This window comes from Amphiura filiformis, unplaced genomic scaffold (genome assembly GCF_039555335.1).
Source record: "Amphiura filiformis unplaced genomic scaffold, Afil_fr2py scaffold_29, whole genome shotgun sequence".
Lineage (NCBI taxonomy): Eukaryota > Metazoa > Echinodermata > Ophiuroidea > Amphilepidida > Amphiuridae > Amphiura > Amphiura filiformis.
This window is the reverse complement of record NW_027305493.1, coordinates 711515-850000: the sequence shown is the minus strand read 5'-3', so window position 1 is coordinate 850000 and position 138486 is coordinate 711515. Positions and strand designations below refer to the sequence as shown.

General features: G+C 36.8%; 7 protein-coding genes across 9 annotated transcripts in view; 3 read left to right on the top strand and 4 right to left on the bottom strand.

The window, feature by feature from the left end:
• Window positions 1–6475, bottom strand: part of LOC140143833 (chordin-like protein 1) — a 14496-nt gene extending 8021 nt beyond the window's left edge. The window contains exon 1 of the mRNA XM_072165643.1: window positions 5602–6475. Coding sequence (XP_072021744.1) covers window positions 5602–5713 — 112 coding nt within the window. The 5' untranslated portion in view covers window positions 5714–6475. The remainder of the gene's footprint in view (window positions 1–5601) is intronic.
• A 39573-nt stretch (window positions 6476–46048) lies between these two features.
• Window positions 46049–61899, top strand: LOC140143847 (interleukin-1 receptor accessory protein-like). Of its 2 annotated transcripts, none has more exons than XM_072165657.1 (8): window positions 46049–46276; window positions 47782–47995; window positions 49475–49798; window positions 53571–53841; window positions 55244–55404; window positions 55868–56035; window positions 57047–57187; window positions 60909–61899. In XM_072165657.1, the coding sequence occupies exons 2-8, from the start codon at window positions 47914–47916 to the stop codon at window positions 61538–61540; spliced, it is 1779 nt and encodes a 592-aa protein (XP_072021758.1). In that variant the 5' UTR covers window positions 46049–46276; window positions 47782–47913; the 3' UTR covers window positions 61541–61899. The 2 variants fall into 2 exon arrangements, with proteins under 2 accessions (XP_072021758.1, XP_072021759.1); XM_072165658.1 differs by lacking the exon at window positions 49475–49798 and adding an exon at window positions 49119–49436 and having other exon boundaries at window positions 46051–46276.
• A 7147-nt stretch (window positions 61900–69046) lies between these two features.
• Window positions 69047–73589, top strand: LOC140143823 (E3 ubiquitin-protein ligase TRIM45-like). The gene is made up of 3 exons (XM_072165634.1): window positions 69047–69142; window positions 71087–71415; window positions 72271–73589. Exons 2-3 carry the CDS (start codon window positions 71094–71096, stop codon window positions 73587–73589), a joined length of 1641 nt encoding a protein of 546 aa, XP_072021735.1. The 5' UTR covers window positions 69047–69142; window positions 71087–71093.
• A 794-nt stretch (window positions 73590–74383) lies between these two features.
• Window positions 74384–79420, top strand: LOC140143822 (uncharacterized). The gene is made up of 2 exons (XM_072165633.1): window positions 74384–74502; window positions 78736–79420. The coding sequence occupies exons 1-2, from the start codon at window positions 74384–74386 to the stop codon at window positions 79418–79420; spliced, it is 804 nt and encodes a 267-aa protein (XP_072021734.1).
• A 561-nt stretch (window positions 79421–79981) lies between these two features.
• On the bottom strand, window positions 79982–106347 carry LOC140143848 (trehalase-like). Of its 2 annotated transcripts, XM_072165659.1 has the most exons (17): window positions 105943–106347; window positions 103729–103897; window positions 101341–101448; window positions 100081–100449; window positions 99648–99711; window positions 94905–95005; window positions 94164–94314; window positions 93608–93695; window positions 92665–92765; window positions 91917–92009; window positions 90831–91076; window positions 90577–90623; window positions 89539–89727; window positions 85514–85755; window positions 83353–83577; window positions 83147–83203; window positions 79982–82695 (listed from the first exon to the last, which is right to left on the bottom strand). In XM_072165659.1, the coding sequence occupies exons 1-17, from the start codon at window positions 106087–106089 to the stop codon at window positions 82618–82620; spliced, it is 2475 nt and encodes an 824-aa protein (XP_072021760.1). In that variant the 5' UTR covers window positions 106090–106347; the 3' UTR covers window positions 79982–82617. The 2 variants fall into 2 exon arrangements, with proteins under 2 accessions (XP_072021760.1, XP_072021761.1); XM_072165660.1 differs by lacking the exon at window positions 103729–103897 and having other exon boundaries at window positions 105943–106054.
• An 11100-nt stretch (window positions 106348–117447) lies between these two features.
• LOC140143805 (trehalase-like) lies at window positions 117448–137088 on the bottom strand. Its single transcript, XM_072165617.1, has 13 exons — window positions 136832–137088; window positions 133957–134057; window positions 133561–133717; window positions 132828–132915; window positions 130197–130297; window positions 129735–129827; window positions 127310–127549; window positions 126624–126673; window positions 126063–126244; window positions 124479–124720; window positions 120315–120539; window positions 119802–119852; window positions 117448–118853 (listed from the first exon to the last, which is right to left on the bottom strand). The coding sequence occupies exons 1-9, from the start codon at window positions 136867–136869 to the stop codon at window positions 126099–126101; spliced, it is 1014 nt and encodes a 337-aa protein (XP_072021718.1). The 5' UTR covers window positions 136870–137088; the 3' UTR covers window positions 117448–118853; window positions 119802–119852; window positions 120315–120539; window positions 124479–124720; window positions 126063–126098.
• LOC140143821 (trehalase-like) lies at window positions 118704–124920 on the bottom strand. Its single transcript, XM_072165632.1, has 5 exons — window positions 124912–124920; window positions 124479–124751; window positions 120315–120539; window positions 119802–119852; window positions 118704–118853 (listed from the first exon to the last, which is right to left on the bottom strand). Exons 1-5 carry the CDS (start codon window positions 124918–124920, stop codon window positions 118704–118706), a joined length of 708 nt encoding a protein of 235 aa, XP_072021733.1.
• Window positions 137089–138486: the final 1398 nt, after the last annotated feature.

Sequence of the window (138486 nt, the reverse complement as noted above, 5' to 3'; positions counted from 1 at the left end):
AAGATATCTATCAAGAAGAGCTGTATATTCATGTAAGACATTCAATAGACATACAAGATGACGTTTTGTACAAAAATTATGTTTTTCATTTCATTCCATTCATCACTGGAGAAATACTATCACATTGCCAACAAACAATACCAAGTTAAATAATATTTATTGATATCGTGCTAACAATTTTCCGCCACCGATAAAAACTGATGATTATGCATATTAATTTGGTACCCAATACCCATCCACAGAGGATGATTTAAGCACTTCCCAGAAGTCTTGCGGTTAGCACAGCTGTGTGAGTGAACATGACACCACTGCCCGCCCACTGCATACACACGTGCATGGTTAAATTTGAATTTGGACAGATATATTTACAATAAAAACACCTTCTAAAGGTTGGTCGATTTCACATTTTATGTTATCTACAGAAGGTGTGAATTATCCTTCATGCATACATCACTTTAGATCTAAAATCGACCAAGTAATGACGACACACGGGCAATTCTAAAACAACATCTTTTGCACAGAGTTCAATGGGATTTGAAAAGTAAAGTGGCAGTTGAAACTCTGGTGATAACACTTTTACGGTGCATGATGGGGCTTCCTTAAATCATCCTCTGACCCATCCATATATCATTGTTGTTCCCTCTATCCCTCTATCATTCTAAAGTAACGCCCTCTTTTCATCACTGGAGTAATACTATGGGAGTACCAACACACAGTGCCAAGTTTAGCGGCTACGCCGGAGATTAGACTTAATCAAGTCTCATCTCTTTGAATGGGATACACACTAGTTTCTAGACAGGCTAAAATGATCTGAATACTAGTGGATGGTATATGTTTGATTATACATGTAGTTGTAGACTACGGAAGGGTTTAAGCTGGTTTAGAAAGCATGCTATATAGTTATTTTTGTTTTAATATGATAATAAAATAGATGATGATAATAAAATAAGAAAAGAAGGTCACTGGACTCACTTCAAACATCAAACAATTAAAGCAACAATATCCTAAAATCGGGCAGGAATGTGGCCTAAATGATCTAGTGTTACCTGTCGTGTGGTTGGCGTCTAGGCTACGTGAGTCAAGTGCCAAGTATAGTTTCCCGGTATTTGAATTAATCTAATTGTATTTTCGTGACTTTGTTAAGATCTTAATGTCAACAATGTTAATAAAATCAACAAAACTAGACTTCTCAGTAACATAGTTATGATAGTGATTGAGCATGTTGAATTCTCGATCTGATTAGGTCTACCATTGAATTTGAAGTATGGTAATAATAAAATAATGTTCCCGATATGGCGACAATGATATATGCCTGAAGTATGTTTGCCAAGAAAATGCTATTATCTAGTGAATTCAGAAGCGTGTTTTGTTTCACATCGGTTTGATTTTGATCTGCGAATCAGGTGGTGTATGACGTGCAATCCCTAAATTCAGTAAATTTTCATCGTCAACCGTGTAATTGAATGGGATTATTTTGAAATTTTAAAACGCTTGAAATATCACAAACAAATAGGCCTATGTTGATAAATAATATAAATACAAGCTAAAACCGTTGGGGTTCGATAATGAACCCCACAAAACTAACCGAGTATATGGAAAATGCCATACGGCCGGGCGGTTTCACGAGTTGCCGGCGCGATCATGTCATCCGCCGCCTGCTGAGAATAGTCCTATAGCTCAGGGTTTGATTTTATACCTAATACGTGTTTGAACTCTGATCTGTGCATGGCGATATTAAAATTGATTTGATAAACATGATCAATAAGTGATCGATAAATAGGCCGATGTAGGCAATGGGTGCATGTGGTTGGGGGATTCAAAAGAAATTAAGTTTTTGTTAAAATTAATTAAAAAAAATGTAGGCCTACTGGCCCTCGGAAAAATATATTCTCATAAAATCAGAACGGATGAAAATGTTTAAATTCCTGTTTAATATATCAGCCCCTTTTGGTTTAGAACTCTTTCCCTTCTATAATCGGGAGAAGTTACATGGCCTTTGCCTCTTCGAAACGCCTAAGCTGAATACGCGTAAATACACGCGTCTGCTTAGTTCAGATATAGTGGTGCTCGTTGGTTCAGATCCAGTGCAACATTTATGGACTCTAGTGTAATTACCAAGGAAAAAGAGACAGAAAAAATCTACGGCAACTTTGGGGTACCTATATATATTTGGGTCATAGGTGCGAGTTTTCCTGTCGCGAAAAACGAGACAATAATCTCGCTAGCTACGGCGTCGCTTAATCATACCCGTTGCGTCTCGGAAACCTGGCCTTATCCCACGCGTGTTATTGACCCCTAACTTGCCATGGGTGAGATGTCCGTAATTAACTAATTTTGATGATGTGAAACCAAAAGTACAGGCCTATATGCACATAGATAAAGGTGGCAAGATCATCCCTATCAGTTTGGTACAGACAGTAATTATCAAACTCACAAAAATACCTGAGCAAAAATAGTTTACTTAATTAAATTTGTTGCATGCATAATTGACCATTTTGTCGGCTGTTTTCAAATTTGGCTATATGCTTCCAGTTTTTGGCGACAAATAGTGTTTTTTTTGCAATATGGTATGCATAATTAAAGCAACTAGATAAACAAATCAATAATATAAGATATTATAAATAAATATTTATTTACAAAATGAATATCTTGTTGGTTAGACTAGACTATAAATGGTCAACTCAAATCCGAAAACATTAGCATGGTAATATGTTTTTTAATTTATTTATGTTAATTAAGCCTAACATAATTTAGGTCTCCAGCAAATCTCTGCATAGTAAAAGTTACTCATAGTTTTGACATTATAGTGATAAGAATAGGCTATACCACTGTGAGGCTATACCAACCCGCTCCTCATATGCCAAATATATCCCGAAATGTCATAACTATTTTATTTTATTTTATTTTTTTGTTTAAGGGGTCGGTCACACACCTTTGCATAGTATTTTTGTGGGACCTGAGAGCACATCAAACACACCAAATTGCATTCTGAATACGAATAATGGCCTTCTGATATCAAATAATTTCAGATTTTTGAAATTCGCGATATAATACAAATAACAGTCCGTGAAGTAAACGTTTTAAATCTAATGATATGTAACTTAAAGTGTATTTATCTGGGAGGAAGAGCCGACCTTCATATGAAATTTGGACTTTTTATATATACTTTTCCCCCAAAAGACCCAGCATTTTAAGGTCAAAAAATATGTCAAAAAAGCCTTAATTTTTAAAAATTTGCCATAAAATTAGTGTTATTACAAATTATATATTATTTGTATTAAAAAATCTAGATTAATTAAATTATTTGATATCAGAAGGACATTCCTCGTATTCATATTAATGCAATTTGGTGTGTCTTATGTGCTCTCTCTCAGATCCCACCAAAAATACTGTGCAAAGGTAGGTGACCGAGCCCTTAATCTTTTGCTTCAATGCCGTAATGATTACAAAACTTTTTTTATTGACTTTTATGAAGTAACCGGTAATGTTCACACAAACGACAAAGAATAACCTAAATGATTTCCTTTGTAAAATTTGATCGATATCATTTTTGAAGTTTTTGGTTTGTAGTACATTCCATATCCTTTTCACAGGCTAACAAGTGGCATTGTTTTGTAAATCGGTAACACCAGACTGTATTTAGTCACAAACAAAAGAATCAAAGAATTGTATTGTTTTCCTTTTGTGTAAAATTCGAGCTAAAAAATACGTTATTGAACGAACTGTCTCCTTCAAAAGCCAGTTTGGCTATACTCTTTAAAGGGGCATGTAGTGATCATCAGTCCCAAAGTATTGCCCACACATCATGTCATTTTTTTGTACTTACTACAATATTTACTAACTAACCCCTTAAATGAATAAGCTTATAGCCACTCTACATGTTCATGTCAAGAGAGACCGATCTTTATAAGTATTTATGCCTGGATATTTTTAAATATATCGGAGTGGTTATCGAAACGTAGGCCTACACAGTAAGTGCAATTTATTGGATCAGAAATAAGAAACTTTTGATTGACTTTATTCTACCGATCCTGATGAATTTGTTCAACCATTTATGCCTGGGCAATAACTTGAATATTAAAGGAATTTTAGACGCGAACTCAAAGACAGACGTATAACTTTTCAGTTTTCTTCATATTTTGTCAATATATTTGAAAATAATCTGGTTTATGTGCATTTCCCCAATTTATCACCAATTTTTAAGCGACTTCAGAGAATAATCCAGATTTTTTTTGTCCTCGCGGGGTCTCGAACAGACACTTTAAACGTTTTGCATGCATGCTCGTTTAATATCACGCGGATTCTACCAGGGTTTAAAACATGGTGAGCGTATCTGATAAGAGTCAGTAAACCTTAATATAGGCCTACTAGACTAGGCATATTGTTCCCACTTCATATTCCAAATAATGGTAGTGAGTAAAATTCTGAAACATAAAACATGTAAAAAGGCCTCTAGTTTGGTTTATACCGTCTAGATAGTGTTCAATTTTGGAGACGTGTTTAGTGAAGGATAACTAACGAACTCATCGATTCGATGCCCAATTAATTCCTAGTAATACTCATTATTTCGTTTTCAAATTCAAACGGAAGAGAAATTGTGTTATTTCTGTCATTAATTTGTTTCCTAGTTGTAAGAATTAGATTCAGAAGATGTGCTAATTTTCGCTGCAACTTTTAAACTTTAGAAAATTTAATAATTTAGAGCTGCCTATGCTGAAAGTTTATTGTGATTCTATACGAATATTTTTTTGGAAAATGTCTGGAGAATTGAAGGCTATCAATCCGGGGGGGGGGGGGGCACTCACATGTTAAGGTGGTACGGGTATGTGCGGCGGTCAAGGGTCCCTTTTTCAGGCTCTCCGGCAGTTCCTTAAGCCCCACATTTGAATCTCCTCCAGTTCTTTGAGCCTCAAACTCTGACAATTGTAGCTCTTTAAGCTCAAATTTGGAAAAAATTTAGAAATTTTTAGCTCAACAGCCTATAATTTGGCCCAAATTTCAGTTCTTCAAGCCCCTATTTTGCCCGAAAATCAGTTCTCAGTTCCCAAAGTTTGGCGCTCTGCGCCGCACACTACCAAAATTTAAGTTGAGTGCCCCCCGGGCTATCAATATCCTATCCAGCAAACGCAAAACGGTATCCTGTCATGGACTCATGGTTAGCTATTATTTTATTTGAATTTTTTGTTTACACGGTCGCTCTGTGTGGAGACACACTTGGGTCCTGATGGGACCAGGCTCAAACACAATGCCCCAGCCAGGCTACAGAAACCCTTATATCCCTTGTATTATTATCATTCAGTGAAAACGAGGATCATGAAGGCCATCGTTTATATGAATCTACATTTCTCACTTGAAAAATGTAAATTGTATACAATTTTGTTTGAGCCTGGTCCCATCAGGGCTCAAGCGTGTGTCCGCATGGGGCTTTAATATACACGTACAAACAAAAATAAACAAGTTTGAGTCTTATGACTTGTGTTATGGTTGGGGGGAATTCACAATATTAAGATTGTGCAGATTGTTAGCGACATCTTCGTTAGTGAAAGTTAACTGTATAATGAATAAAAAATAATATTACTTTAGAACATCAAATGCACTTACCAATTTGAAGTCGCTTGCCACTCAAACCCAATATATCATCCATGGAAGATGATACAACCATTTCCATGGTTACAAGAATGTTTATCATCTGTAAAATCCACGTAGATGACATTTTTTTAAATCTATACAAATGTTCCGATCAAAGAGTTGATATACAGGCTCTTGAAACTTATATCCAAATTGTTGATTTTATAATCACGATGCAATTTGCACTTGCATATAATTCCAAAGTTACGTAGAAGTGAACTTTATCCCGAGTACATGAGCTCACGGTGTCGGTTGTCAAACAGATATATCAGTAGTCGACTTCTCAGAAGAAATATTCCTTACAGCACCACCGTAAATACCAGTTCAACGAAATCACATAAATACGGTTTTATAATTATATCCTTGGTAAATTATAAGTCAGGTGTGTTAGATCCTTAAGTCGTATAAGTAAGTAAGGACATCCTTAAGTTGTTCACGAGAAAAAAACATTACCGCGTTGTAAGGTTACCGCATCAATTCCGGATATTTTTGGATAAAATTCCGGATATTTATCGTCGTTTTAATTAATTTTATAGTTCTGTATTGGTCAGATGTAGACAATCAAAAATGTAACGCTATTCCTGTTGTTGTTGCGCTTGTGAAGTTATATCCAAGAATGAGTATGCCAAAGGAGAATGCATGCATACACGGTGATTCAGACCGAGAAGTCACTTCAGTTTGAAGAGTCGATTCACTCTGAATTAATGAAACAGTGGGGGCATGTAGTCTTCAATAGCGGACTGTCGCCGTTCTGTCAGAGTGCTTCAAGTCGATTTGGTCCTGTATACTCCAGCCAGAGGCATTGGCATCATGTCATATTCTGGAATTAACAAAGACAAGAAAATATAGATCGGAATAAAAATATGTTGGTTAGACCTCTTTCTGATGAGGAGTGAAAGAATGATTTGAGGTTGGTGTGGGTGGATGATGAGGAGGCATTTTGGCATGATTTGGTAGTTACCTTGGTTACGGTATAAGTTTGCCCTAAACGCTAAAATCTGTCAATTATCATGATTATAGGCCAATAATACTTGTTACATGATATTACATATCAGCCCCCAAACCCCAGAAATGCCAAAAGTTGACAATTTGTTGAGATCATTATATGTTCAAGCTACCGTCCGTATACTATTAACATGATTGATTGAGAGCCCAATGTTTTTGTTTTTGTTTTTTTAGGTTTTTTAAAGGTTTTTTTTTTCTCCTCGATGTCTGGTACAGTGCCCCTTAAAACACATGTGGCACTATCATACTATTATCTTGATTATGGAGGATGGATAGGTGGAACATTTATTCTTTCATTTTCCCTGAAAAGTTATTTTCAAGCGTCCCTTCAGACTTGTCAAGTGTCTAAAAAAACAATTTCCAGTCAAAATAAAATCCCTATATGTGTTTAGACGTTCATTTGCTGTTTTAGCAAACACTTTGAAAAGGAAAAAACATACCACCACAGCAACATGTCTAACTTGCTAACTGTTGTCAGAATGTTATTGTAATATTTTTTTTACAAAACAAACTAATTTGTCAACACTTCAATAACATTAGTATGTTTGGTACTAAGTTTTTTCAAAAAGTTTTTACCACAGTTGAATAACATTTTCTAACCTTTTGTGACTTGAACCTTTTCGAAAGCGTTTTTTGTTTGCTTGGAAGTTGGATGTTGGCGCGATGGGCTGTTGCGTTTTGTCTCACTCTTGTGATTAGTTTTAAGTGGCTCCCCTGCTTGAAATGTTGTCACTCCCCGCACATGCACTTAATGCTCTTTTATAAGTAACTGAGTCGATTTTAGGCGCGTCTTAAATCACAAGGGCTATTCAACATATTTAAGAACCACTTGGAGAATGAATTGGGACATATGCCAAATCAGGCATGAGATTTTCCAGTGGAAACACTGAAACCAGACTTTTGTGATGTCCAAATTTCCGCAATTTTATTCACTTTCAGCCCCTTTTCAGGTGTTTTTGAACAATTTTACGCACTGCTTTTCCAGCTTTTTTTGTTGTTGACAATTTCCAGACTTTTTCATGAATGTGTAGTCTCATGCCCGGAATAACCAAATCAAGGAGAATTGAATAGGAAGAATTAACTAGATATTTTACTGTGCACTACTTATATAGTAAAGTTGATATCAACGCAATATTTTAAGGATATAGCAAATGAAATACCTATTACAGACCTGAAACTTGTCCTCTTTTTAGCGGATTTCAGCTTTTTATATGTTGATCAAATTTACGATTTTTCTTTTATTTTCAGCCCAATTTGAGCCATTTTACCCAAATTTTACGCTCTTTTCCATTTTTTTTAGCATTTTCAGCGTTTTTCACTAAAGGTTAGTTTCAGGTCTGCTATAGCTGTTGACTTAAGAAATTGAATAAAAAAAGGCTGATATATATAGTATCCATTAAGACAAAGTGACATGATTAATTACATTAATGCATATTTATTATACGTATATTATTATTATGCACATTTATACGTTTGCCCAAATTGACTTTCGACGTAATTGTTCCAAGTGGCGGATGAATGTGGCTAACTTTTAATTAACAGTGTGGTAATTAAAATTTACCGACTTGTAAACGTGGTGGTATTTTGCTTTAAGAACTAATCATCAAAAGCATTCCTCATGTTATTCTGCAAGCATGACGAATGTTCGCTTTTCCTACTTTTAGTATTATAGCTCACAGTAATTGGCTTGGCAACTTGACAATAATTAACTGTTAAGGTATAGTTCTTTTTTTGATACCAGGGTAGAGTTCTTTAAGTATCTTTAGTATTGGTATGGCATTCACTAAATGCTTGAAAAATCTCGTCGTCTTCATCATCATTGGCGCGACCGGCGAGTGACCAACGCGTTGTAGTTACCACGGCTTCGTGGCGTCAGCCAGAAGTCGTTGGCCTTTGAAGGCCTTGGTACTTTCATTTATTAAGATGAATTTGTTAGATAGAAAAAGGTGGAGTTGGTATCTTCTTTTTATAAAAATGATCCTCATCCATTTCTCCGAATGCTATATTTACTACTATTTTAATTTTCACTCTTAGTCTTATCATCTCCAAACATTTTCAGCGACATCATTACATCTTTACTTTCATGACTCTGCTCCTCTCATCATCTGCCGCTTCCAGTTGCTCCTCCTTTTCTCCTATCCCCATCTTCCTTCCCCTATCCCTATGTTCTCATCTGAATCTTCTTCTCATTTTTCTCTCTCCCCATCTTCATCATGCTTGTTCATCGCCATATTCAACCCCATCATCATCAGGCATCGTCATCGTCATCATCATATCATTACCATCAATGTCACTATCATTATTATCATTATCATCATCATCATCATCATGATAACATCAGTGTTATTATCATCATTCATCATCATCATCATCATCATATCATTACCATCAATGTCACTATCATCATCATCATCATCATCTTCATCATTATCATCATCATCATCAGGCATCACCATCTTCATCATCATCATCAATCATCATCTTCATCATCATCATCATCATCATCATCACCATCACCATCACCATCATCATCATCATCGTCATCATCATCATCATCATCATCATCATCATCATCATCATCGTCATCACCATCATCATCATCATCATCAGGCATCGTCATCGCCATCTTCATCATTATCTTCATCTTCATCTTTTTTCCTTCTTCATCATCTTCACCATCATATTCATCTTCATCACTTTTTAAATCTAAATTCCAATCTTTTAGATTTAAATGTAAATTGAATTGTCTATCTTCAATACCACTGCAGCTTGCTAACAAGTTACATCCAAAATAATAAAAAGTTAACACATATTGCATGTGTCCTAGATAAATACGATGGAGTAGTCTTACATCCATGCACTGATGGATCGTGATGAACTCTTCACCGTGCTAACAGTATGGTGTATAATATGACACTTTTCAATCTACGCCCGATCACTTTACCAACGCTATTAATCGTTACATTAAACCAGTGAACAACATTGTGCCCATATAGTTCATCTGATTTGAAATTTTAAAACTCAAACCACATTAATTGTCTTCAACGTTTGTATAATAATCTCACATCCGTTTTTCTTTATAGGCCCATTACATGTCAACTCAGGGATGTGCACCGCAGCACCTCTTCAATTTTTTCTTTTTTCTGTGTGGTGGTAGATATTGATGAGAAAGTAAAATCCTGAAAATTTGAGCTTCATACTCCATTTCTTTTTTCCCGTGGCATCAATTTGAAATTTAGGGGTCAGCGTAAAAATGTGTCAAACGCTAACTGATGTGTTGGAGGTCCATAAGATGTATAAAGGAACCCTTTAAAACTTTGAAAATATGTATCCAAGAACATTTTGGTGTAAATTCAAATCTGCTATCAAATTGTAACTCATTACTTTAAAAGATATAGGGGCCTCATAAAAAAACTTTTTCCAACCAGGACCAACTTTGGGGGGGGTCAGCTCAAAAGTAAAAATAATTTTATGCTCCATTTTTTGGATCAGAACCCTTTGGTAGGACATTCTCTTACCAAATTGGCATATTAGAATACATTTAGCTGAATATTACCCGCTAAAAAACCACTTTTTTTACTTTGACCCCCTGAAGTTGGTCCTGGTTGGACACCAATGTCAGACAATTTGCCCCACCATCAACTTCAGGTATGTTGAAGAGAGATGTTCTTGAGGGACAACATCATTTCTAAAGGAGTTTACATTAAAGTTTTCTGATAGCAGATTTGAATTCAACACCAAAAGTTACCCCAGGATACATACTTTTCAAAGTTTTAAAGGGTTCCTTTATACATTTATGGACCTCCAAACGTCGTCTTTTCGCGTTGCGACGCATTTTTTACGGTAAGCCCCCTAAATTGCAATTTGATGCCACGGGAAAACGAAATGGAGTATGAAGCTCAAATTTTCAGGATTTTACTTTCTCATCAATATCTACCACCACACAGAAAAGAAAAAATTGAAGAGGGTGCTGCGGTGCACATCCCTGGAGTTGACATGGAATGGGCATATATATATAATTTTGGTTTGGTTAACTTTTGATTTTTCTTAATAAGTTTTGCGCAACTTTAGTGATTAAAATTAATCACAGACGATGTTTAAATACAGTGGTTTTACCACGATTAAAGCTAAGTAGAATGGTTATTTTTCATCAACGTCTTAATTAGATGAATTGCCGACTTTTCATGATCGATTTCAAGAACTATTATTTCAATCATTTTGATGTTTTCTTGCGAAAGGTTCTTCCAAACTTTCTTTCCAACATTCCAACAAAAACTGTCAGTTAGAGTTAAAAGCGACAAAATGCGGTTTTATTAGGTGCCAGAAATCGAGAGTTAATTCTGGTAAGTACTTACATCGTCTATTCAGAGGTGTCACTGTTAACTTTAAGTGACATTAAGTACACTCCGAATTAAGTGCGTATTGACTGGTTGGACAATAGCTATTGGCATAGTCTCGGCATGTCCAGTCGCCAGGTAGACACTGTACCACATAGATTACTAATAATGGTTCGATATGTTTCTTCGAAAGTTTGTCAAGATTCAAGAATGCTATAGATTACACCTATTATAGAAGTGACCAAAAGGTGACTGACTGTTTTATTAGCTTGTAAATAATGATGACCGTTAGTTTTAGGCCATTTTACTAAGTGAAGGGGTTTAAATTAGCCGGCACCATGACCATTTTGTCGTCCGAGCCAATGTACCGATTGGTCGCATCAGTAGAACAGACTGGCGGCGTCTGGGAAAAATGGCAAAATCGTCCCGCTGATCCGCCAGCAAAATGGCTTAATACCGCGACGGCCGGATGCGCACGAAACTCACAAAATAAAAATTCCTTTAAAAGGAATAGGGCGAGCAAATGAAAAAATTGTCAAGAGAAATGAAAGAATGAGTAACCCTTCACAATTAAAAACAGGGAAAATATTACACAACATCGATTTCCAATGGGGGAATAACACAAAACGTATAAACAAAGTTAAAAGAGTTTCGTTTATGTTATTCCCCCATTGGATCATGTTGTGTCATATTTTCCCTGATTTTAATCTTATCCATTGCTAGTGTGAGTGTGACACTGTTATATCCGTTTGGATCCATCCTTTGGTTCCCTGCTGGTCAGTTGGAACAGATTTTCCCTGATTTTATATTAACCCTTCACATCATAACGTTTTATATTAACATTTTATATAAAACATTGTTATAATTTTTGTAGATGATAGTTATTTAAAACATTTTCGTTATCATACCTAGAGTTTTTTTTATCATCAGATGAGAAGACTTCTGATCATCTTCTCTGGTGAGACAACAGGTCTGGGCTATCTTTCCTAGGTATCTTTCCATGTCAAAGTTTCAAAATCTGTCATATCTATTTCCTCAATATATTGTTTTGATACAACTTATGAGGGGAAAAGTTTGATCATGAATCATGATTAACATAACTGTATTTCAAAGCGTCAAACTATATCATTATTCTGTCCCAACAAATATAATCAAGGGAATAAAATATTCAATTATTCATTCAAAGGTTTATTTATTTTATTCAACCTGGGCCATTTCTACTGGTGCTACATACATGCAGGACAGGGCTGCACATGCATTCTAATAATTTGTCTATAATACATTATACAAGCATCAGCAAACATAATTTGTCATAAGATTTGAAAAGTAAATAGCCTATGTACACACTGAACACAATGCACATACAAGCTATAAGTAACGAAGCTGTCAGTATAAAATTATGACCTTTACGATGCTATTAATTTAGCCCAAAGATTAGGAAAACTAGCAAAACTGTAGAACTGGTACTGTTCAAATAAAGACATCTGCAAATCTTGCTGCATTTTGCGAACAGTATTTCTATTCCTTAAATAATTATTTTTGTTATTTCTTTTAATACAAACACATTACTGCCTATGATGACTTAATCATATTACTTAAATATCAAAATCAAGTAATAATTACAAAACTCGCCGTAAACTATCACCACTGTGGGTTTTTAGGTATATAACCACCACAAATATTTTCTGCAACACTGCATGTGAAAAGGTAGGTCAATAGTCAGACAAATATAGGGCGGGTGCGGCTACGCCGCACCTCGCCCAAAAAGAAGCTTTGCTTTGCTACGTATGCGCACGAAGCTCGCAAAAGAAAAGGGGAAAAGAAGCAGAAGGAAAAAAAAATCGCAATTTTGAAATTAAAAATGTGTTTAGAAACGTTATGCTTAGAATATGGATGTCAGACCCATCACTGACCAATATTCAGAAATTTGACACATGATGTTTATAGCTTCTAAACGTGTTTAACCGGGGTTTACAAAGTGAAGGCAAAATTGTGTTTAGAAAAGTGTTTTAATTCCTAAACACTGTTTTTGCAGTGATATGTTCAGGAATTTGATGCCTTGTGTTTAGATAATAAACACTTGATGTTTTGAAGTACTGTATGACATTGGTGTTTAGATTCACGTGTTTACAAACCGAGGACAAAAAGTGTCCAATCCTTAGACACAGTTTTTACAGTGATGTGTTCATTCCATTTGAAATTCATACTCCCCTTGTAGGAGAAATTTCCAAAATCTACCACAAGGGTAGTGAGGATTTTAAATGGAATAGCCCATTTATCCGCTCAAAATGAAAATACAAAATCTGTAGGCCTAATGAAATTTTGTAGAAACAAAAAACCGAAATATTTAAAATTTCAAATTTGTTAAAAATCTTTTATAAGTAGGTTGTATACTTTTGAGGCATGATGCATCGATCAACCTTGCATCATCATACATGCACCAGAGTTGTGGACGGATCGACATGGTTGTTCATGTGAATCTCGTTGGCCCTTATAGAATGTTGTTATTACAAATCGCCTGCGGTCACTGTCAATGTTAACGTCATGTCTCATTGATTCATCAGATATGACCAGATTTTGACAGCTTACTATTTCATTGATGTCAAACTAGAGTTTGGTACAAGACAGTCCTAACTGCAATAGCTGCCCTACACTCTTAGAAAAAAAGGTGCAACTTAGAACCTGCCAGGTGTCATATTTTTAGATGCGTACACCATAGAAATAGAAATAGGGTGCAACTTGCTAGACTTGAGTCCGGTCCTCGTTTACGGAGTTTAGGGTTAGGGTTTAGGGTTGGAGTAGGGCAGTCTTGTAATAAGACTAGTAGAGTTGCACCCTATTCGGCAATCGCTCCCCATAGGATGCAGCGATTATCAAATGTAGCTATATACTCTTAGAAAAAAAGTCCAACTTAGAACCTTTTTTGTCCCGTTTACAGAACCCTAAGCCCTGTTTAAAGTTCCATAAAGAACCTTAAAAAGTTCTATAAAGAACCTAAAAGACTTAGATAGGCCCAGAGACGTTCTAATTAATTAATTAATTCAGGGACTCATCACAAAGTTAAGAAAGTGAAAAGTATTATCCCTTTTTTGATACTAACAATTTTCTTGGATAAAGAACCTTTTTTTCTGTCCTACTTTCTTTCTTAATGGTTCCTTAAAGATTCTTCAAACTTAAGCGACAAAGAACCATTTTTTCTTGGCTACAGAAATGATTTTGGTTATAGAACCACAAAAACCAATGGGATTCTGTGTAGAACCAAAACAGTTCTGTAGCCAAGAAAAAGGTTCTTTGTAGAGCCTTAAGCGTGAAGAACCTGTAAAGAAGTAGAACAGAAAAAAAAGGTTCTTTATCCAAGAAAATAATTTTTAGTACCAAAATGGTTAACACTACTTTTCACTTTAGTCCCCTGAATTAATTAATCGCTGCATTCTATATAGTGTACGCATCTTAAGTATCATACATGGCAGCTATTTGCAGATAGGGGATTCTTGCACTTACCCGCGGATGAGAACTTGACAGTTTCTTTACACGCTTCTTAACACGCGACACTAATGCGTGGTGGGGGTAGGAAAGTCACGCGGTAAATTCTTGAGTTAACTTGTCAGCTCGAACCATCATGTTTGAATGTTCAAAATAGCGAGCGATTTACCGCAGGAACCACTGAGACGATATAAGGCGTGTAATGCATGTATGTGGATATTGGAGTGAGCAGTGAGATGAAGGGAGAAAACCAATTATGTTCACCAAGGAGATGTCGATTTTTTCCCTCACGTTTCCGCTCTGGTCAAACCTAAGCGTGTTTCCGCACTTTCAGAGATCCGCTGAGGACCAAAAAAGTCTTCTTTTTTTCGGAAATCATGCATGCACTTAATGTTCTGCGTGCTAGCCATAGGTTTCAACATAAAAAGTCCCAAGTTTTGAGACATTTTCTCAAAATATCAAGAGCTAGCTGTCTTAAGAACAACTGAACTTCTAGGATTGTTTGTAGGCCCTACCCATTAAAATGCATTTTTATGCTGATCCCAAATATGGTCATTTATATGTACAATTCTGAAAATTGTAGTCTGCAGATATCACACCACCAAATAAATTCATAGAGATATGTACTAAATTCGCCTCAAGAAAACGTCATTTTTTCTTTGCAAGAGCGACTCAGTTCTTAGCGACAGCTATGATGGTTGAAATTAGCCCTAGCCTGATCCCTCTGACTGGGAAAAAATACAGGTTGACCGTCATTATTTTTTACGACTGGCCCTCGAAGTCTACCTGCAAAATCATGCCAGTGTTTCTGTACAGAAAAGACTGCTTAAAAATCATTAAAAAATACTACAGTACTCGATCTCTCCCATCTGTGCTACACGTGCAGGATTTGATATTACTAATCACGACCAATCCAAATTTAGCCAAAGTTATGCAAATTTCTGCTCATTTTAATGCTTACTTTAGGGCATCTATGGGTTTTTCTGAGAAATGCATTCAGGGCGCACGATCGTATAGCACTAATTACTATTTGGTGTTGTGATCTGCATTTACAGATCGCGTCTCCCTTGAAGCAGTACTTCTGGACGGAACGCGCATGCACCCAGTATGGAAAAGGTAAAACTGACCGACCGTCTGTCCATCTAATTTCATTATATATGTTTGTCAGTTGATGTCGTGTATTCTGATGTTTGTTTACAAATATCTGTCTCCCAGATCTGTCTGTCAGAGCTTTTCTGACCCAATCTTCATCTCTGTATATCGTCGACACTGAAACTAGCAAGTTTCTCTTTTTAGCACCGTCGTCACCAAGGGCAAAGTTCTTCAATAATCTGTCACGCTATGATCTCAATTCTACCCAGCGTGTGACGATATGATTGTTGGCAGTAATCGGCGCCTGAATTTAACTCGCTAAAATTGACTTGTTTCGGAAGTGTTTAGACCAGTTCTAATGATTATAATCACACTCAAAGTCAACGTATTGGCCATAGGGCGAATCACGTCAAATTACAGGTTTATGATTTGACAACCGAGCCTGTCACGTAAAATACACATTTTAAAGTTCATGTGACGTCTGACACGTGGAGACAGTGCATAATGATTCCACGAAAGTTGGTTACCATGTTAAAATAGTGTCATTGCTTGACAATATTCTTGGCAATGTTGTCTTGTAAAATGCCGGCGTAAGCATGCACGATTTATGATAAGTTAAGGTGGTACTACACCCCCTGATAAATTAACTACACACTGGTAACAAATGGGCACCGACCATGATTGGGGGGGCACCGGGTCTGATGGGGGGGGGGGGGGCACAAGCCGTTTTTTGGCAATGTTCCTAAGAGATTTTCTAAATTTTTCAATCGATTGGGGGAGGGGCACGTGCCCCGTGTCCCTATGACGCTACGCCACTGTAAACGTCGCAAAATTCTTAAGATGTTGGGATTTCTTACGCCTTAGTGCGCACACCTAGAACTGATCGAAAACACTGACATGACGTGATGTTGAACGGGCATAAATCTCCAAGGCGTAAGAAATCGCAGGTCATAATTATTCAAAAATATAAAAGGACGAAGAAGGACGTAAGAGGTTGACCACCTCTGTATTTTAATTCAAGAAGCCCGGTGTCTGTTGACCAGTGAACTGGTCTGACATAATTTTGCTGGTACTAAAACACTGATGGTATCATTTGAGTCTATCAAAAACAAGCAAATAGCCCGAAGGTTGCATTGGATACGGGTCTATGATACTACTTAATGAATTGTATGCCTAAGGTTTTGTCAGGCATATGCATGACAGACATGGAAAACGAACTTTAGTGCCTCTGTGAACTTTTCACTTTAATAGATACTATAGATGCAAACATTTAAAGCTTGATGAGCTGCGGTTGATGAGCTATCCAGCGGTCCATATTAATGCGGGCGATGTCCAAGACCAAATGAGCTGACGTTGACCTGGCCTGCAGGATCGGTCATGGTATAGGTCTATATATGTTGGTTTGACGGTAGATTTCACGATCTCAATATTCTGACCATCTTAGGGCATAACCCTGAGAACACCGCGTTCCACGGTTATAGAGGATAAGGCCCGGGATAAGGGGTATGAGCCGCAAAAATTTAATTCCGTCTGCAACTTGTGGTCCAGGACCACAATGTTATTTAGTATCTTAAGTCCTCTTTTATATCATGGAACTCCATTAATTGCCAGTCTTTAGGCTACTATGGAAGTCAGCGGCCTGAGCCCTGCGGGGCTTGCGGCCTTTATGTTTTAGCATTGTGGTCCGGTACCTTGGTCTTGAACCACTGAGTATCAGAAGGAAAGCAAGAGGGCTCTGCTTATTCCACAAAGCAAGGCAATATGACCGGGAAGATGACTGTCCCAGCCCACTGGAAACCTTCTGCAGCCTGCCCAGCGCCAGTCTCGGCATCTTCATCCTGATATATATAACACAATATAGGGAGTAACTACAGAATACCCCTCTCGGGGGTATAGTTGTATAAAGTTGTAACATGTTTGTATGTATTGGAATAGGGTGTTTTGTGCTTGAGTGGGGTATTCTGTTTTAATGATTTGTGTATGGTAATGTTGTGAGTGTGTTATTCTGGAGACTAAGTATAGGTCTTGGTTTTTTTGTTGGCGCAGTTGGCGCAGACGTAGTCGAAAAACCGACAGAGTTGGCGTTTGACGTGGACGCAGTTTAAATTGGCGGGTTGATCAATGCAGCGTAGATGCATTATTTAAGTTGCAGATGAAACAAAGGAAGTATGTTTGCTGGTACTACTCGGGAGTAGGCCTATAGGCCCTAGGTGTCGGTTTTTAACAAGGCGCAGTCGGCGCAGACGTAGTTGAAAATTGACAGGTTTTTATAAATGGGGCGTGGACGTAGTATTGCGGGGGGATTTGTCCCCCGCGTTATACCGTTGAAGGAGTTCAAGATGTGGTATTTTTTTGTGTGATTGTATTTGAATTAGTTGTTGGTACATGTACTATAGGCCTACTAGGACAAATTCTATGTCTAGTTTTTATGTCGGCGTAGTCGGCGCAGACGTAGCTGAAAATTAACAGGTTTGGGCTTTGGGCTTGGACGTGGATAAAATTGGTGATTTTATGAATGGGACATAGTGTTTGGGGGGTTTGTGCCCATGATGTTGAATTAGTATAATATGTTAAATTGTGTGTGAATGTGGTGGCAGTACATGAACAGTATGTTGGACATAGGTCTTGGTTTTTAAGTTGGCGCAGTCGGCGCAGCCGTAGTTAAAAATGGCAGATTTTGCGTTTGGGCGTGGACGTAGTTAAAAGTGGTGATTTTAAAAATGGAGCGTGGACGCAGTATTGCGGGGGATTTGTCCCCAATGGCGTTGAAGGAGTAGGCCTACAAGATGTTGTTTTGTGTTTGATAGTGTTTGAATTTGTTGTTGGTACATGTAAATTGGACAAAGTATAGGTCCTGGTTTAATGTCGGCGCAGACGTAGTCGAAATTTAGCATGTTTGGGCTTTGGGTGTGGTCGTAATTAAAATGGGTGATTTTATAAATGGGGCATGGACGCAGTGTTGGAGGGGATTTGTCCCCGTTGAAGTTGAATTGGGATGGTATGTTGTTTTGTGTTTGATACCAGAAGTGTTTGAGTGTTTTGCTGCTACATGCAGTGTTTGGACCGTAGGTCTTGGTTTTTATGTCGGCGCAGTCGGCGCAGACGTAGTTCAAAAATAGCAGGTTTTGCGTTTAGGCGTGGACGTAGTTAAATTATGTTAACTGTATCAAATAAATACCCTTATCTGGAATGAACTTTTGTTTTGGTTTTTAATACTGGAACATTTACGAAAATATTGCAGGCTATTCTTTATTTTTTGCTTCAGGACTAATGTTGCTAAAGTTTTTACAGCCCCCCCCCCCCCCTCTAAGTGCACAAAAACTTTTTAACCTCCCTCTTCATACACCCAAAACTTTTGAATCCCCCCTATATTCAGAACTCCAAAATTTTATAACCCCCCCTACATATTTTTCAGCCCCCCTAATAATTGAAGATTCAGTATGTTTTGAAAGTGATATTAGTTCTTTAAGGATGACTTTGGCTATAGGGGTGGGCTTTGGCACGATTTTATGGCACATGATTATTTTGTTCATTGCAATTTTTTCGCGCGCATTTGTCCTGGTTATTAATGTTTTTTAGTTGAACGATGCGATGTGGAAATTTTGGCCCCTGGCTCCGGTATCCCCCTTCGCATTTTAGCATTGATAGCAAATTTTCACGGGAAAAGAGATTTTTGGGACAGCTTGGAAAAGTTAGGTTACAGATCTGAAGGGCCAAAGCTGAATCATGTTGCCTTGCACAGGCGCCCCCCCGAGAAAATGGTCTCTGGCAGGAGTGATGATGAGTTCACTGACCTTTTAACAAGTTCAACCATGGTTCAACAAAAGTCAATACGATTACGTAATTGTTCATGTGATGACACACACAGATGGTAAAGTCAATATTTACATTTCTTGGTCATAAACCTCACCTCCATGCAGTAGCCTTTATTATACGCATTATAGCTGATCCAGTGTATAGCTGATCTGGGTAATCAAAAACAAATCTACCCATCGTGGCTTAGGGTTTTAATAACATGCTTAATTTCCGGGATTGATTGAATTTAAATAATGGATACACATTTTAAGTTTAGCATCAGTTTTTGTTATTTAGTTATGTTGGGTTTTTGAGAATTAAAAAAATATTTTGCTTAAATCATTAGAAAATATGTACCATATTGGCTGAAATTTTTAGGTTGAAAAGTCGGGTATGAGAAGTTAGGGTCACAAATTGTACCAACCCGAAATTTTTATCACTTTGTAATATTTTCATTTGGTATGTTTCTTATTAATATTTTTTGAGGAAAAAGTGAGGATTTTTATCACTTTGTAATTTTTTCATTTGTTATGTTTCTTATTTATAGTTTGTGAGGAAAAGTGATAGTTTTTCATCACTTTGCACATTTTGAATTTTTTATGTCTTTTAATATTTTGTGAGGAAAAAAGTGAGAATTTTGTCATAACTTTGCAAATTTTTTATTTATTATGTTTCTTATATCTTTTACTGGTGAAAAAAAGTGAGGATTTTTTACTACTTTTATATTTTTGATTTTTAATGTTTTCTATCATTTTGTGATGACAAAAGTGAGGATTTTTTCATCACTTTGTAATTTTTTCATTTGTTATGTTTCTTATTTATAGTTTGTGAGGAAAAGTGATAGTTTTTCATCACTTTGCACATTTTGAATTTTTTATGTCTTTTAATATTTTGTGAGGAAAAAAGTGAGAATTTTGTCATAACTTTGCAAATTTTTTATTTATTATGTTTCTTATTTTTTCTGGTGAAAAAAAGTGAGGATTTTTTACTACTTTTATATTTTTGATTTTTAATGTTTTCTATCATTTTGTGATGACAAAAGTGAGGATTTTTTCATCACTTCGCAAATTTTTCATTTGTTACGTTTCACATTATTTTGTATGGAAAAAAGATTTTGAAATTACTTCGGATTTTTTTAACATTTTCTGTATAATGTACAATGTTGCTTTAAGCCCATGGATTGAGAAATTTAATATTATTATTCCATGCCTTGATATTGTTTGATTGCATTTTGTAATATTGTTTTCAAAGTGATGAAAAAAGTGATGAATTATTATGATGTCCAAAAAATAGGTGCCAAAATTTCTCCCCAAATCGTGCCATATCTAATTATATTTCGAATGTGATAGAAATCCTCACGTATCTCATCACAAAATAATTTAAAAAAATGAATGAAAAATTGGCGTCGTAATGATCATCATCATCATCATCACTTTCTACATTTTTTCTAAACAACATACTGTTTTAATAAGATTTTTTTCTTAAAATGCATGTAACTATAATTATTGTTTAGAGCGTGATGAAATAAAACATCACGATTTTCATCACAAAGCAAATATAATGCATAAGAAATCGTTTGTTTTAGAGCGTGATGATGAAATAAAACATCACGGTTTTCATCACGAAACAAAGTAGGCCTAATACATAAGAAATCAATTTTTCGTGAGTGATGAAATAAAACATCACGATTTTCATCACGAAACAAAGTAATACATAAGAAATCGTTTGTTTTAGAGCGTGATGAAATGAAAATTGAAAGTGTTATACAACTCCCGGATACATCTTAAAAAAAAATTTCCATCTCATGATTGAATAGGAAGTTTGGTCAAACAGAGTATAAGGCATGATATTGATAATAAATACATAGTCTTAGGAAGCAAAAACATTTAAAATTTCAACCATTTACTAGAAACATTTTACCTTCATTTGTAAATATTTATAAAAACGAAATATTTGGAGCAAACATGAATTGAAATTTACAGCCCTGAAACATACTTACAGAGACCTACCTAGAAACAAAAATTCAGCTTTGGTACTCAACTCCATCATAGTTAGATGGCTCTTGAAAATAGGAGAAAAACCTGTTATTTCTTGTTTAAGGGTGTTGAATTCGGCAACCATGGCAACAAAATATGCAAAATTTTACTTAGTATATATGTGCATATTTTTGGGTCGTACATTACAGACCACTCTAGATGTGTTTATTAGCCTCTAAAACACACCCAGAACAAATTTCATATGACACTTGTGAAAAACTTGGTCAAATTTTGCTGATTTTGTTGTCATGGTTGCTGAATTCAACACCCTTAGACAAGAAATAGTAGGTTTTCCACCCTATTTTCAAGCTGCCATCTAACTATGATGGAGTTGAGTACCAAAGCTGAATTTTTGTTTCTAGGTAGGTCTCATAAGTATGTTTCAGGGCTGTAAATTTCAATTCATGTTTCAACTGTCAACATGGTCAACCATTGGTCTGAAAGAGGGGGGTCTCCAGCAAATTTTCACCCGAACCCAACTTCGTATACCGCCCATTCCTCCATTAATGGATTGATTTGGTCAAACTTGCTTGTGGGCTTAGATATGTACCTATAGACAATGTATCTATGACATTTGAGTCATATGACTACATATTTTTGACACCAGGGGACCCCCAAAATGACAAAATCACACTTGCGGTTGAATAAATGACCAATTTTGGGTGCTCATAACTTAAAAAGGAAAGCAGATATCTGATATTTAGAGCCAGATTCTGAAAATATGACATAAGGTTAGCAAGAATCCAAGATTGCAGCTTTATATCTGTTCAGAACAAGAAGTTATGAGCCACCAAAGTTGGTAAAATCACCAATGACACTCGCGAGTGCCAAAAGGGGGGGGGGGTCCGGGCCAAAATTCAAAGGGCCATTTCTCAAAAACGACATGGCCTATGAAGCCAAATTTTGTATGGGTTCATTGTGGCTACAAAAGAATATTCTGATGGAATTTCATCAAAATATGAGAGGGTCACCTGGGAACTTTTCAGAAAATTGGTTGATTTGATATGGACTGACCCTGTTTAAAATTTCAACCATTTACTAGAAACATTTTACCTTCATTTGTAAATATTTATAAAAACGAAATATTTGGAGCAAACATCGTTTTCAAAATATTTTTTCAACTCCAAAATAACATTCTGTTTAGAATGATTTGTACCAAGTTTTCAAAAATGTTTTTGGAATTTTTATAAAAACGTAAAACATTTTAATAACATTTAAATGTCGCGTTATATAAAGGTCGTGAAAACATTTTAAAAACGTGATTGTAAATACTTGGACAAACATGTTTTTCAAAATATTTTGCAACTCCAAAATAACATTCTGTTTAGAATGATTTGTACCAAGTTTTCAAAAATGTTTTAGGAATGTTACAAAAACGTTTTTACATTGTTGAGCAACGATAATGCTGTAGGATGTAAAACATATAGCCCTTAAGTTAGGCCAAATAAACAAAATTAACATTTTCACGTCTTCTTTGTTTCCTTTGTTGAGGTTTCTTCAATTAAATTTGTATTTTGTGAAAGTCAGTTATTTTAACAAAACAAATATTCTTCCTATAGCCTTGCTAATAAACTAGAAACACTTTAGGAATGTTCTGAGATAAATAAGGGGGTCCTATATGTCAGTATAACAAATAAAAAGATTTCTCCTCTTTTGTGCAGACATAGTGTATGCTAGAATAACTATAATTATGGGTATTCACGATTCTGCTCTAAAAAATAAAATGCCCTTTCCTCCACCTTGTTTTGAATAAGTCGGATGTAAAACATGTTGTTTATTATTGAACTTGGCCTTCACTATATAATACATTAAAACATATTAGAAACACTTTGACCAAGTTTCAGGGCAAATTTATGCAAAATAAAAGTACCCCGAACATTTATGCATGGATGTTTAGCAAAATATTGGCAAAAATTATATGTTAATGAGCTTCTCCAGTCATTTTAGCTTATTGACTTGATTGATTATTGATAAAGACAATACGATACAAAGAAAATATAAATTGATGTATTTTGAAAACCGTAGGCCTATGTCCGATTGATTCCAAAGAAAAGGCATATTGATCAGTGTACTTTGGTCTACTCAATTAATCTGTTTAGAGCACTTTTATAATGCCTGCATAACCACCTTAAACAGCTCAAGACACAAAATGTTAGGCAGTAGTCCAGTTTAAATATTATTTTCTTCATGTATTAATTTGTAAGTATTTAGTGGTGGAGGGTTTTATGTAATGTTATTCTTCTATTTTGTACAGAGCGCAGTAAACATACGAACACATTGTTCACCCAATTGTAATTAGGTAATGTAAAACAAAGCTTTAACATAGAACTTATTATGTGTTACAATCAACAATATCATTCGGAATCCGGCAATCGTACTTTCGTTTAATATAAGACATCAAGAATGTAGCAATGGAAACAGGCCTTCCTGTTGAATTGTCAAAATGACAATGGGCTGAGATTGAACCAGAGATTGAACGTACCAGCCCAGAGGATGATTTAAGGAAGCCCCATCATGCACTGTAAAAGTGTTATCACTAGAGTTTCAACCACCAGCCGTGGGACGTGCAATATACAGCCTCCCCGTTTTGGGCCCGTGCTCCATAGCCAAAATTATCAAAAAAGTATCATTATCACCTTCAAAACATGCGGAATCTTCAATTACATGCTTATGAAGCTTGCATATTTTCAAAAGAATGACACATAGCCATGATTACCATTATCAACTCTATTGTACACCTTTCTGTATTTCTTAATAAGGCAAACAAATTCGTGTACATTCTAATCTTGTTATAACTGTATGACTACAATCATGTCACTTATATTTGCATCCAATTTTGTAAGTATATTTTGTTATTACTATCAATAAACCATCAAGAATTAAACAATAATTGTGTATATGGTATATCTCTGTCTTTGAGTCACATTTGTATACCATATCCAACTTGAACCTCTGGGGGAGGGGGGGGGGGGCACTCAATTTTGGAAGTGACGGGTATGTGCCTACCGGAGTCGCGAAGTAGGGGCATATCGGGTACAAAGCGTTATTCAATTCAATTCAATTCAATTCAATTTATTTCCATCAAAAATACAAAGAATACTTAATTAACACCAAAATGATTAAAAAACACAAGATGGAGGAGATGCAACAAAAGGCAAATGCCTGCAAAAGTGTTGCACCACCTTACAAAAAAAATTAAACACACACACATAACATTTTTAAAACTACGGGGGTCATTGGGTACAAACAAAATAAAAAAGGGGGTCATCGAGTATAAGATTTAAAGAAAGGGTCATCGGGTAGAAAATTGTGACAAAATGTAGCAAAATTTTGAAACTTTCGGCATAATTGTGAAAAATGAAGCAAAATTGGACAGTTTCTGCATTGTTTAGTTGCATTTTGATGATGCTATTATAGAAAAAAGGGGTTATGGGTAGCCGCAACCAAAGAAAGGGGTTCATTGGGTAGCCGCAACTAAAAAAAAAAAAAAAAAAAGGGGGGGGGGGGGGGTCATCGGGTATGGATTGTAAAGTCCATTTTATCACGTTAAAATTGGGAAAATTCTCCCGCGAATTGATGGCTGAACTACATTCTAAAAAATAATAGAATCCAAATTATATGACTTTGGTCTTGTTGCGATGCATTGCACTTACTATTACATATTTTCTTATCCCAACAAACAGCAAAATACATAAAAATTAATGAGACTGATTGAGACTCTTTTTATGGTTTTTACAACTCAAGTAAAAATTTGATACGATTGATTCTAAATATACTACAAAAATAAGGTCTCTCGTCCCAACGCGCAGTCGGGCTTTCTTGTTAGAACGAGGCATTCCCTCATACATTATGTTTAGTCGTGCATTGTGTTTACGCAAGTGTGTCTATGTCCTGTTAAGAAGCATGCTGTTTTCAAAGCCCCATATCGAATTCAGAACTACGTCTACGCCGACTGCGCCAACATAAAACCAAGACCTATAAGCCCTCTATCGAATTCAGAACTACGTCTGCGCCGACTGCGCCAACATAAAACCAAGAATTGCGTGCATATCCTATTTGGACATGGACGCACTTGGTTAATGGCCCATGGTGTGGAACCTTGGACGTACTCAAATAATGAGTTTTCAACTGAGTCTACGCCGACCAACACCGTCGGGCTGTTTTCAACCAACACGCCCTCTCTGTCTGAAATTATTTGTCCAAATACCAGAATCCAAAAAGCCATGTCGTGACTGTAGGGGGATTATTTGTCCAACTACTAGATAGATGGCGCTTCGTTGAAGACACTGCGTCTACGCCGACCAACACCGTCGGGCTGTTTTCAACCAACACACCCTCTCTGTCTGAAATTATTTGTCCAAATACCAAAATCCCAAAAGCCATGTCGTGACTGTAGGGGGATTATTTGTCCAACTACTAGATAGATGGCGCTTCGTTGAAGACATTTGTCCAAGAACCAAAATGTAAAAGAAATTATGATGTGACTATAGGGGATTATTTGTCAAAATACAAGAAAATATCAAATTGAGGGGGCTATTCCCTTTGAAGCAGCTCAGGGCTGTGCCCATGGTGTGGTGGGTATTGTGTAGTTATGCCCAATATAGCAACCAAAAATTGCTACAAGAATTCATTCGTACCAACAACAAAAAACGTAAATACATACAAAGCAAACAAGCAACGGACTGATAGCTAAATCAAGTGAGTCAAAGTATGTGCCTTATTACGGACGCAGACTCGTGCCATTTTTGCGTGCGGGCCATCGGCCCGAAAGTCTCTTTTTCCCGCCCTGTTTACAATTTCATATACATGTATTAGACCATTGCACATTTCGCTGTAGCTCGACTTGTGACTTGCGTGCAGTCGTTCATCAATTATTTAATATAGGTCTTCTGAGAAAGTTCGCACAAACTTACTATACGCCGTATGGCCGCGTCGCGACGAAGGCCAAGGAGGTTCAGATGGTTTAACTTACTGTATAGCTTAATGACGACAACAGGAATACAAGTTGATGAGCAGACGAGATGAGTGACGATCGGGGTGTAAACAACTAGGTCATTAGTGATAGGGGCCAATGAATTGCGCAAAACATTTTTACAAATTGTCAGAAAGGACAAATTGTGCGGAATTACGTGAGGATGCAGAATGTTGCGACAGAGCAATATTTTGTAATAATACACATGTATTCACTGTAATGTGTTTAGAACATCATAATTAGTCGTGTCAAAATTTAGGCCCGGGGTATGGACATGATTTCAATTGATGGATAGGGATACAGTTTGCTGGACAAGGACGTCGTCAAATTCAGATGGTAGTTCGTTTTTATCTACATGATCTCTCGGCAGATGATTAATACTAATAGAAGTTATAAACCACAATATTTGTGCCGAATTTGGGCATAACATTTTAAGGTGTGTGAAATATTAATGACACGGACTCAACTATGCAGATATTCTGCATAACATTGTGAGATGTATGGAAAATGCATTCCACGGTCTCCTATGCCGAAATTAGGCATAACACGCGATGTGCATGTAAAATGAATGACACAGACTCTATTGTGCCGAAATTGGGCATAACATTGTGAGGTGCATGGAAAGTGAATGACAAGGATTCAATTATGCCGAAATTAGGCATAACATGTTCTGTGCATGGAAAATGAATTACACGGACTCAATTATACCGGAATTGAGCATAACATTGCGAGATAAAATGGCACGGACCCAATTATGCCCAAATTGGGCACAACACTGCATGCGAGGTGCATGGAAAATGAATTCCACGGACTCAATTAAACCTGAATTGGGCATAGCATTGCGAGGTGCATGTATAACATGAATGACTGTGAACCGGTCTCCTTTATGCCTAAATTGGGCATAACACTGTGAGATGCATGTATATATAACATGAATGACACGGACCCCAATCCATTATGCCGAAATTGGGCATAACATGTGAGATGTATGGAAAATGGATGACACAGACTCAATTATGCCGATTTTGGGCATAATATTATGAGATGCATGGAAAATGAATTCCACAACTCAATTATGCAGATATTGGGCGTAAGATTGTGCGGTGCATGGAAAAAGAATGACACGGGCTCAATGTGCCGAAATTGGGCTTAATTAAGATGTGAGGTGCATGTATAAACTGAATGACACGGACCCAAATTAATTTTGCCGAAATTGGGCATGACATGTGAGGTGCGTAGAAAATGAATGACTCGGACTCCAGTTTGCCGAAATTGGGCATAACATGTGAGGAGCATGGAAAATGAATGACTCGAACTCAAGTTTGCCGAAATTGGGCTTAACATGTCAGGCGCATGGGAAATGAATTCCATGGACTCAATTATGCCCAAAATCGGGCATAACAGCTTTTGTGAGGCGTGTGGAAGACAAATTCCACGGATTCATGACAAACTTCACGGAACATCGCGGGATTACGCCGCGAAAATTACTAGACCTTGATCTGTCATAACGTATGGATCGCACCCGTGGCCTCGCAAGTCAATTTCACGCAACTTCCCATGATTAGATGGCAAAAAACACTTCAAAGTTCAGCTGACTATATATCACGGTACTAGGCTTACTAACATTATTATTACTTTTTGCTGTAACTTATCTTTAACCCCCTGAGCACTACCTGCCGATCTAACATTGCATCTGATTGGTCAGTTACATGATATCTTCATTTTAATCTCCAATCAGAATGGAGTTTTGCAAATAATTATTCAAACAATGTTGCTGATTGGGCCAATTGATAATGAAAACTCCGTTTTGAGTTTTTTTTACCAAAAGCAATAGGCAGCCTAGTTCTCATGGGGTTATAATATATTATCGCAGTCTTGTTAACGCAGTACCCCTGTCTCCTCCTGTATAGTTCACATACACGTCATCAAATACTCATCACTTCCAAATCAGCACCTCCTGATATTTCACGCGGTGACGATTTTGGCATGTTTAGACGTGGCGTGCTTGATAGACACGATATAGCTATTTAATTATATGGCTAACTTTACCTAACTTTTATTTATAATTGAGTGAGGAAGAGACAGTGACAAATAAGATCCAAGTTCAATGGTGGGTTGTGTGTCTTCCCGGGGAACACTGCTGAGGAGCGGAATAAGGTAGCTGGCCTGGGATTAGGGTTACATTAGAATTAGAGTTAGTTGCGGAGTGGAGCCGGTCTGGGATTAGGGTTAAATTAGAATTAGGGCCAGGGTTAACTTGAGTGACGAGTCTAGTCTTAGGTTTGGGTTGTAGGAACTTGCATATTAGTCCGAATAGCAATACGTCATTAAAACCAATATCTCACCCTAATTTATTTATTTATTTATTTATTTATTTATTTATTTATTTATTTATTTATTTATTTATTTATTTATTTATTTATTTATTTATTTATTTATTTATTTATTTATTTATTTATTTATTTATTTATTTATTTGCTGTATCGAATGATGGTTTAAATACCAAGATTCACTACATTTAAATATATATATATATATATATATATATTTATTTATTTATTTATTTGGGTTGCAGGAACTTGCATATTTAGTCTGAATATCAATACGTCCTTAAAACCAATATCTCACATTTATTTATTTATTTATTTATTTATTTATTTATTTATTTATTTATTTATTTATTTATTTATTTATTTATTTATTTATTTATTCGTTTATTTATTTATTATTTAGACTTATATAAAAATGTCAGAATGAATTTTGGGATGCTTGAATAAACTTGAGGGCAATGATAGCACTCATTACATACTTTACTAGTCCATAGTATATCAGTGAGTAAGGCAGGCGACACTGCGTCAACGTAAGGCATGTTGACCGCCAAGGGGAGCTGAAATCAGAGTCGTCGGGTTACACTAGCATTATTATTAGATGATAAGTCTCATTAACAAATTCTAGTGGTAGTATCACAGTGGCTTCATCAATGTCCAAGCTTCATGAAGAAGACCAGAGAAGACAAAGTTGTGTGATTTAAGGTGGTACTACACCATTTGATAAATTTGTGACTATTTTTGCATTTTTCTCAAAAAATAATAACACAATGGTAACAAAGGTTATGTATATAATAGGGGTAAGGAATCCAGTTATTACACTGGAATTTCAGTGACTCAAGACAAGCGGTACGTTATTTATGATAACAAAAGAGGTACCGCTAAAATGTACCTCATTTCTTAACATATATAATGAGCCACTTGTCGTGAATCACTGAAATTTCAGTGAAGTAATTTGATTCCTTGCCCCATATAATATACATAACTTTTGTTACCAATGTGTAGTTATTTTTTGAGATAAATGCAAAATTAGTAAAAAAAAATTATCAGGGGGTGAAGTACCACCTTAAAGGGTTTTGAAAAGTTATCAAAGGACAACGACCTACACTCTTAGAAAAAAACCGTTCTAAGTAGAACCTAAAATGGTTCTTGAGCTGTCCTGTATGTGGGACCTTGAATGGTTCTACAAAGAAGAGAAAGAACTATTTCAGACCTGAAAAGGGTTCTGGAAGGGAAGAAAGAACCATTTCAGACCTGGAAAGGGTTCTTGAAAGGCCAGAAAGAACCATTTTTGGTACTTTCAACTTTTAATTTTCACAAATACTTGGATTAAACAAACTATTATCAAGTTTTTCCAAATGAAACAGCTCAATCCTAATCATTTATTTAAATAAGAAAAAGCTCACTATTTTACTAATTTCTTGATAAAAGGAGCCACAAATCATGCATTTTTAGCGTGTTTTCTGACAATTGACTCGAGTCACACAAATCAAAGACTTGGAACAAGTCTGAACATTTATTTCCCCAAGTCAATACCCCAGTCAATCTCCACCGCCGGGAATTGAACCCGGGGTGGACCTCATGCACTAAGGGCAAGTACCCAATAACCATTTTTAAAGCCACACTTTCCTTGTGACATGGTTATTTTAAACAATTAAAAACAAAGGTTCCCCAATGGAGGGTAATACAGAGTTGAGACAATTTGGTTCGTCCTTCGTCCTTCGATTAAAGCAGAAGTACAGTGACGGAGAAGAGAAAGACGATTCATTTGTAATAATAGGTTTGTTTGGCTTCCCTTTTCCGATATTTTCGTTGCATACATTTTTGTAAATAACAATGAAATAGTATCAGGCAGACAGAACACTTTGATAAGATCGCAAGGTTTTCTGTTATTCTGGTTTCTAGCATTTTCATGCAGGGTATATATACATAATGAGAATAAATATTTAATTGGCAGAAAATATTAGGCCTTCTCTAACAAGCAAGATAAGAACGGTTAGCGGAAGCGCGCGTCAACTCGTTATTTTTAATTGGGTAGCCATCAAAAAGAGAAAATATAAATAAATAAATAATTTAACATCGGATGCTTGTAAATATTGGGTTTTACTGTAATACATTTTCTATAACAGGCTCATTATCCTTATCAGTGCGGCGATCATGGTTAAATAACGAATTTCATCATAGGGCTTTACGGATATCCGATTTTGGTGAAAGGCTAACAAGTCAAGCTTTTCCGCCACAACGGCGAAAAGTCAGTGTGCCGCCGCGAGAGGCTTTTGTTGGAGTGGCGACAGAAAATTGACTTCTATTGTCACCGGCGTGGTCGCCTGTCAGAAGAGTCACAGGGGGCGGAGTATTTGCGTTGGGAACAATACGATAGCGTCAAAATGACACGCGTCAATCGGTAGTGACAAGTCAATGAGAAAATGAAGATTGAAGTTTTTGCTGTTAAATCAGTGGTATTTAAAAAATTTTAAGGTGATGCGAAGAGTTTATATTTTCATAGAACGATATTGCAAGATTTTTCACAAAATTCTGATTTTTCAACGTGACTGTATGTACATAGCCCTACTTTAATAATACTTTAATAAGGACGAGTAAAAAAAATACATGTTTCTCGTCCGCGCCCTCCTCCTTTTTTGAAGATGTTTAAAATTTCTTTTTATTTTGTAAACTTTCGGTTATAACTTGTTGAAAAAGATGTTTCAGAAGTTGAAACTTATTTTACAGCTTTATAAATGCACAATACATCAAAATTTGGTAATTTTGCTAAATTTGGTAATTTTACACAATTTTGGGCCAAGAAGAAGAGTTTTGTGATCACTAGAGGGACCTACTTCTCAAAACAATAAAATAAAAAGGGCCTCCTCCTTTTTCCCAGATATCAATCTGTATGTCGAATACCCAAAATATGGTGCCAAATACAGGTATTTAGCGTCGTTTTCCAATAAAAAATAAAAAATAAAAAGCCCCTCATTCTCCTAATTTTTAAAAACCCGGACGAGAAACATATTTTTATTTTTACTTGGCCTAATGAGTTATTAGCTCATTAAATCAAAGTATATGGCTACATTACAGTCACGGTGAAAAATTAAAATTGGCGGCGGAACATTTACTAGGCAGGGAGAACGAGCATATTATTTTGTGCCTGTTCCGATGGTCATTTGCGCGCCGCGAAGCGCGTACAGGGCCGGATTTACCTTTTTTGGGGGGGGGGGGGCCTGGGCCAGGCCAAAATTTGGCCCAAATTAACCGCGAGGAAGGCTTGTGCACTCAAGTGGCTAAGTTTGGGTTTTGATTTAGGCCGCGGGAGCATTACAATTCAGAGGGAGACGAGCATAGACATGATAGATTTGATTAAGATATTTGCGTGCGAAGCCCACGAAAAATTGCAATTTCAGACAAATAATATTTAGCCCCAAATGAAGGTGAATTTTGCTATATAACAGGCCAGTGCGCGCTAATCGCGCTAAATTTTGTAATGTTACACTATTTTGGGCCAAAATAGTGTTTTGGGGACTAAAAACAATGAAAAAGAAAGATGCACAGGGCAATTTTGGGGCCCCCAAAGTTTGGGGTCCCTGGGCCCGGGCCCATCTGGCCTAATGGTAAATCCGGCCCTGAGCGCGTAAACAATTTTAAATTTTGTTGGTATTTGATGGTCCAGAGCGTGCAATTTTACCCTATTCTGGCCAGGGATTTTTTTTGGCCTTAACAGGAAGATACGCAGAGGAATTATTAGTATTATTTTGTTATTTCTATTAGGAATTTTTTCCTGCTTAAAAAGGGTTTTGAACAATTTAATTGCTGCGGGAACTGCAGGCTTTGCCCCCTGAAAATCATCCGGTTTCTTGGTTTGATTTTTCTGAAAACTGCGAAGAAAGATGACACTCATTTGCGTCACCTTAAGTGGGAAGAGAACGACGATAGGGCCTACTGTAACCATAATATTAATAGTACAATTTAAAAGTGTGTCATAATTCTGTTGGTTCATTGCAGATCATTTTAGCAGTAAATTAGGGCGTATTGTTTAATAATTGTTTTGAGGAAACCACGCTCTGTTGATTTTGTTCAAATCGTTGCAGTAACAGAAATTAGGTTGAAGCCGTTCGTTGACTCTTATTCAAGTAGCATTAATATACCATGTTTACGAGAAAGCCTAAAAAATTGATATTGGCCCATTATTTATACGACTACTTTATACGATTTCTGTCAAATTTTAATTTCGTTATTCTTTGCCAAATATATTTAGTAACAATTGTCAGGAAAGGTGTTTTGGTCATTTTTAGCCATCTAATCAGGTACGGTAATTGAAGAAAAATCCCTATCTTAGCTGCATGCTTCTGTTCTATGGGGGATGTAAAGTTATAGGCCTATATGACTTTAATTCAAACTACACCACATTTCGCCATAATATATTCTAGAAACGCTTGCTGTTAGAATAAGAAAAATTTTAATTGTAATTATTGCACAGGTCACGGCGACCCAGTGACCTTTCCGGAAAAAGCCGAGTGGCAGGTTTTTCAAATAAATATTTTCTGTGTAAAAACTGTACCATCAGATAGGTAATGGAATATATGAATATTAACTGAACATCTATCACAACAATTTTTGATAACAACTTGCGTAACAATTGATCTAGTATAGAAGGTAGAGAATTTATTTCAATCTTATATACGCCTTTTTTTTTTTTTTTTGGAATTAAGTGAAAATTAATTCTGTAAAAACTGCATTTTTTTAATGTAATTTTCACATTAGACCCGACAAAAGATTACCGTTTTGTTGTTATGATAATCTAATCTTTTGATTTTGTAAATAAAATTAGGGTCTAATGTGGATTTAGGATGCAAACTGGAATAATCCAATGCCTTGTCAAAATCATTTGCTTCAAAATGGAGTTCGGATGCACTTCGTAATACAACTTCCGCCACTGCGGGAAACCACGTGCACAGCAGAGCACATGGCCGATATCAAAATCGATTTTATGTATTGTGTATGTAGGCCTATTCATAGGACCCTCGTATTAATTGTCTCTATGCGCTTGAGAATTCAACAATATAAATAATGGTAGCTTTATTATAATACACATTAATGTTTTAAGCAGATAAAATTCCAAAATATGATGCAGTAATGAAGTTGCGATTTATTAATATTATAGGTATAAATTTTCACGATGACACTATCAAGTTCTTCGTGGTCGAGCGGTCTAAGGCGCTGGACGTATGGTATACGTGATACTAGCCAAAGCGGTGAGCCGTGAGTTCGAACCCCGCCTCTGCCAAACTTTAAAAGAATTAAAATTAAAATTTTACTTTAAAAAAATTTTATATTGGGGAAATGTGACTGGGATAATTTATGTATGGCGTGGAGTGGTGTGAATTCAAACTTACTCAATTTTCCCCAAAACAAGACGAATTTGCATGATTCCACTTAAGTGTATTAAAGTTGGGACATGTGTAAAACATTACAAATAATACTGAAAAATCACGTTTGAAAAAAAAAATGACCAAACTCATTTAAAAGATCGCACATTTTTATTTTTGGGAATGGGTGCAATTTCTGCATGGATATGGACCTTAAACAAAATTATTGCCGAGCGAAATACGAAGTCGGTGACGACGATGATGATATGATTGATGATGATGATATTATCGTTGATGTTGATGATGATGATGTTGGTATAATGATGATGATTATGGTAATGGTAATTGTAACGACGACAATTATGATAAAGACAGCGGCGATACACAGTGGCAGTAATGATATTTTTGAAAATATTTGTCTCAAAACTTTGTCGCAAGTCTTCAATCCTTCTTGAGCACATGCATGTGAGGGCATTTCACGAGATTCATATATTGAAATAATATCAATGCAGTGGTCAACATGCAGTCTATATCAGTTGGTATACGATTGACGATAAATTAAAGGAGGATTTCGTGATCCTAGCATCCTCTTTTTATGACATTTTTCAGTAGATATCCACGAAAAAGCTTATTTCCAAAATTTCAGTTGATTCCGATTTTGCGTTTGCGAGTTATGCATGATTATGTGTATTACACTGCTCCATAGACAATGTGTTGTAATTTCGTTCTGGTGCACCAGAACGAAATTCAAATTTAACGATATTTTGCTAAACGAATTAATCTGCAAGAAATATTTGGTACATAAACATTATGTAGCCAGAGGTATCCAGTGGTGTAAAAATCTCAACTTTTTTGGGAAAAGTGGGGGATGAGGCTGTGGATCACGAAATGCCCCTTTAACACCCTTTTCATGTTTTATCATGTTTATGCTATATTACCACACTGTATACAATTGTTCGCGTTTTATATGAAAAAAAACACCACAACAGCAACTTTTCTTTAATTGTTAATGTCATTGTAAAATATTTCTGGCAAAATGTTTTTGTAAAATATATTTATAATATTTTGCAGCAAATTTTCATAAAATAATTTTAAAATGATATTAAAACGTTATACACCCTTTGTTATCATTATTTTTATACCCTTAATACTAAACCTGACATTCGCGTTCATATGAAAAAAAACACCACAACAGCAACTTTTCTTTAATTGTTAATGTCATTGTAAAATATTTCTGGCAAAATGTTTTTGTAAAATATATTTATAATATTTTGCAGCAAATTTTCATAAAATAATTTTAAAATGATATTTTACGTTTTACACTCTTTATTATCATTATAATTTATACCCTTAATACTAAACCGGACATTCGCGTTTTATATGAAAAAAAAACACCACAACAGCAACTTTTCTTTAATTGTTAATGTTATTGTAAAATATATTCATAATATTTCGCAGCAAATTTTCATAAAATAATTTTGAATGATATTTTACGTTATACACTCTTTATTATCATTATAATTTATACCCTTTTAAGGGTATACTAACTGGACATTTTAAACGTTTCCCGTGAAACATTTGGGGTTTGCTGGAAATGATCGTTATAACCAAAAGACAATGTCTGTCTTGAGCCTTTAGTTTTATAATATGCATATAAAATTATGTTTCTGATATATAATTACCCACAGTTCGAACAAGAACAATGATTGGATTGAAGCAAATTTGAATTTCGTAAAAATTAGATGACTTCAGGAAGTTCGTTCTGGTAAATATTAAGGTTAATGTTTTACACAAGTAAATGTCTCTCACATTTTAGAAGTTTCTTTATGATAAAAAGCGGCTAGTTTGTAGCCCTATTCTCTTATACATTAACAAATTCAAACTTACCAATTTTATCACACATGCACCTCTGTCAGCTTTGGTCTGCTCGTCAACTCGTGGGGATTTCTGCAATTAACTCGTTTTGAAATTGGTACACTAATTAATTCCCTTGTATATAGTCGGATGAACAAAAACGTTCCCACAGTTGAAGAGGTTTTCACTACAAAACTCAAGACTGAAGTGATTATCATATAACTGGTTTGCTTTGGCTTTCAAAAAACGTCGTCTTCTGTAATGGCACCCTCTTATTTCCAAGTAGGCCTATTGTAGGCGCAAATTATAATACGCATGTGTATCGATATGTGTATACACGATAGAAAATCATTTTGTCGTCTGCTCAAAATAATCTCATCCCCAAAGTCGCAGTTCCTAAGCGTTGTAAATACCAAAGTGTGACCGTTCATTCGATACATTCGCAAATCGTGCGGAAGATATTAAGGTCAAATTTGCTACGTGGGTATTAGTTAACCCTCACCCCTGATAGTGAGACTAATGAATTTCGTCTTATTTAGTTCCAGTAAGCTTAATTCGCTGTCGCCAAAGTCTGTTTGCAATTTGGTGTTGTTTTTGATACGGCGGCCGAGCTCTGGGCTTTCCGGCACCAACGTAAGGCCGGTAAGTTCCCCGCCATATCGACGGCAAGAAATATTCATTCAAGTATGACAAACCGATTTCAACGCAAATTCTTCATTCTTTTACTTGATTGTGTGTATGTATATACACCTCTTCATAACTAAAATTGTAAATTGTGTTGATTAAATATAAACAGAAACTTCAATAGAAAAAGTATAATATATAATCAAATATACTCTTTCACAATTGTTGAATGGGAGAATAGCGTGTGTTTTAGCGCATAATAGAGAAACTTCACAACTATTGTCACTTAAAACTATGTTAACATAAATCATAGCGAGCGTGATTATATGAAAACGTGTAAAAATGCTCCTATTTGGTTAGAAAAAAATCATTTATATTAACTTAATCAAATTTCATCACGAATATTATAAAATGCGACCTATAGGGTCTCTGTGTAATTAATTAATCTGTTAATTAATGTGGTCATTGTTATTATTAGGAATCAAATGAAAATCAATAGTACCCAGTCATTATGTCCGTTTGGAATTGACTATGCAATGCACGGTTGTTAATTAGGGCAATTACTATCTTCAGTAGATAGCATGCATGACACGCTTGAAATACCAGTGGCTTAATTAATTACTTGCACATAGGCTATACTGCACGCGGAGGGCTGAACTCGATATTGATGGCGCACTGAAGTATTGCAGTGAGGTTGGCGAAACTCGGGCTTAAACTCAATTACATATATATTTGAAATACAGTACCTAAATGTGAATGATAATTCTATAGAAATCTTATATTATTTTAGTGCCTTTTCTAGCTAGGCACAAGTTTAAGCTCTTCAAGATTAAGAAGCAGCTGCACAAAGGCCTGAACCTGAGGAAGTTTTTCTTCTCCCAGAGAGTGGTAGATACATGGAATAAACTTCCTAAAGAAGTAGTGAATGTTAAGACAACAAACCAATTCAAGGGCAGAATTGACAAGTTTTGGAGCAAGAACGGATGTGGGGAACTAAAGGCTTAAAACTATAATTTTAACCCATCAAATCTAAGTGTAAGTGTAGGTGACAAAATAAACCATATTCTACTGGTCCAAGTGAACCAGGTTTTAACAAAGTGGGGAAAATATTCTGTACAAAATGAAAACCGACCCACATTTCGAAAATACGAGAGCTTTTTTTTATTTATTTCAAAAAATTGCAAATATTTACAGATTTTGGTGATTTTTAGGCTCATTTGCAAAAACAACAACACGACAGACTCAAATTCCTTGACTTGAAAGGTCCGTCCGTCCGCCATAGAGAACAGGGTTTTTCGTCGCCATGAAGTGAAGAAAAAAGAGAGGTGAATTAAAAAGAAAGAAAGAGGAAATAATGATTAATATAAATTAATATACCATTTGAAAAGAGATGAACAGATTATACAAAATTTCATTTAATTACCTTCCATGCGATATGCGATACCTTTATTAAAATAACCAGATTAGTTTCGCTGTCGCAAATATAGGAATAGGCCTATCAGCATGATCAGTAGAATGATCAGCCCAGACATGAAAAATAAACCGTTAAATAAACATGGACAACTATATGAAATAATCCAAAAATGACGAAATATTTTGGCTGCCAATATGGTATAAGATATGAAATTTACCTTGTAAAGGTGGAATATTAATTTAGGCGACGAAAAAAAAGGTTGTTCGGGCGACCTTTGTGTTTAATTATAAACCGAAGTATACAGTTTTCAGAACTTTAACATTTCACATATTATGTTTATGAAAACGTTCAGGTACTAGGTAGTCCTATATAGTTCAGTGTTTATAACGTTTTGATGTGTTGAGTTCTCTTATTTGAAAAGGAAATTTTATGGTTTTCGATTTTTATTGGGGTTTGTAATTATGTAGGCCTATATGAGCAAAGTCCAAGAAAATGTTAATATTTTTTTTCACAATTGTGGAATAACTATTATGATAAACGTGTCAATGTATTAAAAACTTTACAGAAGTCCAAACGATTCTATGGTGTTTCACGAGGTCATTATTTTTCACAGAAATATTTTTCCTGAATATTCATCCCTGAAACAAAATATCTCAGAAACAAAATTTCTCCCCCCTTGTATCTATTTTAAATTTATGTATTAATCTCAAAAAAATATTTATCTCGGAAAAATATTTATCCCAGAAAAAATATTTCTCGACAGAAAATTGAAACTTAAGGGGTGGGGTATGAACGTTTGGACAGTATTTATTTTGGGACATTAGAGCACATCAGACATATCGAATTGCATTCTGAATATGAAGAATGTCATTCTGATATCAAATAATTTTGATTTTTTGAAATTCGCAATTTAATACACATTTTATGGCAAATGATTAAAAATTGATATTTTTGATATTTAACAGTAGGCCTACTTGAAGTAAACTTTATAAATCTGATGATTTATACTTAAAGTGTATGTAGGTGGGATGAAAAGCCGACGATCAATTGAACATTTTGACCTTTCGTATTGAAGATATGGATTTTTTTCCCAAAACACCAAGAAAAAATAGGTCTTTTTGGGAAAAAAATCCATATCTTCAATATGAAAGGTCAAATTTGTCAATTGACCGTCGGCTTTTCCTCCCTGCTACATACACTTTAAGAATATATCATTCGATTTATATAATTTACTTCGAGGACTGTTATATATCAAAAATTTGAAAAATATCAAATTTTTATAATTTGTCATAAAAGTTGTATTATATTATGATTTTCAAAAAATGAAAATTATTTGATATCAGAAAGACATGCTTCGTATTCAGAATGCAATTCGATAGGTCTGAGGTGCTCTCATGTCCCACAAAAAATACTGTTGAAACGCAATAAACGCTCATTTTAGATCCCTTAAATGATTTAATGAAAATTGTAGATTCAAAGTGAACACATAGACGTCGTCTGTCTACCTTGTTTACAGACTGATTTACTTGGCTCCAGTTTTCCAGCGGATTACACGGTATTAGTCCAATAATAACGAAAGATAAGTAATAAGTAGTATATAATTGCAAACGTAAATAATAAATAACCCCAATCAACCCGTGTTTTCAAATCCAGATTGAAGTTGGCTGGCCCAGATCGGATTAAATTTTGACATAGGGCCTACATCTTTATGAACATGATAAGCGTGTGCACTGGTACATTTTGATGCCAAAGATCGAGAGGTTGGGGAAAAAAAGAATAATAATAAAAACCCGGAAAAAACCCTCAAGTTTTAAACTTATTTAGCTACCTGAACGTATACTAGTTTTGATACAGTTTTTGGTTTAATAAATAATCCATGTAAAAATAATAAGTTTTGGCTGGACCCCAACTAATTAGGCTTACTTTTAACCGTGTATTTATGGATTTAAACTATTTTACTCCTTTTGGAAAGTTGCCATAGGATGTGGGAGAAAAAAATACTAATTTAATTGCCAATTACCGTGAATATTTTACCATGGCTAACTTTAGTATAGGCCTATTTATACCACCCAATCATTAATTTACTTATTTGATGCAGTATCATATAATGATACGCCGGATATCTTACTTCGATTCGGGATATTTTGATTGTGAATGCAGGGTTGCCATACCTGCGATTTGGTATCCCAATTGGGCCGCTTTTGGGCTACTTAAGTTTTTCAGCAAGTTTTAGTTTTGCTATTAAAAACAAAGCAACAATGTTTTTGAGCATGAGATTTGTGGATCAAATTCACATAAAAATTCAATTTTAAAGCTAATTGGTCTCGAAAGGCTATCTTTTAGAATACCCTACCATTTTTTACATTCACAGTGTATGTGTATGGGTCGTTCATAAAAGACCCTCATTGAAAATCTACAGTGGTAGGGTATTCTAAAAGAAATCCTCTCGAAATGCCCCCTAAAATGGATTCTGACATTACATTTTGGGTGACTTTTTGTAAATTTGTGCGACATTTCAAATATCGCGCCATATCGCGCCCGTGAACTGGGCTGCCAAGTTACCTTATTTTAATGGCCAATTATTATGAACATTTCGATTTATCAAAGTCCGTCTTTCTTGTTCTTTTCCGGTTATCCAAAATGAATGTTGCTGCCAGTGATCGAACTTTTGCATTCAGTAAGTTAATATTAAACAAAAAAATTGGATGGTACTAGTAAGGCCAAGTAAAGATAAAAATATGTTTCTCGTCCGGGTTTTTAAAAATTAGGATGATGAGGGGCTTTTTATTTTCTATTTTTTATTGAAAAACGATGCTAAATACCTGTATTTGGCACCATGGTATTCGACATTCAGATTGATATCTGAGAAAAAGGAGGAGGCCCTTTTTATTTTATTCTTCTTAAATGATGTATTATGCATTTACAAAGCTGTAAAAAAAAAGTTTCAACTTCTGAAACATTTTTTTTCAACAAGTTATAACGGAAAGTTTACAAAATAAAAAGAAATTTGAAAAATCTTCAAAAAAGGATGAGGGCGCGGAAGAGAAACGTAAACATGTATTTTTTTTACTCGGCCTAATCAACCAATGAACTGTCTAGAATTTGTGAGTAATGAGGGTTAAAAAGTTGTTTCTCGTTGCTCGCATTTCGTTTTTGAGCAATTTTACCGCGATTTCGGTTTTTAAAATGTTATTTAAGAAATCCAGAAGAACATATTTTCAAGTATTAAATGAATGGCAGATCATTTCAAAAGATTACATTTGATTGTTTGATAATTATGGAATCAATAAATTCTATGAATATTAAACCAAAAACACTTTTCGTATCTAACCTACTCTGCATTGATTTGGCCAATAGAAATATCCAAAAGGGAGAGAATTTGTGACAATGCATTCAACAAGTCCAAAAAGGGCAATTTTTAGAGGTTATGTCCACTTTTTACACCCACAAAAATCTGCACTTTCTTTTTCGAAAAGGGCACACTTTTTGGAAGTCCAGTACCCTCCATCCAGACCTGCGTACGAATTATAAGCACAAAATAGGCAAAACTATTATTTTCAAGGGCACGAGAGAGGGCGATATACCGTTTTGGTCGCATCCAGGTGGTGGCCGCATTGCATTCTCTAAATTCAGTAAATTTTCGTCGTCAACCGTGTTATTGAATGGGATTATTTTGAAATTTTAAAACGCAAACAAACAGGCCTATGTTAATAAATAATATAAATACAAGCTAAAACCGTTGGGGTTCGATAATGAACCCCACAAAACTAACCAAGTATATTGAAAATGCCATACGGCCGGGCGCTTTCACAAGTTGCCGGCTCGATCATGTCAGCCACCACCTGGTCGCATCAGTGATATTAAAAATATGACAAATTAAAGCTAATATTAAAACTGATTAAAAACGTTGATCATATCTTGTTTAATTATCATTGTAGTGAATTCAAGGAAAACAGCCAAAGCTATTGATTTCAATATTCCTTCAGCGGCGGAACTTCGGTTGATTTTTAGATTTTCATCATCATCACCATCATCATCATCATCATCATCATCATTATCATTATCATTATCATTATCATCATCATCATCATCATCTTCATCTTCATCTTCATCCATCATCATTATCATCATGTTAAATTATATCATGTTTTTTGCTTCATGTCTTTTGCCGCAACATGCTAGTGATCTATACAGTTTCAGGACGGACGTCTCTTTGCTGCCCTCATCATAGTCTAGGATAGGAAACGCTCTTTATGTGTTTTGGCAGGAAATTAAGGTAAGAACCGCTGTGCATTAATAGAAACAAAATCAAAGAGAAAATCGCCGCTTGCATGTTACAGAAATTGTTACAATGAATTAATTCACTGAATTTTTTATACCATAATTTTCCACTTCCATATTTGTTTTTATTACTCAAAACAAATTTCCATTTTTCTTACTTACACAATCATGTTCAGAATTTTTACCCCCTTCCCCTCTCTTACGTGCGCATTATAAATAGTGTCAGAGAAACTCGCGGCGGCTATTGAAAACGCCTATGAGAACACTGCCCATGTTACCACACCAAATGGAATCACTGACGACTTCCTAATTCAGGCTGGAGTCCCGGGCGCGGGCTGGAGTAGTACAGGGGGACACCTGTGCACCATTTCTATTCATAATGTTTACAGTCGACTATGCTCGCAGGAAACATGGGAATGAAGATAGTCTAGGGCTGACACTAAAAACCAGAAAAAGTCGGAGGATAGGCCCGCAAACAATTACAGACCTCGACTTCGCTGATGACATAGCACTATTGGACGACAGTCTCCGAGATGCCCAAGAGCTACTCCATCTTGTTGAGACTGCAGCACTTACAGTCGGTCTCAGCATGAATACCAAGAAAACCAACACCAAGGCAATGGTTTGCAATATGGCCCATCCCCAATCCAAACGCTTGATGACAGCGATCTTGAAATAGCTGACGACTTAAAATACCTTAGCGCTTTGATTGGTCATGTTGGTAGCAGTGAAAGGGACTTTAACTTAAGGAGGGCCTGCAAGTATATGAAAATGAGCAAGATATGTAAGAGACTAAGAGCAGCCTGCTTAGAAATCTAAAACCAAGTTTTTCACCACCATAGTTGAATCAGTCCTGATGAATGGTGAAGAAACCTGGACAATTATATACATCAAAGTTTAGGAAGGCGCTTGATGGTTGTTACACAAGACTACTGAGAAAAGCACATGAGGAGCTGTTCTGCAATCTCTCCCCAATTTCCGACCGAAAGACTGAAAATGAAAAGGCTGAGATTTGCTGGACACTGTGTTAGAAGTGAAACAGAGGCAGCTTCCAGAGTTTTGCTGCCAGTGACAGCCTATACGCATTACATGTAAAAGATCAAGAGGACAACCACGGAAGGACTACATTAAGCAATTAATCAGTGGGCTAGAAAGACGAGACATTTGGAACTGCATGCAGAACAGAGTTTGTTTGGAGACAACCACGGAAGGACTATATTTTATCGAGGATACTGGGCTAGAAAGACAAGACAGTTGGAACTGCATGCAGAACAGAGTCGTGTGGAGACAACCACGGAAGGACTACATTTTATCGAGGATACTTGGCTAGAAAGACAGGATATTTGGAACTGCATGCAGAAGAGAGTCGTGTGGAGAGCCATCAACAGAGTCCGACAAAACAAGTCGACCTAAGCAAACAAGTAAACAAGTAAATAACTTAAAGGATGATTTCGTGATCCTAACATCCTCTTTTTATGACATTTTTCAGTAGATATCCATGAAAAAAGCTTATTCCCAAAATTTGAGTTGATTCCGATTTTGCGTTTGTGAGTTATGCATGAGTATGTGTACGTATGACACGGCTCCATCTAGGCCACTGTTGTAATTTCGTTCTGGTATACCAGAACGAAATTCAAATTTGACGATATTTTTGCTAAACGAATTAATCTGCAAGAATTTTTTTTGGGGGGGTGAGGTTGTGGATCACGAAAAGTATGCCATATTTTAAAATTTTGAAAATCATGGACGGCCACTAAAGAAGAGGACATTCTTAGCCTTATCAACAAAAAACAAAAACATTTGAAAAAGGGACCCATCCATAGGCCTACACCAGAGTTGTCCTAGAAAAAAGGGTCTTTGATAATAGTATAGCAAAATGACACCCATGTTTGCAACATGTCCCCATTTGTTCATTTGTACAGAGTCAGTGGCGTAGCTGTGGGGGGGGGCAGGGGGAATTGTCTATTTGAGCCCCCGCCCCTAGTGCAAGGAAAAAGAGGAAAAGGAGGAGAAAGAGGAAAAAAGAGAGGGAGAGGAGGGACAGAGAGATGGGGAATCCATACGATATGCAAGACCATGCGATTATTACCGTATCAATAAGCCTGATCAAAATTGTCTATATGGGTCCCCCCCCTCCCAAGTGCAGGGAAATTTGGTGGATATGGGGCCCCGCCCCATACAGGCTTGCCCCCCCTGGAAAAACCCAGCTACGCTGCTGTACAGAGTCCCCCCGAATATAAACAACCGACAATTTCAGGTGACCAATGTGTTGTGACATGAATAAAAATAGGTTGAGTCATATAACATTAGTCAAGCCTTCTGTTTGAATTGAAACGTAGGCCTAATTAATTATAGGCGGTCGTGTGTCTTGAGCTCGCCACCAAAAAAAGGTGGCGACGTTACATTTTACCAAAGTCGACTCAAAACAAATGATGATATCTCTGTCAAGCAAGAAGTTATTGTTATGCTTGTGGTATCATTTTATTGCTAAATAAAATGCACTTTCAACCCTGTAAAAAGAAATACTTCAACTTTTTAATACTAACACTGTGCTTCATAGAATTCAGAATGGGCAGGGTGGCGGTGGTGGGGATGTGGTGGTGGGGATGTGGTACACACAAACTCTATGGGATTGGTATTTTAGTGCGTAATCTGCTTCTGTAAAGGCTGTAAATTGGATTTGGACTCTATTTAGCATCTAAAAGACTCATGGCCTTACAGCTAAACAATTCTACTAATTGTTTTTAATCATTTATGATTGGTTTAGTCTAGAAAATACAAACTTTTCCATACAAAACTGCCCGTTGTCATATTAAACACTGTAGTAAGTAATGCAGATGTCTTCAAAATCTAAAAGTTACTGTAAAATTTTAATTACTTATCCTATCATAGTCAAAGTATAGATTTTCTGAAGGGAAATTTGACGAGGAATCTAAATATGGACATATTTTTTCTGTATGGGTTAGGGGGAAAATGTTTAGGTTCAAAATATGTTGAATTGTAAAAAAATCTAACATTCTTTGGGACACCCTATATTCCGAGATTACCAAACAGCTGTGATTTCGGTTTCTTCCAAAGTCAGTTGGGTCTCCATATCCTCTAACCAAATGAATGTTGTTTACTTCCAGTTTATTACTTTAAGTTGGTAATAAGCAATGCATTGAGTGACCCATTTTTTATCAAAATCTTTTTTATTCCACCCTGTATAACTTGCAGGTCACCCTGTATAATGAGTTGAAATGTATATATATTTGAATTGCTTATGCCTTCAGCTTTCCAAAAATGTATACTTTTGCTAGTTTAGGGTTGATGATTGTCGAGATAATCTAATTAGAAACCCGGTTGGTGTAAAAATTCATAATATTTGTCATGTAACGCTAAGGGTGGCGAGTTCAGGACACACGACCAGGCTAGGTCTACATGTGCAAAGAAAAGTGGGTATATGCATGAATATATACCAGATGATCGCCAATAGCCGCCAATGTCAATGATCGCTTTAAAAATGGATTGTAGGCCTACGCGTGAAGCTGGACATACTGGAGTAGAGGTCCGTGTAAAGGTATCCTAGTGTTTTTCATGAACAAATCACCCTTGACGATGTTTGTTTATATTAGTTTCAGGAATGAGCAATTTAGCTTTGAATCGGTGCAGAAGGGCTATATTGTTGTTTTTTTACTTTTAAAAATTTTCGCGGCAAGATGTTTCAGGTGTTTTGCGCATGTGTATACAGCGCCATGCTGCCTCTCGGTCGCTTCCTACGCATGCGCACACTAGTTAGGGAATGACCCGGAACCCGGAACAAGGAACAACAACGATGGATTTACTTGGAATTGCAGCAAAGTCCATTGTGGTCCGTCATCGTTTCATGCATACATGAATGTACCAAGTCTTTATCGTTTATTTCCTGCATACATGAAATAGTTGGATGTACCGTCAGATGGCTGTTTGTAAATCAGCAAAACTCGTACCTTACTGCAGTTAGGTCGAGATTTCGGGTGTCCGTGTATTTTTTAGTTCAAGTTGCCCATGAACTAAAATGTACAAGTAGACATTTAAGCTTACAACGTAAGTTACACAGGCATGATAGATAAGTCGTAATGCTATGACCACGGGTCCACACAGCTTAACTTACTGGATAACTATATAGCTTCAAATATAAACACCGTACGGTACTTCATTACTCGAGAACTCTAGCTTTGAATTTGCACACGATAGTTACGCATTCGATGCTAGAAACGTTACTATTATTTTTGGTGGGATACCGTTGACAGTTTTTGCAATGGATTTCGATGAGTCAATTGTATCTTGACTCGGAGTAAAATTTGCCAATTTTCAACAGTCTACTTAAAGTTTGTTGAAGTGCAATTTTAGTAACATTGATGTTTTCACCAGTCATGATCTGCTGTGTTTACTTCTGAACTTCCATTGCCTTATACATGTATATATCATGCTTTAGCGAATCCCACTAGATGTTGAATGCAATGGTTTCTAGATTCGAATGTGAAGCTATCCATGAGCAAATTTGTGGCTAGATAGATTTCTCGAGCAAATTCAATGCTAAAGTCACATCCATTACTATCGTTTTTCTGTAGATCAGCGTTGACGTACATCTTTTGTAACAGATGTAACTTACTGATTATTCTGTTGATCTTTAAATTTGGATGGAGGCTATTTCGATGAGTCATCTGTATCTTGTCTGCAGGGCCCGTGTTAGACCAGCTTCGGCTGAATCGGGCTACCCTGGGTAAACATGTATTAAATAAATAAATAAATCTTTGGAGTAAAGGGTGCCTATTTTGAACAGTCTACATTGTAAAATTTAGTTGAAGTGCAATTTTTGCAACATTTTTGATGCGATCACCGCTGTGATCGGCTGCGTTTACTTATAGAACTTACATTGCTTTACATGGTGTATGTAATGCATCATCAATTTTTACTAAATTTCGATAGCAGTGGACTCTACCAAGAATTTAGAAAGAATAGACAATTGGGTAACCGTAACTTCCATTTGAAATACTCACTCCAGTTGTGGAAGATATAAGTAAAGACATAATACATGTAGTATGAGTTGCAAAATGATTAACCCTCACCAATAACATTTGAAAAACATACTCCCCCTGTGAAAGATATTTCCAAAATCTTCCACAGTGGAAGTGTGGATTGTAAACGGAATAGCCCAGTGTTACCCCAGTGGGCACAGGTTAGGATTTCGACGTTGAATCAACGTTGATACAACGTCGAAGTTTCAACCTAACCTAATTTCAACCTGATTTCAACCTAGGCGTTAGTTGAAATCGGGTTGAAATTTCAACGTTGATACAACGTTGAAATTTCAACCTGATTTCAACTAACCTATTGGTTGAAATCGGGTTGAAATCAGGTTGAAGTCCATCAGGTTGAGGTCCATTTGCAAATACAACGTGATTTCAACCTGATTTCAACGTCGAAATTGATTTCGACGTCGAAATATCAACCTGATTTCAACGTGATTTCAACGTCAGTTGTGCCCGCTGGGTACTCTTACTAGTTTGGTCAAATAAATAAACCAATTTTGCATTTTTAATTCACAGGTTCACAGTAAGCAGTCTTGAAGCTCTATATTACAGTCTCCGAAATTGGTGAGACACCAAAAAAGGCTCTACTATCAAATATCATCAACTTTGCTAAATATTTTTGATCAAATTTACGGCTCCCTGCACACCATGTACCTGGTAGTACTTCTGTTTCTTCACTTGCAGCTTGTTTTGGCACAGAATAGGTCATGTTATGTGTATAATAACAATGGTAAGTACTGGTACTGTGAGTAAGGTTTAATGTTTCCCTAGAGAAGTCCTTTTCAGAGGGCTGAGCTTTCTTAAGATGGCACTCGCTAGAGTCCAAAAAGCTCAGCCCTCTGAAAAGGACTTCTTTATAGGGAAAGATATCGAACCTTACTCATGTTTACCGACATAGAGTACCAAGTAATTTCAAATCGTAATGGTAAGTACTGTACTACTCTTGTTATATTAAAAGCAAGTACGAAACAAGTCCACATAATTTGTTCAAATTACAGTTTTAGCCTAAGTCTCCTATCCGACTATTGTTCCAACATTATTGTGCTTGAAATGCGTAAGTAGTATTGATCAATGGGACTTATCCATTGCAGCCATTTTTATATATCCCATTTTCGCTGAAAATGGGTTCCAGTTGAAATCCATAAACCCCTTATGAAAGACCTACCCTTAAATTCCTTAATCGCCAGGGATGTGTAGATTTGAAATGGAGTAACCCATTCAGGTAACCTTATTTGAAATTCATACTTCTTGTGTGGAAGATGGAGGTCATATATTTCATAAGGGGTACAATGTATATAAACTTGAACTGCCCTAAAATATTGTTTGTAATGTTCTCTTCTGGAGATCATTTTATGTGAGCAGTGGGGACACTGATGGAGGTGGGATTTTGGCCCCAAAATTGGGCTTCCCATGGTTTCTCCATAGTTAAAACAAAAATCATTGATAATCCCACTATTCCTAAATTGAATGAGTGGTTCCATTTGAAATCTACACCCCCTGTGCGGGAGATTAAGGTCAGATCTTACACGGGGATCTTACATAAGGGGTGTATGAATTTCAACTGGAATAGTGTGAAATTTCCAAAAAGTGGACCATTTCCCTTAATAAATTAATTGCTTGCATGCTAAAAGTTGACTGCAAAACATAACCCCCTAAAATGGACCTTTCAGGCTAATTTGAATGGTTTTTAAGCGTTATAAAGTGAACCCTTTTAATATTTCTTTATAATTTGGACCTTCTCATGTATATTTTCAATATTTTCCCCTAAAAATGTGCACATTTTGTCAATTGAGGAGGGGGGGGTACAATCCCTATACCCCCTTCAGCATTCTATTTATCTTGTATTTATACAGGAGGCGAGTTAAACATTACAGAAACACAAACCACTCCGCAAGAAATAGTGCATGACCGACGCCTCTCGCTATACTGTTATGCAGATAACTTCTGTCAAATTGAGTGGTTCAGAGAGGGTATACCAATGAACGGCTATAAGAATCTGTGGAATTTTCCCTCTGATTACCAAGAGCAATGGATGCATTTGCCGCCAACGGATGATAACAACCAGACGTTGAAGTTTGATAAGTTTACCTGTGATGCTGAAGGGAGATGGACCTGTGCCGTGTCAGGAGAGGAGAATCAATTGAACCGTACTATGGAAATTATAGTCACAGGTACTAATTTGTGTTATATTTATGTTGTATTTATTCAGGAGGAGAAATAAACATTACAGAAACACAAACCACACCACAAAAAGTAGTGAATAAACACAGCCTAACATTATACTGTCATGCAAAAAATTTCTGTCGAATTGACTGGTTCATAAACGGTAAACCAATGTGTGATCCTGGCTTTGAGCATCCGTGGAATTTCCGATCAGATAGGCAGAAGCAATGGCTGCGTTTGCCACCAACGGATGATAACAACCAGACGTTGCAGTTTGATAGAGTTTACTGTGAGGCGGAGGGACAGTGGACTTGTGTGGTGTCGGGAGAGGAAAAACAAGTGAATCATACCATGGAAATTATTGTCACAGGTAGATATGCCATTATCAGGTGACGTCAGATCTGCTAACACGGGATGCCAAGCAAGCCTAATAAACAAAAAAATGGTAATCATAACAGCATTCTAATAAAGACAAAATGAGCTATTCCAGGTGAAATCCATACCCCCTATGGAAAACATAACCTAAAGGGTATGAAACCAATGAATGGTCCTGACTTTGAGCATCTGTGAAATTTCCCTCTGATGAACAGAAGCAATGGATGCAAAGATAACAACCAGACGTTGATGTTTGATCGAGTTTTCTGTGAGGCGGAGTGGACTTATGCTGTGTCAGGAGAGGAAAAACAGGTGATCCATGCCTTGGAAATTAAAGTCACAGGTTGATATCACACTAACATGGGACATCAGATCTGCTAACCCGGGATGCCAAGCAAGCCTAACAAATGGTGATCATAACAGCATTCTAATAAAAACAAAATGAGCTATTCCTGGTAAAATCCATACCCTTATGGAAAACATATTTTAGAGGGTATGAAATCAATGAATGGTCCTGACTTTGAGTATCTGTGAAATTTCCCCTCTGATGAACAGAAGTAATGGATGCAAAGATAACAACCAGACGTTGATGTTTGATCGAGTTTTCTGTGAGGCGGAGTGGACTTGTGCTGTGTTGGGAGAGGAAAAACAGGTGATCCATGCCTTGGAAATTATCACAGGTGGATATCACACTAACATGGGACATTAGGTCTGCTAACCTGGGATGCCAAGCAAGCCTAAATATGGTGATAAATGGTGCAAATGGCGAGCATTGACGCAGTCTAATAAAAGCAAAATGAGCTATTCCAGATTAAATCAATCCATATATATAGGCCTACCCCCTATGGAAGACACAACTTCAATCTTAATCTTCCACACAGAGAGTGTGAATTTCAAATAGGGTTACCTGAATGGGTGAATCCATTTGAAATTTACACCCCCTCTGTGGGAGATTAAGGTCATTTCTTTCATAGGGGGTGTATGGATTTCAACTGGAATTGTCCATTAAATGCTTTTTTAAAACTGCTGTTGTTAATTGAAATGTATTATTTTCCTCGAGTCGATCAGGAACAGAAATGATCTCCTTGACCAGGATTTGAACCTGGGACCTCTGAGTATCTATCTGAGTGTTCTAACCATGCAGCTGAACTAATATAGGCCAAATATTCCATTCCCCTATTTTTTCCGCTTCTCTATACAGCACTATTTTTTTAGGATTAAAAATATTATCCTGTTTTGCCAAATGAAACAGCTAAATTCTAATCCTTTAGTTCTAAATGGTAAGGAAAGTGAAATTTTAATCTATGGTAAATTTCTGGACATAAGGGCCCAAAACATGCGTTTTTAGGGCATTTTCCATGCTGTAACAATAAAGCCCTAAGACTGGTACAAAGGCACATTTTCTAATCTTTATTTTGTAATTATGAGCTAACTCTTAGCTAATACTAAAGATTTTGATTGCTTAGACTTGTCTCAAGCCTTAGAATTTGGTGGCTACAATCGATCGTAAGAAAGTGTGCAAAATTGCATTTTTTTAGCCCATTTCCCCTCAAATTGTTAAAATATTAAAATTGCCAGTTAGCTGTTTCATTTAGCAAAACAAGATAATATTTGTTTTATTCCAAAAGAATTAGTGCTGAGGATAAATAATGTATTAAATCAAGAGAAAATATTGTGATCAAGATTTCAATTCAAATCCTGCGCAAGGTTTTTAAAAATTAGTTTCTTCTTTTGACCGACTCGAAAGAATGAATTTAGTCCTTGTTCAGTTAGGTAATGGGGCTGCGCATCCTGCATAAGAACATATAAACACAATGGGGAATGATTGTTTGCTACAAGAGGAAACTGATTAAATTAAAAGAAAGAAAGTTTACCAACCCACAGACTATAGTATTGGGACCGCCATGGGTACGGGTACGGATCCGAAATCAAAATAGGGCGTGAGTACGGGTCCGGGTCCAATTGAGACTCGAGTATGGAAACGAGTGTTACAATTATACAAAACAACAAATATTCACAAATCCCGACTGGCACTCGAGTATTAAAACGAGTGTTACAATTAAACAAAACAACAAATATTCACAAATCCTGACTGGCACACAACCCAACTTGGAAAAAGTAAGGTAATGTACTGGTATGGGATTCGAACCCACAATCTTCTGATTTCTAGATGATTCCTTGGACCCCATTTTCTGCCCACACTTGGTCACCATATCTTAATGAAATATTCTCAAACAATATAAAACTTATACAAATTAATACATCATGAGTAGTTTGGGCATCTTATGCGCATGCCCCCAAAGCAACCAGCTCTACCGTAACAGACCTACTACAGTCAACTATCTGGTTCCAGACCCAAGGGAAGACCCAGAAGAAAGTGGTTTGAGGGAGTCAAACTGCTGCTGATCAGGCACAACACCAACATGACAGTTGCTACTCATGGAGCCCAAGATAGAGAGACTACCTATAATTTCCCAACGACTTCGTATCGAACAAGTGGCAGCCAAAAATAAATTACAAATACTTAAGGGATCTAAAATGAGCGTTTATTGCGTTTCGACAGTATTTTTTGTGGGACATGAGAGCACCTCAGACCTATCGAATTGCATTCTGAATACAAAGCATGTCTTTCTGATATCAAATAATTTTCATTTTTTGAAAATCACAATATAATACCAATTTTATGACCAATTATAAAAATTTGATATTTTTCACATTTTGATATATAACAGTCCTCAAGTAAATTATATAAATCTAATGATATATTCTTAAAGTGTATGTAGCAGGAAGAAAAGTTAACGGTCAATTGAACATTTTGACCTTTCATATTGAAGATATAGATTTTTTTCCCAAAAAGACCTAATTTTTGTTGGTGTTTTGGGAAAAAAATCCATATCTTCAATACGAAAAGGTCAAAATTTTCAATTGATCGTCGCATTTCATCCCACCTACATACGTTAACTTCGAAAGTACTGTTAAATATCAAAAATATCAATTTTAATGATTTGCCATAAAATGTGTATTAAATTGCTAATTTCAAAAACCAAAATTATTTGATATCAGAAGGACATTCTTCGTATTCAGAATGCAATTCGATATGTCTGATGTGCTCTAATGTCCCAAAATAAATACTGTCCAAACGTTCATACCCCAGCCCTTAAAAGACACAGAAGGAAAATGATGTTATATGAAATTAACTTCTGAATCAAAACGTAAGGATACTTTTAATAATATAATATGGACAAATGTTACACCAGTGGCGTAGACAGGGTGAGGGCGCGGCTGGGCGCCAGGTGGGGCCAGTGCCCCACTCCCCACTTATCATGGCCGTCGGTAGATGTCAGGCTGTCGGTACTGGACATGCTTTGGATGAAAAAAATTAAGGGTCAACAATAGACAATTTGATGTGCACTGATTGTGCGGGGTGAAGAAACAAAGTATGTGTTGATCAAAGTTGGCTGTGACCCTTGCTTTTCTGCATGTGTACATTGGCTACAACCCCGCCCCCCACACACACACACTTTTTAGATTTTTGAGCGTACTGGGCAAACAAATCGGGGTCAACAATTGACAACTTCCGTTGGCAAAAATATTCCGTCTGTACATTTACAAGTTTACAAGGTTGTGCCACTCTGATTCGAAAAACCTGGCTATGCCACTGTACGTGTTCCACACTGTACCCACCTGCAACCCTATTATATGACCTATACTTAATTATCTTGTTATTAACTATTGTTTTTGTTGCATGTTTTTTTTTTATGTAACAGGTGTTCCATATGAAGGTACACCACTGTGTCCCTTACACGATAACTGCGTAGACACAAAGAAAGAGTTTGGAGAAGAGGTAACTTTATTCTGCCCATGTACAGCTGGTGAAGCCACATCAGAGGTCAAGATTGAATGGTTCAAGTGGGTGGAAGAGTCAGGAGCGGATGAAGAGGAGGATGATGGGGATGAGCATGGACAATGGGTCCCTGTGTCCGAGTTGGGTCAAAATGGCACTACTTATACACTGTCCCAGCCACAGTTTACTCTTTAGTAAGTATATAGCTGTGAAAAAAATTATTTCAACTTTAAAGGAAGGTGACCTGATATATTTGGAAAATCAAATTCTTTAAAACTTATGTAAACATAAAATGATGTCCCTTTCAAACATTCAATGTAAAAAGAACCTTGTTCTTTGTAAATGTGACTAATTCATTATGGAATTACTGACATTTATACAGTGTGATACTGGTAGTCTACAGTGTTTTTATTAATGATAACCATCATGATCCTGTAATAAACTGATATCAAATGAAAGATCCTATTTTTCTCATATTAACATTATTGAAATTAGGAGGTCCAAAAAACTGTTGAATTAATTAGTCTCAAACATGGTATACCACAATTGAGACTTAATTCAACAGTTTTTTAATGATTTCTTCAGAAACATGCCGATTTGGAATGCCTAATTTCAGTATGTTAATGAGAAAAATATGAGTTTTCACCTGATACCCAAATCTGCATTTTGATGGGGTAAGGAGGGGGGGGGGGGGTGAGGTTGTCAATCAGGATACCCACCTTAAATGACAGTCAAAATATAAACAGGCATTGTGTTTTAATCATTCCAGGCATGCTACAAACCACACTCCTCAAGATGTAAACCCGCTCCACAAAGGTGTCGACTGCAGATGACAATTGTTCCAAATTTTAAAATTTAACATTAATTTTTTTATTGTAAAATTGTGCATTTTTCATGGCCATATTTGTAATCAGCATGAAAAATGTATTAAAATGAGTACAAACAACCATAGTATTGGTGTGTAGTGCAAATTTGGACTTGAAGCCTATGGCTAGCATCTCAGCAAAAACAATTAATGTTCTTAATGGCTGTGTCTCGCCGCCCTATTGAAAATTCCTAGTTCCGCCCCTATAATATGAGCTGTGCTTGGGAATTAAAAGTAATGTAGCTCCTTCTCCTTGTAAAAGCAAGTTGGACACATTTGATCAAAAAATTGGCTGGCAGGATCAGTCTCGGTTCGGTCCGGCCTGGATAATGGAACGATAGGCCTACATAATAACATAATAGCCTATCAAAATATGCCATAGTCCTTCACCCCCCTGATTCTAAATACACAGCACCCAAAACCAATTCCTCTTTCTACACAAATTGATGCCACTACACTAATCACACCTCCTATATTGAACGCTAAATTTCAGTGACTGCTCCCCACGCCGATTGATTTTTAATGCTATGTAATCTACATTACCAGTCGTTCTCCATGGACCCGAGGGAGGGTCTAGGCAGGATCGTGTGCTACAGCAAGTTTTGGTGTAGAATCTGCCTCAAACAGAAAAATAACACTGCTTTCTATCCATATGTAACTGAGAATTTGACTAATCGAAATACCCGGTTTATACAAATGTTTTACTCTTTCATTATTATATTTTTTCCCAGTTCATACTGTGAATATTCAGACGAGCCTTCCACTGTTGGTCAGTACCTTACCATTAATAGCCTCTCTGAGAAGGAAGTAGGTGATTATCGAGTAGTCGCAACCAGGATGGATGAGGGCATATACAAGGGCTTAAATAAGTCAGAGATTGTTAATGTTTCAAGTAAGTTGTTAACACAGTTATCGTAAAATTCAGAGTATCAGCTGCATGGTGTATATCTCTCTTATAGCCATAATGTATGATCTTGTGATATGAAATTGGTTAATTAATTAAGGTATACTGGGATGTGCCTAAAAATCCCTGGGTCCCATTTTGGAAAAAAAGGCCAAAAACTGTCAAATCAGCCATTTTTTAGGTAAAAGAATATTCCTAAATATTACAATTTTTCACCCTTTTTCTTTAATAACTGTTTTTTTGTTTCATAATTGTTTTTGCCGCCCCAAGTGTATTACTAGAATAATAAAATAATATTTTACCTTATTTGTTAGGCTCAAAATTAAAAGGGCACATGATCTGACAGTGAACAATCAATCATTTGTTTCAGAAATCTTAGACTATAGTATTTAGTGTCCCCATTTCTCATTGCACAGAATGACTATTCCATGGTGTTTGATTTATTTCACAGGAAAAATTCCACAAGCTCCTATACTAAGCAACACCATAGCCATAGTAATGGCTGTATGTTTTGCAGTTGTTCTTGTAATTGCTGTAGCAATGAGCATCTTATGGTATTTCAGACGGACGGACATTAAATTGTTCATCAAAGACAGATATGGAATGCTGGAAAGTGGAGGTAAGCAAAGATACAGGATTTCATGAAGAACATGTAAGGTTGGTACCCTGCAAACGGAAAACTTTTTACAGAAAATGTTTAAATGTCAGGTTATATAAAGGGTATAAAACGTTTTTAACATTCAGAAAACATTTGTAAAAACTTGATGCAAAACATTCTAACATAATGTTGTTAATTGTTGCAAAAGATTTTACAAATTTTGCTTTTGCTGGGTATGAACCCAAGAATTATGGAAACTTTGGGGCCTCATTACAGCTAAATTGTTGGCCTAAAGTATGTAAAAGTATACATATTTCAAAAAACACAGATTATGCATGCCCATCAAAACAGTTACAGACTGCTATGCGATAGGGTCGTTATGTCGAAAATAAGGTTTTTTTAATATGAGATAGTGATTTGCTATATCAATACATTGGGTTATCCCAGTTGAAATCCATACATCCATCCTTAATCTTCCAAACAGGGAGTGTGAATTCCAAATGGGGTTATCTGAATGGATGAGTTCATTTGAAATCTACACTCCCTCTGTGGGATATTATGGTCATGTCTTCCATAGGAGGTGTATGGATTTCAACTGGAATAGCACATTTTTGTGAAAATATCTCATGAATGTTTTGAGGATCTCAAACTTATTTTGACTGAGTTTGAATCGGAAAAAAGAGGGGGGAAGGCATTCCATTCCGCATTATATTTTTAAAATCTTTGCCAGTTTTGAGACATACTATATAAGAAATTAGTAGCAAAAGGCCTTACATCCACTTTTTAACTTTTTGAGAAAAACACCTTTTTTAATTGTTGATGAATAGAAACTAAAAGAACAGGTTTGGTACAATTCGGAAGGTCAGGTGGTATGAAGGTCAAACAACCACTAAAATGTGTATTTTTACCAACACTATAATGTCATGCCAATAACTCATTTGGACCCAACTCAGAGGTGGATATAAGGCCTTTTGCAACTGAGCTCTTCATTTCTTAAATTATGCTAAATTCTTATTTGTTTTTCAATACCAGATGGTAAAACAATAGATGCATACATTGCCTACAGTGAGAGTGATTCTGATCTCAACTTTGTGTTACACACCCTGATGCCTGCATTACAGAAAGCTGGTTATGTGCCGTTTGTTAAAGACATCGATGCAATACCCGGTGAAAGTAAGTTTATGCTACATAAAGAGTTAACATGGTTTCAGGGTTGTTTTTAAATAAAAAAATCAGATTTAAAAAATTTAAATCAGATTTTTAAAAATTTAAATCCATTTTTTTGTTATTTTTGATTCCAAGAACTGCTATACCCCATGATAAAGTTAAAAGAGTACCAGTGGAATGCTAGTCATATGCACAATCCTATCATATATTTACAAAAAGTCAAAACATGCTTTTACATGTGAAAATTTCAAAGAAAAAATTTGGTAAAATCATGGGGAACAAACATGTTGAATTCTGCACCTTGAAGATGAATTTTGAGCAAAGTGACATCATAGAGGTATTTTAATTGTATGCAAAAGTTGTAGAAGCATTAAGAATGAAGTAAAACAGTCAATTTAAGCAAGAAATTAACTTGCATATATCAAAAAAATCAATGATTTAAATGGGAGTGATTTAAATCAAACAACCCTGCATGGTTTGGAGCATGTTTTGATCACATGGAGGGTAATTTTCCAAAGTGTTTTTTTAAGAAAGGGTTGTTTGTCCGAACACACTTTTCTCTGGAAACCCCCGAAAGGTTTTTACTCCAAAAGAGTATTAGTTTGATGATGGTATATGGGTCATTACTACAAAAAGATTTTTTTATCCAGAATGGGCGTAAGTCTGAAAATGTTAAAACCCTTCTGAAGGATATTTTCTGACAAAACAACACTTTGGAGCAAAAACCTTTCAGAGCAAATCTACTGAAGATAGCAACATGATCAGTGAGTGATATCTAGGAAAGATAGCAATATGGTCATTGAGTGCTAGCTATCTACTGAAGATTGCAATCTGATCGGTGAGGTTATCTACTGAAGATAGCAATATGGTCAATGATTGCTATCTACAGAAGATAGTAATATCATATGATCAGTGAGTACTATCTAGGGAAGATAGCAATATGATCAGTGTGTGCTACTTACTGAAGATAGCAATATGGCCAGTATGGTCATTAAGTGCTATCTACTGAAGACAACAATATCATCAGTTGGTGGTATCTACTGAAGATAAATAATATGCAATATGATCAGTGAGTGCTATCTATTGAAGATAGCAATATGATCAGCTAGTGCTATCTACTGAAGATTGCACTAAAATCAGTGAGTGCAATCTACTGAAGTGAAGACAGAAATATGATCAGTGAGTGATATCTACTGCAGATAGCAATATGGTCAGTGATTGTTATATCACTCATACATAAATTCTAGACAGTTCATTGGTTGATTACCATTTATCATTTTTACCATCACCCTCTCCGTGTGATAGTCTTTACCATCATTGTGCTCTGCCGTAGTGCGCCTGCGCCAGGCCGTGCGCTGACTCTTGGACTCGCCAATGGGGCGCTATGGGGTGGACCCCAAAATATGAAGTATATCACGGCAAAACATGGTGTTATGTTGATGAAAAAATGGATTTCCTACCTTAAATAATATTTTAGTAATAGAATTTATGCATGAGTGATATAAAACAAATATTAACTGTCTTAAATTTGTGTAATGATCGAAATATAATCACTTGGTGAAAGATGTATTGTTCCATTCCAATCCATCTTTCACCTCGTGATTATATTTCGACCATCACACTCATAGACAGTTAATATTTGTATACTATCCACTGAAGATATCATCAGTGGGTGGTATCTAGTGAAGATAGCAACATGGGCTTTGCTATCTACTGAAGATAGCAATATGGTCATTGAGTGCTATCTACAGAAGATAGCAGTTTGGTCAGTGATATCAACAGCTGTGACTGAAGATAGCAGTATGGTCATAGAGTGCTATCTACTGAAGATAGCAATATGATCAGTGAGTGCTATCTACAGAAGATAGCATCATGGTCATTGAGTGCTTTCTACTGAAGATATCAATGTGATGAGTGAGTGATATCTGCTGAAGATAGCAATATGATCAGTGAGTGCTATCTGATGAAGATAGCAATATGATCAGTGAGTGCTATCTACTGAAGATAGCAGTATAGTCATAGAGCGCTATCTACTGAAGATAGCAATATGATCAGTGAGTGCTATCTACTGAAGATAGCATTATGGTCATTGAATGCTATCTGCTGAAGATAGCAGTATGGTAATTAAGTGCTATTTACTTAAGATAGCGATATGATCAGTGAGTGCTATCTACTGAAGATATCAATGTGATGAGTGAGTGTTATCTGCTGAAGATAGCAGTATGGTCATAGAGTGCTATCTGCTGAAGATAGCAATATGATCAGTGAGTGCTATCTGCTGAAGATAGCAATATGATCAGTGAGTGCTATCTGCTGAAAATAGCATTATGGTCATAGAGTGATATCTGCTGAAGATAGCAATATGATCAGTGAGTGATATCTGCTGAAGATAGCGATATGATCAGTGAGTGCTATCTACTGAAGATATCAATGTGATGAGTGAGTGCTATCTGCTGAAGATAGCAATATGATCAATGAGTGCTATCTGATGAAGATAGCAATATGATCAGTGAGTGCTATCTACTGAAGATAGCAGTATAGTCATAGAGTGCTATCTACTGAAGATAGCAATATGATCAGTGAGTGCTATCTACTGAAGATAGCATTATGGTCATTGAATGCTATCTGCTGAAGATAGCAGTATGGTAATTAAGTGCTATTTACTTAAGCTAGTGATATGATCAGTGAGTGCTATCTACTGAAGATATCAATGTGATGAGTGAGTGTTATCTGCTGAAGATAGCAGTATGGTCATAGAGTGCTATCTGCTGAAGATAGCAATATGATCAGTGAGTGCTATCTGCTGAAGATAGCAATATGATCAGTGAGTGCTATCTGCTGAAAATAGCATTATGGTCATAGAGTGCTATCTGCTGAAGATAGCAATATGATCAGTGAGTGGTATCTGCTGAAGATAGCAATATGATCAGTGAGTGCTATCTGTTGAAGATAGCAATATGATCAGTGAGTGCTATCTACTGACGATAACAATATGATCAGTGAGTGCTATCTACTGAAGATAGCTGTATGGTCATAGATTGCTATCTGCTGAAGATAGCAATATGATCAGTGAGTGCTATCTGATGAAGATAGCAATATGATCAGTGAGTGCTATCTACTGAAGATAGCAGTATGGTCATAGAGTGATATCTGCTGAAGATAGCAATATGATCAGTGAGTGCTATCTGATGAAGATAGCAATATGATCAGTGAGTGCTATCTACTGAAGATAGCAGTATGGTCATAGAGTGCTATCTACTGAAGAGAGCAATATGATCAGTGAGTGCTATCTACTGAAGATAGCATTATGGTCATTGAGTGCTATCTACTGAAGATAGCATTATGGTCATTGAGTGCTATCTGCTGAAGATAGTATGGTAATTGAGTGCTATTTACTTAAGATAGCGATATGATCAGTGAGTGTTATCTATACTGCAGATAGCAATGTGGTCAGTTGTTGCTATCTATGGAAGATAGCAATATGATCATTGGTTGCTATCTACTGATAATAGCAATATGGTCATTAAGTGCTATCTATTGAAGATAGCAATATGATCAGTGATTGCTAACTACTGAAGAAATCAATATGATTAGTGAGTGTTATGTACTGAAGATAGCAATAATGATCAGTGAGTGATACCTGCTGAAGATAGTAATCAAAGGCACAATTCAAATAATTGCAATGAATATAGATAACCATAAAATCCATATCTTTGTTTCTTTTTAGCCCTTGTGGAACAGCTTCTGACAGCATTGACCAACAGTCGTCGGTGCATACTGGTCATCTCGCCTGATTTCCTACAAGCTAGACATACTGCCCTCCAGCTAGAAGTTGCCACAGACCAGATGCTGCGCCATCAAAGCAAGATAATACCGCTCTTATTCAAGAGTGTGAATGCAGAAGATCTGAAGAAAGTCAGAGGACTCAAACGAATCTTAGCGGTATTGAAAGAACTTCGATGGGATGATGGCGAAAACGCCAAAAACGAAGGCATTTTTAAAAAGTTACTACTGCGAATGCCTCGTGTGGACCCTGATAAGCTGCAGTTGCCAGCAGATATGCCTTTGAGCTCTCGTTTACTTGGTGGTTTATATGGGAACTCAACGTCGTTTTTAGATGGGAGCCAGTCTTTGAATAGCAGTCAACAGAGTTTGGTCCCTGAGGTGAGGTGTGCGACTGTGGGCAAGACTATACCAAATAACACTTGCCGTCATGGTGGCAATGATGAAGAGAGATCAGTGGCTGTGGGAGAGACAATACCAAATAACACTGGTGACCATAGTGCCAATGATAATAAAGTGGTCGGTGTTTCATTACATGCAACTGTGCCCACTAGGACTGATGCTACTATTGCATAGAGAAAATGTACTTAGAACAGAAAATGTATTTTTATATCTTTTTTACCCACAACTTTATTCCCTGTACTTGAGTCTGTTCAGGGGAGGAAACATGCAATGTAACCACCGGACCCCTTCATAAAACACATATAGTATGCTTATATAATGTATATAGTTTTACAATAATATAAAGACATAATATTTTGTTTTGCTCCACAGCAACGCCCCCAATTTTTCTTGAATTTATTTCTACTTTATGCATGATTGTAATGCCCAATGGTGTTCTAAAATACCATGTGAAAGACTAAGCCTGAAGTGCTTTATTACAGTAAAATTTGAATTTTTATATTAAATCCAGAGATCTCTGGTTTTATTCTGAGTTTTATACTGATCGAGTGATGGCTAAACACATCACATACATGTGCATTATTGAATCGGTGATATATAAACTGTGTGCATATCGCTATCTTTCATCTTGACATATAAACTGTGTGCATATCGCTATTCGTCTTACGTCTTGTTTGTTTGTACATCCCAGCTGTGTGAAGTTCCGCCAATAATCATGATAATAATGCATGCATTGTAGGTGCTGGTATAAAATGTTTTAGTTGCAAAAAAGGGGCATTATTGTCAGTTTTTAAAATGTGTACCAATGTGTCTGAGAATACGAAACAAAAAAAACGTTTTTGTAATTGGTAAAGTTCTTTTAAAGTGTTTTGTTTTACCAGGACCCCTACACTCTTAAAATTAATCCTCACAAATGAATAGAATCTGTTCAAATTTGACAAATATAACTATAGAGAGTTCCCGTGTTTTCAAGCGGAACGGACTACAATAGTGTTTATAACGTGATTCGCACCGCCGTATTCCTCATTCCTTTGATTTGGTCAATGACCCTATTGGTGCTACATTCTACAAAATAACATTTGCTAATTATTGCGCGAGTGTTGGTATTCTGAAAATTGTAAACGGAGTTTAGGTTTCCCTCCAAGATGGCGGGTAACCCAAAACACAGGAACTCTCTATTCCGAAGGGGACACAACAGAATCTTGTCAAAATGACAAGGCCAAATTTCGGCCAGTCTAAACATCAAGCACTCATGGCTGAGTGGTTAAGGCACAGGTCTATAAACCTGAGGTCCTGGGTTCGATTCCCGGGCAGGATCACTTTTTCTTTTCCCATCTGATTCATTCAAATATTTGAATAGATTGGCTTTGTCTTTTTGACAAACATTTTATACTCTTTATATACTTTTATGTAATTCAACATTTAAACGTTTTATGTAAAACATTTGTGGGGAAGTGACCTCAAATTTAAAAAAAAATACATGAAACAAAAACATCGCACAATATCGCACAACAATGTGACTAAGGGGGCTGGCATTTTCTTCAGAAGGGGGTCCCAAAAAAAAAAAAAAATCAGCGTCAATAAAATTGCAACCCCTATTTCGGCAACCAAACATTTTATGACCCCCCCCACTGATACACCTTACCTCCTAAACAGGCTAAACTTGTATTGAAATCAGTCTTTTTGAATAAAATAAACACACTATCTGTGGTCATCTTGTGACTCCCTACATTTCGGTCATCAAAAATTTTACGACCCCCCTATTTTTCTTTCCAAAAATTTATGACCCCCAGTATTTTTGGGACCCACCTCCTTCCTAAGAAAATGCTAGCCCCCTAAGGGCCAAAGCCACTTCTAAGGCCGAAACTTGGTTTCCCCCTTCACAATCCCTTGACTCTTGTTATTTGAAATGGCATGAGTTTTAACTTTATATTAAGGCTACATGCTCTTTTTGGTTGAAATTTTTGGCGGGAAATAATCCCGCCAAAACATTAAAGTAATCTTTTCCCACAACTAAATATCATAGTCAGGAAATTAATGATGCATCTGGTAGCTTAGATCATAACTTTCATTATACTTAGTTGCAATTATCCCAGAAAATTCTTGATTTGTTTTTACAGGGTCTTGAATTGTCGATGTTTTTGATCAAAAAACATCACTCGGTGTATTTTGAAACTCGAGGCATTAACTCTTCTCAAATTAGCCCCAAAACATAATGTATTATATGCACCTGTAGCAAACACCAATGGGAATAATTGGACGTTGTTTGCGGAGCCTAAATTTGGTTTGATTTTATTTCACAATAATTCTAAGGTGAGAATTTTGACCTGACATTTCCTTTTTAGATTTCCAATTTAAATTCATTGATATGTGATATTTTGAATAAATAAAGAGCACGCTTACCTTTCTGCAACACTTCCCGGTATCATTAAACATCTGCTGATAACCAACATTTTAGCTGAAAACAGTCCCTTCCTATCATTTTTGAACAAAATATGGTTCAAAAGTGCGTACTCTAGGCGTATAAACTAGCACAGCGAGGTAATAAAGAGAGCTATTTACGGTGGGGTATCTATTGTAAGCTATTAGGGTATAGGCCTATACTATATCTTCCCACAAGTGACAAGATGTGTCAAGCAGGGCGGTATATTCAAACGCTATTGTCTGGATCATTGAGTATCGATTGCGCACGTATACATGCAACACAGATGTGTGTGGTCCTCCCCAGGTTTTGACATGAATTACAAATGACGTCGTGAATGACCCAGCGTTTTCATGTTATTATTACTAAATTAATCGTCGTTTATCACGAGTGCTAAGAGTCCTACCAGTTCAATTCATCAAAATTAATTTGTATTAAATGAAAAACAAACAGACAAGTAGAGTCATATGTCTTTTTTATGACCGTATTCCTACCAAAATCTGATTTTCAATACACTAGAAACGTGTTGATATGTATATCTTTGAAAATCGCCGAATGTTAATCACAGTCCCCGTGGCACAGTAAGCATCTTTAGCATTCATAGTGCAATTGGCAGTGGTTCGAACCCCGGTAAAAATTTTAGTATTTTTTATTCTTTTTACTAATGCGCTGTGCCGTTTTTCAAACACGCCCCTGAATGAAACTGATGGGCAAGTACCCTTAAAACTAGGCCTATATAAAAGCAATAATAAGTGATGTGCATACAGATTAAAGGAGTATTTTGTGATCCTAGCCTCCTCTATTTATGTCATTTTTCATTAGATATCCACGAAAAAACCTATTCCCAAAATTTCAGTTGATTCCGATTTTGCGTTCGCGAGTTATGCATGATTATGTGTATTACACTGCGCCATAGACAATGCGTTGTAATTTCGTTCTGGTGCACCAGAACGAAATTCAAATTTCACGATATCTTTGCTAAACGAATTAATCTGCAAGAAATATTTTGTACATAAACATTATGTAGCCAGAGGTTTCCAGTGATGTAAAAACTCAACCTTTTTTGAGAAAAGTGGGGGGATGAGGCTGTGGATCACGAAATGCCCCTTTAAATTCCCATTTGAATATTAGTGTTCATTGATAACTACTGATCACATTGTCCCGCTTTAATTTCGAGTCAAACAAGCGAGATAAAAATGAAGAAAATTGCTATTTCATTCCAGCGCCTACAATGCATGTATAATTTAGCTCGCTGTGTACAGCATAAGGATAAGATTTTGAATACTGTGATTTGAAAAAAAAAATTAATTCAAGGGAAATACACATGCTTGGTAGCCCTAGTATTTTTGAGCAAGATCCAGGATGCGAGCCATATCCCTTTAAGGGATTTTTTTTATTTGAGGAAAGCTTATTTTGAAAAACTATATTTTAAGAGCTTGATTCCAAACCATGTTAAGTCCACAACCATATTTTTTCTCATTTACGTGTGTGATACAATCACAATTACTTTGACAAGTTTGACATTAGCAACAATGAGTTTAACCACCAACAAGCTATTATTTACCACAACAATGCTGCTTAACAATATGCAGACTATTCTTCTCATTTGGGAACCAAAGACCTCACACAGTATTGTTACTGTGCATCCATCCGCTGTTTGCTTTGTAATGGTGCACCCAACTGAAATTACTACACTTACAGCATCACAACCCATTGCAATATCACACAAGTAAATCAGAAACATGTGTTTCTGGACTTGACATGGTTTGGAAACAAGCTCTTCATCTCATGATGCAGTTCATATGTATGCAGGTGCAGGGCTCAAGTTATGAACCTTTAAACTTGACGCTTTTACTTCAACCTTGGTTTTCATTCGTTTCTTTGAAAAATCCTCCATTATAGACTAAGCTCCTACTGGTAGCACGTCTAGTTTCTATTTTTGCATTAGTAGGCCTATACTACTTCCCCATTGCTAGTGGTTTCATTAAAGAACTGCACAGCATAATGTCTAAGTAGCGCCTATATGTGTACATCATGCAGGTCATGAAATTTAAAAAAAAGTCTTTGAAATCATTGTGGTCTTGACACTAGGAACCCTCTGTAGCTCTGTTTCAACATGGGTGAAGCAGCTCTAAAACACTTCTCACAGGTCAAAGGTCAGGGAATAATTCCTTACTATGGTCATAGAAAGTCATGAAATGTCGGTGGCCAGAAAGTGTATGCGAACCCTGTAGTTCAAGATCACAATTGTGTAACATAATTCAACGGAATTCTTCCAGAGACAAAGTTGGTACCGGGTATGCGGTATGCTCCCCATCGCAATTTGGCAGCCTGAGAAACTCAAAACAAAATAGTTTAGTAGCCTATATGAAGAGCTTTGTTGCAAAACCCCTTACACCCACTTGAGCAATTTTGAGAACACATCAACAAATCACTGATATAAAAGGGTTTGCAACAAATGCAGTTTTTGGTTGGATCCTCATCCTACCCAAGCATCCCGCCAAAAGCTGATTTTGTTGCAAACCCAATAAAATCAGTGATCACATTGGGGAAAGGGTTTTTTTTTTTTTTTTGTTGTTGTTAGTATTGGTGGGGAAGGTTTCTTTCTTCTTTTTTTTTTTTGCTCATGTAGTGGGTTAGCCTAATTTAGCAACTTGAAATCTTTGCCCCCGCCCCATTTGTATACATACCAATTTTTTTGGTTCCCATTGCAGATGTGTGTCAAAAATTACTCAGTACCTATTTAGTTACCACCTGCCAAAAATTGCTTGCCCCTAGGCCCCCCTAAGGGGTGGTGCAATAATTATGTGTACCCAGGGGGGGGTGTGAATTATAGGGGGAAGATTTTTGGCAGGCCAAAGGGGGGCAAGCATTTTTGGCAGGTCGAAAGGGGGGGTCAAGCGATTTTGGCAGGTCGAAAGGGGGGCAAGCAATTTTTGGCACAGATATTTTGGGCACCGTTTCTATATTACGCCCTAAAAGGCGTAGGAAAACGTTACGAATATGTTCAAATATGCAAAATTTCCTGCTCGCTGCGCTCGCATTATATGTTAAGACAATTTAAGGTTTTAAATTCGGGTTCCCCAAAATCTTGCATGTGTAAAGGGGGAGCAAAGATTTTTGGCACGTCAAAAGGGGGGCAAAGGTTTTTGGCACGTCGAAGGGGAGGAAAGGTTTTTGGCACGTCGAAGGGGGGCAAAGGTTTTTGGCACGTCGAAGGGGGCAAGGTTTTTAGCACGGCCAAAGGGGGGCAGTAGCGTACGCAGGAATTTTTCAAGGGGGGTGTGATGATTTAAAAAAAAATAAAACTATAAAAATGGCAGCGTAGCTGACATCGCGTTGCGCTTGCGCGACGCCAAGAGGGGTATCTGAGGGGGGATGTGCCCCCCTGAGAAGTAAGAAACTTTTGCAAAATAAATACCAAATTGAAGTGATTTGGTGGACCATTTTGGCACTATTAGTGTGTAAAATTTAAAAAAAATTGGGAAATGACGGTCCTGAAGCTTTCGTGAACAAGTTTTCCTTTTTTATAATATTGTAGGCCTAAAATTGTGTTGAACACAAATTGGTAAATGTCGTAAGCAGCAGCGAAAATGGGCACTTGCTTATCCACTATGCAGGGGGTATCTGAGGGGGATGTGCCCCCTCAGAAGTTTGAAACTTTTGCAAAATGAAGACCTAATTGAAGCGATTTTATGGACCATTTTGGTACAGTGTGTAAAATATTATAGTTTCAAAAAGCCGAAAACTTCAAGCCAGTTGGTGCATAATTTTTACACTATTTCAATGCAAAATACTGTCTGAATAATTATGCTTTATTTTAGCATATTCGAAAGAGACTACATTTAGATTACAAAGTAAAAATCATCTGAAGTACATAAGCTTGCGTACTTGCACGATGTTTTGGCAGAAAAAAAAATGCAAACGGTTTTCAGCTGATAACATGGCAATGCGGTATAAGAGATGCAGTTTTGTAAGCGTGATATGGGGTTGACAATTAAAACTTTTAAGTACGTTGCTGGTGTGATTAGGTCCCATATGCCTTGCTCATCTCCCCCCCCCCTCTCTCTCTCCCTCCCTCCCTCTCCCTCTCCCTCTCCCTCCCCCACCCCCCCTCTCTCTCTCCCTCCCTGTCCCTCCTCTCTCTCTCTTTCTTTTCCCCATTTTATTTTTTTGGACAGATCCAAGGGGGGTGTTTCACACACGTAACACCCCCCCCCCCTGCGTACGCCAATTGGGGGGATTTTGGCAGAACCATTTTGAGAATTCACCCCCCGTACACAATTATTGCACCACCCCTAATATACCCTCTCGCGCTCGTAATTATTGCACAGTCCATTTTGATACCCCTAGCCTAGAAGCCGCCTACGAAATAACACCTGCAACTAGCCTAAATGATTACCGTAAGGCCGTGTAAAATTAATATTTTGGTTCTCGTCCCTCCCTCCTCAATTTCTGGGATTTGTCAGATTTTTTTTTTTTTTTAGATTTTTCAATTTTTTAGACTTTGGAATGATTTATGAAATCTTCATACATATAAATAAGTTTATTAGAGAACAAGCATCACTTCCAAGTCTTTTTGTGGTACTCTAGGGGTTTATCCTCAGAATCTCACATTTGAAAAAAAAAAAAAAAAGGGCCTCATCGTTTCCTCAAGCACTGTTGAGAAGACCGAAAACTACTGACAATGCTAATTTTACATTGAAAAAAAAAAAAAAAAAAAAAAACACCTCCCTCCCTCATCAATTCATGAAAATCCTCTGGACGAGAACCAAAACATTAATTTTATGCGGCCTAATCATTTACAGCATTCTTATAGCGTAGCCTATTTAACAAATAAAGTAAACGGCGATGTCTGAGATAGCAATTTCACATGTCTACGTCAGCATATTTATGATTAGTGTATACGCAGGCATGGCAGCCCTTAATTTGCCTTTGCGTGAGCGAAAAAAATTATGGGGAAGTCCCCGCTATAGAAATTTTACGGAAGCTTGTGAAAGACATAGATTCAGATAATAAATTTGATAAAATGACGATTTTACCGAATACATAGCTACACGCATCCGCCAAAAGTGAGGAGAGGTTCTGACAAATTTAATTCACCACTTTGCCTAAACAACCTTAGGCCTATCCAGCTGAATTTTCAATTGCTTAACATTACCCTCCGTATTTCGCATGTCTTGCGTAGCTTTCCGTCATGACGTGCATCCCGGGTCATCGTTAGTTCATAGTTCATTTTATTGATAAACCTGCTTTGACTGCGTACAACAACATGATTCCATTCGCATTTATATTATTCCATATTTCTGCAAGCAAGTGACTGTCTCGGAATAACCTACTGTACAGCTCTCAAGGTAAGTTGGTTTTTGTTTGTGTTGTAGCTCTGAATATAAGCGATCACGAAATTAATGTAGGCCTAAATTTATTCGGATGAAATACACACATTTTATAGGGGCCTATTAATTATACAATTATTGACTGCTATGAGGGGCATGGTTAAAATTATAGGCCCAAGGTGATCTCAAAACCATGACTATGGCCCGAGGCAAAAATATTTCTTAAGTGTTTTCCAAATATAAATCTTGAAAAATATTTTTTCAACACTTAAATATAACATTATGCTAGAATATTTGAAGTAAGTTATCAAAACACGTTTTTGAATGTTATGTTAACGTTTTATACCCTTTATATTATAGGCCTACCTTAAATATAACTCGACATTTAAACGTTTTCTGGCAACATAACCTTTTGCGAATGATGTCGAAAATGTTTTGTGTTTGCTGGGTACACTTCTGCATACGATGTATCATCATGTATGCATTTCAGGACATATCGGCCTGTGACAATTTTACCGATAGCATTCTGGTACTGCGATAGGCAGCCCTGTATCACCAATTACAGCTAACATATCCATGGAAGCTGGAACAACAGGTGATTCCTACCGGCGCGGCGTCCCTAGATTGAAGACCACATTATGGCTGCGTTAAGTGGATGACATTTTGGAAGTTATAAACCACGATAGCGCCCAGCAGCGTACTGACCATATCAACCAAGTTGACAAATCCGAATCCATAAAGATTACCTTTGAATAATAATCACAAGGCAGCTTTCCGTTTCTGGATACTTTGTGAAAAAGAGACGACACCGTCATGTCTTTCGTCTACCGTCTTGACCGTAAGGCAAAACATGCCGACCAATATCTTAACTATCAGTCTTATCACACGCAAATAACAGGAAAGACAGTGTTGTGACAGAAGAGGAGAACAAAGTAGGAGACGGAAAGAAAGTCCAGGAAGCTTTTCGAACATATAATAATAAAATAAATTTCGGATTTATATAGCGCCTTTTTCCATGTGGGTATCCTGATTGGTCAAAGACCAGATGCAAAGTGTCCAGCCCAAGAAAGGGAACAAAAAGACTGATGATAACATCAAGAGTAAAGGCATGGTTGTGCTTCCGAATTTTCAAGTATGTCACAGAGAGAATACAAGAGTTATGAAGAATTATAACATCTCTACTGATGAAACCGCACAGCACACTCAGAAACTCAGAAAGACAAACGCGATCAACATAACTCCACAGATGCAGTGTACAAGATTCCCTGCATTTGTTCTACATACGAGAAACGGGAAGAAAGTTTAGTATAAGAGCACAGAAATGAGGTGGAGAAAGTTAGTAGAACAGTGACCTTTAGAGCGAGCAGAAAGGAATCCCTAACAATAACCCACCAGTCAGCCATTACAGATCATGTCCTCAACAAGAATCTTGTCATTGGGTTGGGGAGGATGAGGTCATTAGCACGGAGCAAAATAGATACTCGCTGGATAAAAAGAAAAAGGCTATAGAAATGAGAAGGCGGATGGGTACCACCATGAACTGAGACGAAGGACAGTATACCAGATACCAATTCTCTCACATTTGTGACGAGGTTCTGAAACAGGGATCAAGAGAATCCCTTGAATAAAACCAATTGGCAACTCTAAGATCAGCGCAGGAACTACTTCTATTGTCAGTTACCAAGAAAGTCACTAATGAAGTCAAGTCAAGTCAAGTAATGATAAAGGCAACATCTATTGCTGAAATGTACACAAGTAAGGGCCAATTTCTGAATCGGATACTAAGAACCACGTCTGCTGAGTTTACAATACCGATCCTGATGAATCTGTTCAATATTATTATTATTATTATTATTATTATTATTATTATTATTATTATTATTATTATTATTATTATTATTATTATTATTATTATTATTATTATTATTATTATTATTATTATTATTATTATTATTATTATAGATTAATCATGGCTGCGTCATTGGTTACCCAATCTTATGACCTCACCAAGTGTAGTAAATGCCGTCAACCTTTAAAATCGGCCAAGACTCTTCCATGCTTACACAGCTACTGCGAAAGCTGCTTAGAAGGACACGCCACCGACTCATTACCAAACACCAAAGTGAAATGTATTGAATGTGGAGAAGAATTTGACATCCCACCAGGTGGCTTGAAAGAATGGCAACCACTGGCGATTGTTCATCGGTTAACGGAGCAGAAAGCTATGCAGATGCAATTGATGTCAGACGAAATCATTCATTGCACTGCTTGCGCTGGCGTCGGCGAGGAAGGTATAGGTTTTAGTTACCAAATAGATATGACAAGCATAATTACAGAGGGAAATTATACACCATTATTATTAGACTGCAAGTTCTCTATTACACATAACTATTTATGCCTGGTCGCTTAAATAACTAATCTGGTCTCAAATTGAAGACCTCCTAACTAAGGAGGTTAAACCACATTGAGTGCATTTCGAGATAAATGGCAAAGAATGTTGTCATGGCCATATAGTTTCAATGTAAGGAGGTGATTTTATCTATGCAGTTTCAATGCTCTGTAACACTAAATTCAAAACTCATTTTTCATGATTTTGTGACTTAACCCATTGTAGTTCTCAGGTCTTCAATAGTTTGTCAATATTATGTCGGCAAAAGAATAGTTTGCACTCTCTAGAATGCTTGGTTTTCAACCAAATTTGACCACTCTTTTACACTTTGATGTCACATTTTGTGGACCTACATTTATGAAAGTACACTTAAAAGATTTGGAATCAGCACACCAAAGTTGAACAAGACCACCTTTTACCAAAACCTTCCAAAATCTATAAATCAGTATTACAAGTTTAGCTCCTGTAGGACACATCGGTAAAATAATTTATCCATATTTAACTGTTGGTAATAATATTGATTGATCTTTGACTAAATATCTGTATCGGGCCAAAATAGTAACGGTTTGAATTTCTGTGGAATAAACAATAAAATATTTTTTTTTTGCCTTTAGAAAATAAGAACGGTTAATAACCCCAACGCAATACATTTAACGAAATGTACTACTCGGAATTCTAGAACAATGTAACAGTCAATGCTTAGAATAAATGAAAACAAACACTAATATCAGAACATTCCGTTTTACATATTTTACAGAAGACCAAGGCGTCAAGTCTGACCTACCAACCGCTGTGGCTCGATGTACAGAATGTGACGACTACTTATGTAAGCGTTGTGTTACTACACACAAAATACAACGAGTCCTGAAAAACCATCCTGTCGTTACCCTGGATGAGCTTCGCGAGGGGAAATTCCCGGAAGCCACTGCTATTGAACAGAAGATGTGCGTGAAACACAAAGGTGAAGCGTTGCTATTCTATTGTGAAACCTGCGATGTTCCCATCTGTCGCCAATGCGTCGTAATCACACATCGTCATCCAGAACATAAACAAGCTGAGTTGGAACAGGTCGTCAAGAAGAAGAAGGAACAGCTTCAACAGATGCAAGAGAGCTGCGGGAAGAATGATGAAGAAGTCAGTAAAGCTTTGCAGGACATCCGTAAGATCAGACGTGATTTTGATCTAGCCGTGTCAGAAGCTAGGATCCAGATCAAAGATACCGTCAAGAAATTGAAGTCTTCATATTTGAAGCGTCTCGATGAGGCACAAAAGGCTACCGAAGAGGAGTTAAACACCATAGAGAAGGAAGGTCTAGAAACCATCAAGACCGCAGATAACCAGCTGACCTCTATCATATCCCGGATATCAACCGTAAAGGCAGTTACCAAATTACTGAACGACAGCGGATCTGACTTTGAGGTCGCTTCTGATTACGGATCCCTGAAAACTGTGGTAGAAGATGTCGTTGGAGTCGAGCCTGCGTCGATTATTCACACTGGGAAGAATTTGACTGATGTTAAATTTGAGGAAAACACAGTCCAGAATTCCGACAAGATAGTCATCGGCCGAATTTGGTCGCGCAGTACACGCCGTACACGTGAGCTGAAAAGTAAGACGCCTGTGTTGAAGATGCAATTCGGAAATGTTGGAAACGAGAAATTCTCCCTTGCACTTGATGTCGCCGTGACACCAACAAGAGATATCGCTGTAACCGATTACAGCGCAGCGAAAGTCAAGATTTTTAATACCAACGGTGCATTTAAATCTGCATTCAACGTCAATGTAGGTATCGACGCAGGGAGAGCATCCAACCCATGGTGCATTCAGGTTGGCCCCGACAATTTATTCTACGTTACCGATCACTTATCACCATTTGTGAAGATATTTGACTTCCAAGGGACTTACAAACGATACTTCCACACGGTTTCACCAGATAATGTTGCTTACAACACTCATGGATCAAGCAATCTGCGTGGTTTGGCCATCAACTCAAAGCATGAGGTCCTTGCAGGGAACATCACCCACAATTTCATAAGTTGCCATTCGCTTGACGGAACTAAGTTGCCATTCGCTTGACGGAACGCATTTGACGAGTATCAAGGTGATGATTAATCCATGTTTTCTTGGGGTCACGTCAAAAGGAAGCATCATCGTCAGTCATAACTCAACCGGTGAAGTTCATATCATAGACGAAGCAGGAAATGTCCTATCAAAACTTCAGCCACCAATTAGTGTTTCATCTTGGAGTACTTCCGGTCTTGTTATAAGCAAATGTTTCAACGTTGACGGCGACGAAGACGAGGTGTTCATCGCGGATCAAGCCAACGGATATGCCGTCTATCGCTACTCTGCTTCCGGGAAATACATCGATAGCATGACGAAAGATTTTTCAAACGTAATATACAGCATGACGCTGTCTGCTGACGAAAAACTACTTTTTGTGGCGAACCACACATCATCAGTGAAATGTTTTGAGATTTAACTTAAATTTAAGTTGATATGCTAACAATTACTTCGGACGCCTTCCAACTGCACGTAGAGTTTACAAAACAGACTTTAATATCGTTGGGTTCTGCCTATTGGACTCTTTAGGTTAATCTAGAAAACACCACAAATTTCGTGACAGTTATAGTTAACTTAAACCTCTTAGATATACGTAATATTTTTAGTATTATGCTGTTATGTGCCCCCAAAGTGATTCATAATATTTTATCAAAAGTTATGCATTTTGTCATCAAACATTGGGTTTCACTTGTTTTTAAATTTACCTCCATTGGTTTGTTCATGGACTGTTCGGGAAACTCATATGGAAAATACCAATGATAGTAACATACAATCATACATTTAATGGAAACTAAAGAATAATCATGATGTCTCCAGAATCTTCCAGAATGGTCATAATGACCACAGTAGTAGCTAGTAGTAAGTGCTGGCACTATGCCAATAACTATGGTACAATACACAATGAATCTGATTGGTTTGTGTTGAGGTAATGTGTTATTTTTAGAACTGATGTATACTGAATAATGAGTCTGATTGGCTTGTGGTGATGTAATGGTCTATTTTAAGAAATAATGTAATGTGCCCGGTATGGGATGATTAAATGTTGTAATATGCCATAAATAGAACAAGATTATTCTAGAATTTTAAGAAATGGCATATAAAGTCTGGATAGGAAATGATCTTCAAAAGATGTATGACGTTCTAAGAGGTAACTCTGTGATTGGTGCAAAAGTTTTAATGCCATACCGTAAAAAGTCGTCTACAAGCATATAGAGTGCTTGAAAGTTAAAGTAATCCAGGCGCCATTATGGAGTTTGAGCAAATAAATGACAGATTCAAGCATATAAAAACAAGTTGTATTGTAAGACCAATCTATTGTATCGGCATATTTACGCATGTCTTGTATTAATTTAACTTTCATCAAAAACCCTAATTAAAGTAATTAAAGTCTTCAAACTTCGGTTCGCGGTTCATGTGTTGGAGAGAATTAAATACGCCAAAGGCGGTAGTAGAGCCAATAGTGCTTGATTGTGCTGTCGACTCAAAGAAGCGGCAGGCTAAAGTATCTCCATCATCAAATTTTGGTATTTTGCTGGACTAACATAGCGTGTTATATGTCTGTCAAGTGGAGAAGAAAGCTTTTTCAAGAGATCTCCGAGAGAGGAGCTTATGGTCAACATAGAGGATCATTTGGAGAACACTAGCATATAGCAGCTAGGATAGTGAAAATATAGTTATCAGGACTTTGGACTGAGATTTTGGTAAATGGGTTTACCTTAGATAGACAGGATCTTGGACATTGCCGGATCTTTGATCAAGAACTAGACTATGCCATAGTCGATTTTTCATAAATAAAAGCATGTTATTAATGTTAATCATGATGAAAGCATTCAGTTGAACTCGAAATTTTACTGATATTTGTTACATCAAAATACTAGTACAAAATTGTTATGAAAAAGTTTATATAAATATAATTATATTAATGACAGTAAAAGTCATCACAGGTCAAGAATACAGAGCCAATTCAAGATCAGTCGGCCTGATGATGCGCCATGGATATGACGTGATACCGTAGCCATCATAAATAGTAAGTCCAGTTGAATAGAATTATAATTTAGTCAACTATTTGATCTACCTGGATGATTGATAATATTCATAAATATATGAAACTAGATTTCGCGGTTCTCGGGTTGGGCGGTTCTCGTGATAGGCCTATCTCTAATTACCTATAACACCGTTACCCATAATACTTGTCCTGACCTTTCAAACTACTACGATATACGCCTCTCAACAACTTAATCAACTGTTTTGTAGCTGTGGCGCTTTACTTCGGTACCCATAATCTAATAACCCAGATCGTTCGCCTCTTTCAAGCCCTGTCCGAGGGAAACCGAATACCCCCAATTTTTGCTCCATGCCCGTATCAAGATGGCGGTCGAGTCCTGGTTTTCTGGTTTTAATTCTGTGGATGCACATGTCAAGTGTTATGCTTTCCGATGCGCACTATGCGCACACCCCCGTTGATACTCCGCGATAGCACACCGCGAGCACGCGATTTCGCACCGCGACTACGCGATAACGCACCGCGAGAACGCGATAGCGCGCGGACGGACGGACGGACACGCCATAATTAGTATTAAGATGTACGTAGGCTTATATTATTGAACTAGATTTCGCGGTTCTCGGGGTGGGGCGGTTCTCGTGATAGGCCTATTTCTAATTACACACCCGTTACCCATATACATGCCCTGACCTTTTAAACTACTATGAACAATTCTCTTTGTTTTGTAGCTGTGATGCTTAGGCCTACTTCGGTAGTTAGGTAGGCATACCCATAATCTGGAAACCCATCATTCGCTTCTTCCAAGCCCTGTCCTGCTACCACATTGGAGGACCCGAAATTAGTATCTGGACGTGGATATAGGCCGTTACTAAAGTAATGTAATCAATCGGGAGAAATAGGCCTATTGGTCCGATGAGATGCACCTGTTGGTGTTAGTCACACTGTAATGCTTTCCGATGCACGCACTGTACTCCGCGACCATTGATACTCCGCGATAGCACACCGCGAGCACGCGATAGTGCACAGCGCGAACGGGAACCACGCGAACGCGATAGCGCGCGGACGGACGGACGGACACGCCATAATTAGTATTAAGATGCAACATATCATAATGCCATAATTGTATTGGCACTTCAATACTGAACAATTCTGATTTTAGATTAATCGCGAAATTCCAGGTTAAAAATCGACTATGGACTTTCAATTTTAAACGGGATTTTGAACGGGCAAAGTCCCTAACACTCACACTGTCAATCATACTTGTTTGTCAATCAAATTTAACCACAAGCAAATACAAGACGCGCTCATGCACTCACTGACGTGTTCATGCAATTACACAACACAAAAGCCGCATACTTGTGTACCATGTAGTTATTAATGGTAATGACAGGTACCCGAAGGATTTAAACCATAACGAGATCTGGGCGACCAATCACAAGCCAGATCCATTTAAAGATGCATTACATCATGGCCAATTTTAGTAGAAGCTCATAGACAGCCGTGTTAAGCATATAAACCGCAATCCAAAGTCAGTAGTCCACTTGGGAAGCTAACAGGGGGAGTAGGGTGACTGAAAAGATCAGATGTGAAAATCTATCAACTGTGCACACATTAATTAAATCCGAGTTTTAAGCTTAAATACAATATCCAGAGTATGCACAATGGGCAAGTGGACTACGCGGTAGTCTAATCAAGAACCGAAACCATCAACGGAATCTTATTAGAATATTGAATATAGATTTGGTACTGGTGCATGATTTGGTTACAACTTAATGAAATTGCGTTTCAATTCTTGTTTGGCTAATTTCATTAAATTCTATCGATGAAAATCGAGCATTGCGATAAATATATGACTACAAATATTGCTGTTACTACATTATGACTAGATATCAACTCAACGGTCATTTTAGGCTTTAGACTACTAAGAGACTGACAAATGTTACATCCAAAATATGAGTGCTAAATGTATCGATGTTTTAAACATTGTTAAAAAGTTTGGTAAGGAAACATTTCAATATCACTTTGTACATTGTGTTTAAAATAATCACAATTTGTTGTAAAAAAAATGCATCAATCATTTAAAAAAAAAAGTATTTGTTTTGTGCAATATTTCTGCAGTGTTCTGTAAGCACATAATAAAAATTCAAGTTGATTGGTGTTTCAAATATATTTTGAATTGTGGCCATTTTGAATTTTGTAAGCATTTTGATAAAACAGGTCATTTAATATAATGATGTATATTCATATGTAGCGGTAAACGTAAATAGGAAGCAATTTCATACTTCTACGCTACTTAATTTTAGTACACTCACCGGAGCGCTTTCACCAGGTCAACCGGCGTCTTCAGCGGATGTTATTGCTCTGAAGATTTGTTGTTGCTAGTGATGTTGTTGGAACACCTCCGATGACGTCATAGATGTAGATGTTGTTAACTTATCATCTACATCTAAAAACTGAAGAAAGACCCAACTCAGATTTTTCAGGCTAGACTGGTGAAATTACTTAAAGAACTGAAAGACTGTGGAGCGATTGACAGTAAAACATACTGGAAATTATACCCTACAGTATGTGATACATCCAAATTTTATGGCTTGATCAAGGTTCATAAAGCCGGTGTTCCCTTGAGACCGATCGTTTCTAGTATAGGATCGGTGACATATGAATTAGCTTGATTTGTTGCTGACATAATTTCACCTCTTATCGGCCAAACAGTGCATCATAATCAGACTTTTGTTGATCAGGTTAGGGATCTTGTTGTACACGCGGATGACTCCCTGATATCCTTTGATGTCACTGCGCTGTTTACATCCATCCCAGTCAAGGATACCCTGAATGTGATCAAACATTTGCTGGAAAATGATAACAGTTGGCAAGTAGACAGTGCTGAAAACCTTAGTGTGGACAATATTATCCAATTGTTAAGCTTCTGCCTTAATACAACATATTTCGTGTTTAGGGGCCAAAATTACCAGCAAAAGATGGGTGTGCCATGGGCAGCCCTTGTAGCCCGTTGGCAGCGAACGCTTACATGGAACACTTTGAACGCATTGCTTTAGCGTCTGCTCCTCAGCCACCGCGTACGTGATATCGTTATGTGGATGACACCTGCGTAATTAAATCGTCGCATGTGGAGGAGTTTACGAACCACATAAACAGTCAGGACCCTAATATCAAATTCACGCGCGAGGGAGAGCGAGACGAGCAACTCGCTTTCCTCGATACGCTCATCTCTCGGAAACCAGACGGATCTGTGAGAATCCAAGTTTACCGCAAACCTACTCACACGGATCAGTATTTGAACTTTAGCTCACAACATCCGCTGGAGCATATACTGAGCGTCGTGAGAACACTCTTATACAGAGCGGAGACGGTGGTCACTGATCCTTACGACAAATCGGAGGAGATAAGGCATGTGAAGGAGGTGCTACACGAGAGTGGCTACAAAGACTGGACATTGTTCAGGGCGCGTCCTAAACCAAAAGAACAAAATAAGGACATCGACGAAGATAGCTGCAAAAAGGGCATCTTTGTCACCTTGCCGTACGTGGAAGGCCCCTCGGAACGGTTATGCAGGGCTTTTTATTCTGCTGGTGTCAGCACATCCTTTAAACCGCAGAATACCCTACGTAGGTCCCTTGTCTCCCCAAAGGACAAAACTGAACAAGAGAAACAATCTGGTGTTGTGTATAGCATCCCTTCCAAAGACTCTGACTCCTTATACATTGGTGAATCTGGACGCAAGCTCGAAAAGAGGCTAACAGAACATAAATCCAAAGCGGCCAGTTCCAAGTCAGCAATCAAGGAACATATTGACAGGAGCAAAGGGCACCAGATTGACTGAGAAAACGTTAAAGTGTTAGAGAGGGAGTCTAAGGACTTCCCTCGTAGGGTCTTGGAAGTCATCCATATCAGAACCAAAAGACCCATACTGAACCGTGACAAAGGGTTAGACTTCGACCCTGTTTGGGACAACCTCCTGACTCCCGGAACCAAGGGGGCGCCACCACATCTTCAAGCTTGACGTCATCTACATCTATGACGTCATCGGAGGTGCTCCAACAACATCACTAGCAACAACAAATCTTCAGAGCAATAACATCCGCTGAAGACGCCGGTTGACCCGGTGAAAGCGCTCCGGTGAGTGTACTAAAATTGAGTAGCGTAGAAGTCTAAAATTGCTTCCTATTTAGGTCATTTAATGTTTTTGCACCGGATATTTCAGTGCAAGAGGCAGCGATTTGAATAGTTGCAAGTCAACTGAATAACAATATTAATGTTTGCGTAATACAACTTCTATATCTTATTAGACATTGGGAATAAACCAAGTCAGCATTCTCGTCATTAAGTTTAAACATTTTGAATAATTATTATTTATTCTAACTCATTTTTACCAATTTGACTACCATGATGATTCATCAACACAAAAACACATTAATCATAATACCCACATGGCTGATTGTATCATATTTTTCAAAGGTAGTCAAAATCTGGTTTGGCATATTAATCCGAATCGAGAACGTGGCCCAACATGAACCAACCATATATGACTACCTTTGGAAAAACATAATAAAAAGTGGACTATTTTATATAAGACGATCTCTGTTTTGACCTTTCATATCATCGGCGCTGTATAGATAGATAGATTAAAACTGTATTCACTTTCTATAACACCCAAAACAAAAGAATGTAGGAGGTACCAAAAGGTCCGAAGGGCATCACTTTTACTATGTTTATATCGGGAACAAAAGCTTTCAAACATAACAGAAAATAAAGAGATATATAAAAGATAAAACAAAACTTATATTACACACAAAACCAGGAAATACATGCGCAAGATAATCCATTACAAGATAACGTCGGATTTAAAGCTTACTCATAGCTTATAGAGGCCCTGCATGAAATTATCGATTGGCTCCAAACAAAGGATTTGAGCCGGTGTCCTTCACCGTAGTTATGGCGGAGTGCAGTCCATTCAATCAAATGTTGTCATCAACCTATTTGCAGGGTTATATGTGTGAGACGAACTGTCACGGTAGATTGCAATCATGCTTTTGTTGAATGCATTTGAGTAGTCCGCCATATTTAGGCCTCTATAGTAAAATCCATTGATTTGGACGAATTTTATACATATTTTGAACAAATGTGACCATGCAGCTCCAACAAAACCCGGAACAAGTCGCCAGACATGTTTTTGAGGAAAAAAAGCAAATTTTGGAATTCTTAATTTCATAGTATTTAAAGAGGTTTATTTAACCAATAAATAACAGTTGAACTATATTATAATCCATATTCAATCCTGCATAAGGCAAGAAACTAATTGGTCTATTACTCAAAATAGCAATTTGGCAAAAATTTCAAGATATAATTTACAAAATTATCCATATCTTAAAAAGTGTTAATGCTATTTATATAATTTTGGTATCATTTTAAAGCTTATCTAGTGTTTGCATTTTTATTCAAATCATGAAATGTCAAAAATGCGACTTGTTCCTGGTTTTGACGGAGCGGGTCACAAATGTGGTTCAAGTTTTGGTCATTATCATAATTATAAAAATTTATGTTACTTTGATAAACAGTATTTTGTTTGGTGAAGAAAGTGTAACAGGCAGATCACGATTAAAATGTCAATACATTATTGAACCAAGTTCTGTTTTGTTTGTGAATTTGAACTTAATTGCTTATGTATACTCACTATTCTCTATCAGAGATTATTCGTATGGATTTCTTTTGTAATTCTATTTTTCATAGATATTTTTAGCAGCACTACCCCAAGCAAGTATATAAAAGTTAATAAGTTGAATTATACAAAATAAGAAACAGTATTGTTTCTGGTTCAAAGTGCTTTCCTCTCGTCTATCAAAGGGGACGAGGTGTTGCAACGCTCTAACATATTTTTTCTAGCACGCTAAATCTGCCAAATTTACCGCCAAACAATTAGGACCAATTGCGAGACCATCCTTATGGATTCATTTTAGCAACAACAAAAAAAAAAAATTTTAATCGACCTACCACCTTACCTCAAACGTGATATTTAAATTACATTAGTGATTTATTTGCATATTTAGCTAATCATTTGGTAAAAAACGTATTTTCTATGATTTTTTAAAACCATAAATCGATTTTGGCCCATTTTTTGTGTACATTGTATATTTCCTGGGGTGCACTGACTATCCACAGCTGTTCGTCGGTTTCAAAAACAATAATACGAATAGTATACACATTTCAAAAGGGGTTGCAATACCCCACTCCTTTGGTAGACATGTTTTATACACCAATGCCTCCTCTCCAGTAGACGAGGGTTAACCTTTCAAAGTACTCCTATATTTCTTGACATTATATTCTTCGATACATTGTCGATGTGATTATTTCCATGTGAGCTCTTTGTCAATTAATATTCCCATAAATTTTGTTTGTGTAACAAGTTCGAGTTTGGTATTATCTAGAATGATATCTCTACTCTCAATATTAACAGTATTGCCATTTTTTCGCTATGTACACAGGAACATAAAGTTGGTCTTGTTAGTATTCATGGACAATTTATTGGCTTTAAACTAATCTTTACAATTTTACAGCTCTTTATTGATAACATCGAATAGTGAATCCACATCTTCATGTCAATAAGTGAGTGTTGTATCATCAGCAAACAAAACCAACTTCAGTATAGTGGAAACATTTACAATATAACCGATACTGTATAAATCATAAGGGGCCTAAAATTGACCCTTGAGGGACACCACAAAATATATAATCATAATATACAAGAGTTGACACAGGCATAGAATGACGAGAGTTCTTCGAGCTCTATTATTACTGATGTGTTGCCTCTTCTTGGCGGGCTGTAAAGACTGTATAGTACTTTTAGATTTGTTAATTGTATGGCGCTTTACAAATGTTGGTTGATATTCATTTCATCAATTAATTCCATGGTTTTATTACGATCTGCAATGATAAATCTTTTTTACAGTGTGCAGAGTCATTCACTCTCTATTACTGTTGAACAGTTATTTCAGAATACTTTTCAGTTTGTGATGCTGACTTCTATGTTTCGGCCTTCAATCGGTCACCATACTTGTCCAGTAGAGACAGAACGACGCCATTCGTCCATCCAAACCCAACCTGTCATAAAAAAGTTAAAATAAAATTAACCCCCTGAGCATTACCTGCCGATCTAACATTGCCTCTGATTGGTCAATTACATGATATCTTCATTTTAGTCACCAATCAAAATGGAGCTTTGCAAATAATTCACCCACATTTTTGTGTGTGGAGAAATTATTCTAACAATGTTGCTGATTGGTCCAATTGAAAATGAAAACATCTTTTTGACCAATAGGCAAGTAGTTCTAATGGGGTTAAAAGAATACATATACGTGCTTTCTCTGAATATTTCTACTTTAACCTGCGCCCAAGCACCAATGAAAACTTTAGAATAACTGAATTTAGGCCTGGATGTCTTTTGCTGACTTCGAACTTTTCTCCTGTTCCAGGACTTATGTCAGACACCGCATTATATTCTATACAACCATCTCGTTGTAACGTATTTATTTAAAGTGTATATGCGTCTTACCTGGTTACTGCTAGTGAATTCACCTCCATGGCCACTTGCTTGTTTTTCAACGTCGTACTATTTATAAAGAAAATAAAAAAAATATTCAATGTTTGTAAATTATGTAAGTGGCATTAAAGGGAAACTATTGAGCACGAAAAACATCAGAAAAGGCGCCACATATAACATCATGTTGTATCCATAATATAAAAGATTTTCAAAAATACCTTTTCAAACATGAACTTCTCGCTTTGATAAACTCGCCAATTCGTCGTTATCCATTTCTGAGCGATCTGAAATGCAAGTTCCTTTGCTTTGGGTAAACTGGTTGAATCTAGTGCAGTTATCAGCATGTCTTGCAATGGTGGCCAGGCATTAGGGAAATCCCATTGCTCGCCTGTGTTTTGCTGAGATGTTGGAACACCGCCCGGAAAAATGAAAGCATCTGATTTCTAAAACACCAATAGAAATAGAGCAAAATAGAAATGGTAAGATGACTTTCGGTTACATTTTAATTTGGAACTTCACTTTTTACATCATGCTTAGACTTAATGTCAATTCTCTGAAAGAATTTGAACCTTGCAAATATAATTAAGTCAAGATACATCGATTTTCAAATATTGTTCAGTTTCAAAAGCCTAAACCTTTGGTGTACTCTCATTTTGACCTGACTGGGCTATTGCCAAAAAAAAAAAAAAAAATTGGTCGGACTTCAGATACAGCGGGGCTCTTAAATCATGTGGTTTAATTATAACATGAATTCTAGGTATAAATAAAAAAAAAATCGAACATCCTTAACTTGACACATTTTTTTGTACGATGTGTTGAATTTCCAACAATGTGGATTGGCATTCTAGCTGTTTTTGAAAAGAAAATTTAGAAATAGTTTCTTTCCTTGAAAAAAGGCCTCTCCATAAAGGGCGTGTACTGATCTTATAATAGCGTAAAGACCGCCTCTGGTTCATTACGATATATACCCTTAAACAATCAGCCCTATTTCACCAACGTTTTGCTGAAGAATGGGGTAAATAACTCATTCAATCATACTATGGGGAAAATAGGCCTACCCAGCAAACCCAAAACGTTTTCGACATCATTCGCAAAAAGCTATAAAAGGTTCTCAGAAAACGTTTAAATGTCGGGTTATATAAAGTGTACATTAATGGTGTAAAACGTTTTCATAACATTAAATAACAGAAAACATTTAAATATCGGGTTATATAAAGGGTATAAAAACGTTTTAATAACATTCCAAAAACATTTTTGAAAACTTAGTACAAATCATTCTAAACAGAATGTTATTTTGGGGTTGAAAAAATATTTTGCAAAAAATGTTTGCCCAAAATATTTACAATAACGTTTTTAAAATGTTTTCACGACCTTTATATAACCCGATATTTAAATGTTATTAAAACGATTTGCAAAAAACATTTTGAGAACATTTCTGTGTTTGCTGGGTGCAAATATTTTAACATAATGTTATTTAAGCGTTGACAAAATATTTGGCCAAAAATGTTTGCAAAAATAGTTTACAATGACATTTCGAAAACATTAAAAAATATTGCTGTAGTGTGTTTTCATACAAAACGTTTTAAAACGATTTCATGACCTTTATATATTAAACCCGACATTTTAATGTTATTAAAACGTTTTTACCTAAACCAAACCCCAAAATATAACTTATTTTAAACGTTTTTGTGTTTGCTGGGTATATGTCTAGAATGACACCTGTTACTAACTGTCAACATTTAACACCCCGTAATTGCCTCATGTGAAGGTCACATCCGGGAAAGCTGGACTGAACAAGGTCAGTGATATGTAGCTGATTACCCTTTGCATGTGTTATATATTCCACTTGGCTGTATGACAAAATGGGTGAACTGGTTATTTCAGTCACAGTCACAGTAACAAACCTCTTTAAGAATCACTCCAAGTTTTCCTGAAAATTGAAATAATTCATTGAAGCAAACTCTGGCCCAAATAGGCATGTACTTTCTAGAATGACACCTGTTGTACACACCGACTACTACAGACCATGTTTCAACGGTCAAAGCCCCGTGCATTGTATGTTTTAGGATTCTCGCATATTCATGAGGGCCGATTGTCATTGTGCCGTGTCTAACAATCACGCCAGCGTTGCGTGCCTTCGCATATTATACGCGGTTGAGCGTTGCGTGCCTTCGCGACTAGACCGTAAAATCGCGATTAGACCGCGATAGACCGTAAAAATACGCGGTAAGTGCGTAGCAGTTTTGCCTATCGCATTTGAAGAAACAATCGGCCCTCATTATCGGGTAATGCCGATGGAGACTTTGACTGCTTGTACGCGGTATGTTATATTTTTCGTCCATGGTTGTACCAACTTTCAACAATCGGTAACTCACTAACCTCTAAATATGCAATGACCTTCTCCGCTACTTCATTGCTGCCTTCATCATGCTTAACAGTGTCATCAAATGAATCGATCCAGAGCGGCGTGATATTTGACAGATAAAATTGATCTCTATTGGATTGAGTCTGCAGATCAAAATCAAACCATGCATCAGCTTCTTCCACCCAGAAGATATCCTGAATAGCTTGACGACGTGTCAAGTATGCATGGTGGTAGTGATCTCTTTTGGTCTTCTCACCTATGAAATCAAAGTTTGATACAGGAAACGCCTGTTAAAATTTATATAGTTGTGGAGCATTCGTACAACAGGAAACATGGTATTTTGTACAATACCGTAGAAACCCGTCTATAAGGAATAGAAGCGACTGTGATGATAGCATATTTCACGCTAGCGCCCTCCACAATATTATATCATTATGGAATTTGAGCAAATCATTTACCGACACAAGCAGGTATACAATGTATTATTTTATCTTTATTTCGCATCTCACGAGCATAGCTCACTTGGCAAGGCATAAGACTTTGGTTCTTTAGATCGGAAGATGGTGAGTTCGAGCCTCATCACGGTCACACAAACTTTTATAAACAAAATATTGTTCAAACTTTTCATTTATATTTTCTTGCATTTTCTAAAGACTCATTTCGTGATCATTTTTTTTTCATATTTAGTTTAATTTATTCTATTGTTTTTCTTTTATTGTTTCTTTTCTTTGTCTTTTTTTCTTGTTTAATTTTATTTTTTCTTTATTTTTCTTTGATTCATATAATATTGGCAGGATAAGGAGAGGAGGAACTAAAGACCCATTCAGTGATTTGCTCATCCGGACGATCGTAAAATCATCAAAATTCACCTTTGTCATTGTCATAGATGTGGTAACATAGCCTGCTAGTGGTTCAGCAGAAAACCGTGTGACACATAATATAGGCCTACATTTGGCTACATTTTATTATACGATAAATACGAATTTATTAAACATGGTAACAAATATTCTCTAGCAGATCGGTTATACGATGGAACTGGTAGGCATAGGCCTATTATAAATTCGGGATATTAAATATCTTCCTGACGAGACAGATCTGCGCATGTGGTCAAAGACGATTCCTTACTAGCCACAGACCGTCCGCTGGAATTAGTTGAATCGCTATGGCCATGCTATGGCTGTTGGTCGGACCTCTCATCTCTCCACATCGATTGTGACCTATCCCCGACATTGCCCTTATGAACTCACATCCTCCTGTTTTATTCAATACGCTGGCGAAGTTACGTAATAATCGGATTAACTACCATAGCAATAGGTGAAAACAATTTTTGAATATACCGCGTTATACACTGATACGTTCAGGCGGTACCTCTTCATTGAACCATATCATGCTGCACCTGTAAGATCTTTGAAAAGACCAGTATTGTATTCAATCTATGATTGCAGACATACACAGTACAGGTGATGAGTGTAACCTGCTTGTAGCGCAGCGCGATATGTTCAAAATTGTTTTCACCTATTGCTATGGTAATTAATCCGATTAATTACGCAACTTCACCAGCGTATAATGGCCGAATAAATTCTGACCATCACTTGGCTTGTTGGATTCGTCTATAGGCCTACTACAATTCGCTGTCGAAGTGACGTAATAATCGCAATAACTACCATCAAGCAGATTGCACTAATCACCCGCGTATGTCACCAAACATAGATTGAATACCACTCTTTTCATAAATACTAATCTTACATGGCGAGTGATTAGCATTTCTTTGACAACTATGGTTTAATGCATAGGTGCCACGTGAACGATGAAGTGCAGGGCTATATATTCGAAATTGTATTCATCAATTGCTATGGTAGTTAATCCGATTAATTACGTCACATCGACAGCGAATAGCCTATAGTATGGGTTCAAGTGGAACAAAAAATAGTGTATGTCCATTGCTAGCTATGGTAATTAATCATGTTAGTGTTTACATCACTACTTCGGTGAAGACAAGAGAAGTGTGCCTTCTCTACCAACGCCTGTGATATAACAGGTGCAAGCGAAACAAAATTGAATGACCAGAATAGTTTCCTTTGTCAGATGAATTGATTGAAGTTTTTGAAGACACTCTATTCTTGATGGGACAATAGATTCAAATATGGAATAATTATTATTCCTCATCTATTTTTTATTGAAAAAACTGCAATTGTGGCAACAGAACAATATTTATTTTGATTTCATTTCAAGTAGAAACAAAATCGTGCTTAAGCCAAAAACGCACCCTACCTCAAGAATTGGGATGGCACAAAGGTGCAACATAGGTTTTATTGCAAAGACGAGGACAGACAAGTAGTTACAACACATCTGTCTAACCGTGGGTTTCGCTATTATTTAGAATAAATGCTTTTACTAGTTTCTATAAAACCACAAAAAAAACTATAAAAAAAACTAAAAAAAAAAAAAAAACACCTAAAATTAAAAGTAGAAAGGTAGATTTGAAGAAAGATAAAAAGAACATGTCAAAAAGTTAAAATTAAACGAGAATGAAAAAACGGAACCGGTACCCGGACCATGCTCTCTTCAGCATGTCTTCAGTTCCAAAGTCTGACGCTCTATCAATTGAGCTATACGATCCTGATATACGAAACAGTCGTTATTATGTCAATACAATTGATTGGTGTTACAACATACTTAGATGGAATGCATAGCCACCCAGTGCCAGTATACAGGGTGTCCCAGAAAAAATTACCGAGTGAATAAAATTGAGCGTAAGTCGAAAAATATACATCAAAGTAAAATTTTTGAAAATGTAGCGCATAGCCTATTTTATTATGCATCACATGTGAAATTTTTATTTGATTCGGTTGACTGGTTGCGAAGAAATTAACGATTACATAATGCACGCATCAATACAGTTCATTCCAAGTTTGATCAACAGTCGCTTTTTCATACTCGCTCACCGCTTCCTAAAGATTGTGTGTCTCAATAAATTGAGTTCACATTATATATTTTATAATCCGACGGTGTTATGTTATTCATGCTTTGATTTCTGCAATTGGAAGCTTTCCAACTTTAATTCTTCAGGTTGCGAAACTATGTTATATTTTAACTTTCAAAAGAAAATTTGAGCCAAGAATGACAATGATCAAGTGCTCACAGTTTTACGTGTGGTTTTTGATACCATGCAACATTAATAAAGATTTAAACTTTGCATTACAATTTTTGGAAATATTCCAAAAACATTAATGTGTGTGAGAATTTGTTTAAGCCACCTGGAATACTTTATGCAATAATTCTTTATGCAACATTGATATCAACATTAACGAAAAAAGATATTTACATGTACCGAGAATCATCTTACATGCAAGCTTTCATTTTCAATATCGTGCAGGTTTTCAAATTTGAGCGAAAGCTAATTAAATGTTTTGCAAGAAATAGAATGTTTAAAAAGAACGAAAAGGATTTCACAGAACAAATTATGAAGCCCGCCCATTGACAATTAACCACTAGTGCGCATTGTGTTGAATGATCTTTCTTTCAAACTTGGAATGAAGTGAATTGACGTATGTGTTATGTAATCGCTCATTTCTTCACGATCAGTCAACCGATTCCTGTAAAATTGACATATAAGATGCAGAATAAGATGGGCTACACGCTGATTGTTAGATAATTGGATTCCGATGTCTATTTATCGACTTACGTCCAAATTCATTCGCCCGGTAATTTTTTCTGGGACACCCTGTATATTTGCTCAAACTCCAAATACAACAAGCAACCAATTTTATTGAGGGCGTTTCTTGGGTATATCCTTGTAGACGGGGTTTTACGGTATACCATCTTGAGTATTTTTTCAATGGGGATGATGTGCTCTATAGGACAGAATAACCAACACCCTATGATTATATCCCAAGTGACACTTCAAAGTTCCACACTAGTACCTTTTACTTTAAAAATATAGCTTTATTTAATTCAATGAATCGATTTCAACAGTATAATTAACAACTAAGAGTGGATCTTCTTTACAAATGGACTTTATCTTCTTTAGGTCACTCACCGCAGATGTCAAAGAATTTCGCCAGTAGTTTTTCATTCAAACACAGAAAGCTGTTGAGATCGACAGGTAATATGTCAGTTGTACAAACGAAGGTAAGAAGAGTTTTGCAGCCTTCTTGACACCATCTACTTGAGAAATTCCAACCACTCTCCGCAGTTGATGCAATGTGTGAGTAAATTGCAGCTGTTCCTGAAAAAAAGGGCGCGGGAAATTTGATTGCTATATTTTGATTACGTTACTTCTTAGCGTGTCCACGACACAAGATGCGTTTCAGGCAGCGCTGCACACATTTTTCGGCATTCTCATTGTAAACGGCTAAGTCAGAGTTGTGCATGTGTGCTGCAGTTGAGGGCAACACGTAGGTGTTCCGTTAATTGTGGTTCTATTCCACAATCGCAGGTTACATCTGCATTCGTTTACGTTACTGATCATCTTAGAGATAGTCGGTGAGACATATTAAATCTTTATTGTATAAGTCGTGGATCGTTAACCTTTTCACTAATAACTCCAGACTGATAACTCGTACGTAGGTCAAAGTATATCGGGCTGTGCAATAATTATGAGCCCTAGTGGGAGCCAAAATTTTGGCGAACCGAAAGGGGTGGGGCAAGCAATTTTTGGCACACATTCGTGGGGCCCGTTTTAAATAAAACGCTCTAAAAAGACTTATATGCATATACGCTGCGCTCACAACATGTATCTAGACCATTTAAGGTTTGCAAATTGAGATTAAAAAAAGGCATGTGCAAGGGGAGGGTGGTCACAGATTTTTTGGCAGGCCAAGAAGGGGGAGGAGTGCAAGCGATTTTGGAGGGCCGGGGGGGGGGGGGCAAGAGATGTTTGGCGAGCCCTGGGCTCATAATTATTGCACAGCCCCTTATGTCCAGAGGAATATTAAAAATAGGTTTGACTTTTCAACCAATTCGTAACAATTTTGGTTTTTGACCCCTGTATAAACTTTGATCCTGGATATCTCGAAACGATTCACATCGATTCCCGCTTGTTCTTGAACTTGAATATCTTGTGGAAAATTATTACCTTTATTGCATGAAGCTGTTTCCATGTCTTCGCGGTAAGATTCTGGTCTGAATAATAGAGAAAGATACAAGTTTACCTATGTTAGCATCTAAAGTAGTTAATGGGGCTACGCATCCTGCACAAGAACAAATAAACACAATGGGGGAACGATTATTCGCTATAAGCAAGTTATCATCATTTTTAATGATTTCCACATAAATATGTTATAAATGTATTGACGTTATTGACGTGTAAAATACAAAATAGAAACAAACCTTGGTTTGTCTGTCTCAACTTTATAACGACACATCTTGTATGTCCTGTCACATCCTGGCTTCACTACATCCACGCTTCTTTTGGTCACCCAAAAATTGTATTCTTCTTCTAGTGTTGGAAGAATATCTTTGACGAAGTCCAAGTCATTTGTTGCCTTGTAGTATTCATACACCGAGGGTATGAGCAGCGGAGGTTGACTACGATTTGTGTAGTAGATACGATTGCCGTTTGGTACAAATCCAAATCTATAAGAAAATAAGTTAAGAAATGCATGGAGCAAACAGGGTGTAGCTATCCAAAGCGGGATTTGAACCAGAAACTGTGAGCTGTTTACTGCTCTATTATAATCATGAGCATGCGTCCAATTTTGTAAATGACAGTTACTTAACAGGTGCCATCGACGATTCAAATCATAATAATAATCTAAGAAGAGTTTCTATAATTATTAAATTGCAAAAATGTTATTGCATCGTCAAAAATATTATATAAAACAGTTTACGGACTATGGAAGGGTCCTACAGCAGATACCTGAATTTCAGATAGTCTAACCTGTTTATTCAATTTTTCAATGACAATATATGAAAAGTGATTAACAGTGATTAAAAACGCAAACAACTAATGCACCCAACAGAAATCGTGATAGGAAACTTATTTTTGGAGGACGGTCTTCTTATTGGTGTGGAAGATCATATTAGGGAAAGGGGAAAGGATCGCAACTTACCTTTTTTCCTCAGTCGCCAGTGGCTTAAAGCTTTCTTAACTGTCCAGAACATTCACTATATACGTAAAAGGTTGTGACGGGGAAAAGGAACAGATTGCTTTTTCCTTGCGTATGGACCAGATTCCCCAGTATTGAGAGCTTGTAGGGAGGCTTAATAACTTGCGTGAAGGTTCGCCACTGACTGACCAGTCAGTTTTACATTTCCATCAATACCGGTGAGACATACGACAATAAAAGTAAAGGGTAAAATGCATAACACGCTGGCACCGCCACGTCGCTGGGGATCGAACCCGTAGCATTCTGATCATGGAAGGCTGTAACGTACCGCCGCTGTGCCACCGTGACAAACTGATAGAATACTTACCGTTTGACCAAGTCTACGAAGTTGGATAACATTCCTCGCACGGTTTGAGTCATGCCAGACACAAGTAAGCCCTTTATAATCCAGTAAGTATCCCTAATAGAAATTAAATATAGTAAAATAGTTGGGATAGTAATACTTCTCAATAAATATTTTCAAAAAGATAAAAAGAAGTTTATAAATTTTATTTATGGAAGCATTTTTATGTATTTATGGAAGCGCTTTTAACCATTAAAATTACGTACAAACATAAGCCCTTCTGTAAAAATATAAACCATGCCTTCGGAAGATAAAAAAATAACGTAACTTAAAGTAACATCGACACATATTACTTGTTTGCATTCCATAATGTCGTCATAGCCACATACCGACAAATACCATATCACTATAAACCGTACCTATATAACCCGTATAAACACATTACATAAAGTAAATACCCCCTTACGAGATAACTCAAAATATATGTATATAAAGTTTTAAAAACTGAAATAGTAAACAGAGGCCCAGTTTTGTTCCGACATCTTTTGTTGCCATGGTAACCATTTAAATAAAAGAGATGCAGATTCGTAAATTACACTTAAACCAATTGAAAATGTTGCTTTTCTTGCCAGAGTGCCTGCTCTTCACTGGTCACCGCGGGTCATCCTTGACCAGTCATGTAGAGAATGTAAAGGTACAGTGACTCTAAGCTTTTTAAAATTTAAGCTACCCAGATAATATGCAGCCCTCATGACGAATCACAGTAACCTACCAGTAATATTGCTCCCTAAATCGCTCTCCAGGTATGATAAATGGCTTGTCAAGATAGATCATACTGTATCGTTCTGGATTCAGAGATATTTCTGATATAACCTGCAGGAGTGACATTTAACAATTAATTTAAATGAATGGACGCTGTGGTTTTTAAACCTCAGAATCCTGTACATGTACAGAGCTGTTTGCTACAAGGATGATGAGGCAATGATCATTGTTCTGGGCGACTGGTTAAGTGAAAATTCGAAGAAAGGAAAAATGGTTGCTCTGAACCTGCATAAAATGATCACGTCGCCCTCTATAGTTGGCATACCACCAAGGAACGTTTATTAGTAATCCAGTATTCGTCGGTATGCAGCCTTCATGACGAATCACATTGACCTACCAGTAGTACTGTTCTCTGAACCTCTCTCCAGGTATGATAAATGGCCTGTCAACATAAATCAGACTGTATTGTTCTGGATTCAGATATACTTCTGCTCTTACCTGCAGGAGTGACATTTAACATTTGTTGAAAATAATTCATTATCTATAGGAAATAGGAGTTTACATTTTTTGCCGTATTTCCCCAGAAAAGAAGTATCCTAGACAGTGTTCTCCTCTGTAAACTATTCCTCTTCTGACTTCTTTTGATATTTCGAGCAATTTGATCCAAGATGTACCACAATAGGTGATATATATCTTCCTTACCGGCTTTATTAGGTCACAATAATTATCCTCATTTTATAATTAAAATTAAAATTTTTGCGCGTTTCGCGCGTATTTGTTAGCATTAAATCAGTTTAGTAACGAGTCAGCGTTGTCAGTGGGACGATTTTGCAATTTCCCTTCCTTAGAAATGTTGCCAGAAACGCCACTGCTCTCTATAACCGATCGTATTTTTGTCGATCGGTTATGCTCATCAGTATTCACAATGTTTTATAGCCCAATCCAATACTCACTTTCCGTCCTAGTTTCTTCCATAAAGAATGTACTATTCCAGCCCAGTCTCGCAAGGTATCGTCCTTGATAATGGATAGAAATGCAGGTCTAAGATATAGGTGAAAAGGGAAAAATTGAGTGGTAAACTGTAGATTTTATTTGGCTTTACAAAAAACGACACATTTTGTTGCAGAATCTGGTCACACATGCCGCCTCTCCGTTGAAGTTATCTTAAATATCAAGTGAGGTTACTTTAATGATAAAAGTGTAAAGAAAAGTGTGTGGAATGGTGGACGAAGTCCAGGGGCCCTGATGTTTCAGGGGCAAATTCGAAATGAAGTGGATTACGGATTAGGCTGATAAAGGAGATGTTAGTAGTCCGCATTGCCCTTGTCCATTGGTACCCTAAGCTCTTGCAGCTTCTTGCTACGCCCCTGCTCACGTCAGGCGTATGTCCATAAATTATGTCTTGGTTTGGCAGTATGTTCTCTTTTCTTGGCACTTTAAATTCCCCAAACATGTTTTGTTGCCATGTAGTTAAAAATATTTTCAGTCAACCCAGAGCGTACTTCTTACCTTTCCTTCCAATCATCTGGTATCCACTGCTCAAATTCCGTCCCTGGTTCCTCAAAATATTCGGAAACAAAATCATGCAATACACGCGGGATACCCTGGTCGTCCCTAATCCAAGGGTCGTCTACTGCGTCAAACGCAGCGAGTGTTTCCTCTATCGTAAGAATGTCAAATACAAGTTACCGATTTAATATGATTGAATTTATTTTCCTGATCAACTTAATTGCATGAGAGTGGATTCCCAAAATATCATTACACACCAACTCTTTCAAGGGGGTTTCCCATCTCTCATATCTCTCGTGAAATAGCTTTAAATTGTAAACAAAGATAAACAATCAAATTAATTTACTTAGGTTACACCACAGAGTCCATGCCGCTGGAGGTTTGGAGTATAAATGTTTGGGTGATGGGCCTGATATATATATATATATATATATATATATATATATAGAAAACACCATGTACAATCGGACCATCTGTGTATACAAGACACGGCAGTTAATTTTCACCACGCGGGTGTCGACTGCAGACGTCAAATTTCAATTATTTTTTAATTAAAAAATTTAAGAATTCTACATTCTCAGGACCATGGAATCAGCATGAAAAATTCATTAAAATGAGAACAAACAAGCCTAGTATTGGTTCAGTGGTTCTTAGGATAGATCTTGATATTTTGAGAAAATATCTAAACACTTTTTATGCTGAAGCCTATGGCTAGCACACAGAGCATTAAAATAACCTTACCTGGTGATCTTTTGAGGTGCATGTCGACAAAGGTCTTGCTGTCATCAAATAGTTTGGTTCCCTGGACGGCATCAAGTAATTGCCCCTCACAAAATATGTTCCTAAAAAAAGAAAAGAGACCATAAAATACATGATCACATGAACTCGGAATTTAACTCAACAACCTATGCAATTCAAACGTTGATCCATGCATACCTATAAGATTATTAACCAGGACTAATATTCAATGAATAGTCCCGTAAATTACAATCAGTATACAGTTTGATTAGCTCGTAATCGGCGGGAATTGTTAGGCTTTTATTACTACGCCGAAAAGTAGACCCTCATTAAAAGTGTCATAGTTGACCCGCATGGTCTCTAATAGAAACAAAAAACAACGTATTGGACTTGAATGAATAATTTGATGCCACAAGACATTTCTCGAAATAAAATATATAGATATTAATCCGCGATGCTATAAGGCCCGCCGATTACGATCAGTAATCAGTATAAGAACAGGTGGGAACAATAATAATCAGTTTAACATATATATATCTGTATAAAAATTATTGCTTATTATTTAGGTTTAGAGTTGGGAGAGGTTTTAGGTTAAGAATTCGATCATAAGCTTTGGGGATATTGGACATCATGGTTAGGAAATTTGAACTACACCAAACATCTTTGTGAACACTTGATTCATTATCTCGTTTGGCTGGTCACAAAAAACAATGAGTGAAATGGGTGCAGCGCTCAGTCCGACACGCCACTAGTCTGACACGCCGCTAGTCCGACAACACAAATTCCCTATACTTAGAGGTGATTCAGTCCGAAAATGAAAAGTACGGCGCTAGTCCGAAAATGAAAACCACTGCAACAGTCCGACACTCCGCTAGTCCAAATCTGAAAACACAGCTTTCAGTCCGACACGCCGCTAGTCCGAATCCGAAATACAATGCGCTTGTCCGAATTTGGAAAACACTTCTTTAGTCCGACACTGCGCTAGTCCGAAACTGAAATCCATGGCGCTATAATTTTATTACGTATTTCTTGGCCATGGTGGAACACTGAGCAACGCTTGTAGCTTCACGAAAACACGCGAGCGTACATCGCTATCGACAAGCGAATTTGACCTCGATCGTGTGCATGTACATTAAATCTGTGCATGCACGGTTAGAGTAAGTTCACTACTCATTTCACAGATACGCATGGATATTTTGATCGGCCATGTTTTCTAGTTTCGAGAGCGGGACCGAGACTCAGGCTAGCAAATGCCATGTGCCTCGCGTTGCGCAGCTTCGATAAGCAATGCATTTCATTCACCAGAAAAAGTTGCAGCATGACATCAAAAATATAAACAAATAAACAGACGTCGTCTGCTGCCCAAACGATGACGTAACGACCATTTTAAACATACAAAGACATGGTTTAGTAAATAACTAGTGTATTAAAATGTAATAAAACATACTTTGCGTTTGTATCATATTTTTCTGTGTGTTTTCCTTTTTGACCAGTATATTTGAACAAATTGAAAAAATGTGGTAACAAGGTCAAGGTCAAACCACTTTGGTTTAATGGGGGTGGGAGGGTTCAATTCCCCATATTCAAGCAATCAAATGACTCTGACCCCCTCAAATGAAACCCCAGACCCCAAACACAAGGAATTTCCCTTAATATTTTGTTGTTGTCACATTTTCAATCATCACAATGAGTCAAGTTCACCTTGCCCCCATGAAATTTATTAAATTTAAAGACCCCACTGGAACAGACCCCTACTGCCCCATGCCTTATGAAAAAACCCTATTTAATTCACATTGACTGCCCCTGGTTACGGATGGTGTCATCTTTTATTTACAGTCATTCAGTCATTTAATAAAGGATTTATCTTGGATTAATCAACCCAAAAATGTCAGTCGGCACAAGTGCACCACTGTGCAAGCAAGCACAGCAAATCATATCCAATGTATGGGATTATTTCTTAACAAAGGAAACGGAGCAGCGAAGCTTTGGACTTCGAAAGATAAGAGTGCTATCCAGAACACTATGGAAGCAACCGGGATTAAATCTAGGTCAACCCTCTACAAGATTAGAAAACATGGACCTAAATCTCCAGTGAAAAGAGGACCCAAAAGGAAGCGGATAGTCGACAGCGTAGATGATTTTGATCGAGGTGTTATCAGGCGGCTAATTAGCAATATGTACATAGAGAAGAAGTGGCCAACAATTAACTCAATATATGATGAGGTCAAGATTGCAATCAACTTCCAAGGTAGCAAGTCATCACTAAGAACAATTTTAAAAGACATGGGCTACAAATATAGCAAGAGGCCGGAAAGACTTGTTAAAGAAAGGCCAGACATTGTTGCCAAAAGACACGACTACCTGAGTAAAATGAAACAAATTAGACAGCTTACCAACTGCCCTGTTGTGTATTTAGACGAAACTTTCCTCCACCAGAATCATACAAAGTCCAAATGCTGGGTAATTGCTGGATCAGGAGGATTTCTTATTCCAACCGGAAAGGGAAGCAGGTTAATTATTTTGCACGCTGGGTCAAAAGAAGGATTTGTTCAAGATGCTCTCCTTTCATTTCAATCCAAGACGGGATCTAGTGATTACCATGATGAAATGAACGGCAACGTTTTTCTGGAATGGTTTACCCATCAATTTCTGCCAAATATACCCCAACACACTGTCATCGTCATGGACAATGCACCTTATCATTCAGTTCAGGAGGAACGAATACCGACGATGAACACAAAGAAAGCCGAAATGCAAGAGTGGCTAACAGCTCAAAATGTAGATTGGTGTCCAACCATGATCAAGGTGCAGCTTTATGCACTTATTCAGATGCACAAACCAAGGTGTACGAAGATGGTAATTGACGAATTGGCAAGATCCCATGGTCACTATATTCTGCGACTGCCCCCTTACCATTGTGAGTTGAATCCTATCGAACTGATTTGGGGGCAAGTCAAAGGTGACGTTGCAACAAAAAACTCAACATTCAAGATGGTAGACGTTAAAAAGCACCTTGAAAATGCACTAGCAAATGTAACGCCTGAAAATTGGGCTAAAGCTGAGCAGCATGTCATCAAACTTGAAGAAGAAATGTACAATAATGAAGTTAGAATTGACACAACACTACCGGAAGACCAATTGAACAGCTTCCGATTCCAAATTGAAGTCGACGATAGCAGCAGCGAAGAGTCAGACTCGGACTCTGAAGATGACGATGCCTATGCCAGTGCACCAGAGTTCCCCGCTTGGAGTTTGAGTGAAGTGTAAACAGGTAAGTCAGATTATAATTTACAAATTGTCCTTACAATTACATGAAATTCAACATGCATGCACATGATCATCATAGGGTAGTGCGCTTGTACACAATGTTTTTCATGATTTACTTCATTGATTTTGAATAGTGCAAATCCTCGACCTACGTGTCGCATAAATAATCCTACCTGCAAAAAGCAGTCATTTCTTCTGCACTGCAAGTGCAAGTTGAGCTGCTCACAAATACACAATATGCAATCGATCCAAGGTTTATCAAATCAGTTTGTTGTTTACTTTGTGACTTGCAAGTGTCACTCGCGTAAATACGCGAGTGACACTTGCAAGTAACGAAGTAAACAACAAACAAAAAATCAACTCGACGAGGCATGTTTGAACTGCATTCTTGAGCTAGCTCACGCACTCAGCTCCGGTCAACTGCTTCGTTTTCTCGGATTTTACAGCATATCATAGCACATACACGTTATGATAGTAATCCCAATCATCATCGAGTGCTCATAGAAGCAGAAACATATAATATGATCCATGAATTGGTGCAAATATTGTAAATGATCCATTGAATTTCGCCAACATCGCGGTAAAATTATTTACATCTTCCACATGTCTCTGTATATACTGTACACCAGCCGTATATCGGCCTGTATTTTAAAGTACGGCGATGTACGTGATGACCTCTGTCAACTAACCAATCACATAACGGCAGGGTTAAGGTCATCAATGATCGAGGTCACTGCGCCGTACAGTGTATAGACGCTTAGTACGCTACATGGACGCAATAGAAGTGTTCCAGGTTGGCCAAGAAATACGTAATAAAACAGTAGTCCGTAACTGAAAACTACAGCGCTAGTCCGAATCTGAAAAACACTGCGCTAGTCCGAATCTGAAAAACACTGCGCTTGTCCGAAAAATCAGACTAGCGCAGTGTTTCCCCAATTCAAATTCGGACTAGAGCAGTGTTTTTCAAATTCGGAATAGCGCAATGGTTTTCAGATTCGGACTAGCGCAGTGTTTTTTAAAATCGGACTAGCGCAGTGTTTTTCAGATTGATTTCAGCGCAGTGTCGGACTGAAGGAGTGTTTTCCAGATTCGGACTAGCGCAGTGGTTTTCAATTTCGGACTAGCGCAGTGGTTTTTATTTTCGGACTAGCGGCGTATCGGACTGGCAGAGTGTATTTTAGATTCGGACCAGCGACGTGTCGGACTGGGGCAGTGCACTTCAGATTCGGACTAGCGATGTGTCGGACTAGCGGAGTGTCGGACAAGCGGCGTGTCGGACTAATACAATACACACGGTTAATTTCGTGCAAAAGCCAAATACGACATTTATTGTGAAATTGTTCCCATTTATTCTTAATATCAATTGATCTTTGTTGTCACTGCTATGGACCGTTACCATTCACACGAGAACACAGCTAGAGTAACAACTTCAGTAGAGAAACTCGACATGAGGTCATGTGACTTGAAAAGAGAACTCACCTCTCAAAAGAATCCTGACCACTATGTTCAGGGATCTGGGGTGTTGGATCTGTTGGAAAGCGTTCTGAAATGAGAGTTTTAAAAACATAATTATCGTTAATATTGATAAATACGAGTCATTTGCGGGGTGCCTGATCTGGAAAATAGGTTTTTACCTAGCTCGCAGTCCATTGAATTTGTGTGGCCGGCACTTGCTATCGGGGAAATGTACACAATAAGTTAGCACCGTAGCGAGATAGACACCCATATGATAAAGGGCGCGACGATGGGATGTTTCTACGGGCATATAGGGCGGGGAATGTAAAGTAGAGTTGTTGGGAGGGAGGAGTGGCTAACTCCCACAGCATTCGCGGGAGTCTGGACCAATAATAGCCACGGAAAAGGAGATGGACATTTCTCCGGTATGACTTTATCTGCTACCTTTTATGCTTACCTTTACTGAAATGTTGTATTCCTCGCTCATATTCAGCTTCGTCTGCCGACACTTTCAGACTCAATATGGCCTTATCTTCGTCACGAGCAAGAATAATTCGTGTAAGTTCATCCTTTAGTTGTCCAGTTTTGTACATTTGCCAGATATTGTCAAGCTGTTCTCTCTTGGAAAAACGTATGAAAATGTGGATCGAGCCATAAGCAACTCTATCAATCCTTCCAATGCAATTTGCAGCGAAAAATCTGTCCACGAATGATTTTTGCTCGTTGAAAGCTTGGATCAGTTTCGCGTTCTGATCTATTAAAAGTGACATTTGTTGTTCCAAACGTTGTTGTTTATTTAATGTTGCTTCCAATGTCATCTTCATTTCTAAAACACAGAAATTGTTGGGAAAAACAATTATGCTGGTTTCATATTTTCTGACGCAAGTGTTACGACTCTGAAAGCCGCTGTTGCCGCTTAGCAACGCTCCAAAATCGTATTTTGTTCTCATACGTCGGAGCGGCGCCGCTCCGAGTTGACTTGACTGCAACTCATGGCGGTGTTGCCGCTTGGGCAAAGCGGTGGAGTGATCGATATATCGACTTGCCGCTGGTCACCGCTAGCGTTTCTGGTGCGACTGCGCAGTGAAGCAAAATCGTCTTCAGAGCGGCAAAACGGCAAGAAAGTATGAAACCAACATTTGTTAATTAAAATGCCATTCTTTTGTTCGTCCGTTTATATCTATCGTTAATTCATTCATTCAATCGTTCATTCATTCAACCGTCCATTCATTCATTCATTCAGCAGTTCTATCATTCGTTCATTCATTCATTCATTCATTCATTCATTCATTCATTCATTCATTCATTCATATGTATTGGCCATTTTGGAAAGAGCCCGGTGTGATTCCCCTTTAAGAGTATAAAAAAATATATGCAAAATATGAGTCAAAATTGCCAAGAAATCGTCACCACACGCCCCCCAAAAAAAAAAAAACGTAGGAAAATGTTCAAATATGCCAAATGTCAAAAAGGGTTGGACTAAAATATATGGAAAGCCGGAAGGCATGCAATTTTTGGCAAGAGGGTCGAGAGGGAAACAAGCAATATGTTGGCATGCCATTTGGAAATTATAACCCACGGGGGCTCATAAAAATTGCACAGTCCCTTATAAAATGTTGGGATTTCAAATAATGGAATATCGCCTGTCAGTCATCTTGTCAACTTTATGCTCATTTTGCGAGAGCACTTCACAATTGGAGTCAACTTCTATACTCACCATAATACTCTTGCCTCTGAGAATCTGGAGCGAAAATGTTCACTGTTGCATTATCTTTAGCTTGCACTACTATATTGCCAGTACCTGTTACCGTTTGTGTCGCAAATTCTAAAAGGAAGAGGATATGAAGTACACTGTAAAAACAAACCATACTCGGGGCCCATTATATTTATTACAGCTTATTGAAGACGGGCTACCAAATTCATTATGCACTACCCTGGCATGGACTCACGGTTGTTTGATGTATAGAATTGGCTTCATTATTAACTAAATGCAAACTATAGATGGCGCTATTTATCCTAAATCATATTTCTTTATTTGCAAGGGGTGGGTAATTAATACTGCCATTAAAACAGCTGGAATGGGTGAAACAAGCAACAAGGGAATTTTATAAACATATTTTATCAAACAATAAAAGGGATTATTTGCATTCAAAGCTTGAAAGAGTAATTTCCAATAACTAAATAGCGCCACCAATTATGTCATTAAAAGATACATTTTATATCCGAAAAAGCTTTAAAACATGCTATAAAGGTAAATAATTTTGTAAAAGAGGGAAAATTAAAGTTGAAAATGACGGGTATACATTAGTATGATATCACTTTTAGCTGTTTAAGCCTAAAATTTGGTTTTACATGATGTTTTGTTTGAAAAAAATTAATAAATGATCCCATCAAACAACCGTGGACTATAAAGAGCGATTAACCAGTCTTGATCTTCTTCCACTATCATCCAGAAGGGAACTCTTGGCTTTTTTCATAGATGCAAGTTGAGGCGATATGAATTAGATGTAAATAAGTTTGTTGTTTTTAAAAGTAAAAACAATCATACTTCAACCGCATTGTTCCCTTGTGGAACCAGCTGCCTCTGGAAACCAGATTATCCATTTCCGTTTCTTCTTTCAAATATCAAGCTCTGGATTTTTTGAAGTCTCAATTTGATTCCAAATTTGTTCCTTCTGATACCTGTATTAATTTGGTTTTCTACTTGCCGATGCCCAAATTGTAGGCTCATTTAAGGGATCCAAAATGAGCGTTTATTGCGTTTCGACAGTATTTTTTGTGGGACATGAGAGTACCTCAGACCTATCGAATTGCATTCTGAATACGAAGCATGTCTTTCTGATATCAAATAATTTTCATTTTTTTTAAATCACAATATAATACAAATTTTATGACAAATCATAAAAATTTGATATTTTTCAAATTTTTGATATATAACAGTCCTCGAAGTAAATTATATAAATCTAATGATATATTCTTAAAGCGTATGTAGCAGGGAGGAAATGCCGACGGTCAATTGAAAATTTTGACCTTTCATATTGAAGATATGGATTTTTTTCCCAAAAAGACCTAATTTGTTTGGTGTTTTGGGGAAAAATCCATATCTTCAATACGAAAGGTCAAAAGTTTCAATTGATCGTCGGCTTTTTTATCCCACCTACATACACTTTAAGTATAAATCATCAGATTTATAAAGTTTACTTCAAGTACTGTTAAATATCAAAAATATCAATTTTAATGATTTGCCATAAAATGTGTATTAAATTGCGAATTTCAAAAATGAAAATTATTTGATATCAGAATGACATTCTTCGTATTCAGAATGCAATTCGATATGTCTGATGTGATCTAATGTCCCAAAATAAATACTGTCCAAACGTTCATACCCCAACCCTTAAGGTCTTGCCCCTGGCATTCCATTCTTTTTTTTCCAAATTATTTAGGTCTTTCCTAGGTGGGACGGTTATAGAGGTGAATATAAAGAGCTTTTATATTTATATTTTTCAAAATTTGATGTGCAATAATTTTACATGTACCAGTGATGAAGTCTAATAAATAATAAATAATTAATTGTCAGTTATTGTAAGATAAAGGAATAAAATTGTTATTGTTATTATTATTATTATTATTATTATTATTATTATTATTATTAATATTAATATTATTATTATTATTATTATTATTATTATTATTATTATTATTATTATTATTATTATTATTATTATTAATATTATTATTATTATTATTATTATTATTATTATTATTATTATTATTATTAGTAGTGGTGGTGGTGGTGGTGGTGGTGGTGGTGGTGGTGGTGGTGGTGGTGTTATTATTGTTATAGCAGACACAAAGATACAAAACTCAACTTGACGATGAGTAGTAGTAGTAGTAGTAGTAGTAGTAGTAGTAGTAGTAGTAGTAGTAGTAGTAGTAGTAGTAGTAGTAGTAGTAGTAGTAGTAGTAGTAGTAGTAGTAGTAGTAGTAGTAGTAGTAGTAGTAGTAGTAGTAGTAGTAGTAGTAGTAGTAGTAGTAGTAGTAGAAGTAGTAGTAGTAGTAGTAGTGTTATTATTGTTATAGCAGACACAAATATACAAAACTCAACTTGACGATGAAGTAGTGTTTCCTGGCGACAACGACGTTCCCCGATTATTTTGTGATTTCTTTGAATCTGGAGGCTTATCTGCACCACCAAGTAAACCTGGACAAATTGTCAGCGATATATTGGACTCATTCTTAACTCCATGATCTTCTAGAGTACGCATATCGCACATCTGAATAATATACAAGAAAACATTGAGGCAGAACGTCAGTGGCCGGTTGAGGAGATAAGATTTCACGCCACCAAATAGTATTATATGGTTGAGCGCCCTTGAATTTCAATTATCAGAAAAACCCATGCATTCCAAATTTAAGCATTAAAATGAGCAGAAATTTGCATAATTTTAGCCAAATTTGGATTGATCATGATTAGTAATATTACTTCCTGCAAGTATACCATAGATGGGAGAGATCAAGTATTGTTTTAATGATTTTAAGCAGCCTTTTCTATACAGAAACACTGGCACGATTTTGTCTGTAAATTAGGTAATTCCCAGACATCATATACTTCGAGGTCCAGTCGTAACAAATATTGACGTTCAACCTATATTTTTACCCACCCAGAGGGGCCAGGCTAGGGCTAATTTCAACTACCATAGCTGTCATAAAGAACTGAGTCGCTCCTGCAAAGAAAAAATTACGTTTTCTGAAGGCAAATTTAGTACATATCTCTATGGGGATTCATTTGGTGGTGTGAAATCATAAGGGATTGAAAGAATGCATGCATGTCATGTGTATGACAAGAAGTGAACGTTTCAGGAAAAGCTTAGGAGGCCAGATGGAAGGAGTTTACAAACAAGACGAACAGATTAGAAAGTTATAAGCAATGTACACGCATTTAAACACAAAACCCAACTTCGACTACTTGGGGGCTTTTGGGGCGGGGGACTTGGACTTTAGAAACTAAAAATTACGTGTCAAATTCCTAAACTGATATCAATGTTCAATGGCTAAACATTATACATCAATACTCTAGACATGTTTAGTATTTAAACACGTTTACAAAGTGAAGACAATAATGTATTAAGAAAAGTGTTTAAATGCTAAACACTGTTTCTGCAGTGTACCATTCTATGGGCAATGTGAAATACGTTTTTACTTGTATATAGTATCAAAACAACTAGTGCAATTTACCTCAATGTTAGGTACAAAACACAATGTGAAAAAAATCCGACCACTTACCTTTAATAAGATGGCAAGATAGTAAATCTTGACAAATAGACATAGTTCAGTCTGCCAGTATTGTGTATACATTCATTTACGAGTTCAGGTCATTAAAGCTATACTCTACGATATCGGTCAAAATAAATGCTGTTATTTTTTACCAAACATTATGAAATAATGTCGGTAATAATGAGGTAAAATAATCCCGAAATAATGAGGTAAAATGAAAAACAGCCCATGCAGTACTCTCTCTGGGGGAATTACATGTCTTAATTGAAACATTAAAAAAAGGAGTATTTCGTGATATCCTCATTTTATGACACATTTCATTAGATATCCACGAAAAAAACGTATCGGTGGGATGCCCCCCATAGCGCCGCCACTGATCGTAGGCCTACGTGGCTAAAAAACACACGGTCGGGTCAAACCTATAAAATACAGTAGGAACAGTGGCCTCTGTTCAATGGGAGCCACTGTCACAACATTAAGGGGTGGCATTTTCTTCGGAAGGGGGGTCCCAAATTTAAAAAAGTCAGCGTCAATAAAAGTGCGCCCCCCTATTTCGGAAAAAAAAAAATTATCACCCCCCCCCCCTCCCCCCGATACACCTTACCACTTAAACAGGCTAAAAATTGTATTGAAATCAGTCTTTTTGAGTAACCATGGTAACTATCTGTGGTCATCCTGTGACTTACCTACATTTTGGTCATCAACAATTTTATAACCCCCCTATATTTCTTTCCAAAAATGTATAACCCACCCAGTACATTTGGGACCCCACTCCCCCCACCTCGAAGAAAATGCCAGCCCCTAATAGCTTTTCCCCCATAAAGTAGTTTACGGGACCATACATGCCATGCATTTCTTGTGAAAATACCAATTAAATTTTTGCACGTGAGCGACTTTTATGAAAAGGTCAATTCCGCACCATACGCAAAAACATCCATGGCTATATGGGGTTTGCTATTATTTTTTAGAATGGACGCACACTTTGCATGATTTGTTGAAAGTTGATTTTATATATATATTTTTATTTCAACGGGAAATTCCCTACCTTTAAACGTCCAAACCACAGCTGCTGTTGGCCATCTGCAATACCCAGCTTATCGTTGATAATACCTTTCACAGTGGCGACTGATGTCGAACGCTGAAGTGCGAGGTTGAGTGTGGTTGACAACGGAGTTCTCACAAAAACTTGCATCCTGGTCCTTTTTCTCGTCAATCTACATGGTGTTAAAAAAATGAAAAGAAGCAAAACTCGTGTTCTTCCGATTTGGATACCTCCATACTAATTAGCTATACTACACTTCCGGTTACTTCATGGTTATTCACGGCAGCTATTAATTACAGGAATCGTCTCAGTAATTGCCAGTCAAATACCTGCTCGTAGATTTTATGTACGCGCTTTGATATTAATCATTTAAATGCATTAATTCTTGTCTGTCTAGTATAACAGATCCAAATTATATTGGATAAAGAAAACTATAATTATTAATAAAAATCATGAAATAAATTCGCCATTCATTATTTATTTTCAAGGTATTTTAAGTTTACATCCGGGGCATACATACCTAAGCTATTTTCTGCTTAAAACTTGAAACACCGTGTGTGGGTAAAATACATAGTGCTCGATAAACTCAGAAGCTGCGTCATGAAAGATAATACGTATAGTATAATGCACTTTGACCGTACGGTAATGCAATGTTTGGTATGTTTATATAAACTGTTCAAACGGTTTTTTTTTCACAGCCAACTACAACTGGGATTTAAATTATTATGTCACCATTATATTCTGCCTCTTAATTTTTTTTTTTAATCCAATAGGCTTCTATAATGTTAATACTAATACTAGTTATAAGGTTAATAATAATAATAATGCAACTACAGTCAGTCTACTCTGAAGTACAAAGTAACGACGCGGACGCACACATTGTGCCGACTTTGTAGGCACGCATACATGCAGCAGAGGCGCCTAACTGCTCGCTGTTTACGCGCTGTATACGCTCGCGTTGTCACTAAGTACTTCAGAGTGGACAAACTGTAGTACTACTACTACTACTACTACTACTACTACTACTACTACTACTACTACTACTACTACTACTACTACTACTACTACTACTACTACTACTACTACTACTACTACTACTACTACTACTACTACTACTACTACTACTACTACTACTACTACTACTACTACTACTACTACTACTACTACTACTACTACTACTACTACTACTACTACTACTAATACTAATAATAATAATAATAACAATAATACTGATGATGATGATGACGTCGACGACGACGATGATGATGATGATAATAATAATAACAGCAATACTAATACGCTGGCGAAGTTACGTAATAAATCGGATTAACTACCATAGCAATAGGTGAAAACAATTTTGAATATACCGCGCCGCACTACAAGCAGGTTGCACTCATCACCTGTGTATGTCTATAATCATAGATTGAATACAATACCGGTCTTTTCAAGGATACTTATCTTACAGGTGCAAGTGATCAACATGATATGGTTCAATGCAGAGGTACCGCGTAACGTATCAGTGCAGCGCGGTATATTCAAAAATTGTTTTCACCTATTGCTATGGTAGTTAATCCGATTATTACGTAACTTCGCCAGCGTATATAAATTACTTCAAATAATTACTATAAAATACATAAATGAAAAACAAATAAATATGCATAAATTCTTTCGATCATTCATTCATTCATTCATTCATTCATTCATTCATTCATTCATTCATTCATTCATTCATTCCAAAGGAAGATCGCACCTCAGACGACGGTGCTAGATGCATTGTGAAGAGGAATGGAAGTACGCCATCACGATTCACAAAATGTGAAACTAGTAGGAACAAAGTGAGGGTTTTATTTTTTGGCTCCAGGAGCCATCTCTAATTCCCCTAACGATTACAGGTTGGCGAGTAGGGGGATGCTGCTTACAAAGTGTTCTTCAGCGGCTTTTGATGGCATTTCATCCACCAAGGGGATCCACTGCCCTCCTCAGGCTTCCTGAGGTGGCCGAGTTGTTTCCCAGGTATGTGGCGTGCAATCTCCATTTCTCATTTTCGACATGTTAAATCTTGAATCTGGCTGTTTATTCCTGTATCCATTCGCATGTTTTCCTGTCCCTTATGGTAATTCCTAGCACGCATCTTTCCATACTTTTATGTCATGTATGTGTTGTTTGTAACTTCTGCTCCATGTTCCTTTCATGATCCATGTCTTTGCTCCATAGAGGTCTTTACCGATATAATATGATGCATAAAGTTCAAATACCCTACGCGTCAAGAACGTTGACATCTTGCTCTTCATGATGTCCTTAAGTTTCCAAATGCACACTATCTGATGCACAAAGTTCAAATACCCTACGCTTCAAGAACGTTGGCATCTTGATGTCCTTAAGTTTCCAAATGCACACTATCTGATGCATAAAGTTCAAATACCCTACGCTTCAAGAACGTTGGCATCTTGCTCTTCATGATGCCAAATGCACACCATCTTGCATGAGGTCTTCTTCATATTCCTTCTTCCAGATGGCTGTAATCTATTTTCGATACACCCCCTTGGTGTATGTATTTGTCAGGTGCTGTGATTGCATCATAGCATGATTGACTCTGATTTCTTTGGCTGAAGCATAACTGTTGAACATGACAAGTGTTTTCTCAATGTATTTTCTTTTAATCATAAGCCCTATTTTATTGCTTTCACTGCTCAGTTCATTAAAAATGTGTTGCAGTTCTTGAGCACTGCCTGTAAAAAGGATAATATCATCAGCACAACGCGGGTGAATTAGTGATTCCCATTACATTCCAGATCAGTTTCCTTGAAAGCAACATTGAAGAGGTTTTGTGAAATTGTATTACCCTGTCTCACTACTCATTCTACATACCTATTCTGTCGCTTTCCTGATGGATGATTTTCTCTGGCTACAGATATTTTGTGGTGTAGAGATTTTATTTGATGATCTATAATTATGTAGGCTGGATGCATTCCATGGTTGATATAAGAGCTTCAAGTATAGCTGCGATTTCGATGCTATCGAATGCTTTCTCATAGTAGATAAAGTCTAAACACGGTGGCTACGTGTAATGTATGTTTTTTGAAGAATTTTTCATAACATGTGGGTGGTCAGCACTGCGAACTTACACACTATCACAGAGCCATGACAGAGCATACCTTGAGAGGACACTTGGCTCATTTGCATGGCAGTCGGACTCTCCATTGTATTTGTTCATTTGTGTATGGAGAGCAATGGCGACCCTTCATTGTATTTGTTCATTTGTGTATGGAGAGCCATTCTTGGAGCCCATGGGACTCAGGCTAGGTCCTCAGGTAGAGTCAGACACTGTATATACTAGAAACGCATTATTCTTAATTCCGCGTTTATTCAATGTCAGCATTAAATTTGTATTGCCCGGCGGCCCCGCGCAATGGAAAAACCTGAATTTGTTACATAAAAAGAAATGAAAATTAAAGAAAGTCGGGTTCCACCTGAGTACATATTAAATGGGTGTAGAAATTGTTCTGAAAATATTAATTAATTTAGACAAACATACGGGATATAATGAACCTTTGACATGACGCCATGATGACATGATTTTATTAGTCGTTTTATATCACCTATACCGTGTGTCATAATACCAATATTTTGTAATTTTATATAAGAACTAATATTTTTCATCATAAATGCGCAGTCCATATGTACTAACGAATACTAATCTTCAAGATATTAAGACTTCAAAATAACATGTCACTAAGCAGGTCATAGGTGCTGGCCTTGTCCTATTGTACTTGTTCATTTGTGTATGGAGAGCTCACTGATCTGTATAGAGGTCAATGGGAGAGCTTCTTTACGGGGCACTTCTCCATCGGTTTCAGGGCGTAGTTCATTGAACTCAACGGGCTGTTATTTGAAGTGCTTTCATATTATTGCAAAACGGATCGTGGCGAAAGCTAATAAATAATTCATACCAAGGTTTGATTGATCTGGGATGCGGACATTTCATTATTCGCAAACCACCGGGATTCGATATAGGTTTGCGTTGTAAAATTAAAATGTGAATAAGAGTCTCATCCCCTTGGTCAAACTTTTCACTGTACCACGCTTGCGCGGAAGCTGTTTTGTGTGACCTTTATGCTAATTCAGTGACCCGTGTTCACTCACACTGCCTTGCACTTCCCGCCGTGAATCAAATCATCCTCCAGACACGCTCCATAAGATATGCTAATGCATGGAGTACAAAGAATTACTTTGATCAATACCAGTTAAACAGGTGATTGGTATTGTACTCCATGCATTTGCATGTCTTCTAGAGCGTGTCTGGAGGATGATTTAGCCGAGTAAAAATAAAAACATGTTTCTCGTCCGGGTTTAAAAAAGGAGGAAGAGGGGCTTGAAGCCCTTTTTTATTTTATTGTTCTGGTAGGTACGCACCCGCTAGGGATCACAGAACCATCCAGAATTGTTTCTTGCATATTAGCAAGGCTATAGAAAACATCTCAACTTCCAAGACATCTTTCTTCAAAAGTTTTGACTGAATTTAAAAAATCTGAAAATAAATTTGAAGCGGCCTCAAAAAAGGAAGCGGGAGGGGACGAGAAACATGTTTTATTTTTATTCGGCCTTATGATCTTCCGTGCAGTAGAAACGGGAAAATCCGAAATATTACTAAAATTTGGTCCAACTTTGGCATAAATGTAACACAAAACTCGAAAATGTAACACGTTAAAACTTGCACAGTGTTATACTGAGTAGTTTTCCGATGATGGAAAAAATCAAAGTATTCTTCGAAGAAATTGTGAATCTTGCGATGAAATTTATACTTCAAAATGTTTCAGAATTGTCAACTTGCCTAAAAATTCCGATGATCAAAAACATGTGCGCTGAAAAATTTCATTATTTTCTTTATCTCTTCACCGATTTTCAAGGTTTAACAAACTTCGTGTAGATTGCCATTTTGTCTAAATGCGAGTAGATAGTTGTCAGATTCAAAACACCATTCCACCCTCAAAGACCTTTCTAAAATCCCCGTGCCGAACACACGAAGATTAAAAGTTCGGCTGGTCATTCGGCAAACATCGGCAGGATCTTGCTGAGTCGACTGTGATTGGTCCAGCGGCTGGAGCATGCGCGAGTAATTTAACAAGCATTTGGATACAGTAATATTTGTAGTGGTCAGTTGTTGAGAAACTACTCTTGAACCCTGATTTTCAGGTAACCCCAATTTGAAATTCACACTTCCTGTGTGGAAGATTAAGGCTAATGTCTTAAAAAAATCAATTTCCCATTCCCTAGGATTAGAAATTTTTTGTTCCCTTCAGCATGTTGGGACTTCCGTTTACTGAACAGTTTGTTCAATATATTTCATGATGTGTTAGTCTGATTTCATATTTCAATCTGTTCATGATGATCTTTGTGTTTTGCATATTTCAACATCTGTATACCACCTAGTTGCGTTATCTCTCCCCTCTTTCTCATTAGTTTCAGTGGTTCTTGCGACAGTTGGTTTTCCTTGGCATAAATCTTCTTCCCCTCTATCTTAATTTCAGTTCATGATATTCATTATTTTCGATAAATATGGCTTTACATCGTGGACTTACAATTCATCTTGTAGAACTTGGAATTTGTTATATATTTTGGTCCGGTATTCATCGGCTATTTGTTGAAGATAATGTTTACAGCTCTTTCTAATCTCATGTTGATCTTGCCTTTTTCCTTACAAGACGATGAACACTTCCATGTTACATGATACATGAGTGAATGTTCTTATTCATCCAGTATAGTTCAAACAGGAGGAACAATGGCATAGGAGAGGCATAAAAGAAGCCATTTGGGAACGCATTGAGAAGCCATCACTGAACAAGAAAGGGGGACTCCGCTTTAACTTATCTCATGCATGGGACCGGACCATCGGGTCGATACTTAGCCGTCTTTCACGTGACCAGCCCAGCGGGTCAGTTGCTTGATGAAGTCTGGTGGTTCCAGACGCAACGTAGCAAAAGTTGCAAAAGTAAGTTCCAAAACTCTGTTACATGATACAGCTTGTATTCTCTGCTTGCAGTAATCTTGTATTGTCATGGTTGAAGGAGTAGGACTGGTGGCCGCTTTTAAGTTGTGCTGTTATTATTTCATAAGGAGTGTCTTCTTGTTCCCTTGAGCATGTTGGGAATTTCGTTTACTGAACAGTTTGTTCAACCTTCTGTATACCACCTTCGTGCGTTATCTCTCCTCTCTTTCTTATTAGTTTTAGTGGTTCTTGCGACAGTCGGGTTTTCCTTGGCATATATATCTTCGTCAACTCTATCTTAACTTTAGTTCATGATATTCACCATTTTCTCGCAAAATGGGTCTATACATCATGGCTTTACAGTTCATCTCCTAGAACCATGAGAACATGGAATTTGATACATTTCTGTCCGGTATTCATCGGCTCTTTGGTGAAAATAATGTAGAGCTACCTGCTGCTTTCTCTTCCTGACTAAATTGTGATGCGATCAAGCAAAATCAGTCGGAACTCGGAAATATTGATTTTGAGATATAGCCAAACAAAGGCAATATTTCCTTTTGTTTCCTCTTGTTTTGGAAACTCATTAATTGCTAATATCTTCGGATCTGGTTGTTCAATTTCAATGGGGTTTTCTCCTAAATGCACCTTTGCAAGTGCTTATTATTATCCTATAAGAAACTGAAAATTTAATATTTCCGTGTTCCGACTGATTTTGCTTGATCGCATCACAATTAGCTATTTTTAATCTCATGTTCACCTTGACTTTTCCCTTGCAAGATGATGATCCCTTGGCAAGAACTGTTACACCTTGTATGCTCTTTAGGCAGTAATCTTGTGTTGTCAGCTGTAGGACTGGTGACTGCTGTTTAGGTTGTACTGTCATTTTTTTTGCATCACTTTGTGGCCTAAAATACTCGCCATGCCGGCCACGATTGCAGGTTGGCGAGTTTGTGGATGCTGCTGACAATGCCTTCTTCAGCAGCTTTTGATGGCATTTCCTCCATCAAGGGGATCCACTACCCTCCTCAGGCTTCCTGAGTTGACCGAGTTATTTCCCACCGCTCGGGTTCGGTGTTGGCGTTATATGCTGGCATACTGCAGTTACTGTTCGTTTTCCTATACACAATACACAGTGCTCTTTCCCATTGACGCGTGACCTCTACAAATAGCCCTACGTTAAAAGTATGGGGATATGACTAGTTAACGTCGCTGTGTGAAAAATAACCGGCCAATATTAAAAGTACTCTTCTAAAGTTCTAGAAAATATAGTTTTTAACATGTCCTAAATTTTTAGCTAATTTAGATGTTTGGAAATATTCGTACTTTGGTGTTTTAGTTAATGTTATAGGTAATAGTACATTGCCTAGTTAACGTCGCTGTGTGAAAAATAACCGGCCAATATTAAAAGTACTCTTCTAAAATTCTAGACAATATAGTTTTGTAACATGTCCTAAATTTTTAGCTAATTTAGGTGTTTGGAGAGGGTCGTACTTTTGTGTTTTAGGAAGGATATGTAAACGACAGATAACACCAAAAATATGAAGAAAGTATTTCCAAACCGTGTTAAGTCAACAATCATTATGTTGCTCATTTTCAAGAATGCTGGTTTACAAAAAGCACGCCATTGTCTCATTTCGTGAACAAAAGTACACATACCATTGTTTCCTTTCGTTTCCTTTATAATCGGTTACCTAACTGAAGCTATAATACAAACTTTATTGCGATATCGCATATGAAAACAGTCACATGTGCACAGCCAGAGAAGATCCGATTTAATCAGTTGAGCTGTTTCAATGAGTGTTATCTTGGTTTAATAGCTTTTAATGGGGTTAAGTCCTGCAAAGGTCGAGATGAATTCTACTGTAGACATGACTGCATCATGGCTGTACTGATTCACTTAACCAGGCAAAGTGTCACGCCACAGTAGCAGTGATGAACCATGTCCTCCAGCAGGTCATGGAACACCACTGGCCAGACACCAGATACTAGACGTTAGATGTTAACAAAAAACAAACAAATATTAACCTAACCTAACATAAGCAAACCAATTCCTCACAAAAAATGTTAAAAATACAAAAATTCAAGCTCTATAAGGCCAAAAAAAGGGGTTGTCTCAAAGCTCACGAGCGGTTTGAAAACAAATGCGAAATGCGATTTTTTTTTTAAATTCCCGACTTGGTATTTTTATGGTATTGTGAGAAAAAAATATTTTCGCCAAATTTTTCTGGAAAACAAATTTTTTTTTTTTTTTAAATAAAAAAAAAAATCCGCATTTCTTTTTCTTCAAATTGCGCGATTTTACAAACGTCAAAGTGGCAAAGATTTGGATTCTTACAAATACAATATAAATGAAATCTTACAAAGTTCAAAAAAAAAAAAAAAAAATACAACAGAGTTCTATTGCTTCATTGTACAAACATACTATAGACAAGAAAATCAACCCATGCGAAATAATTATGGGACAAGGTTTATCGAACTTTACACAGGGTCAATCTCCAAATTCAAGTCATAAGAATTCAGAAAAAAAAGTATACTTTGACCCATTTACCAGTTGAGTTGCCGGAATAAAAGTCAAATGTCAATTTTGTGCATTCTACAGGGTGTCAATCCTATAAATGCCATGATTTTGACAAAACTTGTCTCAGATTGTTACTCTTGTAGAAACAATTCAAATACAGAATATTTTGCATCGTTCAGGGAATGGCGTTATGTAACATCCCAAAATAAGTCACGGTCCATAGAGTTCAATGGGATTTAAATTTGATCTCTCCTTTAATGATTATGGCAAACTATTCTTTTAAAGGTAAAACTATGAGTCCATTTTAAAGACAGTTGGACCATTTTTACAAAGTTGGCACCAGGGTTTTTGCCGTTGCCGGTGGCAAAAACTGGCAAAAACTCAAATATAGTCACTCAAATGTTTAAAAAAAAACACAGAAAGCTCATAAACAGCAGCACACAACTTTTAATGAATCATTCAACATAATTTTTGTCTCATCAAGTCTTTAAAATGAAAAAGTTTTGAATCTGATATATGCCACATTTCGGTTAAATGCACTTGAGCAATGAAAACGCATGTCTTTAATTACTTAATACGTTACTTATAATTACAAAATCTGGCCTTGTTACACTCAGGAAATGATTTTTGTTACTTAATTTGTTTTGAGATGAAAAAAATGAACTATAAATCATTTTTTTAGTTTTTGTCATTTTTGCCGGCAAAAACTGTTTTTGCCAAGCGGTTAAAACCACGGTTTTTTCCACCTGCGGCAAAAACCTGCGAACCCTGGTTGGCACCAGTATTAACAGAATGTAATTGAGGGTAGGCCGATTTGTAATACGAATATGAAGCCTGATACTCACTGCAATTAACGCTAGTTTTGAAAAAGTCACGTTTTCTATCATGTTTGTTCACTTTATTCTTTAATTCCTCAATCAAAGGAAACCAAATTTGACATTATAATACAGAAACATGAAACGAAACTTGATCTTGTAAGTTTGAATGACATTATTGTCTTATTGTCTACTTTGTTAATCAAAACGAAATTTATAAAGTTACCATATACATGATATACCCGACTGTCATGTGGTAACGGTTTTATTGAAAGGGAATTTTGGTCATCCATCTCGAGAATCGTCACCCTGCTAAGATACTTCATTTTTTGTAATTTTGAAAATAAGTACAAAATGTGACCATCCACCACAAACCAACCGTAAAGTCAGGAAATTATATTCTAAGTTACAGTGTAAAATGTGCATGAAGGTCGTATTCATAGGTGTTACATGTATCTCATTTTGCTAGTGACAGTCAAATACCTTTTAAACCAATCAATAATCCTATTGTTGAAGAGGATAATAAGCTTCTACATATGTCTATAGAATTCTTAAATAGCTCTAGTCTTTGTTTGCTTTGGCTAAATCCTGTTCAAGTGATAGGTTACAAAGCATTATATTTTGTCTAGGTATGAAAGACCAACAAGTAACAATGAGAGAACTTTCCTGAACCTCGTTGACTTGGGGATGATTTGAAAGGACCGCCAATTGTGACTGCATGTTTGAAATTTATTACCAGCAATGTGGAAAAAAAGACATAATTTATGTAGAACCGAAATAAGGTACCATTTTGCTCAAGGAGCAGTGTTCAAAAAACCATATCTCCGCATCTGGATATCGTTTGAAGTCAAATGATATAGTATTTTAAAGCGTATGATAGATATTTTCTAAACACGAAATAAAAGCAAATTGACCGGGCCGACTTAACGGTCGTTTTGTGGTGGACGGTTATGGTCTCAAGCATGCATTTAAAAGGAATAATCAGAAATGTTTAGGGTGATTACGCAACTAATGCATGCTTGAACCATAATTTGTACTTTATCTCAAAATTACAAAAAAAATAGTTAGGCAATTCGTCGGCTGTATTCCATAGTGGCGTATAGTGATTTTTGGTCATTTTTTTGAAAATTGGCACATATGTTTTTAATGATGTTCTCTTTCATTTTTTCTAAGTCTCATCAGTCATAATTAGCTAATTAATTAGTAATTAATTAATTAAATGTGGCGTATAGTTACAAAGTGACATTTTTGTATTCCATAGTGGCGTATCGACCATACGCCACTTTTTATACACATTTTATAATTATGAAATATCGGCAAAATGAAAAACATCGTATGTCATAGTGGCGTACGCGTATCGGACCTATACGCCACTATGGAATACGAACGACGAAAAGCAACGCCATAGGGATTACACGGCGACCGAGGTGGCGTACGGTTAACGTTAGGTTAGGGTATTGCGTTTTGTTCGTTTTCCATAGTGACGTATAGTTTTATTTTCAGTTTGCCAGCAATAGTATGTATTTATTTCTTTTGAAAAATATATAACAATAAAATCTATTTAGTTTACTACAGAAATTTCACATCATTTACAAAATATAATGAATGTCTGATTTACACAACTCGATTTTAAATTGGCATTTCTTCAAACCCGATTTTCTCGAAAAGTTGTTTATTCGCGGCGCCCCACTATACGCCACTATGGAATACGGACGACGAATTATCCTAGCAGGGTAACGATAGTGTGTTAGGTATAAGATAATAAACAATATGCACTTAAATAGAACACGATACTTGACTACAAGATATGACAATATGTAAAAGAAAACCGCAAGATTATAATCCAGTTAAGTACCAGAAAACAGTGGCGTAGATTTCTTTTTCTTACAGGGTGGGGGGGGGTGCTGTTGGACATTCTTTCTTAAAGTATAGTGAATCCAGCACCTTTTAGCTACAGAATAAGTATATGGTACAAGTGTGCGCGAAAAATTTTGCCGTATTGAAGCTAAACTGTCCACAACATGCGTCAACATTGGGGGATGATTGTATGAATCATCCCTCCCATATTTTAAGGATTTATCCCCATCCCCAGGATCTACATATACAGCAAAAGTTTAACATATAGATTATACAAAGTTGTTGAAGGAATTTAACAATGGTACAAAAAATTAAGTAGCAAATTACATTAAAGCCTTAATGTACGATCTTTTTTCATAATATACCTTTATTTTTTTCAAAACCGATTTTTTTTGTGCATATTTGTAATACTTACACATGTTCCAATTTAAATCTATGAGAAAACTGTCAAATACGCCCTATTTGTAGTAAAACGGGATGATTTTCTGTTGGTCCGACATATTATCATAATTTTTCAGATTATGAATATGTCAGAACGATCGCAAATCGTAGTCTCCTACGAAGCCAGTTTGGTTACGCTAACCAAACTGACTGCGTAGGAGGCCAACTCTGAGGCCGCACTCGCCGTCCTAATCCAAAAAGTGCGAGATATTTTGAGTGATGTTTATGATGTTGTTTCTTTGCAAATGTCCAATGTTTTTCGCGTCCAAATGTATTGGGAACTTTCATAATGATTGCATATTAACTATTTTATCATTTTGGAAGAAAAAAGACAATTCTAAAAATTTAAAAACATCGTACATTAAGGCTTTAAAACCCGTACAAAAATTAATGTGCCATGAGCACAGATACCGATGCCGCTCTAATACATGGCGAAACAACGAAAAAAACCTGACACAATTACACAGCACCAGATTCGAAGCTCTGCCATCTCCAAACGAGCAAAACTCACACATAACTAGAAATTACAGGCTGATACCCAATCCATGTTCATCCAGGACATCCGGACATCCCCACCAAGCATTTCAGTCGGTTAGAACTTGCTTATGAGTGTAAAGTTAGGTATGACTAACATGTTCTTTTTAGCAGTGAATGAATGGGCATTAAGGTCCGTTCATACTACCACCGCAATTGCGATGCGTTGCTTTGCGATTCGGTGCGTTATCGCACTGCATCGTACTGCATTGCGATATCTCAATAAAGTTAATTACATTTTAACTTGGAAATGCGACGAGTTGCGTTGAGTTGCGGCAAAAGTAATCGATATATCGGCATCGCAAAGCAACGCATCGCAAATGCGGTGGTAGTATGAACGGACCTTTAGTGAGCCGGCAAAGTGAAAGGCTGTTTGTTGGCATTCCCTCGCAGCTTAAGTCGTGTTCACATGGTCGGACATAATTGACTTATTACCGGTAATAAGTGACTTATTTCCGACCATGTGAATACGACTTTAGAGAGTGTTTATAGTGAGCCAGATTATCCGGTATTTAGTGTATATTAGCGTATAAGTACTGCGAATTCTATTGTTATTGCAGTATAATCTTTCCGTATACAGCCACTATAAACGCGTTCCATTTTTACTCATCTGTTAGTACTGTCGAATTGTTATTTCATTCAGAACGATTTGCATATTGTACTGCCGATGCGGGATGACAACTGCTTTGCTTTCAGCCTTCAATCGATCACCATATTTGTTCAGTAAAGAGAGAACGACGCCATTTGTCCATCCAAACCCAACCTGTCAAAATAGCCCACACAATAAATAAATAAATAAATAAATAAATATAACAAGTATTATTTTTCAGGTGACTAACTTTGGAATTAAAAGTACTCAAACCCATTACAGGTGAGCGTAGAAACAAATTCAAAGTATAGACCTCTGGAAAAGGCAACCGTTACTACTAGTTTCACAGCATACCCTCACTTACGATCATTGGGTATACCGATCATCAGACGGATAATTTGTCATGGCTTCAACTCAACACAAATGCATATACAAGTATATTGTGGTGTCAAAACCATGACAAACCTAGCCATTCCAGCACTATAAATAAATAAATAAATAAATAAATAAATAAATAAATAAATAAATAAATAAATAAATAAATAAATAAATAAATAAAATTCAATACAATTAATACAAAAAATATAATAGCGAATCTTTGGGTTGTGCTGGTCATACAAGGAAACAGAAATACGAATGTTGTGATTTTTTTATTGATTTTTTTATTTTTTGGAAGTCGGTCGATAACGACCCTCAAAGAAGTTTTTTTTAAATCTTGAGAGTCTGGTGAGCATAGTCATTTATCGACTACATATCTATACATCAATCCGACTACGCCATTACTGCGGTGTCCCCGACGTGAAACTGCGGTGTCCCAAGGCCGGGGGTTCCATCAATTACTTGTTAGTGTGCTATACAGAATTGTGCACAACAGTGATTTTCAATACACGATCATGAATTGATTGAACAAATTAAATCTCCCGCACTGCTACATCTGTGGTTCCGTCAATAGAGGGCCAAATGCAGTAAACGCTTCTCGGATTGGTGTATATCTATAATCTGTTAGATATTTTCTTTTCATTGAAAGTCGTACGAGAGGAAATATAAAATTTGGGAAGAGAGTTTGATTGCAGAATTTTCAATAATAAACTGTTTTATACTGGCCTTCTGCAGGCGTCTTACCTGGACTTTGTATTCACCTCCACGTCCACACGCTAGTTTTTCAACGTCGTACTATTCATAAAGAAATTAAAATAAAATAAAAAGAAAACTATAAAATGTTTGTAATATTTGTTGGTGGCATAAAAGTCAAATATGTATCACGAATAACATATAAAAAATAAAACACCACACCACCCACCCCCACATCTCACCCCACCCCTCGCAAAACCAATGACTAACGGGATGACTATATGCCCGGTGCATTCGTTTGACTATTCCCGTGGCATATTGTCACTTGCCGCTCCTATAAAACACATTAGGATATATAAATAGCGCATACAAGCAGAACACACATGAAATACAAATCATACAATGCAATATAAAATACCTAACTGCTATGGGGGAATTCGTATTTGATTTCCCTTCGTACTCATCTACACATGACAGCTACACATGGCAGCTATTGCATTTACCCATTTCTGGTACTGAGCAGTCGAAATGTATAACCCATTTATAAAAGTTCCTTGAAAATACCTTTTCATACATGAACTCCCCGTTTTGATAGACTCGCCAATTCGTCGTGATCCATTTCTGAGCAATCAAAAACGCAAGCTCCTTTGCTTTGGGTAAACTGCTTGAATCTAGTGCAGTTATCAGCATGTCTTGCAAAGGGGGCCAAGCATTAGGGAAATCCCATTGCTCCCCTGTGTTTTGCTGAGATGTTGGAACACCGCCCGGAAAATTGAAGGCATCTGATTTCTGAAACAGCAATAGAAATGTAATAGCTTTCAGTTACATTTTAATTTTTAGACCTTGCTTTAGACCTACACATTCTCTACAAGAATTCGAACTTTGTAACTATAATACCTTATAATTATGCTAAAGCACATCGCTTTTCTGAATACTGTACAATGGTATACTCTCATTTAAAAATGAATCGGCTATTGCAAAAAAATAGGCAAACTTCATCTATTGAAAGGCTCCAGATATTTTAAAGGATCATATGAATTGCAGAATAATTCCAGGAAAACAGACAGAAAATGTGCAAAATAAGCCAATTTGTCATAAAACATCTGACATCCTTAATTTGACGAGAATTTCCAACCTTTTTTTACCATAACATTGAGTTTCAGTTGTTTGTGGAATAGCCTACAAGTCTTTTTTCCTTGATAAAATACCTCTCAAGGGATGTGTACTGATCTTCTGAAATAGCCAAAATACCGCCTCTCTAATGACTCTTTACGCCTCAGAATCGTCAAAAAAGCCAGTCATATTGTACCAACATTTTGCACATTGCTGGAAAATAGGGGGAAATGCTATGCATGTAGCATGACACCTGTTACCAACTGTCAACATTTGACAACCCGTAACAACATTTATTTTCATTTTAGACTTTTTTATAGTCTATATTTTATTCATTTCAGCTTAATTTAGCAGTTGTCATGGTTGTGTGCAAATTCCTATTACTATTAGATCAGTTGTAATTATACATGATTTTAAACATTTGTATATTACTTTTCTCTGAGGGCTTGCAGCATAATTGATATTTTATTTTCCTTGGTATGGGTTTGTGGCTAGTAGTCAGGTGATGATGATATGATGACGACGACGACGACGACGACGACGACGACGGCGACGACGATGATGATGATAATGATGACGATGACGACGATGATGATGATGATGATGATGATGATGATGATGATGATGATGATGAACAAATCAAATCAAATCAAAGATGATAATGATGACGATGACGACGATGATGATGATGATGATGATGATGATGATGATGATTAATACACAAACGAAAAAGAGGAACAAACATGCCTAGCATGTAATTCTATTTTTAACATGGAAAAATTTGACCTCTTATCTACTCGCAAACTGAGATTATGCATATCTTATCTCTTCAATAAACATTGTAAAAGTCGATTTGGCCTTGGCACGGGCCCTTGCTGTAAATATGTCACATGTTGTTCGGATTATAAAGACACAGTTTGTTGACCCTATAATGTTTGTGCACTCATAAATTGACCTCTGAGTGTATTGGGTATAAATGCATGTCCTTCTATAACAACAGCTTAACTTTCTTGTTGAATGGAGGCCTCGAGGTCACTGAACTGTGTATTTGGAGATGATGTATTTTTTGGGTCATAGCACACGTGTTAAGCAAAAACATATACTGTGACTGATACCATAGAAACGTGCTCTTTGTTTAAACATTGCAAGTAACATGAGTGGCAAACATTAATGTTTCATATTGCTTGCACCCCCCCCAAAGCAATGTTGGAGCCAATACTAGACTAATTGTCCGTTCTTGTCTCAGTATCAAAACAACATTGACTGGTGGGTGCGGGAGGGGGGTGAGAATTTCATACAAAATTAAATCCCTCATCACTGCCATCATCGTCACCATCACGACTCTAATAATCATCTGACATCAGTTGTATTATCCATCATCATCATCATCATCATCATCATCATCATCATCATCATCATCATCATCATCATCATCATCGTCATCGTCATCATTATCATCATCATCGTCGTCGTCGTCGTCGTCGTCATCATCATCATATCATCATCATTACCTGACTACTAGCCACAAACCCATACCAAGGAAAATAAAATATCAATTTTGCTGCAAGCCCTCAGAGAAAAGTAATATACAAATGTTTAAAATCATGTTTTATTACAACGTATCTAATAGTAATAGGAATTTGCACACAACCATGACAACTGCTAAATTAAGCTGAAATGAAGAAAATATAGACTATAAAAATTCTAAAATAAAAATAAATGTTGTTCCGTACTGTCTAAGATGGAAGTCAATTTCTGGAAAGCTGGACTGAACAAGGTCAGTGACATCCCATCTGGTCATGTTATTGGCATTAAGGCTGTATAACTTGGCATTACAGGGACACGGTTAGAATTCCTTTGGGCATTAAAGCTGTCAACAAGAATTCCTTAAAATAGAGGGAAATTGTCGTCTGGCTGCTTCATGTTAGACTTTGAAATTGCAAAAAATGCTTATCTCATGCTTGAGGCACTGGGTTTTGTGTCTTCGTAAAGGGATTAAATTGATCCTGGAAGCATTCTCAAGTCCAGCTACTCTAAGACTTGACACCTTATTCAGTGCTATATATTTTAAATGACAACAGGCAGCTATTGCATATTCGTCTTTCTTGCACTCGCATGACGACATATTTATGCGATCTCACTAGCACGGCCAAATTCCTGATTGTACCAATTATATTCCTTGATTTGCCTGGGAGGTCATGGTAGTTCCCCTTTGTTTACTGTTATTCATGATCGTCAGGCGTTCCTGATTCAGTATTATCAGAAAAACATTAATGCTAAACACACATTATTACTCCTGATAATTCATGATTCTGTCTCATAAAAGGTTACCATGGTTACAAGATGAGTGGCTATTAAAGAGGATTACATGGAGTTGTGAAATGTTATAGCACTAGTGCAGAGGATGATTTAAGCACTACCCAGCAAGTCTTGCGGTTAGCACAGCTGTGTGAGTGAACATGACACCACTGCCCGCCCACTGCATACATGTGCATGGTTAAATTTGAATTTGGACAGATATATTTACAATAAAAACACCTTCAAAAAGCTGGTCGATTTCACAATTTATGTTATCTACAGAAGGTGTGAATTATCCTTTATGCATACATCACTTTAGATCTGAAATCGACCAAGTAATAATGACAAACACACAATTCTAAAACAACATCTTTTGCACAGAATTCAATGGGATTTGAAAAGTAAAGTGGCAGTTGAAACTCTAGTGATAACACTTTTACAGTGCATGATGCAATTAATGATGGGGCTTCCTTAAATCATCCTCTGGCACTAGTGGTAATTGGGTTTACTTAACTTGCAGCATGAATGGTCACAACTACAAATACATCTTTTGTGTTAGTTTAACACTGATTAAATAGTAAGTAATCTTTTCAGTGCATAATTGATTTTTCCTTTTCATAGCCAAAAATTGGTATTTGCATTTCGGCTGCCTTCAATTATTGGCATTAAATCAAAACAGGATACACATGTTTGGCAATAAAAGGTTTCTAAAAACAAATGTCCTTGTTTGTCATGATTTTTGTCCTTGTGGTTCCTGATGCTGTTTTATAATTAAAGACACAGATAAAAAGAATTTATCGCGTCTGACGTCATCTTTCAATCAAATTCGAGCACGGTTTGTTTACAAGTGTCGTGATGATGACTTGCTGAACGCGGATTTATAACCGGGCGCCTTATTGTTAATTTTGCACCTTTCGACATGCAAACCATCTCAAAAGTTGAGGTTTTTATAGTAGGAAACTTTCTTAACCGAAGGCACCATGTCCACAATGCCTAGAAAAGCTGCTTTTTGCCTTGTAAAAGTACGGAATTTTTCGCCATTTGCTGCTATTCCTTTTCTCCGATCAGCACCAGATAGATCGGTCTTCCTTTTACGCGCTGATTAACCTGTGTTAACCAACCAAGGAGCGTAATTGACAGTGACATCAGACGCGATAAATTGTTTTTATCTTTGTCTTACATTATAGGCAGTTGTTAATTCACAAAGAGGATGCCCCATGATCAGAAAGGAATGGAAGGGAACACCAAGGAAATTGGTACAATCAGGAAAACTGGCGGTGTTAATAGTGTCTGCATTCACGTCATCGTGTCACCAACCTCCAAATACGCAATGACCTTCTCCACTACTTCATTGTTGCCTTCATCATGCTGAACATTATCATCAAATGAATCAATCCAGAGAGGCGTGATATTTGATAGATAAAATTGATTTCTATTGGATTGAGTCTGCAGATCAAAATCAAACCAAGCACCAGCTTCTTCCACCCAGAAGATATCCTGAATAGCTTGACGACGCGTCAAGAACGCATTGTGGTAGTGATCTCTTTTGGTTTCGTTACCTACGAAGACAAAGTTTGATAAGGACAACGCCTGGTAAAATCAGTACGATATAAGTTGTAGAGCATTCGTAGAACAATAACACGTGTCATTGTACAAGATGGAATGCTGTACTCCAACGGAGTGAATATCCAACCAACACCCTATTCCTGATTATATCGCCACGTGATATTTCAAGATTCCACCATGGTACCTTTATCATGTTTATCAATTAAAGGCCCATTCAGTGATTTGCTCATCCGGACGATCGTAAAAATCATCAAAATTCAGATTTTGGTACCTTTGTCATAATTGTTATAGATGTGCTAACATAGCCTGCGAGTGGTTCAGCCGAAAGCCGTGTATTTATAAGACAAATTAAGGGATCCAAAATGAGCGTTTATTGCGTTTCGACAGTATTTTTTGTGGGACATGAGAGCACCTCAGACCTATCGAATTGCATTCTGAATACGAAGCATGTCTTTCTGTTATCAAATAATTTTCATTTTTAAAAATTACAATATAATACAAATTTTATGACAAATTATAAAATTTTGATATTTTTCAAATTTTGATATATAACAGTCCTCGAAGTAAATTATATAAATCTAATGATATATTCTTAAAGTGTATGTAGCAGGGAGGAAAAGCCGACGGTCAATTGAAAATTTTGACCTTTCATATTGAAGATATGGATTTTTTCCCAAAAGACCTAATTTTTGTGGTGTTTTGGGAAAAAAAATCCATATCTTCAATACGAAAGGTCAAAATTTTCAATTGATCGTCGGCTTTTCATCCCACCTACATACACTTTAAGTATAAATCATCAGATTTATAAAGTTTACTTCAAGTACTGTTAAATATCAAAAATATCAATTTTAATGATTTGCCATAACAAAATCAAAATTGATATCAGAATGACATTCTTCGTATTCAGAATGCAATTCGATATGTCTGATGTGCTCTAATGTCCCAAAATAAATACTGTCCAAACGTTCATACCCCAGCCCTTAAGACATTTTACACAAATCTGTAATTTACTGACAGTATCTAAATTAGCTACATGGATTTGAATGGGGCTTCAACTTCGTCAATACTGCTGTTTTCTTCGTTTTTTGCCAAATCTGTCATTTCAAAAATACCAAATGACAATTTGAATCACTTATCCTTCACTTTGAAGCAATTTATAAACAATTTTATTTTTTTTACACTTGCGCTGGGATCACTGAATGGGTCTTTAATCGATTTGAACACTATCATTTATATACAACTTGAAGTGGATCTTCTTTGCACAAATGGATCTCTTGATCTTAATTGTATAAGATAACAATTCTGGATCATATTTAATTTAATCAAGCCACTCACCGCATATGTTAAAGAGTTTCGCCAGTAGTTTCTCATTCAAACATAGAAAGCTATTGAGATCGACACTATATCAGTTGTACAAAGAAATGCGAGATCAGTGTTGCCTTGTGGACACCATCTACTCGAGAAATCCCAACCACTCTCCGCACCTGATGAAATGTTCGAGTAAATAGCAGCTGATCCTGAAAAAAAGACACGAAAACTTTGATTGCGATATACTGAATGCGTAACCGATGGCCCCACATTGCTAATTAAATTGGAGATAATAATTTTAATGCCAATTTTATTATTATTTTTAAATGCACAAACTCTAAATTCAGTTATATCGGACGTTCAGTATTCCACCCTTTCGTTATATCTAAAACTACAACAGGCTTATTATAAAAAGCTTCGTATTTCCTAATAATTACTTCATTATTTTTTACTTCTGACCCGTCGGAAAAAGGTGGACCTTGAAAATACAGCATTATTTACTGGTCTCTATATATGATAGAAATGTTTTTACGATAGGATTTTACCCGCTTCTTTCCTGGACATAATTCTCTTGTGGGAAAATATTACCTTCTTTACATTTTGACGCTGTTTCTACATCTTCACGGAAAGATTCTGGTCTGAAAAATAGAAAAGATACAAATTAAATACCGTAAAAAATCGTTATGTGCCTATTAACGAGTTGCCCGGACAAGAATGAATTTTTACCGTAGTTTGTTAAAGTTGTTATTTTAATATTTTAATATACAAATATCTGTGCTACAGATATTGGTAAATTAAAGAAAAAATGAAAAAGTTTAACAAACTTCCCTAAACATTGGTTCTTGTCCGGGTAACTCGTTAATATGCTTATTAACGGATTTTTACGGTATATGAGCATCATACGTCGTGATCTCCGCATAATGCCGAATAACCGTAATGCTGGTTTCATACTTTATGCCGCTTGCCGCTGAGCGACGTGATGCTTCATCATGCCGCTTGCACTTGTCTGCAAGCGGAGCGGCGCACCGCTGGGCGGCAGCAGCATGACTCTGAAAGCATATCTTGCCGCTCAGCACTACTCCAAAATGTTTATTCTCATCAGAGCGGCACCGCTCCGAGTTGATTTGAATTCAACTTCCAGCGGTACGTGCTGCCGCCGCGGCAAAGCGGTGGAGAATCGATATATCAGCTTGCCGCTGGTCACCGCTAGCGTTTCTTGTGCGACTACGCAGTGAAGTAAAATCATCTTCGTAAAATACAAAATAGAAACAAACCTTGGTTTGTCGGTCTCAACTTTATACCGACACATCTTGTATGTCCTGTCATCTTTCACTACATCAACGCTTCTTTTGGTCACCCAAAACTTGTATTCTGCTTCTAGTATTGGAAGAATTTCTTTGACGAAGTCCAAGTCATTTGTTGCTTTGTAGTATTCATACACCGAGGGTATGAGCAGCGGAGGTTGACTACGATTTGTGTAGTAGATACGATTGCCGTTTGGTACAAATCCAAATCTGTAATATGTAAAAATATGTTACGAAATGCATGCAGCATGCACCAACCTGACTGAAGCGGGATTTGAACCGGAATATATGTGATGGACGGTGATGACAATTACCATTGCTATAACATTATACAAAATCGAGCTATTTGTAGGTATAGGTAGGTCGGGCTATGGTAATAACGATTTAAGACTTATCGTTTGATGGCGATCAATTATGGCCATACCAATAAGTTCACCTTTTATTCATATGTAACCATTAGGTAACGACAAAATTCTGTTCTTCGGGCGGACACACCTTTCAAGTATAATTTGGTTCACCTCAAGTTTGGTAGTGACGTCAATACTCTTTCGCGGTTGCGCCGCAAGCGTGCTGACAAATCGCTCCTGTACGCGTGCGTGTACACTCAGGTCGTTTAACTTTACGCACGCGATTCGATACTGCGGCGAACAAAATACGCACGTACGTCACTTCCAAACTTGAGATGAACCAAATTATAGGGTCGGTCGGTCGGGCGTTCTTTCTTCTTCTCCAAAAAATAAATCTATCACGTTATTTCAATCAAAATGTTTTTTTGCTACTAACCGACTTATTTTAAATATATACAGCGAAAAATATGTTATAGATTTATCAGGTTTGTTAAGGGGGTACTACACCCATTGCATTTTTTTCTTCTTTTTTTTGCATTTTGTGAAGAAATGAGAAACAGAAATTGGACAAAGTGGTATGCAAAATGAAGGGGCAAATCTTCTCGTTCAATTGGTGGCATCGGTATCAATGAAGCGTACATGATTCTAATGGTATAAGCCAAAAGGTGGTACATCACTGATGTTTGAAATTCACTTCATTTTGGAAAGCTTACTATCAACGGATTTCGTTGAAATTTTGGATATGTGTTGCTAACACATTAGGGAATTAATGTTGATATGTAAAATGGGAATAAGTGGTCCCTGACTTCTTTTATGACTTCATGAACTTGGTGCTCCACAACTATCAAAAACGAACCGGTTAAAATGCTTCTATTTTCAATGTTGAGCTATATTTTGTATTTTGAACTTGCGACATTATTTCACTGAAACTTAATTAAGCCATAGGTAACAGGTTACCACAACCACACTACAGCAATGTTGAAAAAGATTGTATTTTTTGTCACCTATACCACCATATTAGGTAGTTTTCCGTAAGCGTCATTTTTGTGATTTTGGTAACTATTTTATATTTATTTGCCCAATCCATCTCAACTAGGCAATCTAAACTGTACTCACCATTTACATCCCAAGGTATTTTAGTATATCCGCCTCACACATTTCCATTATATATCCAGTAACAGACAAAATATCAAAATTGATGCCTCATTATGACATGTATGATATCACAGACTATCACATGTATTCAAAATTGATGCCTGAATTTGACCTGAACCAATTGACCTATAACCTGACCTTTGATGACCTTATAGCCTTTTTAAATCTCTTTTCCTAACAACACATTATAGAAGATACATACATGGTGTAGTATTAAATTGTCTATGTGGAAGAGATTAGGCCTATTTAATTTATTCAGTGTAATCAGTGAGTACATTTCTATAGATAGTATAACAAAGGATTTAATGTATTCGTTTCATGTATTCTACTTGGACATGTTGAATAGAATAAATTATGGTTTGTTATGAAACATACATCTGAGTTACTAGGATACAGTAAACAAAAAAAATATATAGGGCTAAAATGATTTTCTAAAATGGTTTAAAAGCACTTTGTATGTAGTAGAGATATTTTATAAGTTCAGGACATGAGGTGATGAACATATTTATATACTTCATAAATTTGCAACAAAAAAAGAAGATGGGTACTGATGAAAATCAGGGTATTATACCCCCTGAAGTAAATAATCATTTTAGATTTTTTTTGACAAAACCAAAATAAATTTTTGGGGCGCCCGCTACGGCGGTGCCCCACTATTGGCTTGACTTTGCAAATGCTTCAAATTTCGGTTTTGTAGATTTATTTTGCATCTGCTTTGTTTAAAAGTACGTGCTTAGAACATACCACACAACTAACTTGGTTTTGATTTTATTACTGTTTTCTAATATGCATTAAATGCAAGTAAAGTAGTTCTATATACAATGGGAATTAACGCTTTAAAGCCCGTACCGTACCGCCGCTGTGCCAACGTGACAAACTGATGGAATACTTACCGTTTGACCAGGTCTACGAAGTTGGATAACATTCCTCGTACGGTTTGAGTCATGCCAGACACAAGTAAGCCCTTTATAATCCAGTAAGTATCCCTGGAAAATAAACATAGTAAAATAATAATATATAATAATAAATTACACATAACAAAATAAGAATGATGTGATACTAATAGTTGTTGGTAAATATGTTTTAAATCACAAAGAAAATTTTTTTTTTTTAAAACTTAGGCGCTTCTTTTGCGTTCGTAATGTATCTTTTGGTAGATAAATACATAATTACAAGTGAAGTGCGTTGAGCGACTCGCCAAGTTAATCGCTAGTAGCGATCATGGAAAAGCAAGCTCTACACTACAAACAAAAATTGATAATGTTGCCCTCTATAGTTAGTATAATACCAAGGTACGTTTATTAGTTAAGGTATTCGTCAGTATGTAGCCCTCGTGACGAATCACATTGACCTACCAGTAGTATTGTTCTCTGAACCTCTCTCCAGGAATGATAAATGGCTCCTTTACATACACCAGACTGTATCGTTCTTGATTCCGAGAAACGTCTGCTCTAACCTGCAGGGGTTGAAATTACAATTGAAATCGATACACCTTCTAATGGAAAACATCAGTGGCGTACCGTCATATGGGCACGGGGAATGTGACATTCAAATAAGACTATTTGAACGGGTGACTCCATTGATCTACACTCTCTCTGGACACAGAGAATTTTTTACATAACGTTATAAGTATAGAGCCTCAAAATAATTAAGTAAAATTTACCTCAGAACTAATTTATGTCATATTTATCTACAATTTTAATCACATTAGTTAACATTTTACATAGGGTATGTAATACGACGTCATTCTTGATATTAAGTTTGCACAATGTAATGAATAAACAATACATATTAATGAATGTTCAGGGCGCATTACACTAAATCACTACGCGAAGGTACAGTGGTAATGAGTTCCGATAAAAGTATAGCCTATGGGAGGCAATTGGCGACCTTTGGGACCTAGTTTTTGATGCAATTGGAATGTTGCACACCGACATCGCCTGGCTAATAATTACTTGGGACTGCAGAGATACTAAAATCAATACCCGGGATCGATACACGTGAATGTGCTATGCACGATTTGATATTTAGACGAAAATCTTTGGATACCGGGGTAGAAAATGATGAATCTCCCGTAAATGATTTCGTCTAAAGAACCCAGATTTGGTTCCTTGCACTTGAATATATATGTTCAACGGATATGATAGTCGTTAGCTAGCGTCTTGAGAAAGAAGCTTGCGTCTTGAACTCAAAAACTTGACAAAAATTCTGCTGATTTTATATGTGCCGAACTATAGTGCAGTGTAGGCCAATCGTGGAGGTAGTCTAAAAGCAGATGAACTATGGCGTATACCATGCTCACTTACACACAGCGAGGTCAGTCACCGGGCTATTGTCAGTAGCCTTAGTCAGATGTCCTTCGGCTCATTATGCGTCCCATTTAAACTATTAAACAGGTCGGAACAAAATGGCCATGCGTGGCGGTGGATTCAACCTACCATGGCAATTTCTGCCATGAAGATATCGGGGCGATGACACTGTGTGTTGTGATTATAAAAATGGCTGATAGCACCTTGATCACTGAAATCGACATTACGAGAAAAGTAGGGCCCGCGGGGATACGAGTGGTTGAAACAGCATGCTGCTCATGCAAAATGGTGTTCTCGCGTTAAGAAATATGTAGTACAAATTGAATCTATGACGATATCAGAATTGAAGCTCAAATGACAATTTGATTTCTAATTTATACATTGATAGTAAAGGTAAGTGAAAAATATTGTCAGGCGGGGTACAAAGGGTCATCTATAAAAGTTCATTATTACGTGTTTTTCAATGGTAAAATTTTTGGTTTCTGATGGTGGTCTACGCCCCGGGGGGGGGCACTTCAATATGAAATGGATATAGGTGTAGGGCTGGCACTTCCGCACCAAGGGGCATTCGGTGAGAGCAAAATCTAAAAAATATGGGGTCATTGGATGAGAGCATGATTTTTGGCATTCGGTGAGAGCAAAATGTAAAAAAATATGGGGTCATTGGGTGAGAGCATGACCATTTTTTTAAATGGAATCTTTGGGTGAGAGCCGAAACAGCGCCACAGAAACCTCGAAAATCGAATTTCTAGTTCTAATGGCTTCAAATTTCTTTGTTTTTTCAAAATAAGTAACAAAATCAGTGATAAATGAAAGTTGCTGTTCAAATTGAACTTGTTAGGGTCTTTGGGTGACAGATCAAATTAAAAAATAAGGAGTCTTTGGGTGACAGAGCATGTGCTTGTAAAAAAAATGGGGTCTTTGGGTGACAGCGACGCTGAAAAAGGGGGTCTTAACAGCCCTACATACGCGTCACCTCCAAAGTTGGAGTGCCCCCCGGGGTCTACGCCCTTCATTTACAAACACTTTTGATAATGTTGACAACAACAAAAAAATTTCACATCAATTTTATGACTCACATTTCTGGGAACAATATAACTTGACAAATTGTGAAACGAAAAGATCCGAATATGGCTACTTGGAGTTTCGGACGGTTGCTATATACATCAGCTAAAGTCTATAACCATTTGGTATTGTGGTTTTATTCCAGTGAAATTCCTTAAATTCAATCGCTCGTGTAACTATATAGTATTCTATACCTAAATGGATATGTATATGGCATTAACTTCCTCATATGCTTTATTAACCCATTAGTGCATTGAAGTTGCAAAAGTCATTTATCTATCGCACACAGTATTTTCTCTCACAACTTTTCCACGTCCAGATTACATAAAAACGACAACTTATAGTAATCAATACATAGAACAAACTATATTTACATTAAACATCGGGACATTCCAATCAAAATTGCTCAGTTTTTGTGAGTTGTTTAATATCATCTGGGAGCCAATAAGGCCAAGAAAAGATATATTGGCGTAAACCTACTTGTCCTAGTTGTAGGCTAGGGTGGAAAAAACCATTTAATAATTTTCCATTTTGTGCGCATTTTGAAAATTGTTAGAAAATATACCGTAAATCCAACAGAAAATAATGTTTAATTAAAAATACAATACTCACTTTTCGCCCAAGTTTCTTCCATAAAGAATGCATTATTCCTGCCCAGTCTCGTAAAGTGCCGTCTTTGATATTGGGTAGAAATGCAGGTCTAAGATAATGTTTAAATAATATACAATTTGAGTGAAAGCAATGCAGACACCTAATTCATGCAAACTACTATTCCTCAAGTTGTTGAGCATCTGTGATTACCTTTAACTAACTAACTAACTAACTAACTAACTAACTAACTAACTAACTAACTAACTAACTAACTAACTAGCTAAATTAATAAATAAATAAGCAAACAAACAAACAAACAAACAAACAAACAAACAAATAAATAAATAAATAAATAAATAAATAAATAAATAAATATAAATAAATAAATAAATATTTATAAATTTCTCAATTTATTAGGGATGAAATCAAAACGGTTCCGTCCGGTTGGAGCCGGTTTCTATTGTTATAAACAATGGAACGTGGTTCAACCGGCGGTCGAGTTTTGATTTTACCCCTTAATAAAAAAAAAACTTCAATCGCACGCACAATAGGCTAGTATCCAGAGCTATAAATATTACTGAACAAAGCAGTGGAGACAACAATGGTGCGCATGGGTATTGCGTTTTTGGTCTTTTGAGATAACAAGTTCCCCCTATGTTGTGCCTGTGTGGTGTCACTGTTTCGCAGAATAGAAACACTCCTCCAACACGTTTTGTTTGAAACTGCAATGAAATCTTAATTGAATATTGCGTACCTTTCTTCCCAATCCTCAGGTATCCACTGCTCAAATTCCCTGCTCAAAATTCCCCGCTCAAAATCCCCTGGTTTCTCGAAATATTTGGAAACAAAAGCATCCAAAACTTGTGGGTTACTTTGGTCTTCTAATGCTTTAAACGCAGTAAGTGTTTCCTCTATAAGAAAAGAAAGAGATTTGAAATTAATCACCGTACTTTAGATCTAATATAAATTTAGTTTTTGTGAAAATTGAGGAGAATGGTATCAATTTAGAAGAGCGTATGATTGGTCACAGTCTAGTTTTGAGGCTTTTAGGGTGATATTATACGTAATATTAATCGTTAATGGAGCTACGTACATGGAATGTTGTAATCACATAAAGGGAAAATATCGGTGACACAACCTTTAACCTTACCTGGTGACCTTTTGAGGTACATGTCGACAAAGGTCTTACAATCATCATATAGTTTGGCCCGCTGGACGGCCTCAAGTAACTGCCCGTCACAAAATACTTTCCTGAAAAAGGAAAAGAAAAATGTACGATTACATGTACAACAAGTTCAATTGATAAGAAAAAAAACACACCTCGTCTTACGAAGGGGAATTGGTAGAAGTCGCATTTCTGATATTTCATGACTTGAATACAAATGTAAGCACGGGACAATAAGCTTCAAAATAGAACAATAATTACATACATAGCATCAATATTTTTCAAGATATGGATAATTTTGTAAATGATACCTTGATAGTTTTGTCGAACTGTTATTCTGAGTAATAGGCTAATTAGTTCCATGCTTTAAAGGATTGAATAGGGATTATCATAGTTCAACTGTCAATTATTGATTAAATAACCCGTTTTTTTAATAAGTACTTTCAAGGATTTGAAAGTCCACTCAGTCCCAAGGTCAAATACCATGAAATTAAGAATTCCAAAATTGGATTTTTTTTTATGGGAATGTCATCTCTAAAGGCCTGTAACTCAAAAACATTCCTGGCGACTTGTTCCGGGTTTTGATGGAGCTGGTCACATACACGCCATAATGAAATGTTTCTAAAAGTGTTTTTAGAATAAAATTTATATAATGCTAATTTATTGCACAGGCTAAGGAAGCATGTTTACCTTTTAGAAATAGCCAAATGTTCAATGGATTACAAGTATAGAAAATATGCAAGTGGCTGCCATTAATCTGAAAGATGACAGTATTTCTTAATATGACTTGTGTTCTATATAGAATAGCCAGAATTGATAAAATATTTGATTTAAAAAAAGAGATAATTTGATAAAAAATACAAAAAATTAATCTTTGCCGTTTTGTAAAATGGTAAAATACTAAAATTACCGCATCTAAGAATATAAATTTTTTAGTTAAAATATGAAATATTCTGAAATATGTGACATTTAAACAAAATAAGACGGTTTATTCAATAAATGATCACACAAAACAAACGCATTTAAGCGGAAAGATTCAATGCCGGTTCGGTTGGCTACCAACATATTCAGAAGGGAATTCCCCATGAAATTACCTCAACAGAATATTAACAAACTGGTAAACCTCAATATACATGTATTCAGTGAAAATTACATCAGCATGCATGCATTCCGCAGATTTTTGACAACCCGCTTCCTACAAGCACTGCCCTGACTCACATAATACGATAAACAGCATTGAAAAGACCATTTAATTTTTAAGACCAAAATTAGGGATCTGGAATGAGCGTTTCGACAGTATTTTTGTGGGACATGAGAGCACATCAGACATATCGAATTGCATTCTGAATACGAAGAATGTCTTTCTGATATCAAATAATTTACATTTTTTGAAATTCACGATATAATACAAATGTTATGACAAATTATTAAAATTTGATATTTTTCACATTTTTCATAAATAACAGTCCTCGAAGTAAATTTTATAAATCTAATAAGCTGGGAGGAAAAGCCGACGATCAATTGAAAATTTTGACCTTTCATATTGAAGATATACATTTTTTCCCCAAAAGACCTAATTTTTTTTGGTGTTTTGGAAAAAAAATCCATATCTTCAATACGAAAGGTCAAAATTTTCAATTGATCGTCGGCTTTTCATCCCACCTACATACACTTTAAGTATAAATTATTAGATTTATAAAGTTTACTTCGAGTACTGTTAAATATCAAAAATATCAATTTTTAATGATTTGCCATAAAATGAATATTATATTGCGAATTTCAAAAAATCAAAATTATTTGATATCAGAAGGACATTCTTCGTATTCAGAATGCAATTTGATATGTCTGATGTGCTCTAATGACCCACAATAAATACTGTCCAAACGTTCATACCACACCCCTTAACTTGATTACCAAATTATTTGTATTTGTGCAAATTTCTTGCGCGCTCCTGCGCGCAAATCCCGCGGGCAATACGTTTCACGAAACAGCACATTAGGAAAGGTTCAACACTTCAAACCGTTGTTTGGCGAGGTCAAAACACAATATCACCAAAACCTCCAACCCACCCAACACACACCCTATTATAAATGAGTGAAACACGCTCTAAACTAAAGAGCATTGAGTAACTAATCCTTTTAGAGTGAAAACTTTACTTCAATGGAAGCGGATTTGCACTCCAAGAAGAGTCAATTTCTACTTTCTTTTTTTTTGCAGTGAATATTCACTCTAAAACAATAAGGATTGGTCACTCGCCCGGGGGGCACTTTAATTTGAAATGGATATAGGTGTAGGGCTGGCGCTTTCGCACTAAGGGGCATTCGGTGGGAGCAACATGTAAAAAATATGGGGTCATTGGGTGAGAGCATGATTTTTGGCATTCGGTTAGAGCAAAATGTAAAAAATATGGGGTCATTGGGTGAGAACATGACCTTTTTTTAAATGGAATCTTTGGGTGAGAACCAAAACAGCGCCACAAAAACCTCAAAAATCGAATTTCTAGTTCTAAATGGCTTCAAATTTCTTTATTTTTTCAAAATAAGTAACAAAATCAGTGGTAAATGAAAGTTGCTGTTCAAATTGAACTTGTAAGGGTCTTTGGGTGACAGATCAAATGGAAAAATAGGGGGTCTTCGGGTGACAGAGCGCGGAGCGAGCATGTGTTCGTAAAAAATATGGGGTCTTTGGGTGACAGCGATGCTGAAAAGGGGGGTCTTAACAGACTTGCATCGGCGTCACCTCCAAAGTTAGAGTGCCCCCCCCCCCGGGGTCACTCGTATGGCTCTCTTCACTCATGTGACTTATGTCATAGAGGCCTATGTACGTATAGACACTACCAAACGGGCATTGGTTAACTTACCTTGCTGCCTCAAATGCTTCGTTAGTTTCGTTCGCCATGATGCGTCAATCAACTTACTTCTTGAATTTGATCAACGAATTCCATGAACCTCAAAACGGGAGAAGATTAGAAGAACCCTTAAAATTGGAGAAGAATTACAAAACTGGTGAAAAATGCCTTACGTAAATCCCAACCGTGAGGAACTTTCAAATTGGATTATCTATAGTTTATGAAGTACAAAATAAGCATGAAAATTTTATTTGCGAATATTTGTATCAAGTCTAGATCAAGTTCAGCTGTAAGCAGCACCACCAGTGACGAAACATGTAAATTAATGCTTTTAGTGTTTTTAAATTTTGCGTTTCCAAGTATTTCCATTACCACCCAGCCCGATATGACCAGGGATGACGTATAATAAGCAATATTTGGCTGGCTGCGAGGTGTAGGGGGCATGCAACCTTTGGCATGTCATTCGTCCCGCATTCGTCATTGGAAATTCATAAATATTGCAGAATCCTTTAAGGCTAAAGGGAAACGGACAATATGACAAATCTATTAATTGACATGACACCAGTTTGAAGTTTCTTTCTGTAGTAGATTAGCATTGCTAGTGCCTATTTTAATGCTAAAATAAGCAAAATTTAAGTAAATTCGGTTTTAATTTAACCGACCAAAACTCAAAGAGTTCTATTAATGGCATGCGGCGAAAAAAAGTCATGATACGCCAAATCTGATCACACCAGCGACACCAAAAACATCATATTCTAGTCACACCACTTGATATACGGTATATCGTTGGGACATCTCACAGGTTTTGTTCATAAGTGGTGTAGAAGGGTCTGTCATATCTTTGGTGGAAGCAAGGAGTGGAACTAACATGATATGGTCAGTCAGTCGTGGCCATTCATTCGCGGTTCAAATATACCAAATACAGGGTGTATCAAAATGATTGCTACCCATCAGATTTGCTTATTGTCCAAATTCGAAATTAGATCCTTTTGAAACGACTAGAGTTTATTGTTTAATGACATTGTATGACACAAATTTAGACGCTATACTATATTTTGACGTGACATTCCTGTCCATACTCACTGAATATTGATGGGTACGGTACCAATCAGTTTGATACACCCTGTAGGGTGTGCAAATCAAAATTGATCTAAGTAAAGGAAACCAATTAAAAATATACCAAAACAAAAGTTTCTATTGTCCCGAGTTAAATAAATCATGGACATGATTAGGAAATGATAACCCTTGGGATATCTTTTATAGACACCGTACCTTTCTCCTTAAGTGTCATCTTCACTTCTCTCAAGCGCTATAACGGTATAATCAAAATCCATTCATTTGTTCCGCTTTGATTTTCTTCCATGCGTTTTCCTTTTTTGATTTTCTAAAATGTTCAAAGTATAGTTTAGTGTTTGGAATGGAAGATTGGAAAGAATATTTATATTTTTCTGGTTTTAAATACTTTAAATAGTTTCTTGTGACACCCTGTACATATAAATGATAAATGAACCATAATGACATTTGTTATTTTATTGTCAAAACAATCGTTAAGCTAATAAGCACACTTAGCACGCTGTTGATCAAGTGAATCGTTGTTAATGCTCTGCGTGCTATCCATGCGCTTCAACAGGAAAAGTTGAAACTGTGAGATATTTTCTCAAAATATC

Excerpts from the sequence above, each read along its gene's own strand:
- LOC140143821 (XM_072165632.1), bottom strand. Across the intron at positions 120,540-124,478 it reads AGGTCATTGCGTATTTGGAG|AAATCAGATGCCTTCAATTT; the intron begins GTTGGTGACACG and ends TTGCTGTTTCAG. Across the intron at positions 119,853-120,314 it reads GGGAGTTCATGTATGAAAAG|TACGACGTTGAAAAACTAGC; the intron begins GTATTTTCAAGG and ends CTTTATGAATAG.
- LOC140143847 (XM_072165657.1), top strand. The coding sequence starts at position 47,914 with ATGTACCTGGTAGTACTTCTGTTTCTTCACTTGCAGCTTGTTTTGGCA. Across the intron at positions 47,996-49,474 it reads TTATGTGTATAATAACAATG|GAGGAGAAATAAACATTACA; the intron begins GTAAGTACTGGT and ends GTATTTATTCAG. Across the intron at positions 49,799-53,570 it reads CATGGAAATTATTGTCACAG|GTGTTCCATATGAAGGTACA; the intron begins GTAGATATGCCA and ends TTTATGTAACAG.
- LOC140143822 (XM_072165633.1), top strand. The coding sequence starts at position 74,384 with ATGTCTCCAGAATCTTCCAGAATGGTCATAATGACCACAGTAGTAGCT. Across the intron at positions 74,503-78,735 it reads TCTGATTGGTTTGTGTTGAG|TCAGGACCCTAATATCAAAT; the intron begins GTAATGTGTTAT and ends CCACATAAACAG.
- LOC140143848 (XM_072165659.1), bottom strand. The coding sequence starts at position 106,089 with ATGCAAGTTTTTGTGAGAACTCCGTTGTCAACCACACTCAACCTCGCA. Across the intron at positions 99,712-100,080 it reads AATACAACATTTCAGTAAAG|AACGCTTTCCAACAGATCCA; the intron begins GTAAGCATAAAA and ends CTCTCATTTCAG. Across the intron at positions 92,766-93,607 it reads GGAAGAAACTAGGACGGAAA|GTTATATCAGAAATATCTCT; the intron begins GTGAGTATTGGA and ends TCACTCCTGCAG.
- LOC140143823 (XM_072165634.1), top strand. The coding sequence starts at position 71,094 with ATGGCTGCGTCATTGGTTACCCAATCTTATGACCTCACCAAGTGTAGT. Across the intron at positions 71,416-72,270 it reads CGCTGGCGTCGGCGAGGAAG|AAGACCAAGGCGTCAAGTCT; the intron begins GTATAGGTTTTA and ends CATATTTTACAG.
- LOC140143805 (XM_072165617.1), bottom strand. The coding sequence starts at position 136,869 with ATGGCGAACGAAACTAACGAAGCATTTGAGGCAGCAAG. Across the intron at positions 130,298-132,827 it reads GGAAGAAACTTGGGCGAAAA|GTTAGAGCAGACGTTTCTCG; the intron begins GTGAGTATTGTA and ends CAACCCCTGCAG. Across the intron at positions 129,828-130,196 it reads TTCAGAGAACAATACTACTG|GGATACTTACTGGATTATAA; the intron begins GTAGGTCAATGT and ends TTTATTTTCCAG.